This window comes from Saccopteryx leptura, chromosome 2 (assembly GCF_036850995.1).
Source record: "Saccopteryx leptura isolate mSacLep1 chromosome 2, mSacLep1_pri_phased_curated, whole genome shotgun sequence".
Taxonomy (NCBI): Eukaryota; Metazoa; Chordata; class Mammalia; order Chiroptera; family Emballonuridae; genus Saccopteryx; species Saccopteryx leptura.
This window is the reverse complement of record NC_089504.1, coordinates 82109322-82253500: the sequence shown is the minus strand read 5'-3', so window position 1 is coordinate 82253500 and position 144179 is coordinate 82109322. Positions and strand designations below refer to the sequence as shown.

At 40.6% G+C, this 144179-nt stretch overlaps 2 protein-coding genes and 1 pseudogene across 5 annotated transcripts in view; 2 read left to right on the top strand and 1 right to left on the bottom strand.

Moving 5' to 3' along the window:
- The window catches only part of LOC136393045 (cyclin-dependent kinase inhibitor 2A-like), a 20910-nt gene extending 16213 nt beyond the window's left edge, over positions 1 to 4697 (top strand). The window contains exons 2-3 of one of the 2 annotated variants that reach the window (XM_066365712.1): positions 2003 to 2297; positions 4561 to 4697. In XM_066365712.1, the coding sequence (XP_066221809.1) occupies positions 2003 to 2275 (273 nt within the window). In that variant the 3' untranslated portion in view covers positions 2276 to 2297; positions 4561 to 4697. Of the gene's footprint in view, positions 1 to 2002; positions 2298 to 4560 lie in introns of those variants that run through there. The other variant, XM_066365710.1, reaches the window with a different exon arrangement.
- Positions 4698 to 19748: 15051 nt separating this feature from the next.
- LOC136393044 (eukaryotic translation initiation factor 2 subunit 3, X-linked-like) lies at positions 19749 to 21370 on the top strand (annotated as a pseudogene).
- Positions 21371 to 46508: 25138 nt separating this feature from the next.
- Positions 46509 to 96927, bottom strand: MTAP (methylthioadenosine phosphorylase). 3 transcript variants are annotated; one of them, XM_066368266.1, is made up of 9 exons: positions 88660 to 88705; positions 87404 to 87446; positions 84917 to 85003; positions 83668 to 83726; positions 81434 to 81601; positions 64453 to 64555; positions 58128 to 58367; positions 53953 to 54075; positions 46509 to 47504 (listed from the first exon to the last, which is right to left on the bottom strand). In XM_066368266.1, exons 2-9 carry the CDS (start codon positions 87404 to 87406, stop codon positions 47466 to 47468), a joined length of 822 nt encoding a protein of 273 aa, XP_066224363.1. In that variant the 5' UTR covers positions 87407 to 87446; positions 88660 to 88705; the 3' UTR covers positions 46509 to 47465. The 3 variants fall into 3 exon arrangements, with proteins under 3 accessions (XP_066224363.1, XP_066224361.1, XP_066224362.1); XM_066368264.1 differs by lacking the exons at positions 87404 to 87446; positions 88660 to 88705 and adding an exon at positions 96553 to 96927; XM_066368265.1 differs by lacking the exons at positions 87404 to 87446; positions 88660 to 88705 and adding an exon at positions 94200 to 94223.
- Positions 96928 to 144179: the final 47252 nt, after the last annotated feature.

Genomic DNA, 144179 nt, shown 5'->3' with positions numbered 1-144179 from the left:
TGCCTAATTCATAATTTCATATCTCTAAAATATCACCAGCAGCTTGGAAACTGGGAGTTTGGCTTTAGAGATATGGTATGTGTTAGATGTTATTTATATAAATACAAAAATAAAAAAGAAAGTTGGATGATTTTATAATTTATTCAATAGAGAGGATAGCATAGGAAAAAAAGCGCATGATTTTGGTATAGAACCCTAATCAAATTTTTGTTCAGCATAGAAATAGCTGATAGAAAAAAAATTTAAAAATTTAATGTCTTTTCAAATGGATTTAAGCACCCTACAAATATTGATTTAGTAGATTTTTTTCCTTTTTTTCCAAGTGAGAGGAGGGGAGACAGACTCCCGCCTGAGCCCCGACCTGGATCCACTCGGCAATGGGGCCGATGCTCTGCCCAGCTGGAGCCGTGCTCGCAGACCAGCTATTTTTTTTAGCGCCTGGCCAGGACCTAATAGATTCCTTTGCATTTGTCACTGCTCAGCCTCTAATACTAGTATAATAAAAAATAATAAAAACATCTAAAACCAGTTAAATCATGAAGGATTTCATTGGAAAACATATAATAAGAATGTGAAAGTTTCCCCAGTTTTTATTTTAAAAGAGTGCATTGTTCTATTGCACTGCAGTGGTTTTTCTTTCTTTTTTTGGAGCTATAATTTTGTTCCCTTATATTTTCTCTCTGTATTTTTGAAAATTAAATCAGTTCCACTTTCTCCAGAACAAAAATCAACAGCCATAGTATAACTTATTATGGTTTCCTTGTTTGAACAAGTTAATTTGTGTTTAATACAGAATGTAACTAAAATAAAATTCCTTTTTATATAGTCACTATCATCTAGCTAATATAGCCAAATAATGGTTACCCTAAAAATAGAATCTTCTACCACTGCCACCACCATGCAACACTCAAATTGTAAAGTTACTCTGATTTATGGACACTTGGTGTAATTAATGGCTTTGTTTCAAAGATGATCAAATGAGGTCAGCATCTCCTGTTTAATAAACTCTCAGAGTATAAATTGCAGAAGTATCTTTATTCTCTATATCTGCTGTAACAAATCACCATGCTTAGTGGCTTAAACCAGAAAATGTATTATATTACAGTTTTGGATGTTTGAAGTGTAAAGTGGATCTACAGGGCTGTGCTCCTTTGAAAGTTCTAAGGGAGAATCGTTTTTCTTGCCTTTTCCAACTTCTAATGACCATCAACATTCCTGGGTTGGCCCCTGAATCTTCTCTCTGACCTCTGCTTTCATTGTCACATACCCTTTCTCAACTGTCACTGTTTGGTAAGGAAAACGTGATGGCAGTGAGCCCACCCTGACAATTCAGGTTAACCTCCCCCCAAATCCTTCATCTTGCCAGCAAAGTTCCTTTGCCGTGTAAGGTAAAACACTCCCAGCTTTCGAATGTTAGGAAATGGACATCTGGGGAGGGCATTATTTAGCTTACCACAGGAAAAATATTTCAGGGCTGGTTAGACAAACTCTTTTTATCCTCAAAGATTTTGAAATGTAATATTCTGGGAAGCGAAGGATAGCTTACAATTTTTGCAAGAATTAAAGTTTGTTTTCTGTTTTTCATCTTTTTTTAAAAAATTTTTTTCACTTTTTAACAAGGGCCGGATATACAGCTGTGAACCATACAAAATTCTGGGTCTTACATAATTTTATTATCAAAATTAGGGGGAAGATATAGGAGGTTAGGCAAATGTGTCCCTCACTCTTTTGCTGTTGTCTGTGCCTCCAGCAGTGTTCTATGTGTGACTGAAATTCTGCAAAAGCTTAGAGAATATATTGGGAATTCCATGTGTACAGAAAAATGAAATGGGTAGAACTGTTGAAGAGAGTTGTTCACCGAAAGCAAGTAAAAACTGACTAGACATCCATGGCTTGTACGGATGTCTGCACGGGGTAGCGGCTTCACAATGGTTTCTTGGAATTAATGAATCCTGCCTCTACCATTTGCCCTCCTCACTCCCCACTCTGCTCTCTCCGGCAGGTCATGATGATGGGCAGAACCCGAGTGGCGGAGCTGCTGCTGTTCCACGGCGCGGACCCCAACTGCGCGGACCCCACCACCCTCACCCGGCCGGTGCACGACGCAGCCCGGGAGGGCTTCCTGGACACGGTGGTGGTGCTGCACCGGGCCGGGGCGAGGCTGGACGTCCGCGATGCATGGGGCCGCCTGCCCGTGGATCTGGCTGAGGAGCGGGGCCACCGCCACGTCGTCCAGTACCTGCGTGCGGCCGCAGGGGGGCGCGGAAGGCGGTAGACACGCTGTTAAAGGCTTCAAGGTACGGAACGTGAGGTAGCCAATCTAGAGATCTTTCTTAGCCTAGCGCACTCCTTTTTCAGAAGAGAAACTTGGCCTGAGAAAGCAGCCTTAAGTCTTGTCTGATCTCTCAGACTGCCAGCGGATGGAACAACCCCAGTAATCCGATATCGATATTGTGCTGCTTGGCCGGGGTTCTGCATAGGAGATAGTCTCAGATAGACTTCCGCAAGTTAAACTCTGTCGTCTAACCCCTGCTTCCTCACTCCCCCGTCACTCATTCTCCCCTCGGCTCAAGGCCTAGACCTGGAGCATTGACTTGAGGCTAGAGGTTAGTGGCCACATCTGTTCTGTGGCCCTCAGTTTCCCCATTAAGTTACCTAGGTCCCTGGACCAACTTTGCAATTTTCAGAACACAGCATCATGTGGCACAGATATGTCATTCTGGTTCCGTTGCAAAATTCTACTAAATCTGCCCTCCGCTCTAAGCGGTAGGGTTTTCCAGAGCTCCCCAGGGGACTCTGGGGGCATCTGAGATAAAGACCTCTCTGCCTCTCACCAACTGCGCATCTGGATTTGCTGCACGCTGCAAGAAAAAGTCCCTTTCTTAAGCTTTACCTTCTTGTAAGCTTTTCGTTTCTGCGAGAGAGATCGATGAGAGAGGGAGATGGATGTGTTTTTTCCCTTCTCATTCTACCACCACAAATCCTTTTCCCCAATACAAAGCCTTTACCCATTTCCTCACCTCCAGTCCTGCCTGCCCAAAGTGCCAACTTTAATTATTTTCTGAAAGGGGAACTATTTTATCAAAATACATATATGAAGCACAATATGCAAAGGTAGCACGAATATTTAAGGTAACATTGACTTTGAAGATACTGGAATCTACACTGTAGGCTCAGAACAGGGGGCATTAGGCATCCTGGGCCTTAGGGGAGCAGGGACAGAGTGGAGGACTTCGCTGTGGGCCATCTGCTGGGGAGATGGCAAGAGCGCAGTGCCTCAGATAGGAGGGGACAAAGATTTCTTTTAGCGAGCCCCCCTCCCCTCCAGTTGAAGAAGGAGGGGCCAATCACAGGAGCAAGAACTGGGAGCGGCAGAAGAGAATTATCTGATTGAACTGGGCCCCAGGCAAATGAAAATTGAGTAACCCTTTATAATCAAACCTAAGAAAACCAAGCATGCATGCCTTTCCTTTCTTCCTTACCCCCTCCCTCCCTCCCTTCCCCTCTCTCTCCCTCCCTCCCTTTCTTCTTTCCTCCTTTCCTCCCTCCCTCTTTTCACCTGAGATCTTACTATGTGATCAGCCCGTTTCTAGGTAGGACACAAAATTGAACGAAACAAGAGGAGTCTTGCCATAATAGAACTTACATTCTGGGAAATAGGCTTTAAACAATATAACAATGAATTTTATGAGAGTGAGTTTGTAAAACCAATGTGATGGGTAAGAGTGAAGTGTGAATAGGAGGGGAGCCTTTCTTAGAGTGGTCCGAGAAACGGACTGATGAGAAAATAGCCTCTGGAGTCAGAGAAACTCTCAAGCAGAACCTGCTGTGGAAATGATTGTCAAGAGGATCCAGAGGCCTGCGGAGCATGTACACAACGAGATAAGAGAAAAGGACAGAGACCAGATAATTGTAGGTCAAAGAAAGGATGGTTGATCAAAATGTGGGTCTTGTTCTAGAAACGTTAGGAAGCCACTAGCAGGTTTGGGAGGAGGACCTGGAAAGGAAGACAACAGGATGGGAGGGAACCGAAGGTTCCCAGACTGTGCAGCCTCCGCCTAATCAGGTGTGCTCCGATGAGTGAGTTCGCTGAGTGGGTAACAGCTTCAGGTGGGGACGCCCAGAAGGGCGAGGCGAAGTCTTTCTGTCCCGTGTCTGGCGTTGTGTGTGTGTGGCAAGCGCTTGGCACCTGTTACGTAGGTGTTTTCCTCTCTCAACCCGCAACCCGCGCAGGCCCCCTGGGCTCTCCTTGCCTTTGGGGAGCGAGCGCGGGAGCTGCCGAGGAGCCCAGAGCTGCCTGCGGGCAATGGACGCCTGCGCGCGCGCGATCAGGGAGGTTCAGACGCGCGGAGGCTGCTGACAGGGTCCGGACTCGATGGACAGACCCTGTGCTGAGATTTAGTTGTTGAGAGGAAGTGTACGTGCAGGCGAAGCCATCCTTGTCCATAATTGTCCGAATACCTGTTCCGGACTGGGGAGGGGGGGGAGAAAAAAGGGGAATGGGGCTCACATCTTTGATTTCTTCGTTTCTAATGTGTTCTTTCTTTTTGCCATCTGCAGATAATCTGTCTTGAAGAATCTGAAGAGCTCTGCATTCTGCAAAAATGCTTTTCCTGCCGCTCTTTTTTATCTTTTCTACTTTGTCCTGCTTTGCAAGTAGATTTTTAAAACTGTATACTGTGCAATTTATACTGTATACAATTTATAAGTTGATATAAAAGGTTAAAAACAATACCGTCCCTGCCTTTTCATTGGTTGGAGTTTCCGGAGCGCGCGCACCCCTCCCCCCCAGAGCGCATTGGTGCAGGTGCTTCCTCTTTCTAGCCTCGCACCTACTGGGCGCTGTTATTACAGCCATTTTGTGAACTCAGAAAACGGGCCTTAAAGGGAGTGCGTGGCCTTTCTTGTGTCAAACTGCCAGCAAATGTCAGAGCCAGGACTCCATTAAGGAGAATACACACACACACACACACACACACACACACACACGTTCTTTCGTTAGCGCATTTATTCGGCAATTACTGAGCACCATAAACACATGACGAGAAATTCAACGCAGTTCCATCGGATTACAGAAAGCGCTATTTCCAAGACTCACTGTTGTTTCATGTACCTCTCCTAAAGAAAATTGCAGTGTTTCACACTGAATTGTAAAACACGTCCGGATCTCAGATGATAAAATGTCAAAAATTGGGTCCTTAAGATCGATGAAATTGGGTAAAAATTGATGAGTGGAACTCTTTCATCATTTTGAAGGGAGACCTCAGATTGACACTCTCAGAGCCCGTTTAAGGGTTTTTGGTTCCTTACACAACCCCAGAATTCGAACCCCTTCCCCTCACTCCCCTGCTACCAGAACCCCTCTGCTACCCGGCCGGCCAGCTTGCAGTATTTTGCCCAAGGTGCCACAGGATAGCAGGTGGCTCACAGAAACAGGGAGTCTGGCTCTGCATTCACTGGGGGCCTTCATGAGTTGCCTGTCTCAGCGCTCTGGCCCTGCTAGCAGCGACTCCAGCGAGCTGTGAAGTTGCCCCTGGCTACTCAAACCAAAAAAAAAAAAAAAAACGGTACGGGGCTCTTCCGCTGGATCAGGGATTCTGCAGGGACTGACTCGTCAGCTGGGCCGGAGGCGGGGTGGAGGGTGGGGTGGGGGAGGGGTGGGGTGGGGCTGCATTGCTTTCTCCCAGGTCTGTGTCATGCCTCCAGTTACTTACTGTTTATTGAGGTGCAAGTCACATAACATGAAATCAGTGATTTTAAACTGTATAGAGACAGGAATATCAATCTGTTCCTGTGCATTCCCTGAACAGAGACCGGACCAGCAACCTCTGTACTTCTGGATTGTAATTCTTTTAACATATAGCTGGACTGAATTTTTAAATATTTATTGAGGATTTTAAAATCCATATCTATAGAGGATTTAGGTTCTTTTCTTGTCATATCTTTGCCTGGCTTCAGCATCAGCATAATGTTGGCCCCACTAAATTTCTTGGAAGTGTTTAAACTGTACAATTCGGTAACATTTAGAACACTAGCAACGAATGAACATTATGCAACTATCACCAATTTATCTAGTTCCAAAACATATTCATCACCTCCAAAGGAGACCCCATAGTCATTATCATTCTCATTAGCTCCTCCCTATCCCCAGGCTCTGGCAACCACTAATCTCCTATTGTCTCTATGGGTTTACCTATTCTGGACATAGTTGCACTTACATGAAATGTACAGAATGTAATTCCACTTATATGAAATATCCAGAATATGTCTGTCTTTATGACAAGTGCACAGTTTTGATTACTGAAACTTTGTAATATATTTCAAAATTGGGAAATGTAAACACTCCAACTTTCTTTTTCAAAGTTATTTTGATCTGTTTCAAACTTGTACCTGAGATCCCTTGCAAGTCCGTGTAAATTTTAGAATCAGCTTTTCCCATTTCTACAGAAAAAAAAAGGGGGCCATTGAGCTTTTCATAGGAAATGCATTGTATATGTAGGCACTATTGCTATCTTGATAATATCAAGGTTTTCAAATCATAAACACAGTGTCATTTTATTCATTTAGATCTTCTTTAATTCCAGCAGTGTCTAGTAGCTTTCAGTATACAAGTATCAAAACTACTTGGTTAAATTAATTTCTCTAAGTATTTTATATTCTTTTGAAAATCCTTTATCTTGAATTTGTGAGCCCTACTAGAGTTGTGCTCATGTGTGTATTCTTCAGGATTTTCTATATATAAAGTTTTGTCATCTGCAAAGAGTGATGGGTAATTTTACTTGTCCCTTTCTAATACAGATGCCTCTTATTTCATTTTTCTTGCCTAGCTGTTCAGGTAGAACTTTCAGGACAATATTGTTATAGTATTTTGAATAAAAGCAAAAGAAGGTATTCTTGTTTTGTTCCTAATCTTAGTGGGAGATCCTTCAGTCTTTCACCATTGAATATGACATTAGCTGTTGTTTTGTTTTTTCATAAATGCCCATAATCAGATTGAGGATGTTCTCTTTTATTCCTAGTTTGTTGAGTATTTTTACCATGAAAAAGTTGAATTTTGTGAAATTATTTTACTATATCAATTAAGATTATTTTTCTTTTTTCTGTTAACATGGTGTATTATATTGATTTTCACACATCAAACCCCTGACACTCCTGGGATAAATTTTAGTTGGTCATGGCTTGTAACTTTTAAAAAAATATATTTTTAAATATCTATTTTATTGACCTTAGAGAGAGAGAAAGGGAGAGAGAGAGAGAGAGAGAGACAGGAATATCAATCTGTTCCTCTGCATTCTCTGAACAGAGATCGGACCAGCAACCTTTGTACTTCTAGATTATAATTCTTTTAACATACAGCTGGACTGAATTTTTAAATATTTACTGAGGATTGTTAAATCCATATCTACAGAGGACTTAGGTTCTTTTCTTGTCATATCTTTGTTCGTCTTCAGTAATGTTGGCCCCACTAAATGTCTCAGAAGTGTTTGCTGTTCTTCCATTTTTTGAAAGTATTTAAGAAGATTTGGTGTTGATTGTGCTTTAATAACACCAGTAGGGAAGAATGCACTTGGGAAGCTATCTGATCCTGTGCTTTTCTTTGTCAGGGATTTTTGACGACTGGTTCAATTTCTTTACTTATTTCTGATTTTTTTTTCTTGATTCAGTTTTGGCAGTTTGTGTGTTTCCAGGGATTTATTCATTTTACCTAGTTGTTCAGTGTCCTCTTATAACCATTTTTTATTTTTTTAAGGTGGCTAGTAATATCCCCATTTTACTGTGTTTAAGTCAACTTTTTCCTGGTCGAACATTTGTTTGCTTGGTTTCTGTAACCCTTTGACTTTCTTCCAGAGTTTCCACAATGTCGATTCTGACACTGATCTTGTGTTTCCGTGTAGCTACGGGCCCTTGGAGCTTCTCCTACTCAGCCATTTTCACTGATGTCACTTCTTTTTCTTTTTTCTTTTTGTTTTTGTTTTAGAGCAGAATGACACAATGCCTCTGATATGTCAAGTTTCTTTCTTCATACATCCCGTGACTGAGACTCAGTGCCCTATGCTCTGCCTTCGCACTCTCTGCTATCTGTCCCAATCATTTTTCTGAATCTCTCTGACATTCAGCTCTCTCCCTCCACATTTTCTCCACTGTCCCTCACCCCACCGTAGTAACTGATGCTTTTTCACAACTCTTTGCCAACACACACACACACACACGTCCTTAACTCTTCTCCAGTTCTCTCTCTCTCTCTCTCTCTCTCTTTCAGGTCCCCACTGTGTGGTTGTGGAGCAAGCACAGGCTCTGAGCTTAGCCCGCAAGGGGAGGGACCCATACATGAACTACACAAATGGGTCCGGTCTCAAAAGTGCGGGCTGAGAAACTGTGGAGTGCGGGGCTTTGTCTGATTTTAAAAACGTATAAGCAGAAAGGAAGGCGATAGAAAGAAAAACAGAAAGAGGACAAAAGAAGGAGTTTTAGGTCTGTTCAACGCTATAGGATTCAAGGAAAGCTGAGGGGCTTTCCCCAGTATAACGGACAGAACTCGGAACCAACCAGCCTTGGAGAATAAAAACAGGCACAGCGGATTGAAAAAAATCTCAGCTTCAGTGCGGCAACTGGGAGCCTGCGAACGAGGCAAGCAGCCCCGGCCCAGCGGCGTCCATAGAGGGAAACTGGCCTTGTCCCCGCATACCCCCAGGGCAGCTGGAAGGGCTTCATGCATCTCCTCCCAGATCTTGCATACCTGATTTAAGCAATAACTTCGAGTAATAAGCATGAAGGAGAATCTGTTGCAAGGTCTCTCCTAGCTTCTGAGGGTTAAGAGAATCCTTGGCTTGTAGAGGCAGCACTGTAATCTCTGACTCCATCTTCACATGGCATTCTTCTCTGGGTCTCTGTTGTCAAATCTCCCTCTTCTTTCCCTAATAAGGACATTGGTCATTGGATTTAGGACCCACTCTAACTCCAGAATAATCTCTTGCTGAGATCTTTAATTTAATTACATCTGCAAAGACCCTATTTTAAAATAATTTCACATTCATAGGTACTGGGAGTTTAGACTTGCACATATCTTTCTGGGAGACACTGTTTACTTATTATACTGCCCAATTTATTGCTTTTCCTCCTAGACCCTAGAAAAGAAAAAAGGTACACAGGACCAGAGATAGATTTTTTCAAAGATTAGCCCCAAAGCCAAAAACTCTTGCAAGATCAGTCTAAGACATACAGAATCTCTGGTAAATTGAATAGAGCACTAGCTGGATATGGATTTTTAGAATAAACCAAAGAGAATGAGGATTTGACTTTTGCGGCCATCAGGAAAAATCTATACAAGACTTCTCTCCCACAGACTAGGGTGAGGACACTCACAGGAATGATCTTTTAATAGGACTAGGTGGATTAAAAAAGATAAATTGGCACTCGAGGTTAACTCAGACTGGTAGAAAGGGGAAAAGTAGAATAGATTGTGGCTGCTTTCCTCATGCAGAGTGGGAGCTGTCTTATTCACGCACCCTCTCATGGCAAATTTAGACACAGTCACAAAACACAATCCAGGCTCAGTGTCACTAAAGAAAATTAGCACCACCTTCTAGTTGTACAATCACTTTTATAAACAATAGCTCAACGAATTGTTGCAACTTCCTATAAGCCATTGCTGTTCCAGTTTTAAAATCAGGAAATAGAGAATCTGAGGGATCACACAATTTGCGGAGGGCATGAGAATCTTCCAGATTTTCAATAGTGATACAGAGATTGACTGCACAAGCTCCCTCAACTAACTGCTATCATTCTACCCATTTTATAAATCAGGAAGCTAGGACTTTGAGAGATGCTGTAACTGGCCCAACCACATACAACTAGTGAGTGGTGGAGTCAGTATTTGATCCTAGTTCTGGCCAGGAGAGCATAGACTATGTCCAGTAAGCCTGACATTTCTCTAGACTGGGAAGCCATTCCTTTGACCTTTCTCAAAAAAGGCATCTGAGGTTAAAGTCACCCTAATTCTTATGCCTAGTCTTATCAATTAGAGACCTCAGTAGACAGTTTCCTCTATCTCCCCTTAATTCTTTCAGTGCTTTATACTTCTTTGTGCTTAACCCAAACCTCTCCCACCTCCTAAACTTTCCACTGTGTTCCCTGGTACTTCTACTACAGAAATAACTAATGCTCTGTAGCCTCAATTTCCTCTTAGATATCTTTTTGGATCCTTCTTGGTAGAAATGCAATCCTATCAGAAAGTAAGGAGGTGAATTTGAGGCCCTCCTTACTTCCCACAGTCCCTTCCCCAATTGTTATGCATTGAATTGTGTGCCCCCCAAAATACGTATATTGAAAACTTAGCCTCAAGTATCTCAAAGTGTGACCTTCTTTGGAAATAGGGTCATTGCAGATATGATTAAAGATGACATTCAGTATGACCAGTGTCCATGAAAAAGGGAAAACTAAGATACAAGTTCGCACACAGGGTGAAAGCCACGTGAAGATAAAAGCAAAGATCTACAAGTCAAGGAACGCAGAAGGTTACCAACAAACAACCAGAATCTGGAGGAGAGGCATGAAACAACTTGTCCTTCACCACTCTCAGAAGTAAACAACCTTAATGACACCTTGATCTCAGACTTCTAGCCTTCAGAATTGTAAGACAATAAATTTCTGTTCTTTAAGCCACTCAGTTTGTGATATTTTGTTATGGCAGCCCTAACACACTAACATACCAACCCTCTGGTTAAAAAGAAAATAAATCCTGAGGCCATGACCAGTTGGCTCAGTAGTAGAGCAACAGTCCAGCCTGTGCAAGGCCTGGGTTTGATTCCCAATCATGGCACACAGGAGAAGTGACCATCTGCTTCTCCAGCCCTACCCCTCCCTCTTCTCCTCTCTCTCTCTCTCTCTCTCTCTCTCTCTCTCTCTCTCTCTTGCACTCTCTTCTTCTCCTGCAGCTATGATTTTAATGGTTTGAGCAAGTTGGCCCCTGGCACTGAAGATGGCTCCATGGCTTCACCTCAGATGCTAAAATAGCTCAGTTGCCTAGCAATGGAGCAGTAGCCCCAGATGGGCAGAATATCACCTGGTCTGGATCTTGCCAGGTAGATCCTGGTCCAGATGCATGTGAGAGTCTGTCTCTCTGCCTCCCCACCTCTCACTTAATAAAAAAAAAAATTCTTTTTAAATTTTTGGAGGACTTAGGTATTTGTTTGCTATTATACATATGCTAGTGCTGTTTGATTGATATTTGGCTTTACCTCTAGCTCCTAAAATTTATGACTCCAGCAAAAGCTTCTGTTTTGCTCACTGTCACAACCCCAGAGTGGGTGCTCAGCAAATATTTTTTGAGTGAACTAAAGCATTTCTTTTTTTTTTTTTTTTTTTGTTGTTGTTTGTTTTATTTTAATATATTTGCAGCTAATAATGATCTGGATATGCCAAATAACATCCATGTCTTTTCTCTTTGGTTTTGAAAAACATGTAGTTCCAACCACGTGCTCCCACAATTTGGGATTTTACTGATAGAGATGTTCAGATTCTTTAAATGTTGGTTTATTGGGTTGTTTGCTTGCTTGGTTGGTTGGTTGGTTGTTTTTTTTTTTTTTATAAATAAATTTTTATTTTAATGGGGTGACATCAATAAATCAAGGTACATACATTTAAAGAAAACATTTCCAGGTTATCTTGTCATTTACTTCTGTTGCATACCCATCACCCGAAGAGAGATCGTCCTCCGCCACCCTCCATCCAGTTCTCTCTGTACCCCTCTCCCTCCCCCTCTCCCTCCTTCCCACCCTCCACTCCCCGTAACCACCACACTCCTGTCCATGCCTCTTAGTCTCGCTTTTATGTCCCACCAATGTATGGAATCCTGCAGTTCCTGTTTTTTTCTGATTCGCTTATTTCACCCCACACAATGCTACCAAGACTCCACCATTCCGCTGTAAGTGATCCGATTTCATCATTTCTCCTAGCTGAATAGTATACCATGGTGTATATGTGCCCCATCTTCTTCATCCAGTCCTCTATTTTTTTTACAGTGATTAAAAGCCTTTAAGCAAACTCTTGGCCAATACAGCAAGAATCCATAAAAGAGTAGTGTCCTTAACATGTTCACCAAGTCCAAGCTGGCCCCATCACCATGCCAAATCCCTGAAAAATGCAACCCAACCACAGTTCAGTCTGTTAGGAGCTGTCACAGGGAGCAGGAGACCAGGAAAGTTCCCCACAGGAAAAGTCCGCATGGCACTGGAATTATTGTCACCATTCTATACTTTGCAGCTCATGTCCAAGTCCCAATGACCGCTGCTTCTAGCTGGTAATGATTCAGGTAGACTGGAAAAAGCCACTTGCAGCATGCGTGGATATGGAGCCTAGTGAGTTGAGACCAGGTTGCTTTTCCCTGGAGCTCTGTGACTTTGGCATGGTAAAGAGAACCTTGGGATACACTAAGCTGGGTGGCAAAGGTAAATTCATAATACAAGTTGGCAAAAGGAGGAAAGAGAGCTCTAAATTAGGAGTAGGTCCCAGCCTGAAATATGAGTGGGGCACTGAGGTAGGAGGGATTAAGGAAACACTATATATTAAACAAAGCAGCAGAAAATAGGACTATCAACACCCACAACAGAGATCTTTGAGGGAAGAATAAAAAACCTGACTATTCAGGCAAAACATAGTTAAGTGACCCTTGTGCAAATGAGATCAGTTTACCTGCTTCTTGGAAGAAATACCCTAGGCTCGTCCACAGTGTCATAGATGGGGCCGACGGCCCTGGGCACCTTCAGCCTTCAGTGGCAAACCCCAGCTTTCTGGGCAAGGTTAGGTCATAGGTGGCTGGAGCAGGGCTGGAAGAGACTGAACCCTCCCTTAGAGGAGCGAGGGGGAAGCCCACCTTCCAGTGTCCCTGTTTCCTCACAGCAGAGGCGTGTAAGCCTGGCAGGCTTTAGCTCAATGATCTTCCTTTCCACTATTGAAGCAGGATCCACATGGCATCCTATGAGACTCCTTTGGGGCGTTGGAGCCTTTAAGGGTGTATCCTAAAAGCTGGTAGTTCCCCTGATCTCTATTGGGCTTTTTCTGCCTCTAGGTATCTTAAAAGCCATTCTCAGATAGCATTCATTATTTTAGAAATTAATTTTTTGTAAATAAAAGTAACCTTTGTGAAATATAATCTGCCAAGCCTTATCAGTCATGTCATATTTATTTGTTTTTTTATTTTTTACTTATTGATTATTTTTTAGAGGGAGGAGGTATGCTATATTTAATATGTATGTGAACATTAAGCCTAAGAGGGCTCTGAGTTTTGTGTCATCAGATAATTGCTTTCTAAATGACACTTGGCTTCTTTTTGAGTCCTATTTCTTGCTCTTATCTACTTTGACCACCATTTTATTGACCTTTTTTTCGTTTATTTATTTGAATTTTTTATTGACACTCCTGTGGTTTCCAGAATCCTCATAGTCTTTTTTCAGTAATTGCCTTAGATATTTTTGGGAGAATTTGGGGGCAGCAATTGCCACATTTTAATTTGTTGCAGCCATTACATCACATTTTCACCATCCTCTTATGTTTGACCATTTTGTCTCATAGTAGAGGTATTAGGACATTGAGAAACAGATGGCCTAGCATTATTCTTTAGCTCCAGGTAGAGGAAACTTGCTGTTTCTTAAATGGTGGTCAAAGATGGCTATAACTATCTTGAAATTAGTCAAGGATGCACCATTATGCAACTTGGAGAAGACAATACACTGGTGATAAGTTGTGGATGCAAGGGAATGACAATGTATGAGGGACTTCTTAAATTATTTTTGCAGGGGTTATCTTCCCAGTTGGAAGTGGGATGGCAGATGTTGTGCAAAGGTTTCAGACACAGTGGTACATTAGGATCCTAGACAAAACAGAGGGAAAGATAACAGACTTCAGCTGCATAATTTAAAATTTAATTTAAAATTTTTGTACCAACTGTATTTGCAAATGTTACTGTATAGTACAATCTTTTGGTATAATAAGAAATATATTTGGACCCTGGCTGGTTGGCTCAGTGGTAGAGTGTTTACCCAGTGGGTGGACATCCAGGTTCAATTCCCAGTCAGCACACATAGGAGAAGTAACAATCTGCATCTCTACCTTTTCCTTTCCCTCTTCCCTCTTTCTCTCTTTCTCTTCCCCTTTTACAGCCGTGGCTTGAGTGATTCAAGCACGTTGGTTTTGGCATTGAGAAGGGTTCCAGCAAGCCTCCACCTCAGGCACTAAAAATAACTTGGTTGATTTGAGCATCTCCCCTCTTCTCACTGAGGAAGGAAAGAAAGAAAAGAAAGAAAGAGAGAGAGAGAAAGAAAGAAAGGAAGGAAGGAAGGAAGGAAGGAAGGAAGGAAGGAAGGAAGGAAGGAAGGAAGGAAGGAAGGAAGGAAGGAAGGAAATATATTTGGTTTTTGCTCCCCTGGTTTCCCCCTCTGTCATTCCTTTCTGGCACAGATTCCTTTCAAATCTCCTGAGATCAAGCCATGATTTCCTCAGTGGAGGAGAGAGAGTCTCTGCAAATTGAATTCAATCACCAATGAATGGCAAATGATTTGATCAATTATTTCTGTGCAGTAAAACCTCCATACAAACCCATAAACAACGGGGTTCAGAGATCTTCTGAGTTGGTGAATATACTGAGGATCTGAGAGATGGTGTGCTGAAGAGGGCATGGAAGCTTTACGCAACACCTCACATATATTTGTGTATTGAATTCAGGCAGACTGTAGAGGAACTGCAGAGCCAGAAAGCATCAGGCCATTCCCATTACTGGAGGCTCAGAGAGCAGGGAAAGTGAATAAATAAAGGAAAACTGCTTTTCGCAGTAGAGGGCAAGGGATCAGAAAAACTGCTTCTCACAGTGGCAGTGGCAGTTCTCTCTCTATCTCTGAGTCTGTATCAATTTTGTTTGCTCATTTACAAACATTTTCATTTGAAAAATTAGTCTCTCCTTATGAAGAGAATACAAGGTGATTGCTACATAGCAAATAAATGAATGAAACAAATGCTATTTTTGAATACTTAAAAGTTGTCCATTATGTCCCTTTACCGAACCAGGCGAAATGGTTTAGAGCTCTCTGCTATACAATGTAGTGCTGCAGAAGGCATTGCTCTAATGTAGAAGTTAAACAGCATGGAATCTAGAGACAGGCCAAATGGATTTGATCCTGGTTATGCCACTGTTAACTGTAAGTAACTTGGGTAAGTTACCTAACGTAGCTGAGCCTCAATTTTCTCATCCATGAATTTAATAGTATCTGTCTCATGAATGTGTTGTGAGAATCAAATGTTTAATGCTTGTTAATATAAATAAATAACATACTGTCAGGCACATGGAAAGTATTGAATGGATATTAGCTATTTTATACCTATCAGATAGTATTTTTTAAACAAATTTAAAAAGTATTTTTATTTACTCATTTTAGAGAGGAAAGAGAGAGAGAAAGAGCAAGGGGGAAGGTGGGGGAGGAGAGGAAGCATCAATATCAGTTCCTATATGTGCCTTGACCAGGTAAGTCTGAGGTTTTGAACTGGTGATCTCAGCATTCCAGGTAGATGCTTTAGCCACTGCGCCACCACAGATAAGGCACTCACGTAGTATTTTTATGCTTATCATACATCCTCCTCCCTTTTGTGAAGGTGAAGGTAGGACTGGTTAGTTATTTACAATATGAAAATCATTTATATTGCCGACGTTGAGGAACAATGGAAAAGTCCAATGTTAAGAAAGCATGCAAGAAAATAAATATAATTTACTATACCTGTAGAATTAAAATCATGTCATAGTGTGGTAATCCATTCATGATGTTGCCAATCAGTATAGAACTTGGGAATTCTTAGATTCAGTATTCATTAAAAGGACAATATGAAGGTTTCTTGTATGTAGGAAATGTTTTGTATGTGATTGTATTAATATTAATATCCTGGCTCTGATATTTTACTATAGTTTTGCAAGATGTTACCATTGGGGGAAATTGAATAAAGAGTACTCGGAATCTGTTAGTATTGTTTCCTAGAATTGCATGTGAATCTATAAGTCTCTTAAAATAAAAATTTTAAGGAAAAAATAATAAAACAAAATATACTTTTAGAAAAAAACTAATTAATGTTTTCTTTGGGTGATGTTCTATGTTTAGATGTTTTCTTGTGATTTGTATATTTCTTTAAAAGTTTCAGGGAGAGCCCTGGCCAGTTGGCTCAGTGGTAGAGCGTCGGCCTGGCATGCAGAAGTCCCGGGTTCGATTCCTGGCCAGGGCACACAGGAGAAGCACCCATCTGCTTCTCCACCCCTCCCCCTCTCCTTCCTCTCTGTCTCTCTCTTCCCCTCCCGCAGCCGAGGCTCCACTGGAACAAAGATGGCCCGAGCGCTGGGTATGGCTCTTTGGCCTCTTCCCCAGGCGCTAGAGTGGCTCTGGTCACAACAGAGCGATGCCCCGGAGAGGCAGAGCGTCGCCCCCTGGTGGGCATGCCGGGTGGATCCAGGTCGGGCGCATGCGGGAGTCTGTCTGACTGTCTCTCCCCGTTTCCGGCTTCAGAAAAATACAGAAAAAAAAAAAGTTTCAGGTAGAAATTACTTTTGTAGTAAAAAAAGTATCATTTAGCCCAAGGTTCTCTTTACCAGGCCATAGTCACAGAGCTCCAGGGAAAAGCAACCCGGTCTCAACTCTCTAGGCAGAGGAGAACAGAAGCTCCATATCCACGCATGCTGCAAGTGGCTTTTTCCAGTCTACCTGAATCATTACCAGCTAGAAGCAGCGGTCATTGGGACTTGGACATGAGCTGCAAAGTATAGAATGGTGACAATTCCAGTGCCATGCGGACTTTTCCTGTGGGGAACTTTCCTGGTCTCCTGCTCCCTGTGACAGCTCCTAACAGACTGAACTGTGGTTGGGTTGCATTTTTCAGGGATTTGGCATGGTGATGGGGCCAACTTGGACTTGGTGAACATGTTAAGGACACTACTCTTTTATGGATTCTTGCTGTATTGGCCAAGAGTTTGCTTAAAGGCTTTTAATCACTGTAAAAAAAAAGTAGAGGACTGGATGAAGAAGATGGGGCACATATACACCATGGTATACTATTCAGCTAGGAGAAATGATGACATCGGATCACTTGCAGCAGAATGGTGGAGTCTTGGTAGCATTGTGTGGGGTGAAATAAGCGAATCAGAAAAAAACAGGAACTGCAGGATTCCATACATTGGTGGGACATAGAAGCGAGACTAAGAGGCATGGACAGGAGTGTGGTGGTTACGGGGGGTGGGGGGAGGGAAGAAGGGAGAGGGGGAGGGAGAGGGGTACAGAGAGAACTGGATGGAGGGTGGCGGAGGACGATCTCTCTTCGGGTGATGGGTATGCAACAGAAGTAAATGACAAGATAACCTGGAAATGTTTTCTTTGAATGTATGTACCCTGATTTATTGATGTCACCCTATTAAAATAAAAATTTATTAAAAAAAGTATCATTTATGAGAAAGAATAGACTGAAATCCAATCACACCATTTTAAAGTTATTGATAGCTCTGTTTTATCATGTACAAACTGTTAAGCATTAGAAATATTATGTGACAGACTTTGCAGGTCAGTGCATTAGAATCTAAAGTATATTAAACACTGCTGACAACCATTGTATCTCTGTTTGAATAGCCAAAATCTAGATTATTGACCCCAGCATCTGGTATTTCTTCACTAAGCATTTCCAACTCCCCACTCGACTCTTAACCCAACCACATTTCTTCATAGAATCACATACACTGTAATCTTAATTAGTAAAAAATACTGTGGTTTAACATTAGTTTTAATTGCTGGTTCAGCTTTCAGTTGCCAGGCTATTCGTGAATTACTGCCAAGCATTCACTGACAAGAAAACAGATAACTGAAGTTGGGGTTTTTTTTCCATCTCAAAAGGAATTCATTTTAAGTCATAGGACATAGTTTACTGGATATTCTGGTAATTCTCTCCTTTGTTATACAACTTCTGTGGCTACTGGTGATGACACATCTGCCGATAACTGATGAGTGCCCTTTTGTAGTAATCTTTTATCATTAGGTGCTGTTAGATTTTACATTAGCTGGAAGTCTGCAGTTTTACAACCTTTGTTTAAGTATAAATTTAATTCCTCCAGCCTGAAACATACTTTATTTCCAGAATCTAAGTATTTGACTGTTTCTTTAATTTTGGTAAACATTTAAGCTTTTATACTTCCCTCAAACATTGCCTATCAATCCTTCATTCTCTCATCCTCTCTGTTCTCTCCGCCGGGCACTTCTATTAGATTTGATGTTAGCCTCCCTACACTCCATTTCATTTAATATCTCTTGTATATTCACCCTTTCTCTCTTTCTCTTCTCACACCCCTCTCTTATTTTAGGTATTTCTTCATGTCTATAATACAGTTGACTTATATTTTTTTCAGTTGTATTCACCTCCTGTTTAACCCTTTTAATGAATTTTACTTTTAATGACTATGTTTTTCATTCCTATAATTCTATTTTGTTTTCTAAAGTACATTTAAAGCCCTGGCCAGATACCTTGGTTAGTTAGAGCAGTGGTCCCCAACCTTTTTTGGGCCATGGACCGATTTAATGTCAGAAAATATTGTCACAGACCAGCCTTTAGGGTGGGACGGATAAATATATCACGTGACCAAGACAAGCATCAAGAGTGAGTCTTAGACGGATGTAACAGAGGGAATCTGGTCATTTAAAAAAAATAAAACATTGTTCAGACTTAAATATCATATAAATAAAATGGAAATTATGTAAATTATTTATTCTTTCTCTACGGACTGGTACCAAACGGCCCATGGACTGGTACCGGTCCACGGCTTGGGGGTTGGGGACCACTGAGTTAGAGTGTCATCCCAATGCACAAAGGTTGTGGATTTGATCCCTGGTCAGGGCACATACAGATTAATCTTTTTCTTTCTCTGTCTCTTTTCTCCCCTTTCCACTCTAAAATCAATAAATTTTAAAAATTAAAGAATAAAGTACATTTAAAAACAATATTTTTACATTTTGATCATGTTTTTATCTCCTTTTTGTCAACTTATTTGACAGTTTGAGCTGATGTCTCTTATTATCTCAGTTCCAAGAAATTGAATCTGGCTATCTCTTCATCTGCTGCCTTTTTTAAAAAAAAGATTTTATTTAGTGATTTTAGCCTGACCTGTGGTGGCGCAGTCAATAAAGTGTCGACTTGGAATGCGGAGGTTGCCAGTTTGAAATCTTGGGCTTGCCTGGTCAAGGCACGTAGGCACATATGAGTATTGATGCTTCCTGCTCTTCCCTCCCCCCTTCTCTCTCTCTTTCTTTCTGTCCTCTCTAAAATAAATTAATTAATTAAGAAAAAAATAGGCCTTGGCCGGTTGGCTCAACAGTAGAACATCTACCTGGCATGTGGAAGTCCCTGGTTCAATTCCCAGTCAGGGCACACAGGAGAAGAGACCATCTGCTTCTCCACCCCTCTTCACCCTCCCTTCTCCTCCCACAGCCATTGATCAAGTGGTTTGAGCAAGTTGGCCCCGGGTGTTGAGGATGGCTCCATGGCCTCGCCTCAGGCACTGAAATAGCTTAGTTGCCTGAGCAATGGAGCAGGGGCCCCAAATGGGCAGAGTGTTGCCTGTAGGGGGCTTGCCGAGTAGATCCTAGTCGAGGCACATGTGGGAGGTTCATCTCTCTGCCTCCCTGCCTCTCAATAATAATAAAATAATAATAATAATAAAAATCAATACTTTTTTTCCAGGCAAAATGGCCAGGGAGTACAAGGGTGGAGTGGCTCTGGGCTAGTTGCATCTTTTTTGCTAGAATTTCACTACCTTGGATGTTACCAAATTGATGCCACTTTCAAATGAAGTTATCAGCAGACAAGCCACAATTAATATAGGTACAATTGGTCATATAGCTCATAGGAAATTCATAGTTGTAAAAGCTATTTCTGGAGTTCACACTGTCAGGTTCAAATATTAACTAGAAAGAAATATTACAATCAAGCTTGGATGTGCTAATGCCAAGATTTATAAACTTTTTTTTTTTAATTTTTTTTTATTTATTCATTTTAGAGAGGAGGGGGAGAGAGAGAGAGAGAGAGAGAGAGAATGGGGAGGAGCAGGAAGCATCAACTCCCATATGTGCCTTGACCAGGCAAGCCAGGGTTTTGAACCGGCAACCTCAGTGTTTCCAGGTTGACGCTTTATCCACTGCGCCACCACAGGTCAGGCAAGATTTATAAACTTGATGACTCAAGTTGTCCTTGCCCAAAATGATATAGATCCTGTGGAAGTAGTACATCTAATGACTTTCCTATAGACATTCTCTAGGACCAAGGGGAACTTTTAGTTAGACATATTTCCTTTGTTGACTGTCCTGGCCATGATAATTTGATGGCTACTATGCTGAACAGTGTAGCAGCAATGGAGGCAGCTCTTTTGTTGATAGCTGGTAATGAGTCTTGTCCTTAGCCTCAGACTTCTGAACACCTGGATGCTACAGAAGTCATAAAACTGAAGCATGTTTTGATTCTATAAAATAAAATTAATTTGGTAAAAGAGAGCCGAGCTAAAGAACAGAATGAACAGAGCCTTGCATTTGTACAAGGTACAGTAGTAGCAAGAGCTCCTATTATTCTTATTTCTGTGCAGCTGAAATAAAATGTTGAATTTGTATGTACGTACATAGTAAAGAAAATTCCAGTGACCCCACGAGACTTTATTTCAGAACCCTGACTTATTGTTATTAGGTCTTTTGATATCAACAAACCTGGCTGTAAAGTGGATGACCTTAAAGGAGGTGTAACGGGTGACAGGATTTTAAAAGGACTGTTAAAGGTGGGCCAGGAGATACAAGTCAGACCTAGCATTTTTTTTCAAAGATAGTAAAGGAAAACTCATTTGTAAACCAATCTTTTCCAAACTTATACCACCATTTGTAGAACATAATGATCTTCAGTATGCTGCTGTAGGAGGTCTTATTGAAGTAGTTACAAAAATTGACCCCACTTTGTGCTGGACTGAGAGAATGATGAGGCAGATACTTGATGCAGTTGAAGCTTTACCTGAGATTTTCACAGAATTGGAAATCTCCTATTTCCTGCTTGAAGACTTCTAGGTGTATGCACTGAAGGAGACAAGAAAGCAGCAAAGGTGCAAAACTTGTCTGTGAGTGAGGTGCTCATGGTGAACATATGATCCTTGTCAACAGGAGGGAGAGTTAGTGCAGTCGAGGCTGATTTGGACAAAAGCATTTTGACTAATCCTGTGTGCACAGAAATAGGAGAAAAAATTGCCCTCAGCAGAAGAATTGAGAAACACTGGTGTTTCATTGGTTGGGGTCAAATAAGAAAAGAAGTGACAAGCCAACTAGATGATGACTGAAATATTCCTGTTAAAAAAATTCCTTTAGATAAAGTCAGATTTTCTCTTAACAACCTAAGGGTATATTTATATTTTCAAAGTAAAACTGGGGAATAAATTTACAGCTCATTACCTTAGTAGTAGCTGTTATTCTCATTTATTTGGTGATGAAAATTTAGTCCTAGTACTAAAATAGGGTTTACTATTAATAAATGCAAAAGAATAATAAATACAAAAATTAGCATAACTTTAGATTGAATCTACATTTTAGCAGAAATGAATCTTTCCCAAATAATGTCTAATTTATGTATCAATACAGGTTTAAAATAAAACTATTTGCTATGAGTGGCCTTTGCTGTCACATACATACCACTGAAATTTCTTATATGCATGATTCATCTTTGAGTAACTCTAGGCTTGAAAGGATTGTTACACCAGTAAAAGACACAAATTCTTGAAAATCAGCCTCCCTTTGCCTCATACTTTATATTGTTTTATTTTTGCAGTGTTAAGTGAAAAGAAATTAATAGGTTCCAATAAAATTATCCTTCAGAGCAAAAAAAAAAAAAAGTCAATCTTTATTAATCAATAACAACAAGAACCAAAACACTTTCATGTATTATTAGATAACTTTCTTTCTGCCCTGAGAGACAGAAACATCAATCTGTTCTTGTATGTGCCCTGACTAGGAATCAAACTGTCAACCTGGGTGCTTCAGAACCATGCTCTAATGAGCTATCTGGCCAGGACGGCCTTGGATTTTTTCCCCCCTCTGCTTCATCCTGGCTCCAATGTCTAATATACCAGGGTAGATAAAAGCAGGTTTACATTTGTGAGTACATTCATTCTTTTATTATTTATTTATTAATTCTTATATTGTTTATTTTATTAGTATTGCTATTGTTACTATTTTGTGTCCTTGTGATTTATCCTTTAGTTAACAATGTCTAATAATTTAACCTACTTTTTCCTACCCCTGTATATCTTTATTTTTTGTGTGAGTCAGGATTGTTTGTTCAAATCTTAACAACACGAAGACCTGTCTGCATTACTGGCAAAAGATGAATCATACGGGTTCATGAAGCAAGTAGAGAAGCAGCTTTGATGAAAGCATGGTGAGAAGCCCAGAGTGCCCTTTGGACAGATGGCAGCTCTGCAGGCAGCTGCAAAGAGCTTCTGCCATTGTTTCTGATCTGTATTTTTTATCTCTTCTTCTTCAAGAGCATTTCTTCCTAATTCCATACATTATGGTATCAGTAGATGACATTTTAGATAATGGTTAAGAGTTGGCCATGGAGACTTTTTTTACTCCTAGGTTATATGTTTCAAGCTAACTTGTCCAGATAAGCCAGAGATCATCATTCCACAGCAAGCCTAAGCATGCCTCAGCCATCCTTACTGGCACCCATACTATAATTATACTGTCCTTGAATCCAACCTTCTGAAATAGCCTACAATTTAAGTCATTTAACAGAGCAGGTTCCATTCAACACCACAGAAAGAAACAGTCAAGCATGGAATCCTTTTTCATTTGCACTCAGAGAGAAGACAACGTAGCCTATCTGAGATGGTTATGCATGTAGTTGAATTGATCTTCTCTCCAATAGCTTTTGATAATTATTGCAATTTTCACTTCTTCGTATAAACTGGTCAATTTTGAGATTTATATTTTTGATGGAAATTTCAGTTTCTAGTCATATAGTGGCTAATTTCATTTTAAAGTAAACAATTCTGTGTTGATATTTCTGTTCTTGGCATACTCATTGCATTTTTAAAGTTTTTCTTGATTTTAATTTATTGTGTTTACATAGATTCAAGTGTCCCACCGAATACATCCCCCCACCAACCCCGTGTTCCCCTCAACATCCCCCTTGCCCCTCTCCCCTCAACATCCTCCTTCTTTCCCCCCAGGATTTGCTTTCCTGCTCTCTATAATGCTGTGTTATGTATATATAATTTCACCAATCTCTTTCCCTTCTTTGATCCCATCCTCTCATCCCCTTTCCCTCTGTCCACTTTCCCTTTGGTCCCTTTGATCCTACCTCTGCCTCTATTCCACTCCTCAGTTCACATTGTTCATTAGATTCCTCAAATAAGTGAGGTTATATGACATTTTTCTTCTTCTGCCTGGCTCATTTCACTTACATAATAGTTTCCAGGTCCATCCATGTTGTTGCAAAAGGTAAGATTCCCTTTTTTTTTTATGGCCACGTAGTATTCCATTGTGTATATGTACCACAGCTATTTAATCTACTCATCCACTGACAGACACTTGGGTTGTTTCCAGATCTTGGCTATCGTAAACAATGCTACAATAAACATGGGGGTGCATTTCTTCTTTTGAATCATTGATTTGGTATTCCTAGGATATATTCCTAAAAGTGGGATGGCTGGGTCAAAAGGCAGTTCCATTTTTAATTTTTTGAGGAGTTTCCTCAAAGGGTTCGGGAAACTTTTTGGCTGAGAGAGCCATGAACGCCACATATTTTAAAATGTAATTCTGTGAGAGCCATACAACGACCCGTGTACATTACGCATTATCTGATAAAAATTTGGTGTTGTCCTGGAGGACAGCTGTGATTGGCTCCAGCCACCCACAACCATGAACATGAGCGGTAGGAAATGAATGGATTGTAATACATGAGAATGTTTTATATTTTTAACATTATTTTTTTTATTAAAGATTTGTCTGTGAGCCAGATGCAGCCATCAAAAGAGCCATATCTGGCTTGCGAGCCGTAGGTTCCCAACCCCTGCTCTATACTGTTTTCCACAGTGGCTGCACCAGTCTGCATTCCCACCAGCAGTGCAGGAGGGTTCCCTTTTCTCCACATCCTTGCCAGCACTTATTATGTGTTTTTTTGTTAATAAGTGCCATTCTGACTGGTGTGAAGTGGTATCTCATTGTGGTTTTAATTTGCACTTTTCTAATGATTAGTGATGTTGAACATTTTTTCATCTGCCTATTGACCATCTGTATATCCTCTTTGGAGAAGTGTCTATTCATTTCTTTTGCCCATTTTTTGATTGGATTTTTTATCTTCCTGGTGTTGAGTTTTACAAGTTCTTCATAAATTTTGGTTATTAACCCCTTATCAGATGTATTGTCGACTATGTTCTCCCATTGTGTGATTTGTCTTTTAATTTTGTTCATATTGTGTTTAGCTGTGCAAACGTTTTTTAGCTTGATATAGTCCCATTTGTTCATCCTGTCCTTTATTTCATGTGTCCGTGGCAGTAAATCAGCAAATATATTGCTGTGAGAGATGTCGGAGAGCTTACTGCCTATGTTTTCTTCTAAGATGATTATGGTTTCACAACTTACATTTAAGTCTTTTATCTATTTTGAGTTTATTTTTGTTAACGGTGTAAGTTGGTGGTCTAGTTTCATTTTTTTTGCAGGTAGCTGTCCAATTTTCCCAACACCATTTGTTAAAGACACTGTCTTTACTCCAATGTATGCTTTTACCTCCTTTGTCAAATATCAATTGTCCATAAAGGTATAGGTTTATTTCTGGGTTCTCTCTTCTGTTCCATTGATCTATATGCCTGTTCTTATGCCAGTACCAAGCTGTCTTGAGTACAATGTCCTTGTAGTATAACTTGATATCAGGAAGTGTGATACCACCCACTTTATTCTTCTTTTTCAAGATTACTGAGGCTCTTTATGTTCTTTTTTGATTCCATATAAATTTTTGGAACATTTGTTCTATATCTTTGAGGTATGTTATTGGTATTTTAATAAAAATTGCATTGAATTTATAAATTGCTTTGGGTTATATAGACATTTTAATGATGTTTATACTTCCTATCCATGAACATGCTAGATGCTTCCACTTGTATCTTCCCTGATTTCTTTTGTCAATGTTTTGTAATTTTCCAAGTACAAGTCTTTAACCTCCTTGTTAAATTTACTCCTAGCTATTTTATTTATTTATTTTTGCAATAGTGAAGGGGACTGTTTCCTTAATTTCTCTTTCAGACAGTTCATTGTTGGTGTATGTAAATGCTTCCGATTTCTGAATGTTAATTTTATATCCTGCCACCTTGCTGAATTCATTTATCAGGTCCAGTAGTTTTTTGATTGAGACTAGGGTTTTTTATGTACAGTATCATGTCATCAGCAAATAATAATAGTTTTACTTCTTCTTTTCCAATTTGGATGCCTTTTATTTCTTTTTCTTGTCTGATTGCTGTGGCTAGGACTTCCAGAACGATGTTGAATAAGAGTGGTGAAAGGGGGCACCCCTGCTTTGTTCCTGATCTTAAGGGAATTGCTTTTAATTTTTTTCCATTATGATGTTGGCTGTGGGTTTGTCATAGATAGCCTTTATCATGTTGAGGTATGTTTCCTGTATTCCCACTTTGCTGAGAGTTTTGATTATAAATGGTGTGGGGTTTTATAAGATGCTTTTTATGCATCTATTGATATTATTATGTGGTTTTTCTCCTTCCTTTTGTTTATGTGATGAATCACATTGATTGATTTGCAAGTATTGTACCAGCCTTGCTTCCCCAGAATAAATCCCACTTGATCATGATGTATGATTTTTTTTCACATATTGCTGGATCCAGTTTGCTAATATTTTGTTGAGAATTTTAGCATTTAAATTCATCAGGAAAATTGGCCTATAGTTTTCTTTCTTTGTGTTGTCTTTGTCTGGTTTTGGAATCAGAATTATGCTCACCTCATAAAAGGAGCTTGGATGTCTTCCCTTCTTCTAATTTTTTGAAATAGCTTGAGAAGGATAGGAGTTAGTTTTTTGAATATTTGGTAGAATTTGCCTGTGAAGCTATTTGGCCCAGAGCTTTTGTTTGTTGGGAGTTTTTTGATAACTGTTTCAATCTCATTTGTTGTAATCGGTCTGTTTAGGTTTTTGGATTTTTCCTGATTGATTTTTGAGAGATTATATGTTTCAAGAAATTTGTCCATTTTACCTAGGTTGTCTAATTTTTTGGCATACAGTTCTTCATAGTATTTTCTTACAATCCTTTGTATTTCTACTATGTCAGTTGTTACTTCTCCACTCTCGTTTCTAATTTTATTTATTTGAGTCCTCTTTTTTCTTGGTGAGTCAAGCTAAAGGTTCATTCATCTTATTTACCTTTACGAAGAACCAGCTCTTGGTTTTATTGATCTTCTCTATTTTTTTTTAGCATCTGTATCATTTATTTCTACTTTAATCTTTATTATTTCCTTCCTTCTACTTCCTCTGGGCTTTACTTGCTGTTCTTTTTCTAGTTCTTCTAGGTGCAGGATTGTTTATTTGAGCTTTTTCTTGCTTCTTAAAGGTATGCCTGTAATGCTATGAACTTCCCTCTCAGTACTGCTTTTGCTGTGTCCCATAAATTTTGAGTTGTTGTATGTTCATTTTTATTTGTTTAAAGGAAATTCTTGATCTCTTCCTTGATCTCATTGTTAAGCCATTCGTTATTTAATAACATGCTATTTAGTTTCCAAGTGTTTGAATGTTTTTTGGTTTTTCTTTGCATTTGATTATTAGTTTCATGCCATTGTGATGATCAGAGAAGATATTTGTATGATTTCAATCTTCTTAAATTTATTGAGATTTGTTTTGTGTCCTAACATGTGGTCTATTTTAGAGAATGTACCATGAGCACTTGAAAAGCATGTATATTCTGCTGCTTTTGGGTGAAAGGTTCTGAAGATCTATCTCTATTAAATCCAGTTGATCTAGTGTGTCTTTAGCTGCTGTTTCTTTGTTAATTTTCTTTCTTGAGGATCTATCCATTGATGTTAGTGTGGTATTGAAATCCCCTACTATTATAGTATGCTGTTGATCTCACCCTTTATGTCCATCAAAGGCTGCTTTATATATTCATGTGCTCCTGTATTAGGTGCATAGATGTTTATTATGGTTATATCTTCCTGTTGGATTGCTCCCTTTATCATTATGTAGTGACCTTCTTTATCCCTTACTATAGCTTTTGTTTTAAAGTCTGTTTTATCAGATATAAGTATTGCTACCCTAACTTATTTTCATTTTCATTTGCATGAAATATTTTTTTCCATCCCTTTACTTTCAGTCTATGTGTATCTTTTGTTTTGAGGTGGGTCTCTTGTAGACAGCATATGTACAGGTCCTGTTTTCTTTTCTTTCTTTCTTTTTTTTTTTTTACAGAGACATAGAGTCAGGAGAGAGACAGACAGGAATGGAGAGATGAGAAGCATCAATCATTAGTTTTTCGTTGTGTGTTGCAACACCTTAGCTGTTCATTGATTGCTTTCTCATATATGCCTTGACCACGGGCCTTCAGCAGAATGAGTAACCCCTTGCTCGAGCCAGCGACCTTGGGTTCAAGCCAGTGAGCTTTTGCTCCAACCAGATGAGCCTGCACTCAGGTTGGAGACCTTGGGTTCTCGAACCTGGGTCTTCTGTATCCCAGTCCGATGCTCTATCCACTGCGCCACCGCCTGGTCAGGCTCCTGTTTTCTTATCTACACAGCTACCCTATGTCTTTTAATTGGAGCATTTAATCCTTTTATATTTAAGGTTATTATTGATACCACCTTTTTTATCACCATTTTTTTCTTTAAATCTACATTCCTCTTTTACAAGATTTCCCCCCCCCCTTTTTTTTTCTGTTTATAACAGGCCCCTTAACATTTCTTGCAGCATTGGTTTGGTTGTAATGAATTCTTTGAGATATTTTAGTCTGGGAAGCTTTTTATTTCTCCTTCAATTTTAAACAATAGCTTTGCTGGATAAAGAAGTCTTGGTTTTAGGCTCTTGTTTTGCATTATTTTAAATGTTTCTTGCCATTCCCTTCTGGCCTCAAGTGTTTCTGTTGAAAAGTTGGATATCATTCTTATGGGGGCTCCTTTGTAGGTGATTTAATGCTTTTCTCTTGCAGTTTTTAGTATTCTTTCTTTATCTCTTAGCTTTGGTATTTTTATTATCATGTGTCTTGGTGTAGGTCTCTTTGGATTCCTCTTTAATAGAATGATCTGTGCTTCTTGAACTTGTGTGACATTTTCCTTCACTAATTTAGGGAAGTTTTCAACTATGATTTCTTCAGTCATGTTCTCTATCCCTTGCTATTTCTCTTCTCCTTCAGGAACCCCTATTATGCAGATGTTGTTTCTCTTCATGTTGTCACAGAGCTCTCTTAGAGTTTCATCAGACTTTTTTAATCTTCTTTTCTTTTTGCTGTTTTGCTTCTGTGCTTTCACTTATCTTGTCCTCTAAATTGGTTATTTGATCCTCTGCTTCATCCAGTCTGCTTTTAATTCCTTCTAGTATAATCTTCATTTCTGATATTGTGTTTGTCATTTCTGTCTCATTCTTTTTTATGACTTCAATGTCCTTTTTTATCCTTGCTATCTCTTTGTTTAGATCAGGGATAGTCAACCTTTTTATACCTACAGCCCACTTTTGTATCTCTGTTAGTATTAAAATTTTCTAATCGCCCATCGGTTCCACAGTAATGATGATTTATAAAATAGGGAAGTAACTTTACTTCATAAAATTTATAAAACAGAGTTACAGCAACTTACTTACCAAGTACTTTATGTTGGATTTTCGCTAAGTTTGGCAGAATAAATTTTTATAAAACAACTTACTATAGTTAAATCTATCTTTTTATTTATACTTTGGTTGCTCTGCTACCACCCACCATGAAAGCTGGAACACCCACTAGTGGGCAGTAGGGACCAGGTTGATTACCAATGGTTTAGATGCTCATTATGTCCATCTATTATTACTCTAAGATTCTTGAGCATCCTAACAATCACTATTCTTAACTCTGCTTCAGGTATCTTAGTTATTTCCATCTCATTCAGTTCTTTTTCCTGGGATTTCTCTTGTTGATTCATTTGAATTGCATTTCTCTATCTTCCCATTTTGTCTTTGTATAGACTGCTCCTTTGGATATGCTGTTTGTATAGTTAGCTGAGTATAGGGTTGGTGTTGTCTGCCTCCAGCTTTCAGTTGTGTTGTTTCTAGATCTTCTTGGGTTGGTCTCAACTGTTTTTCTAATCTGCTGTGGGTTACTTATCTGCTGCAGTTGCTCTTTTTGCTATTTGTGTCAGTGTTTCTATGCCTTAGCTGGATCAGGTGTGAGGAGCTCTTCCTTATGATACCACCCTAACTAGGGTTTTTAGGTCCTGAGCTGACGCTTTCTATATCTGGCCGTTGGATATACCAGCCCTGGACCTCCCTGACCAGAACCTGGCACAGGCCAGTGGGGGTCTCTGCTTATGACTGGCCCTTAGCAATGTTCTTGGATCTACCGGCAATCCAGAATTTGTGGCTGCCTCTGCTGGACCCTTATGCGATTGTAAATATCAGCTGCACTCCTAGGCTGGCTTTTATCTACTCTTGGCCAGTGTGGGTGGCCTCTCTATTCCCAAGGTGTGGTCTTTCTGCTGGCCCACTGCCACCACCACCTCCGTGGGCACCCAGGCCTAGCAGTGTCAGGTGCATGGGCTCACGGGTCACAGCTCAGGCTGCCCCATGGGCACATAGGCTGCCTTGCCGGGATCCACCCCTTGTGGGCACATGGGACACCCCGTTGGCTCTGTCCCCCATGGGTGCAGGGGACTCCTTGCCTCACCAGGCTCTGCCTCCCATGGGCACAAGGGATGCCCCTTTGGGCTCTGCCCCTTGCCATTGCTGCAAGAGCTGCTGGGCTCTACCCCCTGCTGTCGTGCAGGACTCCTTGTTCAACTCTGCTCCCCTCAGGCATGGGGGATGCCTCGCCCCACTGGGTCATTGCTTTTTTAACTGATGAACTTGGTTTTATTAAGAGCTCTTAGAGATAATAAAAAAATTGTGTATTTTATCTACTCTTCCAGGAATTCTGTATTCTACCCTTTAGTCAAGTTAAATTTTATCCAAGAAAGCTATATGTATTAATGTGTTAATAGCCTCTACTGAAGGCCCTGGATAGTTGGCTCAGTGGTAGAGCATCAGCCTGGCATGCAGGAGTCCTGGGTTCAATTCCCAGCCAGGGCACACAGGAGAAGTGCCCATCTGCTTCTCTACCCTTCCCCCTCTCCTTCCTCTCTGTCTCTCTCTTCCCCTCCAGCAGCCGAGGCTCCATTGGAGCAAAGTTGGCCCAGGCGCTGAGGAGGGCTCTATGGCCTCTGCCTCAGGTGCTAGAATGGCTCAGGTCACAGCAGAGCAACACCCCAGATGGGCAGAGCATCACCCCCTGGTGGGCATGCCAGGTGGATCCCGGTCGGGTGCATGCGGGAGTCTGTCTGACTGCCTTCCCGTTTCCAACTTCAGAAAAATACAAAAAAAAAAATAGCCTCTACTGAAAACAGTAAATAAGTCAGTGCTCTAATACATTATAGAATTGAAGTTAGATCAGTAAGTCAATATGAGTACAAGCAAAAATTATTTTTAGAACTCAATGAAATTTCTTTTAAAAAATAATAGTTCACATACAATAATATATTTCAGGTGTACATAGTGATTTAATTTTTATACTTTTTATAATGTGATCACCACAATGTCAAGTAACCATCTGTCACCATACAAAATTATGATGATATTGAGTATTTTCCCAATATTGTACATTATATCCCTGTGGCTTTTTTTCTTTTTATCAAATGAGAAACAAAGAGACAGAGAGACAGGCTCTGATGCACCCTGACCTGGATCCACCTGGGAATCACCATCTGGGGCTGATGTTCTGTCCATCTGTGGCCTCTGCTACATTGCTTGGCAACCAAGCTATTTTAGCTACTGAAGTGAGGCTTTGGAGCCATCCTCAGCACCCAACTTGCTTATTCAAGCCATGGCTGCAAAAAGGGAAGAGAGAGAGAGAGAGAGAGAGAGAGAGAGAGAGAGAGAGAGAAGGAGGGAGGAGGGTTGGAGAAGCAGATGGTCACTTCTCCTCTGTGTTCTGACTGGGAATCGAACCCAGGACTTCCATATGCCGGGCTAACACTCTACTGCTGAGCCAACTGACCAGGGCCTTAAAATATATATAACTGGAGGTTTGTACCTTTCATTTCTGTTTACTTTTTTCACCTAGCCCCCAACACCCACCCCTCTGGTAACCATCAGTTTTTTCTCTGATGAATCTGTTTTACTTGTTCATTTGTTTTGTTTTTTAGATTCTACATATAAATAAAATATGGTATTTGTGTTTTACTGCTTGACTTATTTCACTTAGCATAATACCCTGTGGGTTCATCTATGTCATAACTGGTAATATTTCATTCTTTTTTTTATTAAAGGTTTCATTTATTCATTTTAAAGAAAAGAGAGAGAGGAAGAAAGAGAGAGAGAGAGAGAGAGAGAGAGAAGGGGGAGGAGCAGAAAGCATCAACTCCCACATGTGCCTTGACCAGGCAAACCGAGGGTTTTAAACCAGTAACCTCAGTGTTCCAGGTCAATGTTTTATCCACTGTGTTACCACAGGCCAGGCTATTTCATTCTTTTTTATGACTGAGTAATATTTCATTAAATATACATAAATAAATATACTACATCTTTATCTATTCATCTGTTGATAGCGATACCTTTGGCACTAGTGGGAACAGTTCTATCTCCAGACCAATTCTAAAATATCCATCAGTGCATTTTTCCTAGTAGCTTAAACTTGAGCCTGTATCTCTATCCATCATGGTGGACTCTTTGGGCTATCTAATATATGTTTAGTGAATTACTTTTTTGCTTAACTCAGCTGCAGATGGCATCTGTTTCTTGCATGTGAGAATCCAGTCTGACAGCTATTGCTTATATACTTTACATAGAGATTTATTATAAACTTAACATGTTGCCTGATTTCTAGTAATGAGTGCTATAACACTTGTCATACTTTTCATTTCTTTTTTTTTCCTGGTAGCTAGAGATCTCAGAATCAAATTTAGAACTCAATCATAGAACAGAGTATAACCTTTATCTACTCTGTTTTTAAAAATTAGTATTATTATTAATTGTATTTGTATTGCTATGCCATTGGCTGTAAGCAGCTTATCAGAAAATTACACAGGTCTTTTCAGGACCAAGTGGGTTCTTCACATTCTCATTCCATCCTGTGACTAGCCCCTAGCTTTCATTCTTCTTTTCCTTCTTGCTCTTGTGGCTCTGACTACCCTTTTATTTTCCTCCACAGACCTGGCAAAGGGAGGTGTTATAGCCTTTTGTTCTCTTCTCTGACTCCTAATAAAAGCTCCTTTAAGGATTTTATAGTTAATAACAATAAGAAAAGCAATAGCAAAATACAAGTGCCAAGGTTCTAAAATCTGCCAATTTTGTTTGCCTGATATATGAGTATTTCTGAGATAATCAATCAAAGTGCTATTAGGACTCTATCTTCTTTAAAGTGGTCAAACTTCACAAAACTTCTTTTTACTCTATTAAACTTAAACTTAAAATGTTATGAGATAATATAAAATACTTTTAAAAGCCCATGTATGTTCAAATTCTTTTTAAATTTTTTATTTATTCATTTTTAGATAAAGGAGAGAGATAAAAAGAGAGGGAAGAAGCAGGAAGCATCAACTCATAGTAGTTGCTTCCTGTATGTGCCTTCACTGGGCAAGCCCAGGGTTTTGAACCAATGACCTCAGCATTCCAAGTTGACCCTTTATCCACTTTGCCAATACAGATCAGGCTGTTCAAATTTTTAAAAAATCAGAATTGTATTAACTAATTTACCTTGAGGAAAACTAATGATTTAGTAACACTGAGTCTTGCTTTTCATGAAGACTTCTCCTTTTATTTAGGCTTTCTTTAGTGTCTTTCAATACTTTTATTTTTTTCCATGTATTTATTATACATTTTTTCTAAGTCTTTTTCCTAGAAACCTTATTTTGTTGCTATTATAAGTAGGATCTTTTAAAAGTATATATCTAAAGGTTTATTGATTGCACACATAAATCATGTGCCCAGTAAACTTCCTGAACTTACATAGTAGTTCTAATGATTTGTCCTTAAATATAATCTTGGGTTGACCTGAAATGTTGAACTTGCTGGTTCAAAACCCTGGCTTCCCTGGTCAAAGGCATATATGAGAGTTGATGCTTTTTGTTCATCCTCCTTTCTCTCTCTCTCCTCTCTAAATTGAATAAATAAAATCTTTAAAAAATAATAAATCTGACCTTGTATCCTTGTATTTTCACTTATATATTTCCTCTGTTAATAGTAGTTTTGATTCTTCTTTCTAGTGAAGGAAAAAGACATACAAGTTTAGGGAGCACAGAGAGAACCAAATAAGATAAATCTGATGAGGCCCACACCAAGACACATTATAATTAAAATGCAAAAGGTTAAAAACAAAGAGAGAATCTTAAAAGCAGCAAGAGGAAGCAGTTAGTTACCTACAAGTGAGCATCCATAAAACTATTAGTTAATTTCTCAATAGAAACTTTGCAGGCCATAAGAGAGTAGCAAGAAATATTCAAAGTGATGAAAAGCAAGGACCTACAACCAAGATTACTATACCCAACAAAACTATCACTTAGAATTGGTCATATAAAGAGCTTCCTAAACAAGAAAAAGCTAAATGAGCTCATTACCACCAAACCAGTATTACATAAAATGTTAAGGGTCTTCTTTAAGAGGAATAATTAAATATAAAAATATGAACAAGGCCCTGACAGGTTATCTCAGTCATTAAGTACTTGTCCTAATATAACAAGGTTGCAGTTTTGATCCCCAGTCAGGGCATACATGGAAAGCAACCAAAATATGCAAGACTGAGTGGAACAACAAATGCTTCCCTTCCCCCACCCCCTCTCTCCATTCCTCTCTCTATCTCTCTAAAAATCAATAAAAATTAAGCCCTGGCCAGTTGGAGCATTAACTTAGGTATGAAAGTTGTCAGTTTGATTCTTTAGTCATGGCACATACAGAAGCAACTCAATGTTTCTATCTCAATCTTTCCCTGCTGTTCTCTCTCTCTCTCTCAAAAAACAAAAACAAAAACATGTATATATATACAATAAAATGGCAATAAAAAGTAAAAATTTGTTGTTACAGAATAGTCATGGGAATGGATGTAAAGTACAGTATAAAAAATAGTCAATATGGTGTCATATGGAAATAAGACTTATCAGGATGATTACTTAGTAAGTTATATAATGTTTAATTACTGGGTTATACACCTAAACTAATATAATATTGTATGTCAACTGTAATTAAAAGATAATAAATGATTTAAAAAAGTAAATTCTTATGCCATTAACTAATTGATTGCAGTGCAATTGTTTTCTGTTTTTCTTCTTTTTGAGCATAAACATTTAAAGGCTATAAATTTCTTTCTAATTGTAAGATTTAGCTGCATTTTATAGTTTGATATGTAATTGAACTTTCCAATTATACTTTATTCTTTTACATATATATTATTTAGAAATGTATTTTTAAACTTACAAATGATACTATTTATGATTTTTAATTTTTTTGTAGTCAGGGAATTAAACCTATGATAAACTTTCTTTCAAATTTGTTGAAACATGATTTGTATACTAAAATATCATTATTTCTTGTAAATGTAATGTGTTTTTTTAATGTAACTTTTCTAATTGTCACATATAAGATATGTTTATTCAATAAAATTTGATAATTACGTTGTTAAAATCTCATATCTAAACTGAAGGGTTTTGTCTATTCAATGATCAGTTATGGAGAGAGAGAAATAAAAATCTTTACTTTTATTGTGGTTTTATAAATTTCTCCTTGTTCTTTTTTAAATCTCTAGAAAAATTTGGGGAGTATTGTCATCTTAACAATATTAAGTCTTTAGATCCATAAGTATAGTATGATTTTCTTTTCTTTCTTTTTTTGTGTGTGACTAAGAAAGAGACAGAGAGGGGGACAGATAGGGACAGACAGACAGGAAGGGAGAGAGATTAGAAGCATCAATTCTTCGTTGGGGCACCTTAGTTGTTCATTGATTGCTTTCTCATATGTGCCTTGACCAGGGAGCTATAGCAGACTGAGTGATCCCTTGCTCAAGCCAGCATCCTTGGGCTTAAGCTGGTGAACCTTGTTCAAACCAGATGAGCCCACGCTCAAGCTAGTGACCTCTGGGTTTTGAACCTGGGTCCTTTGCATCCTGATACAATGCTCTATCCACTGCGCCACCGCCTAGTCAGGCAATATGGTTTTCTATTTATTTAGATCATTAATTACTTGGAACAGTGTTTTGTAGTTTTTAGAGTATAAGTTCTTTTTCAAATTATAGTAAAACACATTACACAAAATTTACCATCTTAACTATTTCTAAGTGTACAGTTGTTAGTGTTGGGTATATTCACATTATTGTGCCACAGATCACTGCAACTTTTCATCTTGCAAAGGTAAAATTCTATCCCCATTAAACAACTCTCCATTTCCCCTTCCCCCTAGTACTTAGTAACTACTATTCTGTTTTATCTTTCTGTAAGTTTAACTGCTTTAGATACATCATATGAGTGGAATCATATAGTATTTGTCTTTTTGTGACTGGCTTATTTTTTTTTCTTTCTTTTTTTTTTTTTTCTGAAGCTGGAAACGGGGAGACAGTCAGACAGACTCCCGCATGCGCCCGACCGGGATCCACCCAGCACGCCCACCAGGGGCGACGCTCTGACCACCAGGGGGCGATGCTCTGCCCCTCCGGGGCGTCGCTCTGCTGTGAGCGACCAGAGCCACTCTAGCGCCTGGGGCAGAGGCCAAGGAGCCATCCCCAGCGCCCGGGCCATCTTTGCTCCAATGGAGCCTTGGCTGCGGGAGGGGAAGAGAAGAGACAGAGAGGAAGGAGGGGGGCGGTGGAGAAGCAAATGGGCGCTTCTCCTATGTGCCCTGGCCGGGAATCGAACTCTGGTCCCCCGCACGCCAGGCCGACGCTCTACCGCTGAGCCAACCGGCCAGGGCCGGCTTATTTTTTTTAACATGATGTCCTCAAGGTTTTTCCATGCTGTAGCATTTGACAGTATCATTTTTAAGGCTGAATAATATTCAATTGTTTGTATATCATATGTTGTTTAGCCATTCATCTCTTGATGGACATTTGGGCTGCTTTCACCTCTTGGCTCTTATGACTGAAGATGTTATGAACACTGATATGCATACCTCTTCAAGATTCTGTTTTTTTGTATATATACCCAGAAATGGGATTGCATGATTATATGGCAATATTTACTGTTTTTGCTTTTTAAAAAAATATTTTATTTATTGATTTTACAGAGAGAAGAGAAGGGAGCGAGCAATATCAGCTCATAGTCGCTTTAATTGTTTATTGGTTGCTGTTGCATGTTCCTTGACTGGGCAAGGCAAGGGTTTTGAACTGGCAACATCAAGATTCCACGTCAAAGTCTTATTCACTGTGCCACCACAGGTCAGGTGTTTTTTGTTTGTTTGTTCTTTTTTTATTTATCTATTTTATTTTTTATTTTTCTGAAGTTGGAAATGGGGAGGCAGTCAGACAGACTTCTGCATGCGCCTGACCGGGATCCACCTGGCATGCCCACCAGGGGGCGATGCTCTGCCCATCTGGGGTGTTGTTCTATTGCAACCAGGGCCATTCTAGCACCTGAGACAGAGGTCACGGAGCCATCCTCAGTGCCCAGGCCAACCTTGCTCCAAGGGAGCCTTGGCTGCAGGAGGGGAAGAGAGAGACAGAGAGGAAGGAGAGGGGGAGGGGTGGAGAAGCAGATGGGCACTTCTCCTGTGTGCCCTGGCCGGGAATCGAACCCGGGACTCCTGCACGCCAGGCCGATGCTCTACAACTGAGCCAACCAGCCAGGGCTGTTCTTTTGTTTTTATAGTAGCCGTCCTCATGGATGTGAGGTGATGTCTCATTGTGGTTTTGATGTGCATTTCTATAATGATTAATAAGATTCAGCATCTTTTCATTTGTTTGTTGGTCATTTAAATATCATTTTGTCTGTTCAGGTTTTTGCCTATATTTTTTAATTGTAGGAGTTGTTAATAATATTCTGGATATTAACCCCTTATCAGATAAAAAATCTTTTCCCATTTCATAGGTTATCTTTTCACTCTACTGATTGTGTCATTTGATACACAGAAGTATAAAAGTTTCATGTTGTCTATTTTTACTTTTGTTGCTTGTGCTTTGGTGGTATATATAAGAAATTATTGCCAAATCCAATGTCATGAAGCTTTCCCCTATATTTTATCCTACTTTTATAGTTTTAAGTCTGATGTTTAAGTCTTTAATCGACTTTGAGTAATTTTTATATATGGTATAAGGTAAGGACCCAACTTCACATTCTATTGCATTGGATAACCAGTTATCTTAATACTATTTATTAAAGAGACTATCACTTTTCCATTATGTATTTTTGGCACCTTTATTGAAAATCACTTGACTGTATATGCATAGGTTGACTTTGGGTCTTCCTATTTTGTTGTATTGGTTTATATGTCTGTCTTTTGCCGATACCTTACTGTTTTATTTACTGTAGCTTTGTAATATATTTTAAAATCAGGATGTGTGGTGTGTCTAGCTTTGTTCTTCTTTCTTAAGATTGGGTTGGCTATTCTGTGTTCTTTTTGATGCCATATGAATTTAGAATTTGTTTCTAGTTCTGAAAAAATTTGACTGGAATTCTGTTAGGGGTTGCTTTGAATTTGTAGAACATTTTGGGTAATATGGAGATTTTAACAATATTTTTCTTCCAATCTATGAGCACAGGATGTATTTCTATTAATTTGTTTCTTCTTTAATGTCATTCATCAATGCTTTGAAGTGTTCATTAGTTAAATTTATTCCTAAGCATTTATTCTTTTTGAAGGAAATATAAATGGGATTTTTTAAGCTCCCTTTTAATTTCTTTTTTGATTTATTACTTACTTAAGAGTGTGTTCTTTAATTTCTATGTTTGTGCAGTTTCCAGTTTTCCTTCTTTTATTGATTTTAGTGTTGGAAAACATATTTTGTATCATTTCTAGGGTTTTTTAATCTTACAATTATCTCTATGCTGCATATTTTATTAAAACAATTATTTTTAAACAATCTTTTAATTATTTTTATCTTCAGTACTTTAAATTCAGAGGCTTGTTTTTTTTTTTTTTTTTTTCTGAAGTTGGAAATGGGGAGGAAGTCAGACAGACTCCCGCATATGCCCTACTGGGATCCACCCGGCATGCCCACCAGGGGGCGATGCTCTGCCCATCTGGGGCGTTGCTCTGTTGCAACCAGAGCCATTCTAGCGCCTGAGGCAGAGGCCATAGAGCCATCCTCAGAGCCCGGGCCAACTTTGCTCCAATGGAGCCTTGGCTGCGGGAGGGGAAGAGAGAGACAGAGAGGAAGGAGAGGGGCAGGGGTGAAGAAGCAGATGGACGATTCTCTTGTGTGCTCTGGCTGGGAGTTGAACCCAGGACTCCTGCACATCAGGCCGATGCTCTACCACTGAGCCTACCAGCCAGGGCCCACTGAGGCTTGTTTTATGGCCTATGGCTTATGCTGAAAAATGTTCCAGGTATACTTGAAAATAGTATATTCTGTCCTGTTATGTGTAGTGTTTTATAAATGGTTGGTTTATAGAACTGTCCAAGTCTTCTATTTCTTTGTTGATCTTCTAGTTGTTCTATCCTATCCATTATTGAAATGGGTATTGAAATTTCCAACTATTATTCTTACCTTGGCTACTTATTTCTTCATTTCTCTTAGTTTTGCTTTATACATTTTCATGCTGTGTTATTAGGTAAATATGTTTATAATTGTTATATCTTCTTCATGGATTGACTCTTTATCACTGTAAAATGTCCCTCTATTTGTAGCAGCCTTCTTTTTAGTGTTTTTTTCCCTGATATTAGTATATCCACTCCAGCTTTCTTGTGGTTGCTGTTTTCACAATATATCCTTTTTATTCCTTTACTTTGAATCTATTTGTATTTTTTGAGGTATAATTGACAAATACCATTATATTAGTTTCAGGTGTACAATATAATGATTTTATATTTGTATATATTTGATTACATATATGTTTTGAATCTAAAATGTGTCTCCTATAGAGATATCTAGTTGGATCTTACTTTTTAAACCAGTCTGACGATCTCTGCCTTCTGATTTGATTGATTTGACTGTTTAAGCCATCACATTTAATGTTATTAATATAGTTGGATGTATATCTACCATTTTACTTTATGTTTTCTGTGTGTCATGTCTTTTTTGTTCCTCTATTTCTCTTTCACTTCTTTCTTTTGCATTCAGTTAATATCTGATGTAGCATTTTAATTTCATTAATAATTTTTGCATTGCATATTTTTTATTATGTATTGGTTTTGGGTAAACAGCTTAGTGGTTAAACAATAATATACTTTACATAATGTGCTCCTTGATATTTCCAATACTCCAGCTGACACAATATATGGTTATCACAGTATTATTGACTATATTTCTATGTATTACTTACTTCCCCGTGACTATTTTGTAACTGCCAACTAGTGCATTTTGGTCCCTTCACGTCTTTTACCCTACACTATTTGTAAAGTAACTTTCTTAGCAGTTGCTTTAGGGTTTACTAGATAGATCAATTTATCAGAATCAGCTTCAGATATATAGTAACTTCATTCCAGTAAGATTTAGAAACATACTCTTACATAATTTTATTCCCTTTCCTGTTTTCTATTATTGTTACACAAATTGCATCTATAAATGTTAGAAATCCAACAACATATACATAGCTATAATTATTACTTTATATAATTTTGTCTTTTAGACTAGTTATGAGAAGTAATAAGAGTAAGTATATATTCATAGACTTTGTTATATCAACCTTCTTATTTATTATTTCTAGTTCCTTTAATACATTTTTGCAGATTCAAGTTACGGCCTGGAACTATTACCTTAGCCCAATACAAGTTTGCTCTCCTTTCTGCTGAGCCTCCCTTCTGCTCTTTATCAGAAAAAAAAAATCACATTTCTATATAAGCTCAAATGTACAGTACATACATATTTTTATACAATTGCTTTTTAAAGTGATTAAGAAAAAATATGCATTTATGCTTTTATAATTACAGTTACCTTTATTAGTATCTTTGTTTTTTCATAAGAACTGAATTACCTTTTAGAGTCACTGTCGGTCTAACTTGCTTTAAAATTTCTTGTAAGAAGTGTCCATTAGTAACAAATATCTGTTTTTATCTTGAAGTACCTTCAATTTTTTTTTTAATTTTTTTTTTATTTTTCAATTACAGTTTGCATTCAACACTATTTTGTACCAGTTTCAGGTGTGCAACTTAGTGGTCAGACAATCATACACCTTACAAAATGCTCCTCTGTCATCCCAAGCACTGCCTGGCACCCTACATAGTCACCACAATATCATTGACTATATTCTCCATACTGTACTCTACATCCCATTATGTGACTACTTTTGTACTTCTTTTTAAACTGAGCAAGCCGAGAGAGCGACAGACAGAAAGGGAGAGAGATGAGAGCATCAATTCTTCATTGTGGCACCTTAGCTTTTCATAGATTTCTTTCTCATATGTATCTTGACTGGGGGAGAGGGATTACAGCTGAGCCAATGACCCCTTGCTTAAGCCAGCAACCTTGGCCTCAAGCTAGCAACCTTTGGAATCAAGCTGGCAACCATTGGGTTTTGAACCTGGGTCCTCTGCAACCCAGGCCGATGCTCTAATGTGCCACTGCCTGGTCAGGCTACCTTTGTACCTCTTTTTTTCATCCATCTTCCCAACCCACTCCCCTCTAGCTACCATTAATCTGTTTCCTGTGTCTATGCGTCTGTTTCAGTTTTTAAAGATAAATTTGCTGACTACAGGACTCTTGGTTAACTTTCTTTGAGCATTTTGAATGTATTATCCCACTGGCTTCTGGCCTCTGTTATTTCGCTGAAAAGTCAGATTTTTTTTTTTTTCCTGAAGCTGGAAACGGGGAGAGACAGTCAGACTCCCGCATGCGCCCGACCGGGATCCACCCGGCACGCCCACCAGGAGCGGCGCTCTGCCCACCAGGGGGCGATGCTCTGCCCCTCCGGGGCTTCGCTCTGCCGCGACCAGAGCCACTCTAGTGCCCGGGGCAGAGGCCAAGGAGCCATCCCCAGCGCCCGGGCCATCTTTTGCTCCAATGGAGCCTCGGCTGCGGGAGGGGAAGAGAGAGACAGAGAGGAAGGAGAAGGGGAGGGGTGGAGAAGCAGATGGGCGCCTCTCCTATGTGCCCTGGCCGGGAATCGAACCGAGGACTTCTGCACGCCAGGCCGACGCTCTACCACTGAGCCAACGGCCAGGGCCATCAGCAGGGTTTTCAATGGCAACAATAGCATGAGCTGCCAGAAGCAGCTTCTCCCAAGTTCTCTTCAGGTTTATGATGTAGACGTCATCACTTTTCCTATTGTAGATGTACTGTTTCGTTGGAAGACAAGGTTGGTGCTACCTAAGTGGGTTCCTGATGCAAGAAACTTTAGGACATTGTCCTTTATTTGCAGGACATCAAGACTCTTCATATGGTTAAAGCTTCTCTTTAAGTTATGTAGGAACCAAATACAAGGCTGTATTGCAGGGTGTGGGAAGAGACCATGATTTTCACAAGGTACTTTTTGGCTGTCTCTTTCCCTGACTATACCCAGCTGTTAAGCTTTACTAATTGCTGGGCGATTGCCTTATTGCTTTCAATAATGCCCTGGGGCATAAATTGCTCACCAACAAATGAATTTCAGACTCCTTTGAAGGGCTAGTTCTGAACATCTTATCAAGATTTATTCTGGGCCTGACCTGTGGTGGCGCAGTGGATAAAGCGTCGACCTGGAAATGCTGAGGTCGCTGGTTCGAAACCCTGGGCTTGCCTGGTCAAGGCACTTATGGGAGTTAATGCTTCCTGCTCCTTCCCCCTTCTCTCTCTCTCTCTCCTTTCTAAAATGAATAAAAAATAATAATAAAAAAAAGATTTATTCTGACCCCAGTCTCCTCCCAGCTAAGTTGTTTCAAGGTTCTCTCATGCAAACTAGCCAGCCTGAAATTTAGCTTATATGTCATATGATCCTACCAATATTATACTAATTGTCCTTCACTACAATCTCCATTGTTTGGGAGAGAAGAAGCATCAACTCATAGTTGCGCACTTCAGTTGTTCATTGCTTGCTTTCTCATTTGTGCCTTGACCAGGGGGCTGCAGCTGAGCCAGTGATCCTTTGCTCATGCCAGTGACGTTGGGGTTTCAAACCTGGGTCCCCAGCATCCCAGGTCTGCGCTCTAGCCACTGAACCACCATGTCAGGCAACTTCCAGTGTTTTTGACAGCACCCTTAGGCTTGAACTTCTCCACACTCTTTCAAATAAAGTCGATTCCTTTAGGAAAAGAATAGGAGCTCTCTGATTTATGGCCTGCTCTCTCGAGGCTACATTTCTGGGTTTTATGCCTATGGAGCTGGAAGTAGGGACAATGGCAAGCTCCTCTAACAATCAGTTTACCAGCTAAGCGTGCAGTGGTAGTGGTAGTGGGGAACAGTACCTTCAGCTTTTTCCCTCGACTCTCCCAGCATGGTATCACTGCCTAATCACCAGAAAGATGATTTGGACCCTCACAATCTTACCAGCACCACACTCAGACTTTGAACCTCCGTGGAGCCTGGGTTGAAGAGAAACCTCACCTCTCACCTACAAATGTCCATCAGACAGGTGGGAGCAGGATGAGAAATACCGACATCCTGGCCCTTTGGGATGGTAGCCCTCCAACTGGGAGCTGAAGGAGACAGGGCCCCATCTTCTCAGCTGCCCCAGTCTGGAGTGAAGTTTGTCTTGCCAAGTTGGGAGAAGCAATCTCAGTACAAATTCCACATTCATTGTTCTTATCAAATTCTAATCAATTTTCTTGAATATGTGGTTTTATTTAGTTGCTATATATCCTTCAACCATATTGAGATTTTAACTGGTTGTTTTGAAATGATTTTCATTAGTTTTGCTGGTAAGTCAAGTTCCTCATGGTGAAGTCAGTCATTCACATCCCCTATTTTCTCTATTTCCTCTTTCCAGAACATGTATTTTCTTTCAATATCTATTTGAGAACTTATACATTTTAAGCTATCAATTTTCCATCTCTTTATTCTGCATACATCCTGGTTTTTTCTTGAGTTTATAATCCACTCCACCAATTTTCTCTCCAACCCTAATGTTCTGAGTAACTCTTGAGCTTCTAATTTTATTGACTATTTCAAATTTCCATCAGAACTATTCAGTTCTTTTAAAAATCTGCCTAGTTATTTTAAGATAGTCTCCATGTTTTTTCTTCCTGTGGTCTTGTTCCTCCTTATTTATCAAATATGTATCTCATAGTATATATCTGCTCCATTCTTAAATTCTAAGGAATTCCTATTTTTTTTACTAAGCTAATTTGCTGTTAATGACTGTTCAATTGTATAAAAGTTTATTGGTTTTAATCTTCATTCAAATAGGGAGACTGTCATCTTACTTTTCATGTGTGTAAATGAAAGTAACTTTGAATTAGAATATAATTTTTTACAACTCATTAAATTAATGGATAAAGACATTAAAAGCTGATGGCTGCTAACATCCAAGAGATGAGACATTATGACCCTCCTAATATAAGACCATACCACCTCCTCTGAAGTAGTCTTAAAAAAAAACCCCAAAAAACCCAACTAGGCCCTGGCCTGTTGGCTCAGTGGTAGAGCGATAGCCCGGTGTGTGGAAGTCCTGGTTTTGATTCCCAGCCAGGGCACACAGAAGCACCCATTTGCTCCTCTACCCTTCCCCCTCTCCTTTCTCTCTCTTTCCCTCCTGCAGCCAAGACTCCATTGGAGCAGTTGGCCCAGGCGCTGAGGATGGCTCCATGACCTTCACCTCAGGCGCTAGAATGGCTCCAGTTCCAACGGAGCAATGCCCCAGATGGGCAGAGCATCACCCCCTAATGATCATGCCAGGTGGATCCCAGTCAGGTGCATGCAGTAGTCTGTTTCTTTGTCTCCCTGCTTCTCACTTCAGAAAAATACAAAAAATAAATAAGATTCAAATGATCAATTTAGAGGAAATAAAGAAGACAGAGGATTATATCGAACCACACTATAGGGATGTAGTTACAAGAATCTGGATTATATAAAACTCAAGGACAAACTGGGTTTCTGCACCAAATAAACTGTAAGGAGCAAGACAAAGAGAAAGAATATGAAAGATAAAAGATAAGGAGAGGGGAGGAGAGTCAGCAAGAGAAGGAGAGTGAACAGAGAGATTAAAAGAAAGAAAATACGTATCAACCACTAGCAATGTGTGAACTTTAACTGAATCCTGACTCTAAAAGCAATGTGTAAGAAATGGCATTTGTGAAATGTGTGAACTTCTCAATATACACTGCATATTTGATGACATTAAGGAATTTTTTTTTATCCATCTTTTGTGTGCTAATGGTTTTGTGGCTATCTTAAAAATACATATCCTTTAGAAGTAACATTGAAATATTCGTGGGTTACACTATATAAAAAAAGGTTCAAAATAACACGGGAGGAGGGTAACAGGTGGAATTTTAAAAGAAACATTGCCTGAAATAAATCTTGGAGCTGGGTAATGGATAAGGGTTTATTACTGTTCTTTGTATTTTTTGTATACATTTGAAATTGGCTTTATTACTTCCTGGTTTAGCCTTGTAATCTTGATTCTTATGGAGGGGGGATTTGTGAACCAAAGTGAGGTCAAAAAGAGGAATTTACGAATGTGTCACCACATTCCAATGTGTAGACTTTTTAAACCTGAATCATCTATAAAGCTGAGGGCACAGTTTGAAAATACTGACAATTTCTTTTCATCTTCCCTAAATGAAATCATCAAATGCTTTTGTTTTTTATTCTGTAAAAATGAGCTAACAAAATGCCTCTGAAATCAAGCACATACTGGTATCTCTTTTTCAGTTGCTTAGGATAAACAACTCCAGGAAGCCCTGAGGTTAATTTGCAAAAACATTTTTATGTCTCAAATGTAATCCTGCTATTCCAGCCTTCTCCACTCTTATTGTTAACAACTCTGAGTATAAACTATTCTGGTTCTCATCCTCAAAATCATGAAAAATAAGGAGCTCATAATATTAATAAAGATTTCTAAGTTATGCCAATGTACTAACTATACAGTAACAAGACCTAAATCACTATGGTAGGACTTTCCTATTGTGTCCATAATCTACTAGGTAACTTTCAAATGCTCAAAACTATGGTGTTCACTTAATTTGGTAGAAAAAAAAAAGAAAAAAAACCGAGAAGTATTCAGCAAAGACCTCAAGAATTAGGTATGAGAAAAATTATATTGGCTCTGTGTAACGAGTGAATGATGGGTTACAGAAAACAGGAGTATAGTCCATTTAAGACTGAAAATGAGGTTGCTAAAAAAGGCGAATGGTTCAAGGAAAGCACCTCTGAAAGTTGGGGAGAACTGTACTTTCTGAAGGCAGCAAGAAAAATACCCATGTTTTTGCCTTGATATCTTCAGACATCTAGGGTAGTAAAAACGACCATGGGTTACAGAGCTAGAGAACCCTGGTTCACACCCACGAGATCCTTTGTGGATCTCTAACGGGCAGAATTGAAACCACTGCATTAGAGAATCCAAGAGTCACAACCACATGTAACCCAAGCAGCTCAATATTAATGCTGAAGGGTTACTGGTTTATTCCATTGTTTATAGTTAGTAGCTTGTAATCTTGAAGGCAATCTCATAGACACAAACACTGACTTCGTGGACTCTTTACACAGATAAAAGATACATCATTAAAGGACCCTGTAATAGAGCACAGTGAAAAGAAAATGAATAATTCTGAGAAAAAAAGATTTCCCTGTGATAGAAAACTAAACATGTTCCTATGAAATTAATAAAATATTAATTCAAAAAAATACCCGGCACACTATAATGTTTGTATATAGTCTTAGTTTAACTCAGTGTTTTTCAACCACTGGTCCGCAGGCCAGACACCAAAAATTATGTGCTGGTCCCAAGAGTTAACACCCCTGTTGTTGGATGAAGATAACAGACCCAATGATCTTCCCCAAATTCACTTAAGGCTCAGGGTGATTTCTGCCTTAGTGGTCCCTTAAATAATTCTGTTTTCACTGGTCCGTGGTAAAAATGTTGAAAACTGCTGGTTTCACTTTTACCATATCAGTATTAAGTGCTTAACTCTTCTCAAGAAGTTGCTGTAATTCCAAGTAGCGTAACGAATGTTCAAGTAATTAATGACTTTTTTAAAAAAAAATAAAGACGAAACTCAAAAAGAACTCTTAGTATTATCCTCTTAATTTTTGCTTCATTATCAGAAACAGTATGTTGAACAACTGAATCTAAGTAATTTTTATGTTTAAAACAACTTTACTATTTGATTATATTCATGTAGAAAAAAATGCAAAGACAGAAAAATATAAACATTAAAATTATACAGTATATCTCCAAAATATAACAAAAGATTGTATTTCTTTCTAGTCTTTTTATATATTTATGTAGAATTTGAAAACAAAATTAGTACTGTATAATGCTTCCATGTCCTTTTTTCATTTCATATTATAGAGCAAACAATTCTCTAGGACATTCAATGTTACATAAAAATGTGATCTTCAGTTGGCTACTCCACAATCTGAGTTGAATCATAATTATCTCCAATTTTTGTATATTCAGATTGTTTTGAGTATTTGCTATTAAAATGAACACTATATTAAACATCCTTCTTTACACATGATTCTTTGTATGCAATTTCTAACTTTTTAAACATAAATTTTTAAAGATAAAAGAAGTTACCAGGACAAAGAGTATATTTTTAAACCTTCTGATACTTGCCAAATCACTCTCCAAAAATATTGTACCAATTTACAGGGACAGCAATAATAGTCTAAGACTCCCGTTCCGTCTTCATATTCCTTGGCAACGCAGGAAATGGAATGTTACCTCTCACCCTTTATTGTTATGAATTTAATGGGGTAAGGGTAAATGGTGTCTTCTTGCCTTTTTTTCCTAAAGCCGAGAACTTTTCCCACATGTTTATTGATCATGTTTTCCTCTGTCTTTCTGAAGCAGTCTGTGTCTTTCAGATGGCATCTCTCACATCGGCATGGTCTTGTCTTATCACGTGTTCTTCCTTAGCAGGCAGGGACACGTAAGCTTTTCCACATTTCAAATTAAGCAGGAATTCCCCTAATGATTAGAGTTAGAAAGTCTTTCTTGTCTTCTGGATGGCCATGCTTTTTAATGTCTTGGTAATAAAACAGAAAACTGGGCCATATTCTGAAAGGAAAAAAAATCGGCACAGATTATAACCAAGCACTTACTGATTTTTACACATGATTTTAGCTGGAATGCAGTTAAAAGCCACATTCTGATTTTATAGGGTGAGAACTCATGAGACACTTTAAAAAAAAACTCTCCAAAAAAATCTATCGTCCATTAAAGTAAAAATCAATAACTAGATGTGGGACTTCCCACATAGCTACTAATTTGCTTACTCTCCTAGCCTAAAGCAAGGTTCATAATGCATACCTCAGAGGCTGATTCTGATTCCTGTTGCCATGCCCTGGTATATGCACTAGGGCACACTTTATACATAAACCCCCAGCTTGGATTTTTGTTTATACAACCTCCATTTTTAAACCCATCCCACTGAGAAATAATCATTGGAATTGTATGTTATTTCCAAACAAAACAGAATCTTCTTTATGACAGAAAGTCTTACACATCTTTGCAAACTATATTTGACATATAACAGGCACTTAACTGTTTCTGAAATGAGTGAGTGAAAGAGTGATACACATTTCAGTGCTGAGAGAACTGAAAACTACTACCCCAGCAGAGGAAATTATTGTAACGTGTTCCTTAATGCTATAGAATGAAGGCCACGTGTAATGCTGGTGATGGTTGAGGCCAGTGCAGGTTCGTACTGAATTCAGGCAGACAGTAGAACTGCGGATTCGGATTCGGGAAGCCTCGGGCCATACCCGTTTACTGGAAACAAGGAAAACCTGGTTTTTGCAGTGAAGGGCAAGGAACCAGGAAAACCGACCCTTGCAGTGGTGGGAAAGCGATCTGGGAGAATCACCCCCCAGGGAAAACAACCATACCTTTTCAGAGACACACATGTGGCTTTCCGCCACGTGCTCACAATAGTAAAATAGCGAGCAAGCCTAACACAGCTCTTTTCCCCACACCATGATTCTCCATTTTTTCTAGATCAGCCATATTTCATTTTCTCACTTCAGGTCACATATTCCTTTGAGAATCTGATGAAAGCTACACACACCCTCTTTAAAAACATATGCATAGAAAACTACACAATTTTACACCAATTTTCAGAAGATTCAGAGAAGGGTTGGAGAACACTGATTTCTAATATCCAACATTTTTACTTAAAAAATGAAGCTGAAATAATGTTTGTTGTTTGACAAATTATCTGTAAGTTCAAGACTATGGTCAAGTACTATTAGGTAGGACACCTAAAGAAAACAACAAAACCCATCCCAGCTTGCAGATGACATTAACCTCAGCAGCAAATATATGTCTTAATTCCTAGAAATAGAAGGCTTATTTAAATGAGTTAGATTTGCACTGCTTCACACTGTACTTCATGGGGGAAAGGGGTTATCATGAAGTGTTTTATAATAATTAAAATACAGAAAGCCCTTATCAACATTATGAAGGGGAATAAAAATTAGTAAGAATTGGGATGATAATGCTTCTTGCTCCTTATGGACTCAGTCTAGTAGGAAATAGATTAGATTTTCATATTCCTGACATCGCTAAGTTCTAAAGGCACCTTTGTTACAGTGCTGTGCAAGAGCCTGCTCATACCAGTTTACAAGAACCAGTTATGTGTATCCTGTTCCAGCTTATCAGTGGGGCTTTATGTTGGTAGCTTGAAATGAGCTCTTTTGCACTATTTACATCATGTATATTAGCAAACACTATAAATCAGGGGTCCCCAAACTACGGCCCGCAGGTTGCATGCAGCCCCCTGAGGCCATTTATCCGGCCCCCACCGCACTTCCGGAAGGGGCACCTCTCTCATTGGTGGTCAGTGAGAGGAGCATAGTTCCCATTGAAATACTGGTCAGTTTGTTCATTTAAATTTACTTGTTCTTTATTTTAAATATTGTATTTGTTCCCATTTTGTTTTTTTACTTTAAAATAAGATGTGCAGTGTGCATAGGGATTTGTTCATAGTTTTTTTTATAGTCTGGCCCTCCAACGGTCTGAGGGACAGTGAACTGGCCCCCTGTGTAAAAAGTTTGGGGACTCCTGCTATAAATCATGGCTTCTCCATGCCCAGTGGTTGTCAATCCATTACTACCACATTGTGTTCTGATCATCCTGAAACTGTGGCTCTCACTGATGGTAACTGGAGTAGGGAGGGCTTCTATCAAATCCTCTCAACTACTGCCACAGGCGAAGAGCAGAGGTGTGTCCCAGGAGACCTCAGAATATACTGGCTATCCTCTCTGGATATTAAACGAAGGTAATATCCAATCAATTTGAGGCAACTCCATATCTAATATGGTTAGTCAAGTATCCAAATAAAAATGATGCATCTCTGAGCTTCACAGTTTAAATTACATGGTGGGATAACATGGTGGGATAAAGTAGGGTTACAGTTGTAAGTACACAAAACAGTGTATTCTTATACTATTAGTAATTATTCTATTATTTTCCATATGAACAACTGTACACCGACTTTTGCCCCACCCTGTATATTCTGAGAATACCGGAGTTGCAAAGTTACCAATCTGCAACCCATCTGATCTTTATCATTAATTACTTAGTTTGATGCAACATTGTAAGGAAATCAGCTGTGTTAGGCTTGCCCACCGAGTCTGGGCAAGCACTCTGCTTAAGCAGTCTGTGGCAGCGCCACATGTGGATAGTCTATGTAAGGCTACTGGTGCTTGCGCTCAGGGCGGAATGTAGATTTGGCTGCCTGCCACTGTGAGGGGCCATTTTGCTGTTCATCTGCCTGAGAAGCAGTTTTCCCTGCCTGTTTGCTCATCCATCATTACATGACTCTATTAAGTGGGAATGGCCCAGCACTTTCTGGCTCCAGTTTCTCTACCATCTGCCTGAGTCCAATGTGGACCTGTCTGGCCTCAACCACTGGCATTACATCTCGCACAGTGGGCAGGATTTGGGGCAGATTGGTATGGAGCCACCAATATCCTTTAAAGGTGGGGAGAGAAGTGGCTGCTGTACTCCAGTGTATGGTTCCTCATGGCTGTCCTGTTGGGGGCCATGGGTTGGGTGTTTTTTTTACAGCCTTGTGAGAAGAGACCAAGCGCCAATGATGGAGTGAACTGGAACAAGCGCTGGAGAAGGAATTACAGGACTGCGAGCTGCCATGTGCCCTGGAAGCAGAACAGTGGCAGTGACAGTTGTTGAAGCAACTGTAGGTTCAAGATCTTGAGCTTCACCTTCAGGATGGGAGCCGGCAGCTGCAGGAGCTGAAGCTGGTGCTGCATCCATGCTGGCGAAGTGGCTCTGAGCCGGCAGTTATAGTTGTCTCTGACTCCTCTGAGGAGGAGGCTTGGGCCGAAGCTGCCATTGTAGACTTAGAGCCCAGAAGGTAAAAACCCAACAGCCAAGAGCGCCTTAGGGGCAGGCACAGCCCCCTCTGCAAGTAGTTGAGCACTCTGTGGTCTGGCCCTACACCCAGGCAGAGCTGATGGGATTGGGGGTGAAATGCAGGCAGAAACCTACCAAGTCCCTAGCAGCCTGGTTGCTGCGGTTGTGGGACATAGGGGGCAGATGGCATCATGCTCTCCGGAACAGAGGTGGAGAAACTGGCTGCCAATATCCTGCACTCCTCCTTGAGGCAGCATCTTCAGAACTGCCATGACAACCCAAGAAACCATATCCTATTTGAACTGGTGATGGCTGCCATTCATACAGTCTGGCAGAATGCTGCAGACTTGCTGGGGGCAATGAGTCTGTGTCAGTCCTAGAGTCAGCTGTCCCAGGTCCTTTGGGAACTAGGTATGAAGAATGAGGGTTTCAACCCGATGTCCCGTGGGCCAGATTAGTAAGTATTTATGGCAGGGGTGAGGAACCTTATTTTCTGTAGTGCCCCACCAGCCCTTTCTGGGTCACTAGTGGCTATCCTGGGCCCCTATGTGGGGCAGCCTATCAACATAGTTGCACAGATGGTAGCAGATTTGGGGGAGCTGGAGACAGCACAGAATCATAAGTCTGTGTGGGCTGCTGCCCGTGTTGACTCCCTTGCCCCCCGCCGCCAAACAACAAGAGAAAGGGGCCTGTAAAGGTTACCTGAACACAGACGTGGGTAGATTTGATTGCAGCCAGGGCAGAGAGAAATTAGATGGCAGGTATAATAAATTCCTGTTAGAGCTTTGGTGGCAGCTTGAGCCAGAACAGAGGTTCCAGCTGCTGAAAAAGTGGGGGAAGCAGGCGGCCCTGGCTGCTGCCAAGAAAACGACTGGCATTTGGCTTGCACAGTTGCAAGATTACTTGTTGGAAACAGTTGTGGAGGAAGAGGCTCATTATACCAGTTTGAACAGGGGGGAGGCTGAGGGACACATCCAACAGGGATGGGCATGTGAAATTGGCAGTCCACTAGTCCCCTTCTAATGTGCAGTCAGTGTTGGCATTAAAAGGTAGTAATAGGTGCTTTTAGCAGCAGCAGCTGTAAGAGAACTGTCAAGGCAGCACAGGCCTCAAATGTGTCTGACCCTCCCTGCCCCTGTGAGCTTGGTGAGGGGTTTGGATGGGGCTTGTTGCAACAGACAGAGAGGTATAGAAAGGTGCTGAGTCCTGTTAATAAAGAGCTATATGGTTAGTTGCCTGTAACGGACCTTTACCTTGGTGATCTGCAGAGAGCTGGGCTATTGTGGACTGATCATTGAGCAGTGTACTGGTCTCAGATTGCAACCAGAAGGGGGCACTAGCTCCATGGCTGGATGGGCATGCCGCTTGTGGACGGTACTATGAGACCTTGATGGGGGGGGGGGGGGCATGGCACCTGTGGAGGCCCTCTTGCACCGGAAAGCTGCTCCCACCCAGTTGCAGAGATCCACCAAGGATCTTTTCTTCAATGGACATGGCCCTGGTCTATACAGATCCTCCCACCTACTGTAGGGTAGGGGGCTTGAGGTGGGCCTCCAGCTAACTTTCTGGACAGAGTGCTCAAGGAGACTATGTGAAGGGCACCTTTGTAATTACTTATAACTTGTACTGTTGATGTAGTCTGTTTGTTTTTGTAATGTACTTCACTCCTCGCACAGGGACAATTGCGGAAGATACCTGTCCTATAGATTGTGAGGTAAGCAACCCTAAAGGAGTGGAATGTGGGGCAAACAGCTATGTTAGGATTGCTTGCTGGTTTACCAGATGCAAGCACTTTGCTTGATTAGTATATGAGCACCTGGCAGCACTACGTGTGGGTAATCTATATAACGCTTATGGGTGCTTGCACTCAGGGTCGAAGGCAGATTGCGGATTATCTACCCGTCACCGTGAAGGGCCAATTAGCTGTTTTTCTGCCTAAGAAGTGGTTTTCTCTGCCTGTCTGCTCGTCTGCCGTTGCAAGAATCTATTAAACAGGAATGGCGCAGTGCTCTCTGGCTCTAGTTTTTCTGCTGTCTGCCCAAAACCAATGTGGACCTGCTTGGCCTCAACCAACAGCATTACAAATATTTAGAGTAAAAAAAAAATTCCTTGGCACCATTTTGTTACTGTGTGGAGAAGCTGGTCTTCCCAGAATTGGTAAGCAGCCTGCACAAGACAAAGTCAGTGGGCAGGTCTGCTGTGTCAGATCCAGCCGTGCATGGATAAGGGAAACAGGCCAGGATATACACATGCATGCCTGCCTTCTATAACTGATGATGTTACCGCCACTTTTTATAATTATGGCTTGGTGCCACTTTTGTGTGATTTACTATAAAACTCCTATACACTGCATCAGGTTGCTGCCACCACCCAGTACAGCATGTAACATCTGCTTACGTGCGTCTTTCCAGCTCCTGGCTCTTCGCACCCCTTCATCCCTTGCCCCTGAACTCGGACCAAACATATCGCTATGTCAGTTTTAGCTTTATAGGCTGCAAGCACTTTATATGGATCTGCCCAAGAAAAAACAGCTCCCTCAATAACACAGGTCATGTGCAGAACAAGCACTATCAATCTTTTTTTTTTTTTTTGCTAAGAGAGACAAAGAGTGTGTCGGACAGGAAGGGAGAGAGATGAGAAGCATCAATTCTTCATTGGGGCACCTTAGTTGTTCATTGATTGCTTTCTCATATGTGCCTTGACCGAGTGATCCCTTGCTCAAACCAGATGAGCCTGCATTCAAGCTGGTGACCTCGGGGTTTCAAATCTTGGTCCTCCACGTCTCAGTCAGATGCTCTATCCACTGCACCACTGCGTGGTAAGGCCTATCATTCTTCCTAATAAGACTCAGAAACACAACACAGAGTAGGACAATATCAAGAACCTGGCAGGCTAGATAATAAAACTTTCCCCACTTTAACTTCCCCTGGTCTTGTATTACCAGCCAGACACATCTCCACAATTTCACAAATGGTTACTATCATAGTAAATGAAATGAAAACTTGTCAAAAACATCTATGGAAGTATAAAATACATGAGAAGACCGACCAAAGGTGAAATGCAAATAAGATGAACAGGAGCTGAGGATCTTTGGAAGTGTTTTCTTGCAGAGGTTGCTCAGGATACTTACCTTCAGATTACGGAGGGTTTCTGACCATTCCATAGATCCTACCTGAGGTATGGTCGTGAGGAGTAAACTTTTGGCTTTGTTGGCATTTTCTTTCAGGGTCTTTAATACCCGGTCTACCGAAACCTAGAGAAACAACAGTACAGGATGTTATCAGTATTTTCCTAAGTTGTTGTCTGATCTGTGAAGTTACTTAACTCCACTTTCAATTCCCTGAGTCCAAGTTCTACACTTATCAAGTTGGTCTTGAACCTAGGCAAGAGGTCTTAGGAAAACCCGATGACACCTCTGAAGAGCATCGCTTTCAATATAGTGGCTGAGAAACTATCTCTGATGTAAAATAATGTTAGCAAGGTCTAGAAGGCTGTGGCTGTTCTCCCTGTCCACGGAATGGATTCCAATCAAAACTGCTTCTACACTGGATAACCAACTAGTCAGAAAATAAACATTTCTCTTTATAGAAGTCTTTCAGCTATTAAAGAAAAATGATGGACTCCAAGTATCATTTTTTCTCATAACATGTCCCAATGAATTAGTAAATGGCCTGCTAACATCACAAAACAAACAACCCAAACCAAATAAACAACACATTTTCCTGATGGAAAATTGAAGACTACTTAATGTCGTCTGAATCCGATCAATTCTTTAGAGTCAGCTGCAAATTTAATAAAATACAGAGGACAGAGAAGCTGGATGAACTACTTTAAGAAGATGATTTCTGTAATTCCGACTGTTGGAAACTACAGGTCAAATCACTTGATTTCTTTTTAGAAAACAGAAGAAAAACAATCATGTGAGATAGATATGTGAACTTTGTCTGGGAATATTAAGTAATCTTGGTTGGAATGTGCTAACGACAATGTGGTTACGATAGGTATGTCCTAACATGTTTATGGACAAAGTTATGGGTCAGAGTAGAGATAAAATATGATTGGTTCTAAGTTGACACAATAATGGTTGAAGCTGGATGTTGGATTCACGGAAACCCATAGTATTGTCTACCTTCGTTTATAACTAAAATTGCTTCATAAGGAAAGGTGGAAAAAGTGGTGAATATAAAATGGATGATCAGAGGTAGCGTACTTGTCATACTTCACTACAACTCAGAAGAAATCCAGGATTCAGGGGCACAATGATTACAACTTTCATTCTGTTTCCATGAGTATAATGTCCAAACCCATACCATAAATACCAAGATGTATTTAGGAAACTGATCAATTCCATAGCAGAGAGAGTCCCATTACTATGGGAACACAAAGTGGTGACCAGCTGGGTGCCTGTCAGGCACATGTATAGTCACATTTTAAATGGAGTCTTGGATAGTAGGGTCATAAAGCAACCAAGAGATTTACCTGATATTTACTCTTTTCTTTACCCTTTTCCTATGACTGGTACTTCTTCATAGACTGACTTCTCTCTGTTCCTGCTATTGGGCTCCACCCAAAATGCCTTTCTAGTAACCTCCTCACAATCAGATCTAGCCCTCTGTTCAAGGACCAGCTCAAATCTCAAACTTCTTTTGTTCTTCCACCCCCAACTCCATCACTGCTACCATCTAATGACCACCCCCCTAGGAGCCAGCACTGCACTAGTTGCTCTATATCCACCATTTGGCTTATTCAGCAAGGTCAGGGTTTTAACAGAACTACTCACACCCCTCACCTCTAAGCCCTGGCTCCATCCTACAGAAGAATAACTTGTTAAGTAACATGCCCAGTTTCACAAGTAAATGAAGCAACAGGAATTTGAAGGTGGGCTGGCAACTTTTCTCACGCCCGGCTGTCCATCTGGTTTGAAGCACAATGGCATACAGGGCGGAGATGATACCATCTTTGTTATATCTTCCTTGTGGCACTTTAACATTAATTGCCTTTATGCCTTATCACTTACACAGAACTTAAGTCTCTCTCCTTTTCTCTAAAATATTTCCATCTGACTGCTTCCCAAACCTCAGGTGGCCCATGAAAGGGAAAGCACTGTTAGTTCTGCAGAAAGAGAGGAATATTAGGTTTAAAAAGACTCCTAGATTGAGCTGAAAGCATCATGCTCTCAGTGAATGGCAGACACCGAATTCTTCTATTAACTGGAAGTCATTTCTCAATGCCATGAGGCTGCGCAGCCCCTAAGGTGACCAAAGCTGCCAAGTCAGAGATTATGTTGTGTCACAATTTACAAATCTCTTACATTAAAAAACATCCTTGTTAATCACAATGAGGAGTCAGGATGAGGCATCATACAACACAAAGAAACTGTGTTCATCTATGACCGAAAAACCATATGAATGGATGGACAGACAGTAACAATACACCACCCTGTTTTACATGGAACTGGACGGTGAAACAAGCATTCTGGGATGGTGGTCAAGGTCTCCTTGCAGAAGTCACCTGTCCTAAATGTGCTCAGAACAGCCACTCCTATACTTTTTTTAAAAAAATTCCTTGACTGTAGTTTGCCTGTTTTTCTATTTTAAAATAAGACAATGATCTGTTTTTTTTTTCAAGTAAAATGTAAGGGATGAAAAGAAAGAGAGGAATATTAGGTTTAAAAAGACTCAAGAGACATCCTGTTCAAACGTAATGTGTGGATCATAAGGGACCCTGATTTGAACAGTTGAACATGATGAGACAAGAGGGAAAATGTAAACAGTCTAGATATTTAATTATGTTAAGGAATATCAATATTTCTTGGTATAATAATGGTCCTATTGTTATTCTTTTATTATTTTATTTTTTTAAAAAAGGGCTTTTAGAAAAATATTTACTTCAAAACAATGGAGCTAGGGGAGAGAGAAGTGGGTAGGGGCATATATATAAGACACAAGTTGGTCATGGCTGATAACTGGAAAGCTGGGGGGTGGGCATCTAATTTTTCAGATGTTTGAAGTTTTCCACAATAAGAACACTTGTTTTGTAAGCTTGACCTCAGTAGTCCAGTATCCTCAAACACCAGCTGGACCTTGCTGTCTTTCCTGCCTAAAAGCCTGCACTGACTGCCATCTGAAATACTGGACTGCCATCTGAAATACCGTCTCCACAGCCCCGCCTCCTCTCCCTCTCCCTCTCCCTCTCCCTCTCCCTCTCCCTCTCCCTCTCCCCCTCCCCTCTCCCCTCTCCCCTCTCCCCTCTCCCCTCCCCCTCCCCACTCCACTCCACTCCTCTCCCCTCACAGCTAAGGAAGGCTTCCCAGACTTCAAATATGTGGCTAACTGAATTCATACTTCTGTATCTTACCACACTGTTTCTTTATAATCCTGAGCTTTCTGACTTTCATTCCCTTTATTTCTAACCACTCCCCAAATACCCAGAATGGTAGCTCTTTACATGTTTATGTTTGCTGTCATCCACCTACACCAAGCATGGTAACCAGTCATAGTAGGTTAAACAGATAGCCATGAATAGGGTCCACGTACCAGAAAGGTAAGTTTTTCCCTTTAAAAAGAACATAACAGTAGCACAGCACAAGGAAACTATAACCAAAAGTTTATCCTTAAAATAAGGCCTAAGCCTCAAGATGGTTCCCAGCACACCTACATGTCTACAATGTATTGTTCACTGCTAGACCTTGGAGAAAAGTATCCTTTTGTTTCCTATGAAGATCTTGGTTCTTATATTCCAAAGGGAACTATGGAAAATATCTGGTAATACCTAATGACAATGCAGTAAAAGTTGACTTTAAAACTTGGTAGAGGCCCTGGCCAGCTGGCTCAGTGGTATGGCATTGGCCCAGTGTGTGGTTGTCCCAGGTTCAATTCCTGGTCAGGGCCCTCAGGAGAAGCGCCTATCAGTTTCTCCACCCCTGTCTGTCTCACTTCTCTCTCTCTCTCGTCCTCCCCTCCTGCAGCCATGGCTTGATTACGGCAGTGTGCCCTGTGTGCAGAGGATGGCTCCATGGCCTCCATCTCAGGCACTAAAAAATCGCTCTGGTTGCAATGGAACAAAGGCCACAGGTAGACAGAGCACCGCCCCCTGGTGGGATTGCTGGGTGACTTCCTGTTGGGGAGAATGCAGGAGCCAGTCTTTGCCTCCCCTCCTCTCACTAAATTAAATAAATAAATAAAACCCAATAGAAAGCCCTTTCTGGAACTAATGCAACAAAAACAAATAGTTAAGAGTCTCTCTTACTGGCGTTCATGACCTCTGGAAACAGGCCGTACACACTGTGGAGAGAATTCCACCTACCGCTTCCTCATGCTCCTTCCAGCAATCATAATCTGTTGCCATGGCAATACTTGCGTAGCAAAGTCCAGCCTCCTTGGCAAGAACCACCTCTGGAACTGTGGTCATATTGATAACATCTGCCCCCCAGGTGCGAAACATGAAGCTTTCTGCTCGAGAACTAAAGCGAGGCCCTTCAATTGTGAGCACTGTCCCTTTAGAGTGGCACCGGAGTCCTAGCTTCTTGGCAGTCTCTATGAGGACCTAGAAGAAAAAGAACCACAAACTCAAATCATACAAATGTAAGCACAGCTCACTATTTTATTTTTTTCCCTGAAATTTAAGAAGTTAATTGAAGATGTTTACTAGAAAAGCCTAGTAGCTGCAGGCCCTTCAGAGAACCTGAGAAATCAGTTCGCCAAACCCTCACCCCCTTACATATCCTGTTTCCTTAGCACTTGCACATCTAGTTCATAGCTAAAAGAGCTAACAGTGAGCTTTCTCTAAGCACCAGAAATCTGTTTACATCAGGGGTCCCCAAACTACGGCCCGTGGGCCACATGCGGCCCCCTGAGGCCATTTATCCGGCCCCCGCCACACTTCCAGAAGGGGCACCTCTTTCATTGATGGTCAGTAAGAGGAGCACATTGACCATCTCATTAGCCAAAAGCAGGCCCATAGTTCCCATTGAAATACTGGTCAGTTTGTTGATTTAAATTTACTTGTTCTTTATTTTAAATATTGTATTTGTTCCCGTTTTGTTTTTTTACTTTAAAATAAGATATGTGCAGTGTGCATGGGGATTTGTTCATAGTTTTTTTTATAGTCTGGCCCTCCAACGGTCTGAGAGACAGTGAACTGGCCCCCTGTGTAAGAAGTTTGGGGACCCCTGGTTTACATGCTACTGCCTAACAGCTCTAAGAGGCTCAGCAGGACTGTGAAGAGGACGTGGGTCGGAGCTCTGAATCAGCGAAGGTGGCACGTGTCATTCGCATCTCCAAGAGCTGTGCTGAGAACTGTTTCCAAGCTTCTGAGAAATTCAGTCTCATTGCTCTTTTGTATAAAAACAAAAAGACGCATGACTGGGCAGTGGCGCAGTGGATAGTGTCGGACTGGGATGCGGAAGACCCAGGTTCAAGACCCCGAGGTCGCCAGCTTGAGTGCGGGCTCATCTGGTTTGAGCAAAAGCTCACCAGCTTGGACCCAAGGTCACTGGCTCGAGCAAGGGGTTATTCGGTCTGCTGAAGGCCTGTGGTCAAGGCACGTATGAAAAAGCAATCAATGAACAATTAAGGTGTTGCAACGCGCAAGGAAAAACTAATGATTGATGCTTCTCATCTCTCTGTTCCTGTATGTCTGTCCCTGTCTATCCCTCTCTCTGTCTCTGTAAAAAAAAACAAACCAAAAAAACAAAAAGACATAAAACTGAACTTCTGTGAAAGCTTTTGCTTAGAAAGTATTTTTCCTAATTTCTGCCTTTCTCCTCTCCAAGGACATATAGTAACAAGAGAATGGGACTGTGCTCACGTTTTCTGTCCGGGGATAAACATTTCAGCATCCTTTTCATGGCAAGGCCATGCATGGGTTTTAGAAACATTATTTAAAAGTTTGATTACTTTTTCCCAGTGTCTAATTAAAAATAATGCACAGCTAATCTTCAGATTATTAATTAATTCCATTTTTTTTCTTAGCCTGTGCTTCAACATCCCTTTTTAATTAAAAAAAAAATCTTTTAAACTTAACTGTTAATTAGGCACTGCTAAAAATCCACTTAACCTTTGTTGTCTTTAGTTTTCTCACCTGTAAAATGGGGATAATATTGCATAATTCAAGCGATGCTGTGAAGATTAAATGAGCGAAGGATATAAAGCACAGAAATATCACACATTTTAAACATATAAACGATAAAGTAATTTTCTATCGATTTAATTAGCACTGCAGGTTCTTGAACAATGTCATTTTGTTGTAACACTGATGAGGAAGAAGGATCGATTCCCAGTTCTCCCCGTCTCTGTGTAGGTTTTCTCGGAGTACTCAGGTTCCCTCCCACACCCCAAAGATGAGATGTAAGGTTGTATCCACACTGTCCTACTCTGAGTGTGGCTGTGCGTGAGCGCACCCTGCAATGGGAGGGCAGCCACTCCAAGATGGGTCCACCTGGTACCCTGAGCTGCCTGGATAAGCTCTGGTCACCTGTGACCCTGAGCGGGTAGGAAAAAAATTATCTTACTTGTTTTTTATATATCTCTATTTCTTTTTTAATTTTAGTGAGTGGAGGGAAGGAGAGAGATGAGAAGCATCAACTCATAGTTGTGGCACTTTAGTTGTTCATTGATGGCTTCTCATATGTACCTTGACCAGGGGCTCAAGCCGAGCTAGGGATCCTTTGGTCAAGTGGATGATCCCACATTCAAACTGGTAACCTCAGCGTCCTAGGTTGACACTCTATCCATTCTGCCACCAAGAATCAGGTTATTCATTTCTCTTAAAAGTATGTATAGTTCACATATATTTCAATGTTTAATATTAGAAGGATTTTGGAACTGTCTTTATATTTAGAAGTTTGGTGATGTTTCTGTCACCAGAAATGTGCATTAAGAACTTAACTCGTTTATCTCAGCCTATTGTAAAACTGCTTTCATTATATTTTGTTCAGCATAAAGTCAGTTTCCAACAAAGTTACATGAGGATTTACTGTACTGGCAGCTTCTATAGGTTTGCCAAATAATTGGCAAAGGTTTGTGGAATACTACACACACACACACACACATACACACAATGCAGTGACTCAAAGTCAACAGAAGGTGCCAATCTAGGAAAAGTCTTGCCTGTTTATGTTTGAACCACATTAATAAATGAATCTATTTCCTTAAAAAATAACTTATACTATGCTATGGACGATGGGAGAAAGAATTTTTACAAGAGCCTTCGCAATTCCAAAATTAGAACCACGACAAGCCATACACAATAAATAATTTATGCTATATTGTTTATTTATTCTGTATGTGCTGAAAATAAGATTATGCTTAAGCAAATCTCCTCCCCAAAAAGTACAGGTTATAAAGGCAAAGGCCTAAATCATGCCCCCTCCCTTTTCTCAAAATTAATATATAACCAGCCCAGTCCTGTCTTCATTAAATGTCTTTAAAAGTCCTGAATAACCAAGCTGCATGTCTCAGCCACCTTCAGAGTGCTTCCAGAGATGAGTGAAGAAAAACCATAGCTACCCCGTGCCACTGGCCTGTGGCATGTAAGTCCTCACGATCATCCTGGGAGGTGGGTGCAAGATGGGAGGAGGAGGGTGCACAAGCTCCTGAATGTGGGCTGGCCAGTGATCGACTCTGGGACCTCACCACTTGCACCACCATCAGAACACATAACACTATCGTAAAGTATGAGGAAGACAAAAAACAGACTGACAGATCTCTGGGTCTGAGGCTAAGCTGCATTTATTTTCACACCTTGAGTAATACAGAAATCTTAAATCTACCACCATTCTCACAAAGATACTAGCAATATTAGAACACCAGGCTAAATAAGGCTAAATTTATTTCATGTGTCAGGACTCTCAAAGAGAGTATTCAAATCACTTCCTAAAATGACAAGAAGTGATACTATTTTTAGAATAAGTAACACTTGCATAGTACAAAATATTATTTTATAATTTCTTTTTTAAGTGAGAGGAAGGGAGATAGTGAGGCAGACTCCCACATGTGCCACGACCAGAATCTACCCAACAACCCATCTTGGGCTGATGTTTGAATCAACTGAGCTATTTTTAGTGCCAGAGGCTGACACGCTTGACCAACAGAGTTATCCTTAGTGCCCAAGGCCACACTCCACCCCATTGAGCTACTGGCTGCAGGAAGGGAAGAAGGAGAGAAGGGGGGAGGGACGGGGAGAGAAGCAAATGGTCGCTTGTCTTGTGTGCACTGACTGGGCATTGAATCCAGGATGTCCACATGCCGGTTGATGCTCTATCCACTGAGCCAACTGGTCAGGACCTTAAAATTTTTATTAAATTTATAGAGTGAAAAGAAGGGATGCGGTGGGAGGGGGGAAAATGGGAAGGAGGACAGAAAGAGAACTGATTTGATGTTCCATATGCATTCATTGGTTGATTCTTTTATGAGCCTTGATCAGGGATCGAACCTGTAACATTTTCTGGTCAACTTTCCAGAAACACTATTTGCATATAAATATTGTCATATTCACCTCTTTATTACACTTACACACACATAATTTTAACATAAGTGAAAGAATATGTACAACTGTTTCCTATCAAGGAAGATCAAGCTGTATTACTGACAACTATTACCCAGTCACCACATTTACATGTGCTCTGCAATTACCACAAGCACTTCCCATACCCATCTCTAGTTCTAATGCTGTAAGTCACTACTTTCTGCCTGGGACAAGATCTTAATTTCCTACTAACAAGATGCTGTCCCTAACCGCCCCCATTTTGAAGTGGACATGAATTTGATACACATCTAGTTATCTAGTTTCCTCTAGAGAGCAAATTTATTATGTGGACAGATCTGTGTTTCAGAGGGAAGACTGGCAGCACTCCCATATGTTGTGCTGGTAACTACCCATAGACATATACATCTTAATACATGCGAACAATCTGCCATTTTTTTAAACAAGTAAAAATGTACTTTCACAGAAGAATGCACATTCAGTGGTATATCCCAAATGGCTACCCGCCAAGTCTAGACTTTGCATTCTAGATTTTTTTTGAGACCAGACTGAGGTTAACTATTATTAGAACTAGTGGCTCACTAGTGGCTCAGTGGATAGAGCATCAGCTTGGCATATGGATGTCTCAGGTTCAATTCCCGGTCAGGGCACACAGCTGTGGGAACCATCTGCTTCTCTCTCCCCTCCCTTTCCCACAGCCAATGGCTTGACTGTTTCGAGCACTGCCCCAGGTACTGAGGATGGCTCTGTTGGATAGCATCAGCCTCAGGTGCTAAAAATAGCTCAATACTCAAGCATCAGCCCATAATGGGGTTGCTGGGAGAATACTGGTCAGGGCACAAGCAGGCACTGATTATCTCCCCTCCTCTCACCTAAAAAAAAAAAAAAGAAAGAAAAAAGAAACTAATTTTACATGGATATTCAAGGGTGACTACAAAAGCTATTACAAATCTTCTGCTCTCCATATGCAGGGGTTACACTTAGCTGAATGACTAACCTATTTCAGTATTTATGCTCTGTAAACTAACTTAAGAGTAGCTTTCACCAGGCAGTTTACCTCTAACAATGCATCCAATCTGTTGTGCTGCCCCTGATTGGGGATTATATGAAAAGCACCATGCATAGACCAAGAGATGGACTTTTGTGTTGTGACGGCCATTTTTATTCCCTAAGAGCTAAGGCTGTGATTCCAACCTTTGTGGGGCTGTCCTCTTAGTGCTGAGATTTTACTCTTGTCCCAGAGAGAAGGCTAAAGAATAATGGCCAAACTCAGCTCAAAGGTAACGGATGCCAATCTGACAATTTATAGAATACCAATTAAGAATAATTTAACTCATAAAAGCAGTTACCAGTCATTGGATGTTTCAATATCAATGAGCACTGTTCTTACGATGTACATGTAATCATTACCTTCATTTTATAAACGAGGATACTGAAGTCTATATGTGTTAAGAAACTTGTCCAATGACACACAGGTATTAAGCTGAAGATCAGAGATTTGATCCCAAGTAACCTGGTTCCAGACTATAAACTCTTTTTTAAAAAATTATTTAAAAAATGTTTACTGTGTTAATTTTAGAGGAAGGGAAAGAGGAAGGGAGAGAGAAAGGGAGAGAAGAAGAGGAAGGGGGAGGAGGACAGGAAGAGAGAGAGAAGGAGAGAAGGAGAGAAGGAGAAAGGGAGAAAAGGAGAGAAGGAGGAGAGAGGGAGAAAAGGGGGGAAAAGAGAGAGAGGGAGGGAGAGAGAGAGAGACAGGAACATCAATCTGCTCCTCTATGTGCCCTGACCGAGGATTGAACAAAGAACCTCTGCACTTTGAGATGATGCTCTAACCAACTGAGCTATCCTGGCAGGGCCAAACTACAGACTCTTGACTAATATGTTAGTCTACAATAAATTATTTAAAAGTTATCCTGATAGTAAAATGAAAACTTATAAAAAAAATGTAGGTTACAACTTTGACTCAGCTTACACAGATCAACAGTAGTGGAGGCATTTTTAGCAAAGGGAAAACAGTCTTCATAAAATCTTGCATAAGTAAACTTGAGAGGGGAAGAGTGTGCTTATTAGCCGATTAACCTAACTCTAGATGCCACCCCAAGCCCTCATGATCTATTTTGGTGTAGCTTCCAAAAAGATTACAAACCTCTCTCGTTTTGGGGCAGAACGGCTCAGCCATTGGGATATGACACACTCCTCTGGCACAGGGATGGCTCCCATCATAGAAGGTCTGAGGCCTGACGATGGTCCTACAAAATAAAGCAAAAAGGGCTTTTTTTGGGGGGGGTTGTTTTGTTTTAAAGAAGGCTATCTTTCCATTCTTTGGGGGCTGGTGAAATCAACTGTACCTAAGGTTACCATCTTGGTCCTCACTTCAGAATCAACAACTCTGGATAAGCTGAAGGCAATTGGTAAAAAAGTGACTTCAAGCATGACCTGTGGGTGGCACAGTGGAAAAAGCATCAACCTGCAATGCCAACGTCACCAGTTTGAAACCCTGGGCTTGCCTGGTTAAGGCACATGTGGGAATTGATGCTTCCCGCTCCTCTCTCCTTCTTCTTTTCTCCCTCAAATCGTGCATCGTGTCTCTAAAAATGGATTAAAAAAAAAAAAGCCACTTCAGGATGGTATTTGGCTTCTCTGGCTCTGGGTTGGTGGCAACACACTTTCCAACAGGAAATGAAGTGTCTGTGGTCTAGTGGCTGTGACAGGATAACCACACTGGATTGCAGGTACAACTCAACTCGGGGCTCAGGAGGGCAGGTACAACACTTGAGTCAATATGAAAATTCCCAATCACTGTAAATGTAGAACACTGTACAATGAACTGCATTAATAGATTCAACCATTTCCAAAATTTTGTCAAATGTGCTTTATCTGTTAGCATTTCCATGGTTGCAAATCCTAGACTTTGTCATTTCACCCCTACTTCAGATGGACCAAAATATGTGGATTATTTCCACTGCAATGTCATTACCACATCTAATAAAAATAACATTAATTCCTCAATATCAGCTAGTCAATAAATAGAACACATGCAGATTTCTCTGATGTCCTCAAAAAATGTCCTTTTTTTAAAAAAAACAAATGCTTTGGTAGTTTCAGGTCCAAAGTCCTCAGCTTGCATTTGACTGTCACGTTATAAATTGGGAGTGATTCTTTCCCTCAGCCCCCAATCTTATTTTCATGTGTTTGACCCAAAGAAGCAGTGTTTCGTCCCATTGCACACTCAGGAATCGATCACTTTGCTACTTGGTTTGGCTTGTTCTCTACCCGCCATAATTAGTTCAGAAGTCTCTTGGTTCCACTTTCTCATAAAACATTTTTGAATTCACAAAAAGAGGCTAAAATTAACCCCATGCCAAGTCACTGAGCAACTTCTCTCCAGAAACCTTCAGAATAAGCCACTTTCTGAGTCTATTATATTGTTCTAAATTTGAACTCATGAGTAACACAGGAAAGAGAATGCTCACCTTTCCTACAGAGGGGAGCACAGGAGAGGGTGGGGCAAGGGAAGCCAACAGGGTATGTAGGTCCCTTAATGCCTACTTCCGGAACAGCACCGAGAAACTATCTTACCAGTTCAGTTTACACAGCTGGCATGTCTACCTACTAATATTAACCAGTTACCTACATCCTGTCACATACCGAACCCTGAGAGTAGCTGACACCAAAGCCACCTCGCTCAAAGATGAGGCCCCAGTGCTGTGGAGGAGTGAAACCATGTCTATGTCTTAAAGAAAAGGCTAATTTAATCCCAAAGCTATTCTAGATGGCGACAAAGAACAGGCCAAGGGACTGTTCCAGCCCATATTATCACAGGCCTATTTTTGTAAAACTGACCAATAAAATGGTGCCACATATTCCAGCTCTGGCTTGGTCTGTCTTCAATGAGTAATGTATTAGCAACATCTCTATTTACAACCATGATTGTGTATGAAAACGGGGCCACAGAAACCTTCAGCTGCTATACCCCTCTAGACATCACGCAATCACACCTCCATCTTATCTATCTCTGTTCCTCTCCTTTACCTCCATCCCTTCTTTGCCTAAATCACTCGTTTGTTCTGAACTTTTACCTTAAGGCAGACCATGTATCATTCATACTTCATGTTACGCTGTAGTATGTGATAATTATCAACTTCAGTTTTAATTCTTTCAAGTAGAACATTTTACATTTTTCTTTCTAAACAAAGCTAACTACTAGCTATATGGCTTAATACAAATTGCCATATCTTTTTGATTCTCCATTTTCCAATCATAAAATACAGTGTTTATCCACCCTTTTATAAGGGCTTTACGAGGATGGAATCAACCATGGAGTCCAGACACCGCAGAGCAGCTCAGAAATGAGGTCTGTGCTAGAGGAAGAATTGGGAACCAGTACCAAGGACAAGCTGAGGCTGGGATGGGGCTTTCAGAACACCACCCCTTGTATGGGCAAAGTGAAGCGGGTGGCCCCCGGGGAGAAATAAAGACTTTCAAACCAGTGTGTGTAATGGTTTCAGGTCTGACTATACTGTCAAGATCCTGGAAAAGGTGCAGCAGATGAGAAACACATCTTTATATAGCCTGCCCGCTTATTTGTGGTGTTTTCCAAAATTAACTTAACGTGTCAACATATTCAATGGAAATTTTAATGACCTAAAGTTAAATCATTACAAACAGCAAGACTCCTTGTCCAGTAATATAAAATAAAAGCACAAAGCATGAACAATGATGAGTAACAGAAGTCAGCAATGGGCTTCACAATCACAGATGACGCTGAGTGGAGGACACCACCCAAGGGAAATGCTAGAATGGAAATGCGTGTAATTTTCAGAGCTCTTATCTCCCCTGAGAGAAATGAGTTTTTAAAACTAAGCAAAATGCCAGAAATAAACTTGTTAGATAAGCCCCACACATTGGAAACAGTACCAGATTGAGCCTGTACTTCATAGGGGGACTGCCTGTTGGCTGCCAATTCCAGCCAAAACAGCTCTTCTAACAGAATAGTTCACTCTCATGCTGAGTTTTCTCAGTAATATGGAGAAAATGTGGGAAATGTAGTTTTGAACCTGATTTGATCTTGTTACTAAATTTTTGTGTGGTCTTAATCAAATTACTTAACCTCCTTGAGTTCTTTCTTTCTAGAAGGCAAGTAATAGCAACATCTGCACTGATACCCTTATTTAAACATAAAAACAGGGCCTCAAAAACCTCCAGCAGTTTTATCCCAACAGACTTTGATGCAATAACATCTCTATTTTATATGGCAGCTGTGTGTATTTTGGGGTCAATAATAATTTGTGCAGAGCTATTGCTACCATTGCCTTGAGAATGACTCAGCACCTGGCACATAGAATTCACTCAAATCACATCAGAGGTGGATGCAGGCGCAGTATAAAGAAGCATATGAAGTAGGTCAGTGAAGTAACCTGCAGATAGTTTCTTGAAGACACGAGGTTTGCAACAGTGCCTGGGTGGGCACCTTTTCCAGATAAAGGGGGCCCAGAATAGAATGTGCTCTTCCATCAAGAGACAGAACTGAATGAAATCTATTCCTGAGCCATGGTTAAATTCACCCCAGACCATGTCAGACTGGCTAAGAATAAGAAAGATTACACTCCTCCTGTAAGCAACCTAGACAAAGGACAAGAGAGTGTAAGTACGGTGGCTGTCTCAGTTACTTGTGAAAGCAGCACATGGTGGCAGGGAAGGAGACAAAACGATACTGTGTATTGGCAAGCCAAATGAGTTTAAGACCAAGAAAGAACATTGGGCACTTTCAGACAGAGGGGGTTAAAAGCCCAGAGAAAGAGACTGGTGGTTTTTTCTGAATTGATCCAGAGACAGCCTTTACTTTATCACTTCCTTTACACAAATCTGGAGTTGCAAACAAGTGGAGGAAAAACACTGGTCTGAACGCAGAAGCAAACACAGCCCACATATCTGAGGATGCTTCCCAGCTCTGTACATGGCCACAAGCTTTACAACACAGGAGCACGAGTCAATTCATTCACCAGCATAGTGGGGCCCAGTGCTGGCTACTCATGAGGGTGGTTTAGGAGAACTGATTCGACCTGTATCACTGTAATTCTGGTGGCCGAGGTCAGACAGGTTCACATTGGATTCGGGCAGATGGTAGTGGAACTGTGGAGCCAGAAAGCACTGGGCTATTCCGTTTTATAGATTCTTGCAACGGCAGACAAGCAAACAAGCCCCTCACAGTGGTGGGCCCGGAAATCTACAATCCGCACTGGGTCAAATCACCCACAGCCTTACACAGGCTATGCACACGGTGGCTATGCCAATTGCAAGCGAGCAAGTCTAACACATCTGTTTCCCCAACAATCACTTAAAAGATATTCAAACAAGAATGTGCATGGACAGAGACAAGTTCAGCTTTTAGAAATCATGATAAACTATAAAAATCTTCCAATGCCTCTTTTCATTAAAGCTTGAGCTCTGAGGAAAAGGGGCTGTCACAGCCATCTTGATGCGCAGTAGTTCTACTGCTGGTCATTTATCCAACAGGTTTATTTTCACAAAGATGACAGGACACAAAAATGTTAACTGAAACACTGTTAGTAATTACAGGAAGCTGAAAACAATCAAACTTCCCACTTAGAGGCCAGCTGAAATAAATCAGATATCCAGAAACAGAACAGCATAGTTATTAGTTATTAGGAAGGTCATGGTAGGTGTCTGACTATAAGTGTGAAAGGCTAAGATATTTTTAAAAGGGAATAAATTTCCTAGAATTCCTATACAAACATACAGTTTTATTTTGTGTTAAAAAAAAAAAACAGCCTTGCCTGACCAGGCGGTGGCGCAGTGGATACAATGTCAGACTGGAACGTGGAGGACCCAGGTTAGAAATTCTGAGGTCACTGGCTTGAGCGCAGGCTCATCTGGCTTGAGCATGGGCTCACCAAATTGAACGAGGGGTCACTGGCTTGAATGGGGGATCACAGACATGAACCCATGGTTGCTGGCTTGAACCCAAGGTCACTGGCTTGAGTAAGGGGTCACTTGCTCTGCCGTAGCCCCCTAGTCAAGGCACATATGAGAAAGCACAATCACTGAACAACTAAGGAGCTGCAACAAAGAATTGATGCTTCTCATCTCTCTCCCTTCCTGTCTGTCTGTTCCTATCTGTCGCTCTCTCTCCTGCTCTGTCTCTGTAAAAAAAAAAAAAACAAACCCCCCAAAACCAAAAAAAAAACACACCAAAACCCACAAACACAAAAAAACCCCAAAACACACACACACACACACACACACACACACACACACACACACACACACACACACACACACTGTCCAGTTGGCTTAGTGGTAGAGCGTCAACCCAGCATGTGGATGTCCTGGGTTTGATTCCTTGTCAGGGACACAGGAAAGTGACTGCCTGCTTCTCCACCTCTCCCATTTCTCCTCCCCCCTTCTCCTCCTGCAGCTATGGCTGGATTGGTTTGAGCGAGTTGGCACCTGGCAGTGAGGATAGTCCCCTGGAGCTTCACCTCAGGCACTAAAAAATAGCTCACTTACCTAGCAACAGCACAGATGAGCAGAGCATCACCCTGTAGGGGGCTTGCCGTGTGGATCCCAATTGGGTGCATGTGGAGCCTATCTTTCTGTCTCTCCTCCTCTCACTTAAATAAATAAAAATGGTATACAATATGGACTGTTTCACAATGTATTTGATTTAGCGAATGACACATCTTGGAGACTTCTCTACATCAGCACATAAATCCACTTGGTTTGTTTAAAGTCCTGTGTAGAATGCCATGGAGAAACCAGTATTTAAGTTACTATACAATAAATGGATAATTAAAAATGTAACCAGTATCTCTGCATGAGCTCCCCTGTACACCTGTTTCTCAAGAAACCAAGAAAAGGAGCTGTATTGAGTCTTGATAGGTAGATTTCACCAAACTGTCCTTCAATGGGCTGTCACAAGGCACACAATTACCAGAAACACGGGAGTTTGCTTTTCACCATAGCTTCCAACACTATTTACTTTATTACAAACGTGTTACTTTTAAAACACTTTAAAACAGTTATTCTTGTTGGATGTCACCTCAGACTACCACGGACAACTGAAATTTTTTTTAAAATTATTATTATTTTTTACAGAGACAAAGAGTCAGACAGAGGGATAGACAGGAACGGAGAGATGAGAAGCATCAATCATTAGTTTTTCGTTGCGCATTGCAACACCTTAATTGTTCACTGATTGCCTTCTCATATGTGCCTTGATCGCGGGCCTTCAGCAGACCGAGTAACCCCTTGCTTGAGCCAGCAACCTTGGGCTCAAGCTGGTGACCTCGGGGGTCTTGAACCTGGGTCTTCTGCATCCCAGTCCGACACTCTATCCACTGCGCCACCACCTGGTCAGGCTGAAATTTTTTAAAATAAAGTATAATAGGTCAAGATGGCAAAAAGAAATTAATGCCAAGTAACCAACTGGTTAGAACAACAGGATTATTTATACCCTTGGTAATCTGCATAAGTTCAAGGTTAACAGGATTAAGAATAATTCTAAATTTCTAGGTGTGTATTTTTGTGGGTGTGTGTAAGGCCAGGAGCCGCCATCGTGGCCATTCACATGCAGGTTCCCATTGGATTCGGGCAGACGATAAAGAAATGGCGGAGTCAGAGGATGGGGGGCCATCCTATTTATTGGTGTCTCACCAAGACAGGCAAACCACAAAAGAAGACAAGGGAAAAGCAGAAAACCAGCTTTTCCCATGAAGGGCAAGGGATCAGGGAAGCCCCTGCAATCGTGATAGCAGGAACTCAGTGAGCCAGCTCCTGGTCTGTCCCACTTTATAGTGTAGAAAACCAAAATCCCTTAATCCAATATACAAACAAGGAAGTCTCTGATACAAAGTCACTTATCCAAGGCATAATTGGATTCCTCATGAGAGTGCACCACCCAGATCATACAATCAGTCAAGGGTGTGGGGAAAAGCTTAGTCCTAAAACCAAACCTTAGGCTACAACGACCTGGCCTGCTTATAGCCTGTCCCCCACACCCAATATAGGTCACAAGCGAGCAAATATATATATCATATTTACAAACTTATTTGACCAACAGTGTGCATACACATATTGATGGACAGTGCTGTAAAGAGCAAGTACAGAAGTGAAGGATCAAATCAGAGCAGATTTGTGTCATGGAGTCAGGGTACAAAAGGCACCTAGAGAAAGGAAGAAAGTTTAAAATTACAGTGGGTAAAGCAGAAGGAGTTTTGTCATGAACGGCAACAAATTAGGAAATGGAATGAGTGTTTTATTAACCAGGAAAGAACTGAAAGGCTATGAATTCAGACTAACATCATTAAGATCCTCCTACTCCGATGTAATGAGTGCCCCTAAGCTGCACAGAGTGCAATAGTAAAGGAGAAAAACCAAACGATACTTATATTCCAACGAGGCAGAACTGCTTAATAAATGGGTAACATAGTGCCATGTATACTGTCTAATTCTCATCAGGTCTTGATAGAGCAAATAGAGCAGTACTATAAGAACAAAACCCTGCTCTTACACAGGTGGTGATTAAGTCTATTTGGGCCTCAGTTTTCTCACTTGTATAAGGGGATAATAAGGTATACTTGTATTTCTCACTTGTATAAGGATAAGATGCCTCCTAGGGTTGTGATAATTAGCACCAGGAACACAGTAAGAACTATGAAAGCATTTATCGGGTATCAGTTCTGTTTTCACTGTCAAGTACCATAGACACTGCTCCTGGTCACCATATGAAGCTTTAACAAATCCAACTGACAGCTTCACAACATTCCACCGGATGGCTGTTCAACTACTGCCATAAGCTACTTACTCAGTTAATAATATACACACTCCTGATACATGTGGTTAGAAAAATGCACCTTTTGGTCTTTTTTTTAGGATTCCAAAGTACAAAGGGGGAAGGCTGGTTGAAAAAAAGCATGCATCCTTTAAACTTTAATGAGTCAGATTGCTTTTAAAAAAGTCCTAACCATCAATACCAGTAATAGGTCTGTCAATGTAATTATCCAGGGCCTAACAACTCCCGACACATGGGAAAACTCAGTATTTTCTTCCACTTCAGAACTATCTAGAAATAATTTCTTCATGTTCAGAAGACCAGATGTAACCAGGTAATAAACATTAGTATTTTAATGGGCAGAGGAAAATGAGCAGTACAAATAATAAAGTACAAAAGCAATGGAAGAAATCACCACGAAGGTGACAGGAGATTTTTAAGTACATGTCAAAGATCATTGGCATCAAGCCCTGGCTGGATAGTTCAACTGGTTAGAGCATCATCTCGACAAGCCAAGGTGGCAAGTTTGATCCCCAGTCAAGGCTCTTACAAGAATCAACCAATGAATGCATAAATACATGCAACAACAAACTGATGTTGCTCTCTCTCATATCAATTAAAAACAGATCACAAAATGAACTAGGAAAAAAATCACAAAACAGTTTCTGTTTTGTATTTTTAGGGTATGGTATGGAAATCAGCTTTGAGGGGAGTCAAGTTGGGGAGAAGAAGAAATGTTAAGTAAAGAACTGACTCCAATGAGGGCCATGGTGATAGAGAAGAGAGGGCAGGACTCCAGGTGTGCAAAGGCGGGACTCAGAGACTGTCTGGGTGGAGGGCCGATGGCTGACCAGCAATGACCGTGGAGTGAATGTCTGTGCTAGGGTCACCGGATTAGCAATTTACCACATACCAGATGGGGAGCTTGGGAGAGGAAGGAGTGTGGGGTAGGAAGAGTCAGAAGACAACCACCAGGAATAATTTAATCTTAAAAACAAAGTATGACATATCTTTAGGACCCTGTCCTGCAGCCAGTATGGATCATGAGGGAGAGGGCACAGCTGGATGTCTGTGTGTGAGGGGTGGTTGAGGTCACAGGCTTGGGACTAACCAAAATTGAAACCCTACAGGTCCCATTTACTAGTAAATGGTCAATATTTCTGAGCTGAAGTTTCTTAAACCATAAACCAGATAAATCACTCTGTATGTGTAAAAAGGATTGATTTGTGGCATCTACTAGGAATTTTAAAATTGTGTGCTTATCAGTGTTTTTTTTTTTAATGGTGAGGCTATCCGGTGAAGAATTAGGCTGCAGAGCAGAGCACCAGAAGAGTTCGCTTCCTACAGAAAGTAGCTGCCCCCGCTCTGCCAACTGTGCAGGAAGGAATACAACACAGGACAGGGATGCAGCAAGTAACGGGCAAAGGGAGGGGAAGAAAGAGCTGTTTTCTTGCCTGTAAAGAGGTTGACATTCTCAATCAAGAGGGAAAGAGACGGGCGGGACGCTGTGAGAGAAGATTAAGGATTTAAAATAGCAGTCAACAGGAATGGTAGAGCTGAGCAAAGGATTCTGGTGTCATTTTTTAGCATACACTCCCATTTTTACTAAGAATCCACACCCTGCCCACGCAAAGAGGGATGATGTAACTGACACCAGGGCACACCTGAACCTTGGTGGCCAGTGCTTTCAAGGATAAGAATAACTCCACATAACATCATAGGGGAAAACCAAGGAAGGTCAACGACTCTGGGAGGGGGAATAACCTGACATAATCCCTTATGAGTACTGTGTCTACAGCGGGACTTTCCGTGATGAGTAAGCATGCATCAATTGCAAAAGCTCATCCCAGCCCCAACCCCTTCCAATTTCAGTGAGAAACTAATTCTCTCCTGAGGGGAGACATCTGAACTCACAGGGATCAATCCAACACCCCCATATAAATGAGAACATCACCTGACAATGGAATTTGGGGACAGACCCAGGAAAAATTTGGATGCTCTCCTAAGTTGGGCGTCTTCTAATGCATTCTTCATCCAGAATCAAACTGAGGGCCTCAGACACGAAAGTCCAACATGTTGCCAGCACTGTGCAAAAACACTTGGCCCTAAGAATTATTCTCCTTTTCTTTTTCTCTTTTTTTAAGTGAGAGACAGGGAGCCAGAGAGACAGATTCCTGCATGCACCCTGACTGGGATCTACCTGGCAACCCCTGTCTGGGGCTGATGCTCTGCCACCTGGGGTTGCTGCTTTGTTGCTCAGCAACTGAGCTATTTTAGCGCCTGAGGCAAGGCCATGGAGCCATCCTCAGTGCCTGGGGCCAACTTGCTTGAACCACTCAAGCCATGGCTGTGGGAGGGGAAGAAGGTAGAAAAGGAGAGGGGTAGAAGGGGAGAGAGAGAAGAGAGGGAGAGAGGGAAAGAGGGAGAGGGAGAAAGGGAGAGAGCGAAAGCGAAGAAGAGAGAAAGGGAAAAGAGAGAGGGAAAGAGAGGGGGGAAGAAGGGGGATGGGTGGAGAAACTAGAATTCTCTGCCTATGTGCACTTTGCTGGTATTTTGGAGTGAAAGACCATATAACTGGTTTCCCACAAGACAAATCAATTTGTAGCAGTGTTCAATAGTAACTGGGTTTGACAAAGGAGGGTGAGTGTAACAGAAGGAAAACAGGAAGAAACAACAAAATGCCTCACGCATTGATAAAAGCAGCTAGTGGGCAAAGTCTTGCCTTGCACCAATGGCAAAACCCTTATTAGAAATAGCTTCTAAGCTCCACTTTACAGTGCATGGTTAAAGTCAAGCTTTAAAAGTGGGGTGGGCAGTGGCAATGGGAGAGATGGTCATGTCTTCCAGATGGCAGGCTGAAAAGCAAAGTCAAAAGCCAGGTAAATCCACAGTCATGTTGTTTCTAAATTTCTCTAAGACCTGCCTCAGAGTTTGTTGGGGCTCTCCATGGGCTCAGTCCCTAGAGAAGAATTCATGGGCATTGCGGGGAAAAGGAGGTAAGTGATGGTGGAGTTCAACCCTGGACTTTGAAGAGAGGCCAATGGCCACACAGGCAGGGAGGTGCTTCATCTGAGCCCTCTGTAGAAAAAACAGTTACCACCAGTAGAGATGGTAACCACACAACTAACTACTAAGGGGGCAGGTGGTTCTGGGGAGGGGAATTAACTTGGCATCTCAGGAGGATTTTTTCTTTCCACCTGAGTTTGGTTCCAGTTTCCCACAGGTGTGCAAGAACCAGGAGAAACCTGCAAGACAAGGGTATGTATAGAAGAACCCCAAATCATGAATCTTGGAGGTTTCCCTTATGAGAGCCTTTTTTAAAATTTTTTATTTATTATTTTTTAGAGAGAGAGGAGTGAGAAAGACAGAGAAAGAGAGAGAGAGAGAGAGAGAGAGAGAGAGAGAAGGGGGAGGAGCAGGAAGCATCAACTCCCATATGTGCCTTGACTGGGCAAGCCCAAGGTTTCGAACCGGCAACCTCAGTGTTCCAGGTCAACGCTTTATCCCACTGCGCCACCACAGGTCAGGCATGAGAGCCTTTTAAAGTATAACGTTCTCTCAAGACAGACAAAAGGTCAGGCTTATTCCTTCCTCAGTTCAAACAGACTGTTTAATGAGGTCAGAAGCGAAGCAATCCCCTTCTTAACCACTGATTGTGGCTCTGGAGGTGGGGACCGCCACCAAGTTAAAAAAAAAATGAATTAACTCCAATATAGTAGGAGGCAGAAGGCACTGAGGACTTACTGTGGCTGAACCGTCTACAAGTTCTTGGTAAAAACTACGATTTTTAATTTTGTGTTTAGGGCAAATGGGCCCTAAAACCCAGGGCAAGGGAAGAGTGAAAAACTGTCATGTCTGACCTGTGGTGGCCAGTTTGCAAACCCGGGCTTGTCCAGTCAAGGCACATATAGGAAGCAACTACTATGAGTTGATGCCTCCTGCTTCTCCCCTATCTTTCTCTCTCTCTATTTCTTTCTCACTCTCCTCTCTCCTTCTCTAAAAAATAAAAAAAAAATAAAAAAAATAAAGAAAAATCAGTAATAATAAAACCTGTCACTGGGCAATAAAAGTGGAAATATGACAAACACACTTTTAGTATGTAAATTCTAGACAAGATGTATTTTGTTTTCTATGGCTGCCTTGAACACAACTAAAAAGCTGTTTTCACTTTAAAGATTAGCTCAGGCATTTCCTTGCATGTCGGAGAAACAGGTACAAGGACTGACTACATACCCCCAGCCAAGCCAGGCACACCAAGGATGCCACTTTTCTTATGCTCAGACTTGCAACTTTTCAAAGGCTGTTACAGAGCATGAGAAAGAGAAAAAAATGATTTTTTCAGAAGAGAATGACATATCTTCTTAAAAGAGCTTCTAGCCTATCCGACTCCTTCAAGGGTATATGTAATTTTTAGTGTAAAAATCTAATGTTTTTAATAAAACCATAAGAACCAGTCACTCTTGGATCATATGACCTCTAAGGTAAACACCAGTTTGTTGTTGTCCCCCCCTGTGCTGGGCACTGAGGGTAGAGAAAGCCACATGTTTGGGTCCACCATCTATTAAACAAGAATAGCCATACTAGTCTTCTGATTTGGGGGGGTGGGTGCATGCATGAGAGAGGGAGAGAAAGAGAGGGAGGAAGAGAGATGAGAAGCATCAACTCATACTTGCATTACCCTAGTTATTCATCGATTACTTTCTCGTAAACGTGCCTTGACCCGAGGCAGGGAGGGGGAGGGTTAAGGTGATCCAGTGACCCCTTCCTTAAGCCAGTGAGCCTGCACTCAAGCTGGTGACCACGGGGTATCAAACCTGGGACCACCAGTGTGCCAGGTTGATGCTCTATCCACTGCACCACCAGTCAGGCTATTCTGATTCAGGGACAGACAGACAGGAACGAAGAGAGATGAGAAGCATCAATTCTTCGTTGCAGCACCTTAGTTGTTCTTCAGTTGCTTTCTCACATGTCTTGACCGGAGGGCTACAGCAGAGCAAGTGATCCCTTGCTCAAGCCAGCAACCATGGAGTCATGTCTATGATTCCATGCTCAAGCCAGCGACCCCAAAGTCAAAACAGCGACTTCGGGGTTTTGAACCTGGGTCCTCCATATCCCAGTCCGATGCTCTATCTACTGCGCTACTGCCTGGTCAGGCCATTCTGATTCTTTATCACAAATTCATGTTAGGGAGATTAAAATGATCCTGTTAGCCTCAGAAGCCCAGTTTAGAACGAGGCTATTTTTGCTACAATGATGTGCTGGCAAAGTTATAGCAATAGGCAAATGTGTGTTTCAAGCTCAGTCTCTGGAGAAGAATTCATGAGTACTGCAGGGAAAAGGAGCTTAGTGATGGTGGAGTTCAGCCCTTGACTTTGATGAGGACCAAGGGCCACACATGTAAAATGATTTTGCTGAGGCCAATCAAAGTGAAGACCAAACCTCTTAACCCAGCCGGTTATAATCCATTGCAATTCTGTCAAACAAGTTGAGTCTGTGGATATGGCTATTTGGGCACTTCAGGTTACAAACAACACAGCCTCTAGTTCACCATTCCATGCCTGACAGCACCAATGGGAGGTATCAGCCACCTGCTTGCCTCAACACACCAAGATATATTTTGTTTAAAAAGTGTCCTACTACTAGAACACATGTAGAGCATTACTCATAAAGCAAAGAGCTCTGTTTCTCTTCTGAGACACTCAAACAGAGAGTGAATGATATAGGTGCCCAGGCTGGTCACCTGGAAACCACATGGCTCAATCAGCCACAGTGTCATTTAGAAGATGCTGTCTAACAGCAATATAATGCAAGCCACATATGTCACTTGGAATTTTCTATTGACCACGTCAAAAAGTTAGAGAGAAATAGGTAATATCAGCTCTAATACCTTATCTAACCTAAAGTTTCCTAAACATTATAGATAATTTTGTTTGTTGTTGCCAAGTAAAGTTAACTATGGACCCCTCCAGCCAACATGTCCCAACTCACAATAATGGCATGCAGGTATTGAGCAGGTGAACTATACTAGATTCCACAAAAGGCACTCACTAAAGACTTTAAACTTTGAAGGCAAGACTAAGAAGATAGGTTATCCACATGGCACATGAAAGAAAACAGACACCAGATTTTAAGGTTAAACAGCTAATAAGTGCCAAGATGGAATAAAACCAGTTTCCATGGCAACAACTGTTCTCTATTCTCCATCTTGTGCCCTAATGGCTTTCTTGAAAAAGCCAGTATGTGAAACATCTACATTCATGTGAGAAAATGATTTGGGAAACGCAACAGTGCACAGTTATACACATAAATAACAAACTGATCCCAGGCTTAGTACCCAAGTCAGTCTTTTCTTTCCAGTATCATCTACAATATTTTATAAATCCAGATCATTCTGAATATGAAGTTTATACTCTGCTTTATTAAACAACCGTCCTACAACCATTTTCTTAAACTATTATCTCCAAACATATGGTCTTTGACAGCCAGATTTTGATGAAGGTGTCCCTAAACACAACTCCCAGCCTCCCTTTCTCCTGCAGCAATCACATTCAATCACTCAAAAAATACTGTCTAAGCAAGTACAGGCCAGGTAGTGTTATGGGTGTCAGGGATATAGTGGCAGACAGGAGAGACAGGGTCTTTACCCTCATATGGTTTATATTCTAGAGGAGAAGACAAGACAATAAATACATAGTGTCAGGTGAGAAAAAATGATAGGAAAAATGACCAGGGAAGGGCCCGTAGTAATTTCAGTCCACTCCTGTTATTTATTAGGTTGAACCACAGGAAATTGCTGATCTCTGACTATTTCTAATTTACAGAATGGACAATTTCACATAGGTCAATCTGATAGCTTCACTTCATATGGAAATAATCAAGAGTGCTTCTGATGGATGACAAATTATAACAAGTCCTTGAAAGGCAGAAGACACACAGAACTAGGCTGAATAAACCTTCCTCCCATAACAAAAAGATGCAGGAGGCACTGGGAATAGTAGGCTCAGCGATAACAATGAAAGGAGCAGGATCGCTGAGGGTGGTTCTAGGTGACTAAATGGGGGCTCTGGCAGGAACCACCACAGGGTTTATACTCCTTGGCACTTCTCCCACCATGCTGGATCAGGTGTGGAGCACAGTCTCCACTCAGAGCACCCTGGGGGGTGGTTATTTCCACTAGGAATGGAACAAGGATGAGGAATAGTAGGAACCCCCACCAAACCCCCACTTTCCCTTCTGATTTCTTCAACTATTTGTAAAGGCTGAAAAGCTCAGCTTGTTATTTTTTAATTTGGGGTAAAGAAACATGACATTATTATTTGTATATATGTATGTAAGAAACCCCTAGCTCCTAAACCAACAAACCAGCTATGCATCTTAACATCAGCAGAGGGCAACCAGGCACTACATGGCTCCTGATATCACATAGAGCCGTGATGGCGAACCTATGACATGCTTAGCCATTTTCGATGACATGTGGCTGCATATCAGAGAAGTATGGGGCCGCATGCCGAGAAGGACGTTTCATTTTTGGCTCCTGCACGGCCAGGTGCAGGAGCCGAGGATAAAACATTTGCTGTAGACACTCTGTGCCAGAGGTCTGTAGGCCAAAACAACAGAACTCCGGCACAGAGCATCTAGTTCTGGGACTTCCGGTTAGGCCGTTAGGGGATCTTTGACCTCACTTCTGACAGGCGGAGCAGGGAGCAGCGGAATGCCGTGGGGGACACATCTCTGGGGGCCCTGTGATCGCCATTACCAGCAACCACATAACCACAGCAACCATCATCCAATCTACTGTTCTGGGGGGTTGTGGATTTCTAATTGACTATCATTACTGAGAGAAGTGAGGGGGAGGCTGGGAGAGGCGAGGGCCTGTGCTATGGTGCCGTTTCCCGCCATTAGAAATAGCAGCAGCCATCTTAATTTACATAAGATGCAACTTGCAGAATTTTAATACAGCATCTGGGCTCAGGTGTTTGTCGACTTGAGGTCAAAGCTTGAGAATCTGGAAAGGTGCCGCTTGGAGAATCAAGAGGAGTGTCACTACGAACAGGAAATTTGAAGTGCCTGAAACCGATTACCACACACTTTTAACACCCTGAAAAATATAGCAATGGCTTTACTCGCAATTTTTCCTCTACGTACTTTAGTGAGACCTTATTCTCAGTGTTAAATAATATCAAAACCAACAAAAGAAACAGATTGACAGGTGAAGTTAGTAGCGCTTGGTTGGGCTTGAAGTGTACAAAATACCAACCTTCAATTTAAGATTTAGCCAATGAAATTCAGCAATAAAAAAGTCACTAATAATAGGCAGATTAGTTAAAGAATTCCCCCTCCTCCTCACTTATCTTAGTTCACAGCACCCCACACAAGTTAAATAATATCAAGACCAACAAAAGAAACCGACTGACTGATGAACAAAGAAGTCACTAAGCAGGTAAGTTAAATAATTAGTTTTTGGTTTATTAAATAGTTATATATTACAATTATACATTTTTGTTATTTAAACTATAAATATCGTGAAATTATAGTTTTTTTCTTGAAGTGACACACCACCCGAGTTATGCTCAGTTTTTTGGTGAATTTTGACACACCAAGCTCAAAAGATTGCCCATCACTGACATAGAGGATTTTTAAAGAATCTGGACCTGGTTCTGATCAGGCTTCCAGAGCAAGCCATGAATGGCAAAGACAGGAGGCAGGGGGGACACTAAATGACACTCCAGGATACAACCAGTCACACCCAGCAGATGGTGAGACTCCCAGGACAAGAAAGGAAGCAAAGGGATGGAAACCTCTGGACACAGCTTATGCTCACGTGTGTAACCAGTGGACCTGCTCTGGTCCCTTATTTGAACAAGTCAACTATAAAAAGTTTGTGAGACAACAGGAAAAAGAACATTGCCTAGACCAATCATGGCGCCTGCTCCACTACCGCCCACCATGAAAGCTGGAATGCCCACTAGTGGGTGGGAGGGACCAGGTTGACCAGCACTGCAAAAGTGGGCAGTTGTTATAAAAAGGTCCGCCATCACAGGCCTAGACACCTCCTACTGAGGAAATATTAGGTAATTCTTTTGTTTTTTTTAAAGAGTCCTAATTATTAAAAGTTATAACTGCAGCGAACTGATAAATGTTGAAGCTGGGAATTCGGTACTTGAGAGTTTATGATTATTCTATTCTTGTATATGTCTAAAAACTCCCACAATAAAAAGTTTACAAGTCTGTGAGCCTGGGCCTGTCCCCCCAACTCCCCCAAGTTGCCTTACACTGTCTCCGTGAGCTGGGAGTGATCTGACAGGTGTCCACAGCATTGCAGACGACTGTTTACCTGTCGATGAACTGATCAATAATGACAATATCGCCGGGCTGAATCTCCTCCCTCAAGGAACCGCAAGCCGTGGTCACTATGACGTGAGTACAACCCTCCTCTTTCAGAGCCCAGATGTTCGCCTGATAGTTGACTTTAGAAGGCATGATGGTATGCTGCCTCCCATGCCTACAGGAAAAGAGCACATGTGGTAGATGAGTGAGCAGCATGTTTTAATACTATTAGAAAAGAAAATTAACTTTCAGCAGTGCCTGCCAGTCCTTCCCACCACAGCGCCTCATTGGCAGAGGGAGAAAAAGAGGTTGGGCAAACACCAGTTAACTCTCTGTACAAACTATTCGATTTTAAAAGTGCAGGCCAGCTTTACTTTCTGTATTATTTGTTCTCCTATCAAGAGTAGGTAATAATTTTCGTAGATTTCCCTCTCCAAGAAGATGTGTAGTGTCTACCAGGGGTCCCCAAACTTTTTACACAGGGGGCCAGTTCACTGTCCCTCAGACCGTTGGGGGGCCGCCACATACAGTGCTCCTCTCACTGACCACCAGTGAAAGAGGTGCCCCTTTCCAGAAGTGCGGCGGGAGCTGTATAAATGGTTTCAGGTGGCCACATACGGCCCGCGGGCCGTAGTTTGGGGATACCTGGTCTACACTGTGCAGCACTAACTCCCCCACCCCCCTCTTCTGAAGCACCTGGTGTCACAGGAGCTAAGACACAGAAAACAAGAGGTACCAGCGAAGAAAGACATGAAATAGAAATAAAAACTCAAGTTTCCAGTGGAATCTCTCCGCCATGTCTTCCGCCTAATCACCCAAAAAATTTAATGAAACGTTTAAAATATTAAGAGTTCCCAGTTGTTTATGATGACACTTGAGGGTTTTGTCTGAGAACACCTCATGTGCGACCCATTGTTGTGGCTGAACTGTGCCCTACACCTACCCCCAGTTCCTATGTTGAATTCTTAACCCTAGCAGACTGTGACCATTTTTGGAGGTAAGGCCTTAAATAGAGTAAGTTAAAATTAGGTCACCTGGTGGGCCCTGATTTAACATAAATGGTGCCGTTCTAAGAAGAGACAATCTGGACAGCCACACGCAGAGAAGGCAGAGCATGTGGAAACAAGAGGGAGAAGATGGTCATCTATCTATAAGCCAGAGGCCTGGAACAGATCCTCTCCCCTGCTCACCCTCAGAAGAAACCAATCCTGCCGATACCTTGAGGATAGGTGAATTTGAGACTTGCTTCCAACCAACGGCACAGAGCAAAGCTGCTCGGAGTCACCCCAACGGTCAGGCTCCACCTGACAGCAGAGACCCTCCTGCTGACCTTGTAGAGGCTGCTAGCATGTGAACTCCAGGGAGAGAGTCACAGGCAGAGAATGTGGACAGCCTCTCGGAACTGAAGGCCCCGGCCTCACAACCTGGAGGAACTGAAACGCCGCCAACAGAGACTGTGGACAGCCTCTCGGAACTGAAGGCCCCGGCCTCACAACCTGGAGGAACTGAAACGCCGCCAACAGCCACGGGAACCTGAATGAGGACCCGGAGCTCCGGATGAGAACAAGAGCTTGATTCTACCTTGTGTGACTGCACCTTGTGTGACCCCCAACAGAGGCCGCAGCCGAGCTGTGCCCACTTTGCTCAGGCACAGAAACTATAAAGTCATGTGTGTTGTTCTAATCTAAGCTGCTAAATTTGTGGTAATTTGTTATGCAGCAAGAAAAAAAAACTAATATAGGTACTTTCTCAAGTTGCGATAAAAATGATTTTCTCCTCCTATAATCTGGAGCCACACTAGACTGACTGGTCATGGAAACCACAGGGAACCCACACCCACTCCCCACAAACTCAGAACTATAGTAATATTCACACGGGGTCGCGAGTGAAGCAGTTTTTCTTTAACTTATTAACTAGAAACAAACCCCGAAACACTTCCTCTTGTAGCTGGAATGGAAGGAAACCACAGCTTTGACTTTAGTCAAACTCATCTTAACTCTCAATGGATTGCTCTGATCACTTTCCCTTCCTAAAGGTGGTGTGTGTGTGTGTGTGTGTGTGTGTGTGTGTGTGTGAGAGCAAGTAAGTCTAACTTACCCCAAAAATCATAAATGGTAAACAGGTGACTATGATGCTTTGGCTTCAGCAACACATAAAACTCTTTCCTGCATCACTGTTCTTTATACTGAGCTAAATTTCCCTTCTTTAGTAGTAACATTCAAAAAGCTTAAAATACCTTACCTTGCAAGGAGGACGCAATCAACATTCTTTATCTTCCCCAAAATTAAGGCATCGGAAGGCTGCACATAATGAATCATGGTTACAACTCGGTAATTTGGAAACATAGATAAATAAACAACAACAAAAAGCTGCCACTTCAACTGTTCAACCATGATAGGAATCACGGAGACCTAGAATCTGAATACTTTGAAGAACTAAGTCTAGATTTGATGGGTAACCACTCGATAAATGATAAATATTCACTGAGCCTTTTACAAGCAGAGATTCACAGGACCCAGAAGGTTGCCTCAGGTGCGTGGGTAGGTGCTATTTAGCCATGCCTGTTTGTAGCAAGAACCCCAGGGGACTCTGAGGGCAGACTGACCACATACAGCTGTGTTGTGGCACCTGTCAGGTGTGAGAGGGAAACGCAGAGGTGGCAAAAGGCCACTGTCAGGGATTTAAGAACTCAGCACTGGAACTGTTTGCCCTGTTAACCAACTATAAGATGGCCAGGATGACCTGACGTAGTGGAGAAAAAGGTTCTAAGAACCTAGGGAATTAAGAAAACATAGGGCTAAGCAGTGAGCCAAGACCCTAACAGGACTGGAGAACATGAGGTCAATCTAAGGACTTGGTTGAAAAGAGGGTTTGGTTGAGACTGTCAGATGCAAGGATCTTCTTAGGATCAAAGTACTGCAGTGTTTGGAAGTAGCACTGTGGAATTGGAAGGCAGGTATCCTCACCCTAGCTGGGCGACACAGATGCTGGGAAAACAAATAGCATCATTTTAATACAAAAACCAGGTTTTATTTCCAGTTCAGCCACGCAGTTGTGTTATGAATCCCCAAGAAATCCCCTTCCGGCACAGGCTGGAGCTTATTTAGTATGACATTTTCTCCGAGAGTCTACTCTCTAAGTTAGTGTGGTATGACTTAGCTACCCCAAATTAGAAGTCAATTTAAATGCTTTAAATGCAGACAACTGAAAAGCACAGTTGCCATATCTAAAATAAGTATGTGGCTTCTAGAAATATGAATTGAGAAATATCTGCACATGTTCAAAAACAGTATTTCCAATATAGGCAAGTCCAAGGCCTCCTTAGGGACACTGTCTCAGCGGGCAGAACCCCTGACAGGACTCCTGGGCCCTCTTGTCAGCGCCGGGCTGACAAGACAACAGCAATTAAAACAAAAAAAATTCAACTTAAAAATCAAGCCAGCAACGAGAAAGGAAAAAGATAGTATGTCTCCATTAACTGGGTATTAACCTTGCCAAATGGAGTATCCACATATTTCTCTGTTCTTCCTTCTAAGATTTCTGGATCATCCAGGCCTGTTCCACCAATTATTCCAATCTATAGGAGACAATAAAAAGGTACCACATTTGATCAGTTTTCATTAGAAACAAAATAATTTCTTTAAGTAAGTTCATTTACTCATAGACTCCTCTCCATTCCTGCTAACCCTTACTTATTTTTTAAAAATCTGAAATTACTGAAAAAGTCATTCAACAAACATTTGAAGTCCTTCTGTATAACCAAAAACGTGGGTCACCTTTTTGGACTTTATCACATTTACTGCTGATACAGAAAGGTACTTTATTTTTCCCTGAGAGAGAAAGGGAGGGAGAGACTGGGAGAGACGGGGAGAGAGGGGGAGAAAGGAGGAAAACAGAAAATAAGGGCAATTTGGTGAGATTTTGCTGTTACATGATATAGAACTCTTTAAGTGTCCCAAATAACTTCAAGTGGCTAAACCAGTTTTTGAAGCTGGTGCCACTCTGTGGAACTTTACTGAAACTACATCAGGTTACATATTCAATGCCAACCTCAAGACCCTTCCTTCTGTTACAATTTAACATTGTAAGTAAAGACTAACTACATTTACCACATTTACAGTTCTCAAATCAACATAAATATTCACTTAAGTTTGTACATATTTAAATCATGCCAGTTCAATAAAACATTTTTTTAAAATATCACACCGTGTTATGCAATCTTAATCCTTCCTCTGGTGGCTTTGCCATTCTGCCTTTCATTTCGAGCACCTCTGAAGCACCACAAATCACAGGGGACTAATAACTGTCCGGCACCAGTCATTACTCCAGACCACAGAACTGAAATTACTGTCTATTCTGCAGGGAGTCTGACACGGATGAAAACTTTTTTTTTTAAATTAGTTTAAGTGAGAGGCAGGGAGGCAGACAGACCAGGATAAGCAACCGGGCAATGCTCTACCCATCTGGGGCCATTGCTCCATTGCTCAGCAACCCAGCTATTTTAGTACCTGAGGTGAGGCCATAGAGCCATCCTCCGTGCCTGGGGACAACTCACTTGAACTACTTGAGCCCTGGCTGCGGGTGGGGGGCTGCACAGAGGGGGAGAGAGAGGAAGGAGGAAGAAGGAAAAGAAGGAGAGAGGAAGAGAGGGAGAGAGGAGAGAGAGAAAGGGGAGGGATGGAGAAGCAGATGGTCACTTCCCCTGTGTGCCCTGATCTGGAATTGAACCCAGGACTTCCACACACTGGGTAGACACTCTACCACTGAGCCAACCAGCCAGGGCCTTTTTTTTTTTTTTTTTTAAACTTGTGACCACTTTGACTTGGCTGTTTCTGGATCGTAGCATCTCACATTCTAGATTCTCAGACAGGTGTATACAAAACAAACCTGACTCTGCTTAGAAACTCTGCTGTCAGTTTAGGCGAGCCACCCCAGCATCGCAGTAGCAGGTAAGAAACGCGAATAGGTCTTGCTGATGGTCAACACCCTTGAGCCCACCCCTAGCGGCCTCAAGCTTCAGTCCACACCACCTTGGCAACATGATGAACCTGCATTAGGTAGCTGGTAATCTGGCCCTCAGCAAGGAACATGTACTGCGCATAGAAGCAAGAGCTCCTACAGCTAACCAGAAAAGGCCAGCACATGGTCTCTGGCCCTGGAATTATCTGCAGAAGAGTCCATCCAGTCACCCAACTGGCTCAGGTTGTTTCTGGAAACGCTTATCTTGCAAGGGATACTGAACAAATGTAGCAACTGAGTACAGCCAACCCAGGGAACTGAATTTCTAACCATTTTCCTACAGCCGCAGATGGGAGGTCTGCAGTACAAGATGTGGTAATGTCGCCACCTGCTGGCCTCATGAAAAAGTAGCACTAGGATGAAACTCCCAAGCAGGAATGGCCTAATTCAGCAGTTTTTAAATTCAAGTCAACTCAGTACAGGTATCGATAGACTTACGACCTATGCAACTTACGACCATTTGACATTACGACCACAATCGCTAGCCACGACTGCTCCACGTCGTACATGTTTATATATTTTGATATGTTTTGCAATTGGGAAAATGTTTCCTATGGTATTTTTTATACCCGTATTCTGTATTTTTGTATGCACCTGTATTTTGTAATTTTGTATGTTTTGCAAATCTTAAACCAGTTGTACTGGTCATGCAGTGTTTTACTTAAACCTGACGAATGTAAAAATAAGAAACAAAATGGCGTAGAGATAATACAAATGGCATAAAAATAACAAAGAAAATTATGATATATAACAATAATGAAAGAAAATTATGATAAAATATGACTTAAAGATTTTTATAACATCATTTCACAGTACTGTACATATAGCCTACTCAACTTAAAACCAAATCATATTACAACCAGTCTGTCAGAACCAATCATGGTCGTAAGAGCACTAGCTGTACTTGCCTTGGTAATTAATGCTTTGATAAAAAAACTAACTGTGTCTGAGCACTTACCATATTTCCCGATGTATAAGATGATCCCACATATAAAATGCACCTTAATTTTGGGGCCCGAAATTTGAAAAAAAAGTGTATTACATAGTTATTGAACTCAAGTTTTACTTATCAAAAAATTCATACAACTTCTCATAACTGTCTTCAACAATGAGTGCAAAAACAAGCTCAAAAAAGCAGGAAATGGAGGTAAAAAAATACCTACAACCACTGTAAAAAATGCACCCAGTTTTTAGAGCCCAAATTTTTGGGGGAAAATGCGTCTTATACATGGGGAAATACAGTACACGTCACAAGCACTATGCTAGGAGCTTCAGCGGTCTTATCATTTGACAACTATCCTATAGGACAGACCTATATTACACCCACTTTACAAAACTGAAAACAGAAAGCATAAAAATTAAGAGACTTGTCCAAGAGCAAATCACAAGGAGCAATGCTGGAATAGGAACCCAGGTCTTCCATGCTGGACCACTATGATGTGCCACCTCCCAATAACCCCTGGGACTCTTTATAACATCCTACCATATTAGAAAATTTTGGTGTTGGCCTCAGCTGGTGGCTCACTGGGTAGAACGTCAGCCCAGCGTATGGACATTCTGGGTTCGATTCCCCGTTAGGGCATACAGAAGAAGCAATCATTTACTTCTCTTCCCCTCCCTCTTCCCTTCCCGCGGCCAGTGGCTCGACTGGTTAGAGTAGCCGTGCCTGCTGAGGAAGTCTTGGCTGGTCTGAGTGCATCAGCCACAGGTGCTAAAAATAGCTTGGTACTTGAGCATCAGCCCCAGATGGGGTTGCTGGGTGGACCCTGGTTGGGGGTGAGGTGGGATTCTGCCAATCTCCCCTCCTCTCACCTTAAAAAAAAGAAAGAAAACTTTATCTTCATTTTATGAGAAAACGCTCAGAGAGGTCAAGTTCTAGACCAAGGTCACAGAGCAACCTTAGAAAAAGTGACCCTGGGAATCTAAGTGTACCACCTCAGAGGGGTGGAAGGGCTTTCCATCAGTGACCACATTCACACTCAGGAAGCAATGAAAAGACTTTACCAGGCCTCCTGGGGCAGATGCTATCAGCATTCAGTTCAGGCAATCTCAGGCTGCCTAGGAAATGTGTCCCAGAACTGAAACGAAATATGTGGGCCAACTCTGCCCACCAGGACTTTCCCATTACACAAGATAAAAAAAAGTTGTGAACAGGGACCCCAGGTCAACCAAGGTCACTGCCAGATCTTAACAGCTGTTTCATCCCACATTTACCCACTGAGAGTCCACCAAGTCAGTGTCCTTATGAGGAGAGGATTTGACTCCTGAGAGTATGAAAACATTTTATTTAAATGCTGGCTTATTTGGGCAGAATGGTTACTTTCAGCAATGTTGAAAGGGCTCATTTAACCCTGACTTTCTATCTCCCCTGGTACCCAGACCCAGGAGATTTCACATACCCCACTTGATTTCTTTTTTTTTTCTTTTTTTCATTTTTCTGAAGCTGGAAACAGGGAGAGACAGTCAGACAGACTCCCGCATGCGCCCGACCGGGATCCACCCGGCACGCCCACCAGGGGTGACACTCTGCCCACCAGGGGGCGATGCTCTGCCCATCCTGGGCGTCGCCATGTTGTGACCAGAGCCACTCTAGCGCCTGGGGCAGAGGCCACAGAGCCATCCCCAGCGCCCGGGCCATCCTTGCTCCAATGGAGCCTTGGCTGCAGGAGGGGAAGAGAGAGACAGAGAGGAAAGCGCGGCGGAGGGGTAGAGAAGCAAATGGGCGCTTCTCCTGTGTGCCCTGGCTGGGAATCGAACCCGGGTCCTCCGCACGCTAGGCCGACGCTCTACCGCTGAGCCAACCGGCCAGGGCCCCCACTTGATTTCAAGAACCACTCACCATCACTTTGAAGCCTGGACACAATACCTAAGGAACCTACTACTCAAAACACCATCACCTGAGCGGTTGAGACCAGCTCCCACCCAGGAGAGGGCTGCCACTGAGTGTTCAAGGTCATGAAGCAGGAGGGCCAGAGCAATCCCGGAGTTTTTCAGCCCTGGTTGCCACTGACAAGTGGGGCAAGTGCAACAGACAGAAGCCCTCCTTACTGAGATAAACTGGTTTTGAGGCCTCCCAGGACCTTGCAAAATCCCAGAAGTCCAGCTGTATGGGGGAAAAGCAGCTAAATGTCTGTCTGAGAAGCTTGTCCAAAACCTGCCATGTCCAGAGATAGCTGGTGGCTCCACCTCTGACAAGGTAAGCCCTCTGTGAGGAGAGACCTCAGATGAAATCAACCTGCTGTCAACTTGTTCTTGAACTTCGAAATTCCAGCTTCCAGAATTGTGAAGAAATAAATTTTTGTTGCTTAAGCCACTCAGTCTGTGGTACTTTGTTATGGCAACTCTAGCAAACCAATAAATAACACTATATTTTGGTCAGAACATCCATGGTTTTTATTTAACCAACCTCCCCTTGCAAAGTCAAGATATTATTCTAATGGATAGACATCCTCTTGAAGATATGGTTCATCTCCTGAAATAGCCAACAGTTTTGGAGGATTTTCCTGAAAGTTACTGTACTCGCTAAAGCTTGCCACACCTGAGGACGGCAGAACCCTTCCCAATGTGCGTCCTGGCTCGGCTGCTGGATAGCAGATTCACCAAGGAGCTTTCAATACCGAAGCCCAGGCCACAGACTCCATGAATCCTGATAAATTAGCCAAGGCGGTTTGTTTTCCTAAAGCTTCTCAGGTGAATCTAATGTGCAGCCAGAATTGAGCACCCTGCTCTAGGACCTTGTTGGGCAGATAAAATATATTATGCTTACTTTGTTAAAGACAGCGCTGTCAACATGGAAGCCTGTTGCCCAGGTGATTATGTTAATACTAGAAAGCCCAGCGGTCATATGAAATGACCGTTGTTCTAGATATTATAAATTGTAATTAAAATGATTTGTGCAAAGGTGTCTGCTACTTCAAACTGAATTACCCAGGGCAGGCAGCGAGGATGCTCCTTTGCTTAGTGCCCCACGGGGTTTCCCCTTCTACTTGCTTAATTGCTTCAAGTAGAGTGCAATGAAGGAAACCACTGGCGGTACATTTCTTAAGAGCCACCGCTAGCTCAATAAATAAAGGTGATTTAAATAATAAAATGTTAATTCACATGTCAAAGATCTCTTTGTACACAACATTTCTTGTGTAGATCTTTCCATCATTTTTAAGCTCGCCTTGCAGAGGACCATCAATTATTTTTAATTTTACGTCCGTTCTTTCACGAACTCTTGAACAGGCAACATGTTTTTTTGCATTTCTCTCCTGCCTTTGTTCAAGGGACTCATTTTGTCGAGACAGGCTTTTTTGTCTTGCATCTGAGGCAAGCCTTGTTTCTCTATGCTCATCAGTCTCATTTTGCCGAGAAAGATGCATTTGCTCTACGACTGAAGCAAGCCTTGTCTTTCTCTGCTCAGTGGTTTCTTTCTGTCCAGTAAGCTGTTTTTGTGTGGCTTTAGCTCCTTTTCTCTCCTCTTCAGTGCTGTATTTTCTAGAAGGCATTCTTAAAAGAAATTACGTTAAGACGTAGTTTTTATGTAAAACAGATGATTGCCAATGCAAACAAATGTTCACCTTCCCTTGACACGCTCAATTTGCGTTCAGCCTTAAATTGTTTCAAAAGCAGATGACTGCCAATGCAAACAAATGTTCACCTTCCCCCTGACCCGCTCAATTTGCGTTCAGCTGTGGCAACTTCACCCCATTGGCTAGTACAGTTACGCAAGCAACCAATAAGCTATTGGCGACAAACAGACACTTAAGCCGCATATAATAAAGATGTGTTGGGAGAAGGCTTTCATGCCAAAAGGTTTTAAAAGGGGGAAGAATGTTTATGTTCTAGAACAGTGGTTCTCAACCTTTCTAATGCCGTGACCCCGCAATACAGTTCCTCATCTTGCGGTGACCCCAAACCAAAAAATAATTTTGGTGGCTACTTCATAACTGTAATTTTGCTACAGTTATGATTCGGAATGTAAATACCTCATATGCATTATGTATTTTCCGATGGCTTTAGGCGACCCCTGTGTTTTGGTCGTTTGACCCCCGCCGGGGTCGCGACCCACAGGTTGAGAACCGCTGTTCTAGGAGGAGCCCATGCTGTAGGAGAGCAGAGTAAGGCCAAGTGGAAGAAAGGAAAGACAGCCAAGATGGCAGAGTGCTGAAGGAGAGAAGCCAGTTAGTGCAGTTTGTGCAGAGAGCAGGAGATAGGGAACAGAGGTAAATAAGGCTGGTGAGGTTAGAAACCTTGGATTCTAGGAAACTCGGATAAGGCAGTGGCTTTGGGAGCCCTGAATGGAAAGGGAAGTGCTTTCCCACTGTGTGTATTTCTTGCCCTCCGGGTGCAAGCTAGGATTAAAGCGAATGGCCCAGCAGTTCTTGGCTCTGTTGTTTCATTACCAACTGTCCGAATCTAATGTGAACCTGCATGGGCCATGGTGAACTGCTTTACAGACCTAGACCATAAAATTCTAAAATCAGGGCTCGTGGAGTGTCACAGGCTGAATAATATCATATTTCCCCATGTATAAGAAGCATAATTTTCCAAAAACTTTGAGGTCTAAAAACTGGGTGCCCCTTATACAGGGGTTGTAGTTTGTTTTTATTTTTTTTACTTGTATTTCTTGCTTTTTTGCTCGGATGAAGAGTTGTATGAATTTTACGATGAATAAAACTTGAGTTCAGTAACTTTATGTAATACATTTTTTAAAAAAAATTTTGGGCCCCCAAATTAAGTTGCATCTTATACACGGGAGAGTCTTATACATGGGGAAATATGGTAGCTCCTAACAGAGATTCTCTGTCCTAATTCTCAGAACCTGGGATTGCTACTTTATGTGACTATGAAGGAAGAGGGAGACTAGGGAATGTAACGCGGATCAAGAGCCCAGGAAGGCCCACAACCTGCAGAAGCTGGAAATGGCAAGGAAACAAAGGGATGCTTCTTTACATGTTTCAAGGACCTGCCCTGCCCTACAGACACCTTGATTTTAGTTCACTAGGATTCATTCTGGACTTCTGACCTCCAGAACTATAAGGAAATACATCTGCATTACTTTAAGCCACCCAGTGTGTGGTAATCCTTACAGCAGTCACAGGAAACTAACATACTAGTAAGAATCACTTGAAGGGCTGTTAACCTGCAGGTACTAGGCCTTTCCAAAGTTCCCAGGGTCAGTAGTCATCATATCTTAGCGGGTATCTGAATAGGACAGAGGCTCCTCTAAGCCCATTTGCTGGGCCCCACCCCCTAGAGCAGTGGTTCTCAACCTGTGGGTCGCAACCCCGGCAGGGTTGCCTAAAGCCATTGGAAAATACATAATGCATATCAGGTATTTACATTCCGAATCATAACTGTAGCAAAATTACAGTTATGAAGTAGCCATCAAAATTATTTTTTGGTTTGGGGTCACCACAACATGAGGAACTGTATTGCGGGGTCATGGCATTAGAAAGGTTGAGAACCACTGCTCTAGAGCAGGGGTCCCCAAACTTTTTACACAGGGGGCCAGTTCACTGTCCCTCAGACCGTTGGAGGGCCGGACTATAAAAAAAAACTATGAACAAATCCCTATGCACACTGCACGTATCTTATTTTAAAGTAAAAAAACAAAACGGGAACAAATACAATATTTAAAATAAAGAACAAGTAAATTTAAATCAACAAACTGACCAGTATTTCAATGGGAACTATGCTCCTCTCAGTGACCACCAATGAAAGAGGTGCCCCTTTCAGAAGTGTGGCGGGGGCCGAATAAATGGCCTCAGGGGGCCGCAGTTTGGGGACCCCTGCTCTAGAGCTTCTCTTTCAGCAAGACTGGGGTGGTTTCCAAGAATCGTCATTTCTAACATGTTCTGGGTGGATGCAGCTGCACCCTGTGCTGAGAACCACTGACTTGGATGTTTCCAAAGCAGACTAGAATACTATGATTGTAATCATAGCTCAGGATCAGGCACACCTCATCTTTATTGCTCTTTATTTGATTACACTTCACAGATATTTTTTCTTTCTTTTTTTTTTCTTTTTTACAAATTGAAGGCAAGGCACCTGCCCCCACCAGCAAAAGATTACAATTCACTTTATTAAGGTGGTCTGGAACCGCACTTGCAATACTTCTCAGGTATGCTTATAGAAGGGTAAGAAATCTGTCAAGTTATGAGAGTCAAATGAAATAATTCATTAATATCTGTCACTGTTCCTGTACACTCTCCCACCTTCAGCAAAAACAAAACAAACTTTCCCCAAAGCAACAAAAGAAGCCCTTTAGCGTGTTTTTCTCTGCTGGTCAGGACACAAAGTCGCTGCTCCTACATGGCACCAGGCAGTCTGTCCCAGGGATTTAGCCCAGGGTCACTCAATCAAGAGTGAACCTACTTTCCTGAGGTGTCTGGAAGCCTGCGGGGACGTTTCTGGCTGCCACAAGGACTTGAAGGAGGGCTACCAGCATTTCGTGGGGAGGAGCCAGGGCGGTACTCTATGTCCTATGATGCTCAGGACCAGCTTACAAAAAGAGAAATTGTCCTAACCAAGATGCCATCGTGTCCCTGGGCCAAAAATAAAGACTCATTGGTCATTTAAAGTTGGGAAGCAAGTGGGTTGTCCCCCAGTTTCTGAGGGTCACTCAAGGACCTTAGGACTAAAGGCCTTTGCCTGCCATATGCAAACAACCAAGAAGGGAGCATAACAGGCCCATTCTCCACAGTCTAGTGTCCATGACTCTCTCATCCCCCTTAATAATACCATTCTGTTAACAGCCCAATACTCACCTGCAACAGGACCATATCCCTTCCCTGTCATAGCAACCACGATAAAGAAGACTTATTTTTAATCTCCCAGAGCAAAAGCTGGTAAGTTGCTTGGAGGAGGCCTCCCGAATGTCCTGTCTGAATGTCAAAGCCTTGTTCAGCCCTCTGCATGGTCAATCACCTGCCCACGGCTGATAGTGGAGGTTCTCCAGACAATGACAGTTGTTAGCACCTTGGGCGAGCGTCCAGTGGCCATGCACTCAGTCCACGCTCCCTCTTCCTGAAGGCTGTGATCTCTTTACTCACACAACAGAACAGGGCACAGAGACTACATGTCAGATTCAGAAACACCTCACACCTAGTTGGTGGAATGTCAGGCTCGAGGCCCGATTTTGTCACTGTCTAGGTCTGACTGAATAATACTGGACACCTCAGCTGACCTTTCTGGGTCTCAGCTTCACACCCACAAAAAGGCGTTTGTGTGGCTATTTGGTCTTCAGAACATTCCAGCTCTACATTCCATTCCTGATTGGGGACATGATATGATTTTTATTAGTCTATTTTGCTCTGGACATTAGCACCACATGTTTTCAACATAGATGCTGCCTCAGCAGCCTGGAAATTTGGTGTTGGCATCACAGATTCTCAATAGCATAGGCATCACCTTTCTAGCCTGCAAGACAGAGAACATCAGGCAGGCCTAGCACTACTTGTACTTCTTAATTATTACATTCAGCAGCTCGCCAAGACCAAAAATATACATCATTCAATATTTACATGAGGCTCTACTCCGTGCCCACTCTGCACTTAGATGCACTGCACTGATTTTACAGGGGAACTGTGTGGCAGGAGAACGCTGAACTAGAGTAGAATGAGACTGTTTTAAAATACCATCTCTCTTTCTGTTTTTCATATTAGTCTAAGTGTATTCCTATTAGGGAAAGGTGAGAGTTTCCTGCTTGACCACTGAAAGTGGTGGCCATGATAACTATCGTTATAATTTGTTACAATGATATAAAGAGAAAAGATATGCAAAATTAATCTTAGCTCTCCCAATTAAAGCACTTGAATAAGTTTTAACCATGTGCCAGCTAGACAGGCAATACAATTCTAAACACCCCGGCAAACCCTGCAGTAAAATCCCCACTTTACAGACAAGCATCTAAGGAACTTTTTGCACACGAGATTCACAAACACTCTTTCTGCTTTGTACTCCATAACGGGTAAGGGAGAAGTGGTCTACAAATATTTTTGAATGCAAGATTATTTTCAAAATGGCAACAGGAGTTTCTCATTGAAGTGTGACTGCAACACTACCGACCCCACATCCTTTCATCGCTGTCTCATTAAAGGCTGCCAGGGCCTAATAAACTAATAATCGCCCTGGCTGATTACACGCTGACCGCAGAGATTTTTCTTCTTCCAGGAGAAGTGAACACAAAGTGAGGAACCAAGAGATACTCTGATGAGGAAGCCGGCCTCCCTCTCTACCCCAACGGCCAATAATCTCTAAAGTTAGCTGACTTCTTAGCCAATCATGAACAGCCGAGAAGAGATTTTAAGTTTTATCAATTTCTCCTCATGCACTGTAATTCTACACTCTCTCCGGGGCCATCAACCAGGAAAGAAAAGTTTAAAAGTCCCAAGGCACCCTTCAGAACTCGTGCCCTCCCCTGGCTAAAGATCCTATTGCACAAAGATCTCCAGTGCCGAGAATGGATCCCAGAGCACAATGAAACTAATCTCTAACTTTTAAGATTCCTAACAGGCAGTTAAAACCCAGAGGCCTTCAAACAGGGAGCTGGCCTGTACTCCATTTCGGTGTTGCAAAAAATTCTCAGAACGCGTAAAGTACTGTGCTTTGCTGCAAAGGAAAACTTCAGGGAAAAAGCCTCCTTATGAAGAAAAACAAAGCCGGAAGCTTGCAAAAGAGCAAGCACGCAGTTCTCCCACGTGGGCCGCGGGGAGTGAGCTGAATCCGAGCGGAAGCTGAGTTCAGCAGCGCACGAGAATACCGTCTCACAAGCTGCAGGCACACCGGTGGCCCCAGCCAGATGCTTCTCCCGGGAGAGGAGTAATGAGGCTGGAGCGCGGAGGAGCTCTGGCCCACAGCCCTTCTCCAAAGGGCTTGCCCTCGACCTGTGCGGTGAGGGAGCAGCTGAGACCAAAGGTGGAGGGGGCGAGTTTGCAAGCGTTCCCTCTCCCTCCGCTTCCCACCCCTGGGCGTATTGGCTCCGTGTGCTAAGCCCTGGACCCTTCCCGCCATGGTGGGGGCGCATAGGCAAGGCGCACGGCCCGAGGCGCGGTCCCCGGGAGCGTGAACAAGAAAGCATCATGCCGGGCCGACCGTAGCTGCTGGGAAGGCTAATCTCACCTTCACGGCCGTGGGGGTGGCATCTGAGGCCATGTCTGCACCGGGATGAGGCTGCGGGGTAGTCAAACGGTACGAAAAACCGTGGCGGATTCGCGCGCAGTGCGGGTCCCCGAGAGACTCTGGCTCCTCCTCTTCCTCCCGGGGACAGCTGGATTGGCTGCGGGTGTGGGATCATCCCCGCCACCCACCTCCTCAATTCCAGGTTCCCGCGTCCCGCCTCCTCTGCAGACCTTTCCGGTTCTCCGTTTTTGGCTTTTTTGTTTTTTCCATCTCCAATTATAAACTAATGGGTTCACGGTACTACTAATAATGGAGATTTTATTGAGCGCTTGTCTGGTCCCAGACTGCTGTGCACTTCAAACGAGCTCCGTTAACTTTAACAAAAACCTGCAAGGAAGAGCAGCGCTCCCGGCTCTGCCAAGTCTTAGCTGCCTCTTTTGTAGAATCAGTCCAGTTTGCGTTCCAGTTCTCGCTGAAGGGTGACTCATCACCACCACCCGCACACAACAGCTTACTGATCTTCCGTTTGAGGGGGCCTTTTGAGCGGATGAGACAGTGGTTATCTTCCAGCCTGAGTCAGCAGGGCCTGGACCTTTTTTTTTTTTTTTACAGAGACAGAGAGTGAGTCAGAGAGAAGGATAGACAGGGACTGACAGACAGGAACGGAGAGAGATGAGAAGCATCAATCATCAGTTTTTCGTTGGAACACCTTAGTTGTTCATTGATTGCTTTCTCATATGTGCCTTGACCTCGGGTCTTCAGCAGACGGAGTAACCCCTTGTTCGAGCCAGTGACCTTGGGTTCAAGCTGGTGGGCTTTTTGCTCAAACCAGATGAGCCCGCGCTCAAGCTGGCGACCTCGGGTCTCGAACCTGGGTTCTCTGCATCCCAGTCCCACGCTCTATCCACTGTGCCACCGCCTGGTCAGGCGGGCCTGGACCATTTTTAACAACTCCCACCCAAAGCAACATTCCATACACCTAGATTCAGAATCCAGGATCTTGTCTTCATCATTTCACATAGGCTGGTCACCTCCACACACACACACACACACAAACACACACACACACACACACACACACGCACGCACGCACACACACACACACACACACGCACGCGCACACACACACACACACACACGCACGGCCAGTGGATTGAAAGCTTACAAAAAACTGAAAGTTCTATTAACACGGATCCACTCAGGATATAGCAGAACATTGTTAAAGAGAGGGTAATAAGAAAATTAATAGTAATAATATCCATCCACTGCTCCACCACCCGAGCAATTAATAGTAATAATAAATTTTAAAAGTTGTTGCTGCTTCAAATTCCCAGGCATGCAAGCCTAGGCTGGAAAAAAATCCTCAGAGGTGTCTGAATTGGTGTAAATTCAGAATATAAAAAAACCCTCAATGTCATCACTGACAAGTACATTTACAGTACAGTGAGAGGGGAGTGGGACAAGTAGAACTTGAGGGGAGTCATGATCAGAGGACCATGTTGCCAGATGTATTTCTGAGTCTGTCTTAGTGTCATTGGCTTAAAGGGGAAGAAGGTTTTTGTAGGTTCATAATGCCCATATATAAGCAATAAACTAATCATTTGATCATTTTATTTCAGATATGGTAATTTACAGTTCAAATGACAAGACACTAGTTTTTATAAAACATCTTTTGGAGTGATTTGCGTAAATATTTGTTTTCTTTTTATCATGATAGCTGGGTTGCCCTTTGGGTTGGCACATAAGAGGGCTGTTCCATTAAATTGATTGAATTCCTTGACTCATTAGTGGTGACCACACTATTTTTGACAATTATCAGATAATCAGATTTTCTAAGATATAATCTCAGGTAAGATCATCAATGATCTATATTCTGCTTGGGGTGAACTAAAAGAATGCCAACTTTGTGAATAGCTGGTTATAAGTCAAGAGATAGCTCAATGGTTCTTACAACTATTCATAGTAAAAAGTAATAATTTTTCTGATGGAATGGATATAGAGAGTGAGGAAACAGCTGGATATAAAAGCAGCTGCTATTATTGAAGTCCTTGTAATTCCCTTTCTGGCCTGATCAATAGTAAGCTGTGGAGAAAATTATTTGCTATATTTCTAAATAATATAGATAAGTGTAAGTATATAATAATATAGATAATTGTAAGTATATAAATATTCTTTTTCAAAAATATTTGAGTTCTTGGAGATGTTTTGCTTGTAGGTGTTGTAAATTTGTCAGGAATTTGAAATACTTTAAAATAAAATGTATTAAAACTTTGAGAAATGCTTAAAGTATTTAATTTAGTATAATTATAAAAGAGGACTAAGGGAAATTATTCTGTTCATTATAGAAATATTAATCCAATAATCAATGAAAAAGTGGTGATATTTCTCATCATACCTAATTTAGAAATAGAATAGCAAAACTTATAAGTTGAACTTAAATATTTAAGAAATATGTTTTTTGTATTTTGTGATCTTAATAAATTGAATGTTAATTTTAAAGCCAAATAACTTGTAAGTAGTTCTTTATACATACAGAGTTCTCAACTCCAAAATATTAAACATAAAAACAAAATACTCATATTGATTATTCCACCAAAAGCAGAAACTCTGGACAGATTAAAGAGCATAAGGGCCTGACCAGACAGTGACACAGTCTGACTGTGTCGAGCGTTGGACTGGGATATGGAGGACCCAGGTTCAAGACCCTGAGGTCGCCAGTTTGATTGCAAGCTCATCTGGTTTGAGCAAGGCTCACCAGCTTGAGCCCAAGGTTGCTGGCTTGAGCAAGGGGTCACTCGGTCTGCTGTAGCCCCCCCGTCAAGGAACATATGAAAAATCAATCAATGAACAACTAAGGAACCGCAATGAAGAATTGATGTTTCTCATCTCTCTTCCTTCCTGTCTGTCCCCTATCTGTCCCTCTCTTGACTCTCTCTGTCTCTCCCACACACAAAAAAAAAGGAAGGAAGGAAGGAAGGAAGGAAGGAAGGAAGGAAGGAAGGAAGGAAGGAAGGAAGGAAGGAAGGAAGGAAGGAAGAAAGAAAGAAAGAAAGAAAGAAAGAAAGAAAGAAAGAAAGAGAAAGAAAGAAAGAAAGAAAGAAAGAAAGAAAAGCATAAGGGACAGTCCAGGAGTGAGGAAAAGAGATAGTAGAAAAAAAGAAAAAGATAGTAGCTATCTCTTTAAAGAAGTTTGGATGAAGGAGGAGACATTAGAACATGATAAGAAAAAGATTGGAAGTCAGTGTTTTTAGTAGATTTGTTAGCGGAAGGGAAGTTTAAACAGAAGGAAAACTGTAAAATACTAATAGAACGGGAAGGCTAATGGGGCAAGATCCCAGAGAATCCCAGAGGGATGGTAACAGAAGTACTGGTAGGGGGCCTAGTCCTATATCAGAGGTATATCAACCTCCCCATGAGAGACCTGTGGAGGGAAATGGTGACTAGGTTTCAGTGAGGTCTAAGAGATGGAAGGGGTGATCTGGAAGAAGGTTGAGGTTGTAGAGGAGCTTATTAATTTTTAAACACCCATTTCACAGAGTGCAGTGTGAAGCGTATTTATAAAATGCTGAGAAAAAATGGAAGAGAGAAGTTCTTAATCAAACTGGTAGCTTGGTAAGATTCAGGAAAAACTTCCAGAAGAGGTGATATGTGATTAGGGTCATGAAAGACAAATCCTAGTCAGTTAAGTAGGAGGAAGGAGGTGAAAAGGAGAGATAAATGTCAAGTTTTAAGCCAAAGGATAATACTTCATAGAGGTACAGCACCTCTATGGTATTGCCATATGTTCCAAGTGACTGGATTGAAGAATAGGTATGAAGTATTGGCGATCACTGAGGCAGCTTCTGATCAAATTGTGAAAATATCTCTTGCCGGCCAAAAGGAGCAGAGGTAAGAGAAAGGAAGCGTGGTGTTGCTTAATTACCTAGGCCTCCCCAGAGAGCTTGTACCAGATGCAAAATTTTGTCCTGGATATCTGACAATAATTGCCAGAATTAAGTTAAAACATTAAATGCAAATCTTACACCAAAAGAAATATACTCCTATTCAACTAATTTACCATATTTCCCCATATATAAAACACTCCCATGTATAAGACACAACTTAATTTTGGGGCCCAAAATTTGAAAATAAATGTATTACATAAAGTTATTGAAGTCACTCAAGTTTTATTCATTATAAAATTCATACTACTCCTCATCACTGTCAAAACTTTCATCCATTAGCTTGTCTTCATCTGTGTCTGATGACGAATCACTGTCTTCAACAATGAGTGCAAAAACAAGTGCGAAAAAGCAGAAAATGCAAGTAAAAAATTTACAACCACTATATAAGATATACACAGTTTTTAGACCCCAATTTTTTTGAAAAGTGGTGAGTCTTATACATGGGGAAATATGGTAGTTCTTTATTTAAAAGTTTTATGCTTATAATTGACTTAAAACAGAAAGGAAGCAACAAGTTGTCCTCCTCATGCTGTGCTGTCGCTGTAGGGACTGGATTACTTGTGTTCATGGTGCCTGCCCCTTCTCCTCTCCCTCCCTCTTCTTACCTGTTCTCCCCTTTCATTCCTTCTCCCTCGTTTCCTCAGACTATTATTAAGCCCAAGTATCACAGATTTGGTTCAACTGAACTGACAGATTCTGAGAACACTTTAAAACAGGCTTTCATGTACTTTTGCCTTGAAATTTTTTGTTTTCTTATCATATTGGTCACTTTTGTGTCCCAGTCATCTTGCATAGAGCATGCTTATAGGTGCATTGTACAGCTTACATTCATTGATTGAATGAAAAAATACATTCATTGTTTTTAGTTTCAGTGCAAGAAAGATCAGAAATGTTAAGGAACCTAAACAGTAGGGGGCAGCAAATGTTTGTTTTTTCTTTCTTTTTTTTTAACCTACAAAGCAACATTGTCTAATGCCCAAGTCATGTTGGCTTCATGCAAGAAAGAAAAAAAAAAAAAAGAAAGAGAAAAGAAACGGATGGGTGCGGTGAACTCTAAAAGGCAGGTGTTGTTTACTGTCATTTATTTCAGTGGCTTCTAGGACAATGCATGTGATTTTTCTTAATTCTTGACTCAGGGACACCAAACTATTCATATAGTTATATACCAATGGCCAGCAGATGGCAGCACCTCTCAAAGCGCAGGAATATAGAACAAGATTTTGGGGAAAACTAAAGCACATTTGGGCATGAAATGTTTTTTTTAAAAACTACAGAAGTAAAATCAGTATTAAGAAGGGGATCAAGCTTTTTAGGTCTAGATAGCTGGATGAAAAGAAGGTAGAATTTTGACCACATGTACACTGTTTATTTTGAAGCAAGGTGACAACTAAAATGTTTTAAAACATCAAGTTTGAACCTTACAAAATGTGAGCTGTAATTGATAGAAATCATTTGAATTTTACTGTGTACTTTAAGAATGTTCATTTATCAGATTTTTGATTATCAGTACACAGATGTTAGCCAAGAGAAAGACATTTGCACACAGACACAATGCTTTTAGATTACTGATTAATAGCACTAAATGACTTCCTGCGTTGTCCTTGACTACATTATTTAAGTGTCAACACAGTAACTCAGCTTCTCTTACATTTTATCGGGTTTTCACCTTTCCTAAACATTTAACTACTTTAGTTGGATACTTATAATCAGATTAAAAACAGGAACAATGTCTGTGTTTGAGTACTTTAACTGCAAAGGAAAATGCAGATCTGCTGGTTTCTGAGAGGGAGGGCACTTGCCTTGAGACTTCAAATAGGTCTGTGAAACTGCCATCTGGGTGAAGGGACAGAGGCTAGACTAGCACTTAGTTTCTCTTTTAAGGCATCTTCCACCCCTTAGCCATGGAGATAAATAATAACTGCTTGAATGGGAATGAAAGCATTCTATGGCATTTCTGCCTATAATGCAAAGTTCTCTGTGTTTGGCTCTTTGATTACCCACATGAAACCCAACTTGAATTTTACTACAATAACAAAGAGTAGGAGAAAAAAACAAGAGGGTATATTTGCTTAAATTGCGGTTTACACCAAAAGAAAGTCCCTAATGGGGTTATCACTGGGTCAGGCTGCACTCTGTTTTTCACCAGGGTTGAATCAAGGGCAGATGAATTCAGAAGGTGAGGTTTAGGTTCTTTGGACACCACTTTTTCAGTAAAGTTTTGTCTTTTTGGCAAAACAATCTCTGAGCCCTTCTATTTGACTAGCAACTGAAAGATACACAAGAAAGGGATTAGAAATATGGAAGAGTAGTCAACTATAGAAACTAATCCTTAGATTTAATTTTATCTCCGAAGAATAATGCCTCAGACTCTTATCAGTCAGGGGCCCCAAAACAAGGTCCTTTTACTCTGTGTCACTCTTGCCAAGTGAGATTGTATTTGAAGTGGAGCAGAAACTTTATTTTTTGATCAAAGAATGGAGAAAGATGAGCTTATGCCCTAAAAATACCTTTTCCCTGATTTGAGGATATCGGGAAGGTCTAAAGGATTGGTGGTAGCTATGTGGGTTCAGGGGTATGGATTTCTGAGAAAAAGGTGCAGACTTCTCTGAATTGTGGGGGAACAGGCACAATTTCTAAACGTGCTTGAAATGTGCCTGGCCATACATGACATTCTCGTTTTAATGTTAAGTCTCCACTGGATATGAGCTTTATCATGTTAGTGAGGGATAGTTCCTTGAGGTCACTTGGGAGGGGTTTCAGGCACCTCTTGGATCCTTCTGGTGCAAACCTATTTCTGAGCTGTGGTTCTTGGGCTTCTTACCTGGTTCTTGCCAGCAGCTTAACTTGCTCTGGAATTTCTGCCCTTTCCTGACGCGTTCAGCATATTTCATCAGGGATATGTTGAAGAATGAGAGAAGATAAAGTTAATAGTTTAAAGATAAACTAATAATGTGGTGGCACAAACTTGTGACAATAACACTGCATCATATGGGAGAAAATGTGGACTAGAAGCATGGTCTCTGACTCTTCTACTATTTGTTATTGAATCCTGTTGTAGCCTGCTTCAATTTCTTCATCTGTAAAATGGGGATGAGAGTGCGGGGTTGGTGTGAAAGTTCAGTTTTATACTTGTCACACTCTAAAAACATAATAAGTATTATATGTGCTAATGATGATGATGGTGTACCAGACACTGCATTAGGTACTAAGAATACAGAAATTGATAAGGTCCTATTCCTGCCTTTGGGGAGCTTAGAATATTTTAGGAGAATCAGGTAAATAAAAAAGCCCCCCACAAAATATTACAGGTGTAATGGGAAAGTTGTATAGAGTTTGGGGAATAGGATACAGTGTGGTGCATGTGGCTCGAATAGGGTTGAGGGATGCCTTGAGGAAAAGCCCTTGAGAGCAATCATGAAATATGACTATGTGTTTTTGGTACCGAACTCAAGGGCTTTGCCTTTTGGGATGCTCTAGTCAAGAAGGAGACATTGTTGTAGCAAGGTAGTTTTATTTACTTGCAACAGGTAAAGGACATGGAATTCATATCCAAAGCTCTGCTTCCCAGAGCTGTGCTTATATATATACTATTGCTTATATAGACTATTTGGTCAATTACCTGTTGATTTCTTCTTTGCGGTTGGGCACTTTCATCCCTTGCGTTTCTGTCAGCTCATCCTGGTTATAGCTGAATCTACAAAATACTGTGCTACCTTTTCATATTTGGCAAGACATAACATTTAGGACTGCCCAGACTTTAAGGCCCTTGCCTTATTTAACACAGAAGTTAAAGGCGGGGCAAGCAGGGGATATATAAACATGTGACTAAAGGCAGGCTGGGGAATAAGCAACTGAGGGCATGGACGTGAGAGCCGGTGTGATGCATTTACAGAGCCACCATTATCCCTTATCAGAGTACAATGTAGGTATTTAAGTAGCAGAGTTTGGGGTGAAGTCATACAGGTAGATGAACGTCAGAGTGAAAGCATTGCAAAGTAGGGCCCATAAATTGAATTCGGAAATCAGATGGGTTTTGTTCAGCTCATTCAGTAATTTTTTAAAAAATACAGTTTCCACATTTAAAATTTAGGATGTTTTACATGGAAATGTGTGGATCTCCAGGCTTTCTGGTATGTTTAGATGGTCTTGCAATCATGTGTTAATTCTAGCACAGCACCAGTGGATGACATGTGCACTGCCCAGTTTGTCCCAGACCTCTCCCCCTCCAGCTGACCAGCATTTGTGTCTCTGATCTTTATATAAGATGCTAAGGAGTTCTGATTTTATTCTACAGGAAATACAGAGGACTGGAGTGTTTTAAGGAGGCTCTACTGTGATCTAATTTGCACTTTCATGTGGATTGAAGGACAAGATGTGAAATTATTTTCAGCTTTTAACAAAAGTTTTATCATAAGAAGTGACTGGACCCTGGCCGGTTGGCTCAGCAGTAGAGCGTCGGCCTGGCGTGCAGGAGTCCCAGGTTCGATTCCCGGCCAGGGCACACAGGAGAGGCTCCCATCTGCTTCTCCACCCCTCCCCCCTCCTTCCTTTCTGACTCTCTCTTCCCCTCCCGCAGCCAAGGCTCCATTGGAGCAAAGTTGGCCCGAGTGCTGAGGATGGCTCTGTGGCCTCTGCCTCAAGCACTAGAATGGCTCTGGTTGCAACAGAGCGGTGCCCCAGATGGGCAGAGCATCGCCCCCTTGTGGGCATGCCAGGTGGATCCCAGTCAGGCGCATGCGGGAGTCTGTCTGACTGCCTCCCTGTTTCCAACTTCAGAAAAATACAAAAAAAAGAAGATAAGAAGTGACTAGACATACACCAGGACAATTAAATATTATTAGCTTTTACTGTAAGATGTTATTAGAAAATAGAACTCTTTGAAAATTGTGCCCTTTTATTTTATTATGGAAGAGCGATCAATCAATCTTTCAGGCATCTCTGTGTTATTTTTAAAGGTACACAAGTGGTCGAGGATTTTAAGAGGAGAACTCAATCTAGTTTGGCAGCGCCTTTAAGGACCAGTAGATGGTCTCCTTGGAATTGATAAGGAAATAAAAACAGATTTTAACATATCTGGAAAGGGCTAAAGGGAATGCATATGTTTCAACAGAGGAGGGAGCTGGTACAAAACAAAAGTTACTGAGAGGCAACAAAGTATTTCTGGCAGAATGGGGTTTGCTATCTAAAACCGGCTCTTACTAGTAGAGACAACCTGTCATCTTCAGGTAATCCATGACTTTTCAGAGAAAAAGCACATGACTTAAATTGGGGTGGTAGATACAAATAAACTCAGGGCTTTTCTGTCTTGTGGTTCAAGCTGCTGAACGGTTAGCGGAGGGAGAGCAAGAGCAACTGTGCTGGGGTTAGAGTGCAGAGTGATGCGGATGTTCACAAAGCATCTCACACCCACTTCCCTTTGGTCCAGGGAGAGGGGGCAGCGAAGCTTATCATGAGAGGGATAAACTAATCATATACTCACGCTCTGGCTTTCTGTAAAAGCACTGGTTGGTTCCTCACAGCAGAGCTGTGCTGGCAGACAGCAGGCTGGAGACCCAGGGAGGAGCTGCTGTTGCAGTCTTGAGTTTGAAGGCAGTCTAAAGGTCGAATTCCTTCTCCTCAAGTGACCTCAGTTTTTCTCTTAAGGCTGTCAGCTGATTGGATGAGGCCCAGCACACTGTGGAGGGTCATCTGCTTTTCTCAGCTTACTCATTTGAGTGTTAAGCGCATGTGAGAAAATGCCCGTACCTAAACATCTAGATCAGGGGTCCCCAAACTACAGCCCGCGGGCCGCATGCGGCCCCCTGAGGCCATTTATCTGGCCCCTCGCCACACTTCCAGAAGGGGCACTTCTTTCATTGGTGGTCAGTGAGAGGAGCACATTGACCATCTCATGAGCCAAAAGCAGGCCCATAGTTCCCATTGAAATACTGGTCAGTTTGTTGATTTAAATTTACTTGTTCTTTATTTTAAATATTGTATTTGCTCCCGTTTTGTTTTTTTTACTTTAAAATAAGATATGTGCAGTGTGCATAGGGATTTGCCCATAGTTTTTTTATAGTCTGGCCCTCTGATGGTATGAGGAACAGTGAACTGGCCCCCTGTGTAAAAAGTTTGGGGGACCCCTGATCTAGACTGGTATTTGACCAAACAACTGGGCTCCATAGCCTAGCCAAATAGATACATAAAACTCGCTGTCACACCAGGGCACAGGCTTGTAAGGGTGTCATAGACTGGAGGGAGAAAGGAGACTCTGCTGCTAACTTATGCCCATCTCTGGGAAATCGAGTTTAAGCTTCTGATTTATGTGATATTTATCGAACAAATGTAGAGAATCTGCTATGTGCAAAGCTCTTGCCAATTCTCTGTTTTTAGGGGGTCTATTGCTATGGTAAATATTTATAGAAAGGGTACACTTGCATGAATAAGACACCGATTCTGACCTTCAATGAGATAATAGTCTAGTGGAGGAAGTCAACCTGCAAACAAATAACTGTGACTCAGAGCAGAATGACATAAGAGTGTACTTGAGGGGCAGAGCGGGGAGCTCCTGACCCAGAAGAAGAAGCCATGAGTTCTGATTTATGAGGGCTTTAAACAGTCAGTCTTTGGAAAGAAACAAATGAGAATATATTTTTTCCTCAGAATTTTCTGTGAAAATGTTCTAGAAATAATTTTTAGGAAAAAGCACTAATAGAATCTTACAGCTAAATGGGATCAACTAGAGGTGAATATTTTCTATCCTCTCCTTTACATCAAAACTAAATTCTAGCAAACATCTCACAGCTTTTTTCTTGTTATTTTTTAAGTGAGAGGAAGGGAGATAGTGAGACAGACTCTCATATGTGCCCCAACTGGGAGCCACCCAGTAACCCAAGTCTGAAGCAGATGCTCGAGTCAACTGAGCTATTTTTAGTGTCTGAGGCCAACGCTCTGAACAACCAAGCTATCTTCAGCTCCTGGAGCTGATGCTTGGACCAATCGAGCCACCAGCTGTGGGAAGGGAAGAAGGAGAGAAATGGGAGAGAAGTAGATGGGCGCTTCTCCTGTGTGCCCTGACAGGGAATTGAACCCGGGATGTCCATATGCCAAGCTAATGCTCTATCCATTGAGCAATCCAGCCAGGGCCAAAAGTTCCACAGCTTTAAAGAAGTAAATTCCCCTTTCTATGCCAGGCAACCAATATTTCTATTTGTTTCATATCATGGCCACTTTAATAAAAACCAAAAACACTAACTGAAAAGAAATGCATTTCAGCTGTTAAAATTTAGATCTATGAAATCTTTTCTATAACTCTATTCAAATTAAGTGTTAGAAATTTTACACTGAATTGTGCTTTATTTACACAATATCTTCTATGTCAATGAATCTTTCTTTATGCCCTTTCTAAATAAATTTATGTTCTTAAAAATAAATTTACTACATGCCCTGGCTGGCTAGCTCAGCAGTATAGCATCCAGCAGGAGTATGGAGGTCCCGGATTCGATTCCCAGCCAGGACACACAGGAGAAGCGCCCATCTGCTTCTCCATCCTTCCCCCTCTCCTTCATTTCTGTCTCTTCCACTCTCGCAGCCAAGGCTCCACTGGAGCAAAGTTGGCCCTGGGGGCTAAGGATGGCTCCATAGCCTCCCTCTACCTCAGGTGCTAGAATGGCTCCAGTTGCATTGGAGCAATGCCCCAGGTGGGCAGAGCATAGCCCCATAGTGGGCATGCCTGGTGGATCCCAGTTGGGTGCATGCAGGAGTCTGTCTCTCTGCCTCCCCCCTTCTGACTTCAGAAAAATACAAAACAAAAAAACAAACAAACAAATAAATAAATAAATTTACTACATAGTTTTTTTTTCAATTATGTTTTACTTTTGATATTATTTTGTATGGGTTTCAGATGTAAAGCTTAGTGGTTAGACAATCGTGTACTTTACATAGTGTTCCCTTAGATGTTTTCAGTACCCAATTGAAAACATACATAGTTATAACAGTATTATTGACTATATTTTTTTCTTCTAAAGGGAAGCCTCAACTGGTATCAAATAATATATGTCATGTATATCAGCAATTTTCAACTTCTGTTTTTTCTCATGGCACACATAAATTAGTTACTAAAGAGGAAGAGGTCAGTGCCCTTCTTTTTCCTTAGTAATTAGTATATGTGTGCCCTGAGAAAAAAAATGCTGAAAATTGCTGATGTATATTATATATAAAATTTCTCCCTCAACACATTGGCTCTTTAAATATATGAAATTTATTATATATAATATATATAAACATCTCCCCCCAACATAGCATATATAGCTAATGTAATTTTATGTTTTGAACTTTGTAGGAAAAAAATCCCTTTAGAAAAATGTTAAAATGTTTTACAAATGTGCCATGGAGTAGATTTAAATCATTGTCCTTTCTTCATCTGGCCACTAAGAGAAAGCAAGACTGATAATTGAACAACTTATGCAAAATTGAAAAACATGAGCAAGGTTTAGCCCTGACTCTGGCTGCTGACATTATCCTGTCCCAGAAGCCACATTGTTTAACCGCAGTCATCATGTAGAAGGTATTTCTGGAGCCTCGCGTCTAAGTGAATTTGCTTGTTAGTCAGTAAAAAGCAAGGAGAATAAATTAGTGACTTCATCCCACGTACTGAACAATCTGCTGAACATCTTGTACACTATCCAGGATGCCCTGATAAAAATCAAAGGTAAAATAATCAGCAAAATCCAAATAGTCATGAGTATTTCCAGAGAATAAAAGCAATTTCTAACCCAAAGGTAGTTCAACAGAGTTTCTTTTAGCTGAAAATTAATCTTTATGCATGTTGTCTCCGTCTTCTGACTCAGGTCTCTTTCATTATTACTAAAGACTTATAGGAAAAGTCCTTAAAATATTTAAATCTTAATATATTAAAAATAAGAAAAATAATATATATATATATATATATATATATATATATATATATATATATATATTATTTTGTATTTTTCTGAAGCTGGAAACGGGGAGAGACAGTCAGACAGATTCCCGCATGCGCCCGACCGGGATCCACCCGGCACGCCCACCAGGGGCAACGCTCTGCCCACCAGGGGGCGATGCTCTGCCCCTCCGGGGCGTCGCTCTGCTGAGACCAGAGCCACTCTAGCCCCTGGGGCAGAGGCCAAGGAGCCAGCCCCAGCGCCCGGGCCATCCTTGCTCCAATGGAGCCTTGGCTGCGGGAGGGGAAGAGAGAGACAGAGAGGAAGGAGGGGGTGGGGGGTGGAGAAGCAAATGGGTGCTTCTCCTATGTGCCCTGGCCGGGAATCGAACCCGGGTCCCCCGCACGCCAGGCCGACGCTCTACCGCTGAGCCAACCGGCCAGGGCCAAGAAAAATAATATTGATTCTTAGGAATGAACTGGAGAAGAGGACTAGTTTGGGGTGATGAATCAGTATTTGGAGCTTGCTGAAAATGTTAACACAATCCTGTGATCTCATGCTATGCAAGAGGAATCAATGAACTGCTCCTCTAAAAGAAATCCAAACTGAATATATGTGGGGATGACACTGAAATTCAACCTCTGTTGTTGAATGAAAGCAAAAAGAATCTTATCTCATCTGGCCCAAATGTTCAAGATAGAATTTCCTTCAGGCTTTTCTTTACTAAAGGGAAAAATTACCCAACTGTTGTAACACACTTTCTTCGAGCCTGTGCCTCTGCATTTATTCACACAGGAAAGAGGATATTTTGTGATTTAATTGTGCAGTAGTCCCCTACTATCCACAGTTTCACTTTCTGTGGTTTCAGTTACCCATAGTCAACCAAGATCCAAAAATATTAAATGGAAAATTCCAGTAAACAGTGCATGTTTTAAATCGCTCGCCTTTCTGAGTAGTGTGATGAAATCTCCTGCCATCTCTCACAAGAGGTGAATCATCCCTTTGTCCAGTGTACCCATGCTGTCCATGCTCTACGCCCATTATGCACTTAGTCACCATCTTGGTTATCAGATCGACTGTGGTGGTATTAAATGTCTTATACTCAAGTAATTCTGTTTTAATTAAAAATGGCCCTAAAGTGTAAGAGTAGTGATGATGGCAATTCAGACAGGGTAAAAAGGAGCCCTAAATGTGCTTCTTTTAAGTGAAAGGCTAATTAATACAGTGCAATGAAACATTTTGATAGGGTTGGGAGAGAGAGAGAGGGAGTAAGGGAGAGAGTGAGAGACCACATTCACATAACTTTTATTACAGTATATTGTTATAATTGTTCTATTTTGTTATTATTGTGTCTAATGTATAAATTAAAACTTTATCACAGTTTATGCATAGGAAACAATATAGCATATGTAGGGTTTGTACTACTATCCATGGAGTCAGGCATTCATTGGGTATCTTGAACTGTATCTCCCACTGATAAGTGGGGGACACTATTGTAGTTCTTTCTCCAGTGCAGATGCTCTCACCTGTGGTAGAGTGTAGAGATCACCAGTGTGCCATGTAAATGAGAAACACATATACATAATCTTGATCCCAGCATGCAAGGTAGAGTGGGTTGTTATGCAGAACAGGCTGTATTAACACTTTCTGAATCAAGTTATAGTAAAGGCTGGTTTATTAAGAGTGATAGGAGGGATATTCCTTGTTTTTCCTACTTTTTAAAACAATCCCATAAAAAATGGGAAGAGGACATGAACAGACACTTCTCCCAGGAAGAAATACAAATGGCCAACAGATATATGAAAAGATGCTCATCTCCACTAGCTATTAGAGAAATGCAAATCAAAACTACAATGAGATACCACGCCTTGCCTGTTAGATTAGCTATTATCAACAAGACAGGTAATAACAAATGTTAGAAAGGCTGTGGAGAAAAAGGAACCCTCATTCACTGTTGGTGGGAATGTAAAGTAGTACAACCATTATGGAAGAAAGTATGGTGGTTCTTCAAAAAATTAAGAATAGAACTACCATATGACCCAGCAATCCCTTTACTGAATGTATACCCCCCAAACTCAAAACCATTGGTACGTAAAGACACATGCAGCCCCATGTTCATTGCAGCATTGTTCACAGTGGCCAAGACATGGAAACAACCAAAAAGCCCTTCAATATATGACTGGGTAAAGAAGATGTGGTACAAATATATACTATGGAATACTATTCAGCCATAAGAAATGATTACATAGGATCATTTATGAATACATGGATGGACCTCTGATAACATTATACTGAGTGAAATAAGTAAATCAGAAAAAACTAAGAACTGTATGATTCCATACATAGGTGGGACACAAAATTGAGACTCATAAACATGGACAAGAGTGTGTTAGTTACCAGGAGGAGGGGAAGGGAAGGGAAGGAGAGGGTGGGGGGAGAAGAGGGGCACAAAGAAAACCAAATAGAAGGTGATGGAAGAAAATTTGACTTTGAGTAATGTGTATACAACATAGTCAAATGTCAAAATAATCTGAAAATGTTTTCTCTGAATCTATGTACTCTAATTGATCAATGTCACCCCCGTTAAATTTAATTATCTAAATAAAAACAAACAAACAAATAAAAAAAAACCTAAATAATTCTTAAAGAGTTAGAAAAATCCCCATGGAATTTGGCAAAGAACTAGAGACTTATTTTCTAAACCTTTTCTCTGAATGGACAAGTTTGCAGAAAATTTCTTCTAGGACAGCTTGAAAACAAAGAAATATTCATCGTTCTGTCATCATGAGACTAGTTTGCCAGAAGTTAAATTCTGACTATGCCCCTTTGTAGTTGAGTGACTTTGAAAAAAGTTATTAAACTTCTTTGGGCTTCAATTTTCTCATCTATAAAATGGAGCTATTAATAGTACCTACTTGGTTATTTGAGAATTGCATTAGATAAAATATATAAGCTAGTTAGAATAGAGCTTGGCACTATTAAGTACTTAGAAAATATTAACTACTATTCTTATTAATTTTAAATTAATTATGTTAAAATTTGTAATCCCTTTCAATCTTAGTCTAAATTCCACATATTTGGGGGAAGTATAATCTCAGTGCACATACAATTTTTTTCTTTTTTTAGTGAGAAAGAAAGACAGAGAGAGAGACAGACAGAAAGGGAGAGTGACAGGAAGCATCAACGCAGAGTTATGGCACTTTAGTTGTTCATTGATTGCTTTTCATATGTGCTTTGATTGGGGGACTCCAGCTAAGCCAATGACCCCTTTCTAAAGGCAACAGTGTTTGGGTTTAATCCAATGATCATTGGATTATATCAATGATCCCACACTCAAGTTGGCAATCCTGTGCTCAAGCTGGTGAGCCTGTGCTCAAGCCAGTGACCTCGGGGTTTCGAACCTGGGACCTCACCATCCTAGGTCAACACTCTATCCACTGTGCCACCATTAGTTAGGCGGGTGCACATACAATTAAAACATTTTTTATTGAAATAAAACCCCAAGTACCCAAAGCAATCAGAGAAAAAAGAATGAAGCCAGAGGTATCACACTACCTGACTTCAAATTTTGCTACAGAGACATGATAATTAAAGCAGCATAGTGTTGGCAGAAAAAGACATACAGACCAATGGAACAGAATCATGAGCCCAGAAATAACATCACGTATATATGGACCAATACTCTTCCACAAAGGAGCCAAAAAACATACTATAGAAAGAAAAAAGCCTCTTTAATAAATGGTGCTGAGAAAATTAGAAAGCCACATGCAAAAGAATGCAACTTGACTACACCTCATCCCCCTGCACAAAAAATTAATTCAAAGTGGATCAAAGACCTAAATATAAGATCTGAAACTATAATTTACATAGAAGAAAACATAGGTACTAAACTCATAGACCTTGGCCATAGAGAACTTTTTTTTTAATGAATTTGACCCAAAGGCAAGGGATATAAAGGCAACAATGAATAAATAAGACTATATCAAACTAAAAAGCTTCTCCACAGCAAAAGAAACCGACAACAAAACAAAAAGGTAACCAACCAAATGGGAGATGATATTTACAAACAAGAGCACTGATAAAGGGTTAATATCCAAATATATAAAGAACCCACAAAGCTCAGCAACAAGCAGGCAAATGATCTAATTAGAATATGGAGAGAGGACTTGAACAGACACTTCACCCAAGAAGACATATAAAAGGTTAACAGATATATGAAAAGATGCTCATCTTCATTAGTTATTACAGAAATGCAAAGCAAGGTTATAATGAGATACCAACTAACATCTGTTAGATTGGCTATTATCAACAAGACAGGTAATAACAAGTGTTGGAGAGGCTGTGGAGAAAAAGGAACCCTCATCCACTGCTTGTGGGAATGTAAACTGGTAGTCATTAATGGAAGAAAGTATGGTATTTCCATAAAAATTAAGAATAGAACTACCATATGACCCAGCAATCCCTCTACTGGGTATCTACCTAAAAAACTTGAAAATATCAGTATGCAAAGACACGTGCACTCCCATGTTCTTTGAAACATTATTCACAGTGACCAAGACATGGAAATAATCAGTGTCCCTCAATGGAGGAATTGAAAAAGAAGTGGTACATATATACAGTGGAATACTACTCAGCCATAAGAAATGATGACATATTGCCATTTACAACAACATGGATGGAACGTGAGAGCACTATACTAAGTGAAATAAGAAAATCAGGAAAAGCTAAGAACTATATGATTTTGCACATACATGGGATATAAAGCTGAGACTCAAGGACATAGATAAAAGCGAAGCAGTTACTGGGGAAGGGATTGGGGGGAAGGTGAGGAGGAGAGGGGAAGGTATGAACTTTAATACAAAGACATTTCTAAATAGCTTTCCAAAATGGTTGCCCTAAATTACAGTATTGTATGAATATTTTGCACCACACCCTCACTTGCATTTGGATTATTATTAATCTAGTTTGGCTCATTTGATAAATACAAACTAATATTTTGATTATTATTTTGTTTATTTTCTTTATAATTTAAATCTTTTTGTGTGAAGTCATTTACGTTAATGTTCACTTAACTATTTGGGTAATTTTTCTTTTATACTTGAATATGGATATTAACCCTTTTTACATTTGGTGAAAATAATTTCTCTCTCAATTTTTGCTTTGTAATCTACATATTTGTGATTTAAAAATTTTTTTGTATATTTGAATATTTTCCTTTGAATTCTTTTTGTTGCATCCAAATAGGACTATCTTATTTTTCTAATTTTTCTTTTATTTTTCCTTAGATAAATTCTTAACTTTGGAGTTTACTTTGATATACAGCATAAGAAAATTTAAAAATATGTATTCTAGCAAACCATCATATAGATTAAACCCTGGCATTTAGTTTTCTGAGATATACTATTATAAATAAAAGAGAACTACAACAGGATAGAACAGGATGCTGAAGAGGCTGAGAGCAGACAGCAGATTGAATAGGGAGTCTCTTTGCTTTTGCTGTCTGTTAGATTGCCTTGATTCCAAACAATGAATTCCAAAGCAAGGAAAATACCTGTACCTCAAATAAAGCAAAAGTTTAGAACTAAAGATAATGTTAAGATCTAATTGTCTTCTTTGATTAGTTGATCAAATTTATCTTTTCAGAAAATTAATCTTATGTATACTGCATTTTTCAAGCTTTTGAATCAAGATATGCTTTGGCCCTGGCTGGTTGGCTCAGTGGTAAATCGTAGGCTGATGTGTGGATGTCACGGGTTCTATTCCCCATTAGGGCACACAGGCGAAGTAAGTGACCCTTCCCTTCTTCTTTTCCCCTGCCCCTGCAATGGCTTGATTGGCTCTAGTTAGTTGACCTCGAGCACTGAGAATGGCTCAGCCTCTGCCTCAGGCACCAAAGAAAATAGCTCCAGTTGCAAGAGCAATGGCCCCAGATGGGCAGAACATTGCCTCCTAGTGTGCTTGCCAGATGGATTCTGGTCAGGATGCATGTGGGAGTCTCTGTCTCTCTGCTTCCCCTCCTCTCACTAAAATAAAAAAATATATAAATTAAGAGATGCTTAACATACTTTGTGCAAGATAGAAATATTGATTTCTTAATGTAATACTTAAACACATATATAATATTATGGCACTGATTCCTGGCAAAGACTATTTTAATTTAATTATTTTAATGAATAAAAAATAGAAGTGCTGTGTGTGGTTAGAACTCTAAGTGTACTTAGCAAAAGGTCCAGCCTGGTAAGGTTACAATACAGATTTTCTAACAAAATATTATGTTTTACTCAGTTACCTCACTCCAGACACAACAAAACCCTTTGGCTTTTTAACCATTTCATTTCAGTGCATGAAACATTTATTAATCACCTCCTTTATATCAGGCACTGTGCTAGGTGCTGGGGATAAAAAGATAAATAGTAAAATGATTTGTCTGGGGTAACTTAAAACCAAGTTGTAGACAGGCACATAGATAACTGAAATACAATTCAAGAAATCCTGAAATTCAGACTCTTTAATTTCTTGTGTCAAAGATTTGAAAAAGGAGGCTCATATTTTACTCCTAGTAAGACTATTCTCGTAGCCACTACTGACTCTGTCCCTGGTCCAACTTGAAAGAACTTCAGAGCATCACAGGCTCCCTTTTTACCATTCACCATCCCAGTTCTCCCACCTGCTTCATCACCACATCCACCAAAGCACTCTTTCCCAAGAAGAAAGCTATACTTAGGATTAATTTTCCACTTTTCCCTAAAAGGCCACGAGACTAATCATGTCCCACACTGTCATTGACCTCGGTTGCCACTGGCAGTCTAAGCCTCTTGGATCAACATAGGAGCTCTCATCATACATGTCTGTGTGTCCCTTTATCTTGATGCACTCTCCCCATCCTTTCAAAGCTGCAATTCTTCCAGTGCAGTTATTGGAACTCATAGCCTGAAGAGCATAATCACTTTTACCTTCAAGCTCTTCTCTGGAAATACCTTCCCCTTGTTGCTCTAAGACCTGGCTCTCTCCACTTACTTGCTTACCTGCTGCCCTTTCAAAGGGTGGTTGTTTTTGCTCCCATGCCCTACATTGCTAGGCCCTCGAAGGGGGAATAAGAAAATAGCCATTTTTCTTTTTTTCATCATTGTGTCTCTTTCAGAAACCCCAATTCCTTTTAGATTATAATAGACTGCTTTCATTTGCTCTCCACCCAGTCATTCTGCTTTATGCCTGAAAGATTTTAGCAACCGACTCACTGAATTTCTTTCTGCCACTACTCTTGACATAATTTTTGGCGACTTCACCATCTACATATATCATTGGTTCTTAAATTTGGCAGCACATTTGAATCACCTGAGGTTATATTTAAAGATTACCTGTGCTCAGACCATCCACAAGTCCCATAGATTCTGATTTAATTAGTCAAGATAGGGTTCAGGCATTAGTTTTTTGTTGTTGTTGTTGTTGTTTTTAAACTCCTGGTCTGAACAGGCAGGCATAATTCAGAACCACTTACTTAGGACACTCATTCCAGTTCCTTGACCTTCTCACTCCAATCCCTCTTCCTACTCTCTACCTTCCCCCTCACCAGGCTTATTTACTCCCACAGCCATATATTAAATCTTGCTATTATCAGTAATCTCACACATGTTTTCCATCATCTCACTTTCTGATATTCATAGCATCTCCTCCTGACTCCTCACTCAAGAGCACCACCATTTGGATCTACCCCATGACATTTTCTCATCCAATTCTCTTCTCTCATTCTTGCTTCTTTCCTTACCCAGCTTAGATTCCATAGATTGTCACCATAACTCCTTTGTGTGCACACTTAACTCTTTTGTCCTCTATCACCATTGTACTTGCTTGGCAAAACCCAAACTCTGGTTATATTCAACTCTGAATCTGCATTCAAGCAGCTACGGGGGATGGAAGAAAAACACATGTACTTTACATATATGGCCACAAATCTCAAGTAGGTTCTCAGCACTGCAGGATTATTCTTCCAGAACTCGCTGATCAGTTTCCTATCCACTTTTTTTAGATGACTGTTTTGTATCTTAGTCTCTCTTTTTAAACCTCCAGCACTCCCTCCCAGTCCAACTGAGCTAATAACCTCAGTTGTTAAAATTTGACTGAGAAAACAGAAGCAAGCAGAAAAGAACTGCTACTTTCCCCCTTTACCAAATCTACCAACCTTGCTTCATACCTTCAGCTCTGTTTTCCCTTCAGTCACAAAGAATAAGCAATTCCTGCTCTTCTTATAGACAATGCTCCACTCTGGGCCTCACTTCCTGCACTTACACTCTTCTATCTTACTAGATCATTCTCATCAGCCTATGAATAGAGATGCCCCATCTTAATGATACAAACAACAAACTTTTCCTAGACTTCCCATCACAATCTAGTTCCAGCTGCATTTCTGGGCTGTTCTTTTTAGCAAGACATATTGAGAACTTTTTGTACTCACTGTCATACTTTCTCATTTCTGTCTCTTTAACTTATGTCAGTCGGAATTTTGTCTTCACTACTCCCTGAAATTGCTCTGTGAAAATTACCAGTGATCTCCGCATTACTAAGAGCAAGGGTCCATTTTCAATTTTCATCTTATGCAACCTCCCTGAAGATTTGGCACAATCATCATCTACTCTGAAGCATTGTTCTTGGCCTTCTTGCACGCCTCATTCTCCTGGTTGATCTCTCATCTCACATTGTTGCTTTCTGGTTTCCTCTTTACCCTTCCCCTTCTCTCCAGAACTCTGAATGTCAGAACATTCCAGCTTCCAGCTCTTGGTCCTGCCCTCCTCACAGTCTGTACACATTTCCAAGGTGATGTCATTCAGGCACACAGCTTTAAATAGCATCTTCATGCTGATGACAATCCTGCTTCATCCACTTCCCTAAGTTCTGGTTTGAGTATCTAACTATCTGTTTGGATACTTCCACTTGTATGTCTAAAAGCATAACTAAAAATCATTCATTAATAATTTATTGTTTATTTATAAAAAAATTATTAATTTTTCTTCTTTTTACATCTCTTTTCTTATTTAGTACATGGCATCACCATTGCCTGAATTTTACATTCAAATATCTAGGCATCATCCTCTCTCAAACTTATACTTCTGTCAACATGCCTTGTTAGCTCTACCTTCAAAACAGACCTTGAATCTGACAATTCTCACTACATTTACCTTTATCATTTTGGTTCAAGTTATTACCATATCTGGCTGTGACATTAAATTCCTAACTTGTCTTATTTCTTAGTTTTTATTTTTTTAGCGAGTAAGAGAGAGACAGATAGACTGGAAGGGAGAGAGATGGGAAGCATCAACTCATAATTGGGACAGTTTCATTGTTCATTGATTGCTTTCTTATACATGCCTTGACCAGGGGGCTCCAGCCAAGCCAGTGGTCCCTTGCTCAAGCCAGCAACTTTGAGATCAAGCCAGTGATCTTTGGGCTCAAGCCAGTAACCATGGAGTCATGTCTGTGATCCCACGCTCAAGCCAGTGACCCTTTGCTCAAACTGTTGTGCCCGCATTAAACTAGTGACCTCAGGGATTTGAACCTGGGTCCTCAGCATCCAGGCCAACATTCTCTCCACTGCATCACTGCCTGGTCAATTAGTTCCTCAGGTCTAATTATTTCCTCACACTGCAGAAGATTATGTTTTAAAAATGTAAATTTGTTTAATAAGCCTGCTTAAAACCCTCCTGCGGCTTGCTCTCACACTTTGAACGAGGTAAATCCTTACCAAGGCTTATAAGACCCTCTGCCATCTGACCCCTGAATCACCTTTCTGATTCACCAATGCCCCTTTACTCCGTTTGCTTAAGGCAAGCTGGCTGGTTTTGCTTTCTGAAATTCACGAAGCTTGCTCTCTTTCATGTTTCTGTGTTGCCTTAGATCTTCACATGGCTCATTCCTTTTTTTTATAGAAAGGATGCTCAGAACTCCTTATCTAAAATCAAGTCAAGGCTGCCTAAACATATTCTATTCCCTTACTTTCCTTTATTTGCTCCATATTACTCATCACAACCTGAATTTAAATGAAATATTTGTTTACTTTTTAATTATTTGTTTCTCTTACTAGAATGTAAGCCTCTTGCTGGTAGATCTTTCATCTGTCTTGCACATAATGTCATCCCCAATGCTTATAAACAGAGCCTAGAATCTAGAAGATTCTTAAATATTTGTTGAATGAATGAATGAAAGTTGTACATCATTACTAAACTGACTTACGTATTCTTAAAAAGAGGTTACCTTATTAATATTTCTTAAAAGTAATATAACTACTTATGTATTCATGTACCACCTGAAAGCATCTTGTTTACCTTAGAATATTTTTGCAGGTACCACACTTCAATTAGCATTGTTCTCAACCCTGTGAATATATGATATCTGCTACCCTGACTGGTTCAGCCAGGATCAGGTATCTAGCCAAAGAACCACCAATCTATTGTTTGGCTATTAACCAGACAGGTGGCCTGGTTTGAAAATCTGGCCTAAAGTGTTATTACTACTTAGGTAGGAGGAATCTCCTCTTATAAGTGATTTTATTTTTTCTTATAGGTTTATAAACTTTGTCAAATTAAATTAAGTTAATTAGAACAAAATGTTATTATTTAAAAACCTTTTTATAAAATCCATAAGATATTATACTTTAAATACACCTATATTTGTTCTTTTGCATTAGGCGTGCATTACATATAAAACTATGTACAGAAAATATTACCTGTAGTTATGCATTGTATATATTTATATCAAGTAATGGATTAGAATATATTATATATATTATCTCCACACACACGCATGCACAGCTGCACAAACACATAAGTTCATGGATTAATAAATTCCTTGGCAGCCCTTGAACTGCTACTTCAGTTCAAATTCTGAAGTGTGATTTTATAATAATCTCTTTAAATGATTGCCAAATATTTGCTTTTCATTCTAAAGAAAGTACAATAAAGACAAATAAGCCTAGGTGAAATTTTATCATTTTATGAGACTTTAACAATTAAAGTCCATTTGTTTAAGATCAAACTATGGGATAATGAGAGCTTCATTTTAACATTGTTATTTGTTTTAGAAATTCAGATACATCTCTGGTTAGATTATAATAACTTCCTCTTTAACCTCTCATTGCTGCATGTGTACAAAGTAGAAAATTGAGCCATGATACAGTAAATTACAGAGTAATTTATTATAATTCAAAAATTGAGGCCTTACACTGAAAATTATTTGAAAATAATGGCTTAAGAGGGTACAGAAATATGCCTCTTGGATTGAGAAATAAAATTAATCGGCCTAGATCCTTGACTGGGTAACTCAATTGGTTAAAGTGTCATCCTGATATGCCAAGGTTGTAGATTTGATCCCAGGTCAAGGTACATACAAGAATCAACCAATGTTGACCTAAATAATTAAAACAGCAAACTGATGTTTATCTCTCTCTCTCATTGTTTATCTCCCTTCCTCTCTCTCTAAATATAAAATAATTAATGGGCTTAGTTTGTATTTAATTGGGAAGTCCCTTAAATTTGTTTAAAGTTTAGGGTTAGCCCATTAATTCTCTTATTTATTTATTTGACAAATTTATAGGACTTATGAATGTCAAGTGCTAAGAATATAGTGGTGGAAAATAGAGATAAACCTTATCTTCTTGAAAAAGTGTGTGGTATTCTACTGATTACATAATTTATGAGTAAATTATATTTATGCTGCATACTAGGACAGTGATTTTCAATGGTATGCTGTGAGAGCCATCCTGGTGTGCTGCAAGAATTTTTAAAACATGTAATACCTGACTTTTCCAGTAAATTGTCAAATAAAAAATGGCAACTGCCAACACAACAATAACTGTCTGCTGCAAATGAATTAAAATTAAAACTATTTTTTGGTCAGATCAGCAAAAACTATATTTTTTGGTGTGCCATAAAATTTAATAATTAGTTTATGTGTGCTACTAGACAAAAAAAGGTTGAAAATTGCTCTATTAGGAAGTAGAAGGAGAGTCAAACATTAAGTTTGAGGTGGAACGTGGGATCTCAAGGGATTCTTTCTTATAAAGCAATATTAAAAGCTTCTAAACCTGGCCCTGGCCAGTTGGCTCAGTGGTAGAGCGTCGGCCTGACGTGCAGAAGTCCCTGGTTCGATTTCCGGCCAGGGCACACAGGAGAGGCGCCCATCTGCTTCTCCACCCCTCCCCCTCTCCCTCCTCCCTATCTCTCTCTTCCCCTCCCACAGCTAAGGCACCATTGGAGCAAAGATGGCCCGGGCACTGGGGACGGCTCTGTGGCCCCTGCCCCAGGCACTAGAGTGGCTCTGGTCGTAACATAGCGACCCCCAGGATGGGCAGAGCATCGCCCCCTGGTAGGCAGAGCGTCGCCCCCTGGTGGGCGTGCCAGGTGGATACCGGTCGGGCGCATGCGGGAGTCTGTCTGTCTCTCCCCGTTTCCAGCTTCAGAAAAATACAAAAAAAAAAAAAAATAATAAAAAAAGCTTCTAAACCCTACTGATCTAAAGGACCTTGGCAGGGATAGGGATCTGCTTTTCTCTGTAGGCTAGTAGAAAGTTGATTGCACAATTAGACACTAAAGTGCTTGGAATTTCATAGGTACATTTTTTTCTGAGATTTACCACAGGAATGAGAGCAAAGTCAAGGATGTGCCAATCTGTGAGAAAGTTCTCTAGATGGTGTGCTCCTGATACCCCCAATGTCATGGCCTTAACTTGTTATTTGGGTTTAGTCCATTTATTCTTTTATGTATTTATTTATTTGACCAATTTATAGGGCTTCTGCTGTGTCAAGTGACATGACCACTGACAAATGGTCAAATTGGATGGATAGAGAGTGCACCGTCTACTGACTGTTCTAAACAAACATTCCATGGTGCATGCTGGATGAAAGGATGGGAAGAAGGGAGAAAGTAAGGACAAATGATAAGAAAATCAGTTCCCAATTTTTAGACCCTTACTATGTATCATATGTGTTATGTCTAATCTTTATAAGACATCTATAGCACAGATAATATTGAAATTTAAAGATGAAGAAAGCTAGGATAAAAAATTCAGAAGGACTCACTCAGGGTTACATAGCAAGTATGTTGTAGGTAAGTCATTAAACTTTGGATCTTTCAAACTCCAGAGCTAGCACTATTTTTAAACACCTCAATGCTAGTAGAAGAATATCTACATGGGGTGGGGGGGGGGGAGAGGAAATGGATGTATAACTGTAAAGGTGTCATGTAGTTTAATTACGCTCCAAATAAAAGAATTAAAGATGCTAGCTAATAAATCCATCTAATGTTATGTAAATGTATAACTGCTTAATTTAATTTCTTGTTGGGAACTTATTGCTATTCTAACTGCAGTTTGTTTTATTATTTTTTAAACCTTGCTCTTCTCCAAACATGCCAGGAATTAGATCACCAGGAAGCACAACAGTCAATGGATAGACGGAATCTACTGGGGTAGGTTGAATTTTTTATTTTAATTCTTCATTCTCCAATAACAGATTTATATTTTCTCTTGCCTTGTTCTCGTATGAGTGAAGTGTGTTCTTCCTCCTCTGACCTTGGGTTTAGACATGTAACTTGTTTTGGTAATGGGGTGTTGGTGACACAAACAGAGACCAGAAACATGCCTGAATGGTTCTGCTTGCCTGTATTCCACCATGAGGACAACATACCCTGCATAGCTGTTTTCCGTCAGCCTAGTCACAGAACCAAGACACTTGTAGCATACTGGAACTGAACTGACAGCCAAGAGCCAAGATCAACCAGTGCACATCCTCAGAGCTGGATTAGCTAAACCACATCACCTGCGGCTCAACGCGGGTAAGAATAAATGTTTATTGCTGTAACCTCTGAGTTTTAGAGATGGTTTGTTACGCAGCAATATTGTGACTTTAGTGACTTAGGTAGCCACGAGTTGCACTCAAAATTATTAAAGATGCATAAGAAGGAAAATATTCTTTCTGATCTAAGAGAGAAAATCAGAAATGAAGAGCCACGAGTAAGGAACTTGAACACATGGCCTAAGCACACGTGAGAGAACTGTTCTTGAGATTTATTTGCATGGTCAGGGAAAAGGTGGAAGGCCAGGCGTGTAAGAGAGCCCCGCCAGAATGACAGCTCTTCCCCAGCCAGACTCCGAAGCTTAGTCCTAGGAGCCAACCAAATGCTGCCTGTCAGTGGGTGGAAATAGGATAAGGAACAAAGGATTAAGGCAATTGTTGTCTTGGTTCTCTGTTTTGCAGCCTTACAAATGAAATTAATAAATTACTAAACATAGTTTTTATGTTGCTAGCTGGTTTCATAATAGTAACCACATTTCATTTCCCAAGAGAATGATATTTTAAGCCAAATAGAGTTTAGGCCTCATTAAATATATTGGTGTATACTTTGCTCATGAAGTAAGCTGTAGATTAAAGTCACTGGAACAAAGTACTAAAATGAAGGTGCTTGAGGCAATTTTAGTCTCAGTATATAGATCATAGCCTAGTGAAGGATTTACCGCAGAAATATATTATTCAGACTCATGCAGGTGAGGATTTACTGTAATATTTAATAAAAACACGTCCAGGGCTTATCGTGAAATATGCTGATGTGATGTGTCTGACACCTTTCAGGAATTTGGCACGAACACTAAAGCTCTGCTGTATAATGCCAGAGACACTAATATAAGGTGGTTTTATTCAAGAGATATAACTATTTTATTTCTACAGTAGACAACTGAAAATAGCACTTTAGCTCAGTTAAAAACAGCCATATCCTATTCCTGCATGTAAGCCATTTCCTGATAGATTTAAACCATTTTTTGGTAGATTTTGTTACTTAGCTAACTCCCTTTTATTGACTTTTTTTTGGTTCTTGAACTTTTTACATAAAAAATTGTACTAGAACAGGGAGGATGCTTTTGTCACTTGAGTTATGTGAAGTATTCATCTCGAGATAGTGAGATGATGAATATTTCTTTTCAGAAAAATTCTTTTATTAGGCTAATTTTTTAGTTTTTAAAGCCATATGCTGTATGATGATAAGTGCAGTCAACCAGTGTTTCACATTCATTCTGGGGGAGGGGGTGGAAGAAATAATAATGTCATTAAAGAAAACAACTTCACCTTATTATCTTCTTCATAGTCAAAATTATGAGACTGTGTTATTAAAAATGTATTTCTGCATTGAGGTAATTAACTCCCCTTAGTTGGGATTCAAAATTTCTCATCTAAAATTCAGGAAAATAATAGTAACCCACCCTGGCCTCCTATTAGCATCCTACTGCTTCTGTAACAGATTGTCACAGACTAACCAGCTTGAAACAGCACATGATTATTTTTTTATTTTGTAGGTCAGAAGTCTGATGTAGGTCCTACTGGGCTGAATAAAGATATTTGCAGGGCTGCATTTGAGAGGCTGCTCATGTTCCTTGGTTTATAATCTCCTTCCATTTTCAAAGCCAACAAGAGCCAGCTGAGCTTTTATTCCACATTGTATCACTTTGGCAGGGCTCTTCTGCCTCTTCCATATTTACAAACTCTTATGGTTATGTTGGGTTTACTCAGATAAATACAGCATAATCTGTCTATTTTTAAAGTGGCTGATTAGCAACCTTAATTTCATCAGCTGCCTTGTTTTTTGCATTGTAACATGTCATATGCATAGGTTGTGGGGGGATTAGGATGTAAAAATTTTTAGAGATCATTATTCTACCTACCATACTTTTTGATTGTTGTGAGGAAAAAAATTAGACAATACATATGTAAATTTGGCTGATAGCAAATACTCAAATCCTAGTTAATATTATTACTGTTACTTTGAAAAGGCATGGCTTTAGGTGTGTTACCTCCAACTGAATGCTCGCCAAGCACACGTACATTCAGGTAAATAGTCACAGGGATTGGATTTTGCAAACTCAACAATTTTTAGCAGGCTTTGTTGCTAAGCATTTGGGACATCAGTTTCTGCCTGGTTCATAAAGGATAGGCCAAGTAATTGGGAAATGCTATGAATTTCAGGATATGACTTTCATAGATAGGATGGTCATTAGACATACATAACAGTCCATTTTTCAATGCCAATAAGGACCAAAAAGTAAACTGGTACTCATTCTAGGTAGGTGTGTGACAACCATGGGGGCAAAGTAATTTTCCAAGTCATTAGCGTGATTCCACTTGCCCTATTTGGTTTGGATTAAGGCCCCTGCCAATGGATAAAGAGGGTAGGGTCTACTCATATTGAAAGGTATCATGATAACCGGACTTCAGCCAAGGACAGCCATTGTACTATGTAAATGGAATATCCAGTAGGAAACTAAAGTTCAAGTTCAGTATTGAACTGCAGAGTAAACAAGCCAGTTGCTGAGCAAAGAAAGCAGCCTGGTGAGATTATCTTGGCACACTCTTTTTAGGAGAACAAGACTAATTCTAGATTAAAGTAGTGGATGAGTCTGAAACAGCAAGCACTTAACTGCTTTGGCCAGGTTTAGCTCAGGGTGTGATCAGGGTTTGCTTGCTGGTTGCAAGCCATAGCTGACCAAACCTGGGAGATGACAGTGCATGACATATCACTAGATTCCTATGGTTGTTTAAAATTAGTCATTAATTTAACAAATAGTTATTGAACTCTGTGTATGTACGTATGTATATAATGTGGAACCTTGAGATACGAGCAGACCAACATATGAAATTTTTTTTTAAGATACAAGCTGCAACTTGGTCCGTATTTTTGTTCGAGATCAGAGTGAAATTCTGAGATATGAGTCATGATTCGGGAAGCTGCCGCTAGTTGGCACGTTGGCACACGGGTCCAGTATTGGCAGCACAACACCAGCATCTTGTTCTTTCTCATGTGTTACCTGCGGAATCAAGTATTGATAGAATCTGGTGTGCTGTACTCATTCTTGCATCATTTTTGCATTTTTACTAACTTTTTTGTGTGGTATCATGGAGCTGAAGAAAGTGAGTGTAAGGGAAAATGGTGAGAAGAAGAAGAGAAGGATGTCGATAGAAATAAAGCAAGAAATAATAGAAAAACATGAGCGTGGTGTATGAGTGATTGAACTGGCAAGGCTTTATGACTGCAATACATCTACAATTTGTACCATCCTTAAATAAAAGGATGCCATCAAAAGTGCAAATCCAGCAAAAGGAACTACAATTCTGTGCCAATTAAGGACAAATATCCATGAAGAAATGGAGAAGCTTCTGCTGGTATGGGTGAAAGAGAAAGAGCTGGCAGGAGGTACAGTGATGGAGACTGTAATATGAGAAAAGGCATGCATTATTTATGGCGACTTGAAGAAGAAAGAACTGTCAACCTCAAAAGAGGCAGCAGAAGATATGTTTAAGGCAAGTCATGGCTTGTTTGAAAATGTCAAGAAGAGATCTGGCATCCACTCAGTGGTGAGGCATGGTGAAGCTGCGAGTGCTGACATTCAGGCAGCTGAGGAGTACATCACACATTTTGCTGCGCTTATCGCAAAGGAAGGCTACATCCCTCAACAAGTTTTCAACTGTGACAAAACAGGATTGTTTTGGGAAAAAATGCCCCGGAGGACTTTCATCACTGCAGAGGAGAAGAAGCTGCCAGGCCATAACCCATGAAGGACCGTCTGACCCTTGCATTGTGTGCAAATGCTAGCGGTAACTTTAAAATAAAGCCACTGCTAGTGTATCATTCCGAAAATTCTCAAGCCTTTAAGACTCACAAGATTCTTAAAGAAAAACTGCAGGTTATGTGGAGTGCCAATGCTAGGGCATGGGTTACGCGGCAGTTTTTTAGTGAATGGGTAAATCTAGTCTTTGGTCCTGTGGTGAAGAAATATCTTCAAGAAAATAAACTCCTGATGAAAGCATTACTAATCCTTGATAATGCTTCAGCCCACCCACCTGGTCTTGAAGATGACATTCTGGATGAGTTCAAATTCGTGAAAGTCCTCTACCTCCCATCCAACATGACTTTTATCTTGCAACTTATGGATCAGCAGGTCATTCCCAATTTTAAAAAGCTTTACAACACAGCACTTGTTTTACTGCTGCTTTGAGGTGACCGAGAATACAATTCTAACCCTTCGAGAGTTTTGGAAAGATCACTACAACATTGTGATATGTTTATGCATTATTGACTTGGCATGGCAAGAGGTTACAAGAAGAGCCTTGAACTCAGCATGGAAAACGTTATGGCTTGATGTTGTTGCAGATAGGGACTTCAAAGGATTCGAACCAGAGACCAAGACTGAGGTAGAAGCATTGGAGGAGATTGTGTCCCTCGGAAAGCTTTCATTGTGGGCGGTGGCAGAGCAACCAAACGGCGTTGCAATTGGCCCACCATGAGAGCTGGAATGCCCACTAGTGGGCGGGAGGGACCAGGTTGACCAGCACTGCAAAAGTGGGCGGTTTTTATAAGAAGGTTCGCCATCACGGACCTAGCACATAGTAGAAACTCAATAAATGAGAAATGCATACCAATTTGACAATGGAGAATAAAGCTCTTTTTTTTTGGTTTTTTCTTTTCCAACGATTATAACCAGGAACCAAGACCTTTGTCCTCATGGAGAGAAGAGCACTCTTTGTGGAGATATTGACAAGCTCTTTTTTTTTTTTTTTTTTTTTTTTTATATTTTTCTGAAGTTGGAAACAGGGAGGCAGTCAGACAGACTCCCATATGAGCCCGACCAGGATCCACCCTGCATGCCCACTAGGGGGCGATGCTCTGCCCATCTGGGGCGTTGCTCTGTTGCAACCAGAGCCATTCTAGCACCTGAGGCAGAGGCCACAGAGCCATCCTCAGCCCCCGGGCCAACTTTGCTCCAATGGAGCCCTGGCTGCGGGAGGGGAAGAGAGAGACAGAGAGGAAGGAGAGGGGGAGGGGTGGAGAAGCAGATGGGTGCTTCTCTTGTGTGCCCTGGCCAAAAATCGAACCCGGGACTCCTGCATGCCAAGTCGACGCTCTACCACTGAGCCAACCAGCCAGGGCCAACAAACTCTTTGAAGTGAGGCTCCAACTTCAAGTGTTTCTTGTGTCTCTAAAGCAAACTTAAAATATAACATTTAGATTTATTATGTTTGAAATTCACTGAACTTCTTGGATCTTTGGAGTACCATATTTAATCTTATATGGAAATATTTTTTTGACTGGCATTCTGTTTTAAAAACTCATTGTCTTCTGATGGAATTTTAATTACCGTAATTTTTGCTCCTTGAGATGCATTTTTTTTTTCTCCAAAAGATGAGGGGAAAATGCCCATGCATCTTATGGAATGAATGTTCATTTTTTTGAGCTGCTATGGGGCACTGTGCTGGTAAACATATGTAGAACGAGTGCCAACAGAAGCATAATCATACCCGCCCCTGTGGTGTGTGGAATGCCAACATCTGCTGAGTGATATCCTGGTTCTGGTTTCCACAGTTGCATGTAGCACAGGAGGGAAGGCAAATGACTTGTGTGGGTGCATTCATCTGGCATCATCGAGGGCAGACGTGAGAGACACGCTGCAGCGGTGGAGGGCTGCACTGCAGCTACTGGAGCTCTGTGTGAAGTGCTGACTTCACTTTCTGCCCTATTAGTGCTTGACTAGTTTAGAGCACATATTAGTAAAAAAAAAAATTTAAAGAAGTGAAAACTCATCTAGCTGTAATTCCTGGGGTTCTTACCAGCCAGTTACAACCTCTCAACATTTCCATCAACAAACCATTTAAAGTCTTTATGCGAGAAGAGTGGAACAAATGGATGGCTGCTGGTAATCATGATCTGACACCAACTGATGAATGAAGAGACTCACTATCACAAGTTTGTGAATGGATGAAAACATCATGGCAGTCAGTGAATGAAACCATAGTATGGTCATTCAAAAAATGTGACATTAGCAATGCCTTAGATGACACTGAGTTGGTATCATATATGCAAATAGTGAAGAAAGTGACCTAGTGATTGTGAGCAACTGAGCTTCTTAAATTCTGACACTAGCGATGATGAGTTCCTGGGCTTCCTGGACAACTAGAAGGGTATTTGAACATAAAGTCTCTTCTCATTTGTTAATAACAGAGCTAATGGTTGTTAATACTGCTGTTGAGTTTACCTTGTTGAAATATTATTGTGGTATATTTTATTAAATATACATATTTTAATACATCATTTAGTTCAGAATATTTTTTTTTCTTATTTTCCTCCTTAAAACCCTAGGTGTGTTTTATGATTATGTGTGTCTTATGGAGTGAAAAATATGGTAAATGCAAGTTAGATTGCTTGATATTATCCTAGATCATTGATGCTTTGTTCATTTTTGAGGCTGCTTTTTCTCTGATTTCATCTTTTCTAGGATTTTTTTTTTTTTTTTTGCAAGAGAGAGAGAAAAAGAGAAAGAGACAGATGAGAAGCATCAATTCTTGGCTGCAGCACTTGTGTTGTTAATTGATTGCTTTCTCATATGTGCCTTGACCAGGGGAATCCAGCAGAGCCAGTGACCCCTTGCTTAAGCTAATGACCTTGAGCTCAAGCTCGCAACCCTGGGCTCAAGCTAGATGAGCTCCCCATTCAAGTTGGCAACCTCAGGGTTTTCAACCTGGGTCTTCAGCATCCTTGGCTCTCTATCCACTGCATCACTGCCTGGTCAAGCTAGGAAGAAAATTTTTTTTAAGTTTTTTAGATTCTTTTTAATTTATTTATTTTTAGGGAGAGAGGTGAGAGGCAGAAAGAGAGAAGGGGAGAGGAGCAGGAAGCATCAACTCCCATATGTGCCTTGACCAGGCAAGCCCAGGGTTTTGCAACCTCAGTGTTCCAGGTCGATGCTTTATCCACAGAGCTACCTCAGGTCAGGCAGGAAGAAAATTCCTAATTTGACTCTTCAGGCCAATAAGACTGCAGATTGTTTTTTGTTTTTTTTTTGAGCTCTATGTTCAAGCACCACAGAGACCAGAGACACCCTCAGGTGAAAAACTGTATAAATCCAGTGTGATTCCCTAATTTCAAGGATAACATCATCTTATTATATGCTCTTGGTCATTCTCCAGTGCCTTTAAATTATTGGTTTTTAAATATTTTGTGCAGAGTTTGTAATTTTTTTCTGAGGAAAGAGTAGTTTGATACAAGGTGTTCTGTCATTATCAAGCTGGAAGTCTCTGAGATCATAACACTGAAATTCCATTAAAACCTTTCAAAGAAGGAATAAAAGCTCTATACTGAAAGAAGCACTGGCAAGGTGATGGAGGAGTTTAGACAGAATGTAACCTGGTTTTCCTCATTGAACAGTTATTCAGCATCTTTCAAAAATATCTATTGAGGACACTGAGGACTATGAGTTAAAAGCCAAGTCATTTGGTAGACTAGTCTGCCACCTATATAAAGAGTGTATCTTACAATGTTATATGTCAATTATACTCAATAAAGCAGGGGGGAAAAGCATATTAGTAACAATCAGAAAATAATCATTCTTGGAATTAAACAGTAAGGGAAAATTCAAGGACAGCCTTTGAGTAAAAGGGTTAATTCATTCTGAAAGCCACAAATGGCATCCCAACACTTCCACTCATAGAGATTCACTCAAGAAGGCTAGAGCATTTGACATTATTCACATAAAAGGGTCAAGTCTACTTCTTGCTCTAGGAACTTATAGAAGAGCTATTCAAACAGAATTAGAAATGGCAAGAGCTATAGAAATGTGGTTGATGAAGTCAGCATAGTTAAGATCAAAGCCTACATTTGCAGCTCTGAGTTTAGAACAGTTGCAAAGTAGACAAAAAAGCTCCACCTTTAGTGCACTGTCCTGTTACCAGGAAGTGACTAACTAGTCTGGCATACAACAGTGTGGAGATGTAGAAAAACCAACAAGGGTTATAAATACAAATTTAGGAGAAGGGAGAAACAGATCCAGACTAATATTGACACAAGTTTCTAGTCTAGTCACAGCTGCTTAAGAGCAAGCATCACCTATACCCAACTGAAGAAGAATTGGTAGGTAACATCAGAGTATACTGAAGTTATAGTTTTATGTTATTTATAATTTGTTGTATGCTTGAGAGAATTGAGAGAATCTTAAACAACTGAAAGACTCTATCAAAAAATTTTAATTGTCTGGGAGAAAACTGAAACTCCAGTCATTAAGCTATTCTGTTCAGTGCATCTAGGTATTTCTGAAATCTAAGATTGATGGACTGGTTTAGTTTTTTGCTTTTACAGATGTTTGCATTTAAGTTGACAATATTTCAAACATTTCACAGGAATGGATAGGTTTACAATCTTCACTCTGAACGAATTTCCAATAAATGAAAATGAGAACCGGTCTTGAAAACTGGATGTGGAAATAAAACTTTAAAACAGTAGTCATGGTTCCTGCTCTCTCTCTGCCACCATTCCCTTATTACTGCACCATTCTAGGTAGGTGGTGGTAAAATGAAATCAGAGGTAAAATTTTAGGACATACAGGTATAAGGATATTTATGTTTTATTCTCATCCCTCCCACCACTCAGGAAAGTTAAATCTCTAAATAATCAAGTGAATGTGTTGCAATTTTTCTAACTGATGGACAAAATTCAGTCCTTATGTAGGAATAAAAGGTCTAAAGTATTTTGGGAAAAGGCTCCATAAGCTGTGTAAATAAATGGTTTGTCAGGAGGGCCCCACTTGTAAAAGCTTGCTTCCTCTTACACACAAGCACAATACAGCTCTATATAACAACATCTATAAATATTTATCTTGGCCAAAAGCATATGAATTAATGGGAGAGAAACTGCTCAACTCGACATTCAAGTGAGCATTTCCTTATTTTATTTAAAAAATTTATTGATATATTTTTGATAAATAAAAATTGTGTGTATTTAAGGTGTACAATATATTTTGATATATGTATACATTGTAAAATAGTTCACCACAGACAAATAAATATATACATCGCCTTGCATAGTTAACTTTATATATGTGTGTGGAGGGGCGGCAGTGAGGACACTTGAGATCTATTCTCTTAGCAAATTTTAAGTATACAATATATTATTATTAACTATGTTCACCATGCTGTACATTAAGTCTCTAGAAATTATTCATTTAATAACAAAATGTATACTCTTTGATCAATATCTTCCCTTCTCCCCTCCCCCAACCTCTGGTAACAACCATTTAAATCTGTTACTATGACTTTGACTTTTTTCTTTCTTTTTTTTTTAGATTCCACATATATATTAGATCATGCAATATTTGGCTTTCTGTGTTTGCCTTATTTCACTTAATATTTATATAATGTCCTACAGGTTAATCCATATTTTTGCATATAGCAGAATTTCCTTCTTTTTAAAGGGTGAATAATATTCCATTGTATATATTTTTATACCATATTTTCTTTACTCATTCATCTGTTGATAGACACATATTTTGGATGCCAACTGCCTATCATGTCTCAGAAATCATTCCTTTACTCAATTGTTTACTTGTTCATATCCTTGTTCATTGACCAAACATTTATTGAGCACCTACTATGTATGAGGAAATGTACTGAGGGTAGAGGGCAAGAGAACTATCAAGAGGAATAATACTATCTAGTATCAGAGACAGAGCTGTAAACAAATAGAAGATATCATGACAAAAGGAAAAACTGGAGCACTAATTGACTATGGAATTAGAGGTGGATAAACCATAATTTTTGTTGGTGTGTGAATTGGACAAGAAAACTGTGGGTGTTTCAAATTATACTCCTATCCTAAAAATTTCAACCCCAAAGGAGAGAAGCATTGCCCTTCATGTCTCACTGTGGCATTCCTTTTTCATACAGAATCCCACTGAGCCACATTACTAACAGGATCGTGCAATATCCCAGAGGTGCAGGAGCACTAAGAAGGTTGAAGGACATTGAATTAAGAGGATTTACAAAGTGCTATGGACATTAGCAGATCCTGGATGACTTCGTTGAGAAGGTAGAGTTTTTGCTGCATTTCTGTTTTTTTGAGAGAGGCAGGGACAGAGAGAGAGACAGAAACATATAGCTGCTCCTGTATGTGCCCTGACTGGAGAGTTAAACAGCAACCCGCCATGCTCTGGGACTGAGCTATCCTGCCAGGACTTAATTTTTGTTGATTTTTAGAGTGACCGAGAGAGAAAGGGAGAGAGAGGGGAGAGGAAAGGAGAGTATTTGTTATTCCACTCAGTTGTGCATTTTTTTTTATTGTTTCCCATGTGTGCCCTGTCCAGGGATCAAACCTGCAACCTTGTTGTTCCGGGACTACACTCTTAAGCAACTGAGCTAAACGACCAGGGAGTTTCTGCTGCATTCTGAAGGATAACTTGGTCAGTACAAAGAAGATATTCTGGGCAAAGGAGACAATTTGTAAAAGCATAGAAACAGGAAAGTGGGAATTTATTCTATGTATATTTAGAAAACCTCAAGGATTTGTATAACCAGCATAGGTTGTGTGTGTGTGTGTGTGTGTGTGTGTGTGTGTGTGTGTGTGTGTGTAAATATGCTGGACATGGTTGATAATATATTTATAATTTGGGACTATCTTTCCATGAGTGAGTGGGTTATACTCCACTAGAAAGTTTTCACACTGTTTTTTAGAGAATGAGCAAAAATTGTTTTTATAATTAATATCTTCTCCATAATCAAATTCAAATTTTGGAATAGCCTGGATTAGAATTATATCTCTCTGGCTTCTCTCTTTCCCTCTCTGTTCTTTTCAGACAACTGAATTTGCAGGTTTGATGTGAACTGGTGGCTGAAAAATACACCCGCTGTCAACTACTTTGCTTTGCTACTGATATGAGTAACCAAATTCAATTGGGTTAAACAAACTGTAACTCACTGTCAAAAGTCAATAAGCAATATAAGAACCTCTAGCCATAAAGAACTCTTTTTTGTATATCTTAGAGTTTTCCTCACAAAATGAAAAATCTCAAACTAAAGGAAATAATATGTTTTACTTACAAGCTCAGTCCTCTAGGGTCTTCTTTGTGGTTTGATTTTTTTTCATTTTTCCTGGCTATTAAGAGCAGGCAGTGCTATCCTCTTGATAATCTCAAATGTATAATGTTTTCTTGGTAAGGTTAAAAACCAGGATATATCAAAATTTTCAGATTTTCCAAAGGAAAAAAAATTATTTGTAATAAAAACCAAGGCAGAGGAAACTGATACCTCGTTCTGCCTTTTGAGAGATTCTTTTGACCCCTTCCTGGAGCCACTGTGATATTTTCTGTGACTCCATGACACCATATATCTCTTAAATTCACATGCCTGTCAATTCCCTGTAGATACACAGGTAGAGAAGTTGGCTATTATAATTTTCCAGATGCTAGGCTCACAGGACTGTCAGAAATAGAAGATGTTAATAGAGATATATAAATGCTTAAATGAGCTGAAAATGGACTTGTATTAAACAATACTAGTTCCACTTTCAACTGATCAATTTCATTTAAAGAAAATGCCATTGCTGGCAAAAGTATTGTCTAATGTCTTCTATTTGATAACTTGATTAAAATGTCAAGAGAATAGAGATTACTTACACCTGCCTGATGCATTTTTGAATATACATACATCCTTGCTTCAATGATCGATCAAGCCAGATATAAAAAATGAAACGGAAACTCACCCAACCATTTTTCCTTCTCTTTAGGACTTAATCATTTCAACCATGTGATGATCCTGGGTTGAAGTAAATAAAATGAAAGTAGAAAGAAAAAAAAATGGATGGAGTTTAAATGCCTCCTATAGATTCATTTTCATGAAGTTCTAGAGGACAATATTATAAATAACATTTATGCAGGCATCCTTGCTCCCCAGTACCTCGGACAGATTTTATCTCTTTTGAAGTTTAGATAGAAGGAGATGAGCTCCAATCTCAATCGAATCTTCTTGTATTAGAGATTTAGTTAAATCCTTCAAGCTTAATCTTGATCTTTGTTTAGACAATAAGTGGTTGATCTCCAATGGCAAGCTTGGGGAGTTCAGTTTGCAAGGAGTACTGCCAAGTTTCCTTAAATGCTACTCATGTATTTCTTGTGAGAAAACACCTGAAGGTATTACTTGAAGTACAGGAAAATAGTCCTCATTATTCCAAGCTTGGTCGTGGGAGCAGACCCAGACATGAAGAAGGCCTGTGAAGAGGGCTTTATTTGTCTTCCTCGTCCTATAGGACACCAGGATTTTAACTGCAGTTGTCAGTTGGGGTTCCCCTGACCTGGTTTCCTATCTTCAATATCTGGACAGGTCTTTTATCTTCAGACTTTATAAAAAAAATATAAAGGATTAATTATCATTGAAATTAATTTTAGAATAGAAACTATATAGAGTTTATAGTACATTCACTTAGGAATAATTACTCATTATAAATTATTATTTAAATTATAATATATTAAAAAAATGGGAAGAAGACATGAATAGACACTTCTCCCAGGAAGAGATACAAATGGCCAACAGATATATGAAAAAATGCTCAGCTTCATTAGTTATTAGGGAAATGCAAATCAAAACTACAATGAGATACCACCTCACACCTGTTAGATTAGCTATGATCAACAAGACGGGTAATAGCAAATGTTGGAGAGGCTGTGGAGAAAAAGGAACCCTCATTCACTGTTGGTGGGACTGTAAAGTAGTACAACCATTATGGAGGAAAGTATGGTGGTTCCTCAAAAAACTGCAAATAGAACTACCTTATGACCCAGCAATCCCTCTACTGGGTATATACCCCAAAACCTCAGAAACATTGATACGTGAAGACACATGTAGCCCCATGTTCATTGCAGCACTGTTCACAGTGGCCAAGACATGGAAACAACCAAAAAGCCCTTCAATAGAAGACTGGATAAAGAAGATGTGGCACATATACACTATGGAATACTACTCAGCCATAAGAAACGATGACATCAGATCATTTACAGCAAAATGGTGGGATCTTGATAACATTATAAGGAGTGAAATAAGTAAATCAGAAAAAAACAAGAACTACATGATTCCATACATTGGTGGAACATAAAAATGAGACTAAGAGACATGGACAAGAGTGTGGTGGTTACCAGGGGTGGGGGGAGGGAGGACAGGGGGAGAGTTAGGGGGAGGGGGAGGGGCACAGAGAACTAGATAGAGGGTGGCGAAGGACAATCTGACTTTGGGCGAGGGGTATGCAACATAATTTAATGACAAAATAACCTAGACATGTTTTCTTTGAATATATGTACCCTGATTTATTAATGTCATCCCATTACCATTAATAAAAATTTATTTAAAAAAAAATAAATTATAATATATAATTACATATTATAAGTGAAATTTGTAGGTCTCTGCCAAAATTTCAAATGCTTTCTTTCCAAGAATAAGCCAATATGTGTTGGTTAACTGTCTCTGGTTTGTCTCATTTGGATTTTTTCCTTTGTTTTCTAGATCCCTTTTATTCTCACCTCTATGATCCTTGCTGACCTTACTAAGATGGTCATTTCCTCATGTCAATGTTCGTCCACTATAGCAAAAAAAATTTGGTCATGGAATTATTTCCTTTATGGTCTTTAATAAGTGTATTACTAGAAAGTGACACTTCCCCACACTGCTGGCCTCTGGGAATCCCTCTGGAATGACCTCTTTTTCCATTTGCCTGAATCTCCTGCTTTCTATCACTCTTGGGCACTGTCTGGTTGCTATCTCTCTGTCAGTCTGCTGCCTCCTACTTCTTAAGAAAGGAATTGTTATGTTTTACTTCATTCAGAAAGAACTTCCAGACGGAGTTGGAGTTGAGAGTAGATACTCCATTTGATAGAAAGATGAATGCCATGTAAACATTTCCTATGTAAACATATTGTATTTGCTCCTTGGCTGCATGTAGGGAACTCGTTATACAGATGTGTTATAGCTCCCGCAACAGAGGTTTCTGGGAAGTACTATGCTCTCAGTGTTGAGCTCTCTGTGACTCTGCAACCTCACTCTGGGCTGACTGCGCCAAAGCCGGAATGCTGCTGCCCAAAGGAGGGAGGTTAATAAATGTATAGAATGTAGCAACTGACTTATGTTATCTTTTAACTGAGAAATAAATTGTTCTTTCCAGTGATCTATGTGACAAACCACCATATAGTTTTGCTGTTAACCCCCTATGAAAATGGGACCCCGTCTTGGGAGGAGTGTGGATTTTGCCTGGCCCACCACCTGGGAGGAAGCAGCTCTGTGTCCACATGTATAAGTTTCTCCTATTAAAGCTTTTATGAATTTGAATAATGCTATGTCAGTTCTTCAGAATCTATCCTGATTTTAGAGTTTGGGGGCTTTTCAAACATTGCTCCAGAGTCAGGGGTATTAGTCTTTAAATATCATTCTCAGCCTTATATGTAATATTCTTTAGTGACATGAGTAGTTTCAAGGAATATCCTGAAATATTTCCCAAATGCTCTTCGAAGATTAAAAAAGCATTTGATAAACAGCTTCTAAAACTTTAGGAGAAAACAAACCTTAAAATCAGACAAATTTCAATAATCAATCAGCAAAGAAGCCTTTATTGAACACCTATATCATACCTCTGTTGGTTTGTCTATATTTGATTAGCAATGAAGCTTATGTACAAAGCATATTATTTTTGCCATCATATTGTTTGTGCTATAAGGCAATTTTCATATAATTATAAAACATTTTTAAAATGCTTATGTTCAGATTCTATCAAGTAAATATGACATCATAAAGAAAACATTGTGAACACTGGTAGTATAGCCTATAATTTGAAGATAAATTATGAGCAAGTATATGTGTACATATTGACTAAAATGGCTTTCTGTTTTCCTCAGCATGACTAAACTTTAGACAGGCTACTTCCTGACTCTAGACCCTTACCTCCCTTAGACCGTTTACACAAGAAAACCTGCCATTGTAAATTCTTTCTGAAGCCTCTAGCCAGTTGTACACCCAAGACTGTTCTCAAAGGACTGAGAGCTAATATTTTGAAATGTAATCATTAAGGAAGCTGACATCCCTCTCTCCTGGTCTCTGAGGTAGGGTGGTAGCCTATAGGCAATAAATAGAAACAGTCCCCCCAAACAGATATAAACCAGTGATTTTCTTTTACTTTTTTTTTTTTTTAAATAATTTTATTTTTTTAATGGGGTGACATCAATAAATCAGGATACATATATTCAAAGATAACAAGTCCAGGTTATCTTGTCGTTCAATTATGTTGCATACCCATCACCCAAAGTCAGATTGTCCTCTGTCACCTTCTATCTTGTTTTCTTTGTGCCCCTCCCCCTCCCCCTTTCCCTCTCCCATTCCCCCCCTCCCCCCCCCCCCCCCCCCGTAACCATCACACTCTTATCAATGTCTCTTAGTTTCACTTTTATGTCCCACCTACGTATGGAATAATGCAGTTCCTGTTTTTTTCTGATTTACTTATTTCGCTTCGTATCATGTTATCAAGATCCCACCATTTTGCTGTAAATGTTCCGATGTCATCATTTCTTATGGCTGAGTAGTATTCCATAGTGTATATGTGCCACATCTTCTTTATCCAGTCATCTATTGATGGGCTTTTTGGTTGTTTCCATGTCCTGGCCACTGTGAACAATGCTTAGGGGCTTAGGAAGAAATCTCTCGCCCACTAACTGCACACTAACCAGCAGATGGAGTAAAATGGCTGCCCCGCTTGTCTTTCTTTGTTTGGGTTTGGCGCGAGTGTTAGCTTGTATTGCCCGGGTTGCCACAGGATCAGTTTTCCCTCGGCTTGGATCTCCGTGCCACAGCCTGGTTCGGCCGTTTGTGCCGTGGCCTGGATCTATTCACCCCCTTTGCCCGCCTCAGTTTCTATATTCACAGTTACCAGAGAAAGCTGCCCTGTTTAGGTTAGTGAGGAAGGCGGAGCATTTCTTACTCCCTAATTCCTTCGGGGTTTGGTTATATATTTAGCCAATTTTTCACTCGATCATACCTTCGGGTGTATTGCGAAGCATCTGGTGGCTCCAAGTATAGGTTTTTCTGTTTCTGGTTGAAGATCTTGTTGAGTTTTGGGGGAGATTTATCGGTATCGCTTCTTACCCCGCCATTACTCTGATGTCATCCAGAAACCTAGTCCTAAACCAGTGATTTTCAACAGGTGTGCAGCAAGGACTTTTAAACATGCAATACCTGACAATTTAGTCAGGGCACTGACCGTTTTTCCCATAGACTGTCAAATTAAAAAACGACAACAGCCAACACAACAATAGCCATGCAGTGTGAATGAATTAAAATTATATCTATTTTTTTGTGTGAGATTGACAATAAATAGATTTTTCATGGGCCGTAGAATTTTAGTAATTAGTTTATGTGTACCATAGATAAAAATGGTTGAAAATTGCTGATATATATATTAATAGATATTAAAACTATAAAGAATAAGTACTAAAATGGAAAGGAGGAGTAAATGCTGCTGGCAAGTAGAAACCCTCCGTGAAATTTCTAATACAAATAAAAAGACACCCATTAAATGATTTTCACTGTAAAAAGGGGCAATCATGGGTTCTCATTAAATATTAAGAATGTCTTCAGCCCTGGCCGGTTGGCTCAGCGGTAGAGCGTCAGCCGGGCGTGTGGAAGTCCCAGGTTCAATTCCTGGCCAGGGCACACAGAAGAAGTGCCCATCTGCTTCTTCACCTTTACCTCTCTCCTTTCTCTCTGTCTCTCGCTTCCCCTCCCGCAGTCAAGGCTCCATTGGAGCAAAGTTGGCCCAGGCACTGAGGATAGCTCCCCCGCCTCTGCCTCAGGTGCTAGAATGGCTCCAGTTGCAGAGGTACAAAGGCCCAGATTGGCAGATCATCGCCCCCTGGTGGGTATGCCAAATGGATCCCAGTGGGGAGCATGCTGGAGTCTGACTGACTCCTTGCTTCTATCTTTGGAAAAATACAAAAAAATTTATATATCTATATGTCTCAAGAATGTCTTCAAATTACTTTACCCTAAGAAATAATTTTAAAAGTTTAGAAAATAAGACTACTGAGAATATTTTACTTTCCCTTTGATTTATATAATATTAATATTAGCAATATTAGCAACAAGGGCTGTCTTTTTTGAGTACCTACTAAGTGCTAGGTATCATGATTACTTTACATATTCTTTCTTTTGTTTTCTCAATATGCCTTTATTTTTTTTATTGACATATACTTTTCTAATTTAATCTTCACAGTTATCTGTTATTTCCTTATTTATAGATGAGAAAACCAAGGTTTAAAAACTAAATAAATTGCCAAAGATCCCACAGAAGCAGATCCAGGGGAGAATAGAGGGACACTCAGGTTACTCCCCTCTACTCCACTCCACAATAGCAGTTCACACACGCCTGCGCCATATAGGTGCCAGACTGAATATACTTCACACGCACCATTTCATTTAATCCTCAGAACAGCCCCTTAAGACAGATACAACTGTTATCTACATTTTACAGATAAAATAACTGAGGCCAAGGGAGCTTGTGTGATTCAAAAAGAGTAAACCTTAGGTAAAAGAGTAGGAATTTAGACCAAGGCAGTCACATTGCAGAGTTTATTACTATAAACTGTGACGCTTCCATTAGGTTGACTTGTAGTAATCCAGTTTATGTAGATCCACAGAAAGAGTATTGTGAGTTATATCCAAGTTAAAGCCATCACAGGATATTAAAGGACTCTACAATGACAGTTTTGCTAAAGGATATACTGTACTTTAACTTTAGTCTCTACTTAGTGTTGACATGGTGAGATCCTGTCAATCAACATTTTTTTTTGCTTATTAAACCTGTCTTCTGTTTTTATAGAAATTGAAGTTGGATATGTGGTAAGCCCCCCAAAATTGTGTGTACTTTGATGTGCTTAGAGACCTTCCAGGTGCTCCAATGAGAAATGACAGATTGGTCTTAAATTTCCACTGAAATGTTTAACCAGAACAGCTTCTGGGTCTGAACCTTCTCTCTTTGAGATGTGATAGAGAAAAGAGTAGACAGTATGTCTGCCTACTTGTCATTCCTTCAAACACCACTTTTATGCCCCTGTGCCATTCCTTAAGCTGTTACCTCACATTAGAATTCCCTTAATTTCCTTTACTAGCTACTCGAATCCTTTAATCTTCAAGATCTGGCTCAAACCTCACTTTGTCCATGAGAAATCCCCAACTTTTTTCCTCTGCATAACCTTCAACCATATTCTTTGAGAGAATAAATGACATCTGTACTCTCACTTTTTTTTACCTTATTCTAGCATTTTTCATTATATATATATATATTTATATATAGTATATGCAATTTTATGGTATTTGATTTTGCACATGTATATGCACATCCTAGGTTGTTCTTTGAAAGCAAGGACCATATATTTAAATTGTTATTGAACTTTTTGTGCCTAGCATAGTGGCCGGCATATCTAAATACTCAGGGTATTAAGTTGATATTTAAAAATCTAAGGATATTTAAAGGTGTAGAGAGGTATTGCTTATTTAATCAGATTTTATAGAATTGAAATTTCCAATAGATGTATCAGGAACATTCATCAATTCAGAAATCCATTAATAACCTTGTCTGGGTCTGGGACAGTGTGATGTCAGAGACCATGTTTATTTTATTTCACATTGGCACCTGACACGTAGCACACATGATATCTGGCACACATGATATCTGCTTATCACGTAGTTGCTGAAACAACACTGTGAGACCATTATTCTTACAAGCCTGCCGCAGAGACACAATGTACACTCCTACCTGCATATTATTACTATGAAAAAGGTCTATTTTTAAAAGTTGCATTTCTGTGCCAAAATAAGGGAAGTAGCCCTTAGTCAAAATAAGGACTTGGTGACCTGCTCCATGAATGTACTCAGAAATTTCACCTTTCAGGCACTGTATGATGTATTTTAGCAATAATCAAGATTCCTGTGACTTTCCCACCATTGATTGGCTCATATTACAACTAATGGCAAACCAGGTTCTGATAAATCATATCTTTATATGAGCACTGGAGAACAGCTCATGAGCTGATGGGCCAGGTGTACTGCAGCTAACTCAAGCGCCTCTCCTTCCCTGGCAGAGCTTCAATCACTGCATTTCAATCCAGTGTGATCTGGCCAGCCCTTCCCCAACTTGGGGAGACCTTTAATGTTTCTGAACACAAATTCAGTCCTTCATACCCATACCCACCCACTCACTCTCCTGCAAGTCTTTTCCCACCTGAGCTTCCTAATGGACCTCATGCTCCATTTACAATGACATTTTCATTCTTCCCTGAGATTCCTGTATATGCTTCAGCAAACTCAATGTCCATAGATGATGAATCACCCTGTGACAGTGGATGATGATGGCTTGATTAAAATAAGAAGGTTGGAAGATTGGAAAGAAAATGTGAAAGGGGGAAATTTGTCAGAAATCAACTTAAGAGTGAGGAGCTTTTGTCACTATGTCCATTTAGAACTGGTTTTAGTACCAACAAAACACAAGGTTCTTTCCTTCATAAAGAAAATTTCTTTATAAATGTTTATATAGTGTCATTATTCATAATAGCCCGAAGGTATAAACAATCCAAATATCCATAAACTAATTAATGGATAAACAAAATGCAGTATATCCAAATAATAAATCATCATTTGGCCAAAAAAAAGGGATGTATTACTGTTACATGCTACAACGATGAATCTTGAACATGTTAAGTAGAAGAAGCCAGTCATAAAATGCTACACACTATATAATTCCATTTATAAGAAATGTCCAGAACTGACAAATATACAGGGACAGAAAATAGATTAGTACTAGGGTGACAAGGTGATAAAGTGTTGATAGCTGAAGGATATGGATTTTTTGAGTGATGAAACTGTTTTAAAATTGACTGTGGTGATGGTTACATATATTTGTGAATTTATGAAAATCCATTGAACTGGACACTTATAAATGGGTGAATTGTATTATATATTAGTTTGCTAGGACTAACATATCAAAGTACCACGGACTTGGTGGATTAAACCACAGAAACTTTTTTTTTTTTTACAGTCTTGAAGTCTAGAACTTTGAAATCAAGGTGTTGGTAGAGTTAGTTTTTCTGCAGGTTGTGTGGGAAGGATTTGCTCCAAGCCTCTCAGACTTATAAATAATTGTCTTCTCACTGTCTTCACGTATTCTTTTCTCTGTGTATGTCTGGGTCCACAAGGACACAACCATCTTGGATTAGGACCCACTCTAATGACCTCTTTTAATTTAATTAATTGATAAGTACCTTTTCTCTAAATATGATCACATTCTGGAACATAGGTTAGAAGGTTGGACTTCAACATATGTATACAAAGTGCGAGGTGGGGAGATAGAAGGTTCCCACATGGGCACCAACAAGGATCCACCTGGCAACCACCATTTGGGGCTGATGCTCGAATCACTGGAGCTATTCTCAGCACCTGAAGCTGAGGCTTGGACCAACTGGGCTAACCTCAGTGCCTTGGGCTGACCTCGAACCAGTCAAATCACTGACTACAAGTGGGGAAGAGTGAGAGAAGAGGGAGAGGGAAGGGAAGAGAGGCAAATGCTCCCTTCTCATGTGTGCCCTGACTGGGGATCAAACCTGGGACATCCACACACAAGGCCAACGCTCTATCCACTGAACCACTGCAGGGCCTCAACATATATATGTTGAGGTCACACAATTCAGCCTATAACATATGGTATATGAATTATACCTTAATAGAAGTGTTTTTAAAAAAATTTCCCTCTAGACATTGAGTCTGATTCTTAGATAGGGTTGACCTAGGTAAGAGGAAGTTAAGAAACATACCTGTTTTCCACAGAGCAGTCTTTTCCTGCTTCTGTGATTGGTCCAGGCTCACTCTACCTCTAGGTCCATAAGTGTGAAACTACAAGAATGCAATAAGAATAAA

What these genes read in the sequence shown, in the direction of transcription:
- MTAP (XM_066368264.1), bottom strand. Translation starts at nt 96,585, where the DNA reads ATGGCCTCAGATGCCACCCCCACGGCCGTGAAG. An exon ending in CCACCCCCACGGCCGTGAAG is followed by an intron (nt 85,004 to 96,552) that starts GTGAGATTAGCC and finishes TGTCTCCTATAG; the next exon opens with ATTGGAATAATTGGTGGAAC. An exon ending in ATTGATCAGTTCATCGACAG is followed by an intron (nt 64,556 to 81,433) that starts GTAAACAGTCGT and finishes TTTATTTTGTAG; the next exon opens with GACCATCGTCAGGCCTCAGA.